General features: G+C 40.8%; 4 protein-coding genes across 7 annotated transcripts; 1 reads left to right on the top strand and 3 right to left on the bottom strand.

The window, feature by feature from the left end:
• Positions 1-49,891: 49,891 nt before the first annotated feature.
• On the bottom strand, positions 49,892-88,446 carry grin3bb (glutamate receptor, ionotropic, N-methyl-D-aspartate 3Bb; the record flags this gene model as incomplete). The annotated part of the gene is made up of 9 exons (XM_080473968.1): positions 49,892-50,396; positions 56,632-56,699; positions 59,587-59,751; positions 59,900-60,051; positions 63,212-63,327; positions 63,510-63,655; positions 63,970-65,017; positions 86,694-87,304; positions 87,919-88,446. 9 exons carry the CDS (start codon positions 88,444-88,446, stop codon positions 49,892-49,894), a joined length of 3,339 nt encoding a protein of 1,112 aa, XP_080330094.1.
• A 9,267-nt stretch (positions 88,447-97,713) lies between these two features.
• On the bottom strand, positions 97,714-108,269 carry LOC308116077 (ELAV-like protein 1). Its single transcript, XM_080474053.1, has 8 exons — positions 108,096-108,269; positions 107,839-107,900; positions 107,590-107,655; positions 106,421-106,583; positions 99,440-99,543; positions 99,091-99,244; positions 98,781-99,015; positions 97,714-98,611 (listed from the first exon to the last, which is right to left on the bottom strand). The coding sequence occupies exons 2-8, from the start codon at positions 107,872-107,874 to the stop codon at positions 98,293-98,295; spliced, it is 1,077 nt and encodes a 358-aa protein (XP_080330179.1). The 5' UTR covers positions 107,875-107,900; positions 108,096-108,269; the 3' UTR covers positions 97,714-98,292.
• A 91-nt stretch (positions 108,270-108,360) lies between these two features.
• Positions 108,361-111,873, top strand: stx6 (syntaxin 6). Of its 4 annotated transcripts, none has more exons than XM_080472607.1 (8): positions 108,361-108,594; positions 109,522-109,691; positions 109,897-109,991; positions 110,165-110,227; positions 110,934-111,041; positions 111,116-111,222; positions 111,324-111,418; positions 111,495-111,873. In XM_080472607.1, the coding sequence occupies exons 1-8, from the start codon at positions 108,560-108,562 to the stop codon at positions 111,569-111,571; spliced, it is 750 nt and encodes a 249-aa protein (XP_080328733.1). In that variant the 5' UTR covers positions 108,361-108,559; the 3' UTR covers positions 111,572-111,873. The 4 variants fall into 4 exon arrangements, with proteins under 4 accessions (XP_080328733.1, XP_080328732.1, XP_080328734.1 ...); XM_080472606.1 differs by having other exon boundaries at positions 108,375-108,594; positions 110,925-111,041; XM_080472608.1 differs by having other exon boundaries at positions 108,417-108,622; positions 110,925-111,041.
• A 10,193-nt stretch (positions 111,874-122,066) lies between these two features.
• Positions 122,067-129,396, bottom strand: LOC308116198 (uncharacterized protein). Its single transcript, XM_080474232.1, has 5 exons — positions 129,283-129,396; positions 128,725-128,845; positions 128,082-128,614; positions 127,919-127,997; positions 122,067-123,381 (listed from the first exon to the last, which is right to left on the bottom strand). Exons 2-5 carry the CDS (start codon positions 128,778-128,780, stop codon positions 123,177-123,179), a joined length of 873 nt encoding a protein of 290 aa, XP_080330358.1. The 5' UTR covers positions 128,781-128,845; positions 129,283-129,396; the 3' UTR covers positions 122,067-123,176.
• Between the last annotated feature and the right edge of the window lie 12,333 nt (positions 129,397-141,729).

Genomic DNA, 141,729 nt, shown 5'->3' with positions numbered 1-141,729 from the left:
GTCTGTTAGGTTGTTAAGTATTGCTAGAAAAGTGTTTTTATGTCTGTTAAGTTGTTAAGTATTGTTGTTAGAAAAGTGTTTTTATGTCTGTTAGGTTGTTAAGTATTATTGTTAGAAAAGTGTTTTTATGTCTGAGTATTATTGTTAGAAAAGTGTTTTTATGTCTCAGTATTATTGTTAGAAAAGCGTTTTTATGCCTTTTAGGTTGTTAAATATTGCTAGAAAAGTGTTTTTATGCCTGTTAGGTTGTTAAGTATTGTTGTTAGAAAAGTGTTTTTATGTCTGAGTATTATTGTTAGAAAAGTGTTTTTATGCCTTTTAGGTTGTTAAGTATTGTTGTTAGAAAAGTGTTTTTATGTCTGAGTATTATTGTTAGAAAAGTGTTTTTATGTCTCAGTATTATTGTTAGAAAAGCGTTTTTATGCCTTTTAGGTTGTTAAATATTGCTAGAAAAGTGTTTTTATGTCTGTTAAGTTGTTAAGTATTGTTAGAAAAGTGTTTTTATGTCTGTTAGGTTGTTCAGTATTATTGTTAGAAAAGCGTTTTTATGCCTTTTAGGTTAAGTATTGTTAGAAAAGTGTTTTTATGTCTGTTAGGTTGTTAAGTATTGTTGTTAGAAAAGTGTTTTTATGTCTGAGTATTATTGTTAGAAAAGTGTTTTTATGCCTGTTAGGTTGTTAAGTATTGTTGTTAGAAAAGTGTTTTTATGTCTGAGTATTATTGTTAGAAAAGTGTTTTTATGTCTCAGTATTATTGTTAGAAAAGCGTTTTTATGCCTTTTAGGTTGTTAAATATTGTTGTTAGAAAAGTGTTTTTATGTCTCAGTATTATTGTTAGAAAAGTGTTTTTATGTCTGTTAGGTTGTTAAGTATTGTTGTTAGAAAAGTGTTTTTATGTCTCAGTATTATTGTTAGAGAAGTGTTTTTATGCCTTTTAGGTTGTTAAATATTGTTGTTAGAAAAGTGTTTTTATGTCTGAGTATTATTGTTAGAAAAGTGTTTTTATGCCTGTTAGGTTGTTAAGTATTGTTGTTAGAAAAGTGTTTTTATGTCTCAGTATTATTGTTAGAAAAGTGTTTTTATGCCTGTTAGGTTGTTAAGTATTGTTGTTAGAAAAGTGTTTTTATGCCTTTTAGGTTGTTAAATATTGTTGTTAGAAAAGTGTTTTTATGTCTCAGTATTATTGTTAGAAAAGTGTTTTTATGCCTGTTAGGTTGTTAAGTATTGTTGTTAGAAAAGTGTTTTTATGCCTGTTAGGTTGTTAAGTATTGTTGTTAGAAAAGTGTTTTTATGTCTGTTAGGTTGTTAAGTATTGCTAGAAAAGTGTTTTTATGCCTGTTATGTTGTTAAGTATTGTTGTTAGAAAAGTGTTTTTATGTCTGTTATGTTGTTAAGTATTGCTAGAAAAGTGTTTTTATGTCTGTTAAGTTGTTAAGTATTGCTAGAAAAGTGTTTTTATGTCTGAGTATTATTGCTAGAAAAGTGTTTTTATGCCTGTTAGGTTGTTAAGTATTGTTGTTAGAAAAGTGTTTTTATGTCTGTTATGTTGTTCAGTATTATTGTTAGAAGAGTGTTTTTATGCCTGTTATGTTAAGTATTGTTGTTAGAAAAGAGTTTTTATGTCTGTTATGTTGTTCAGTATTATTGTTAGAAAAGTGTTTTTATGCCTGTTATGTTAAGTATTGTTGTTAGAAAAGTGTTTTTATGTCTGTTAGGTTGTTCAGTATTATTGTTAGAAAAGCGTTTTTATGCCTTTTAGGTTAAGTATTGTTAGAAAAGTGTTTTTATGTCTGTTAGGTTGTTAAGTATTGTTGTTAGAAAAGTGTTTTTATGTCTCAGTATTATTGTTAGAAAAGTGTTTTTATGCCTTTTAGGTTGTTAAATATTGCTAGAAAAGTGTTTTTATGTCTGAGTATTATTGACAGAAAAGTGTTTTTATGTCTGTTAGGTTGTTAAGTATTGCTAGAAAAGTGTTTTTATGTCTGTTAAGTTGTTAAGTATTGCTAAAAAAGTGTTTTTATGTCTGAGTATTATTGCTAAAAAAGTGTTTTTATGCCTGTTAGGTTGTTAAGTATTGTTGTTAGAAAAGTGTTTTTATGTCTGTTATGTTGTTAAGTATTGTTAGAAAAGTGTTTTTATGTCTGTTATGTTGTTCAGTATTATTGTTAGAAAAGTGTTTTTATGCCTGTTATGTTAAGTATTGTTGCTAGAAAAGTGTTTTTATGTCTGTTAGGTTGTTCAGTATTATTGTTAGAAAAGCGTTTTTATGCCTTTTAGGTTAAGTATTGTTAGAAAAGTGTTTTTATGCCTGTTAGGTTGTTAAGTATTGTTGTTAGAAAAGTGTTTTTATGTCTCAGTATTATTGTTAGAAAAGTGTTTTTATGCCTTTTAGGTTGTTAAGTATTGTTGTTAGAAAAGTGTTTTTATGTCTGAGTATTATTGTTAGAAAAGTGTTTTTATGCCTTTTAGGTTAAGTATTGTTAGAAAGGTGTTTTTATGCCTGTTAGGTTGTTAAGTATTGTTGTTAGAAAAGTGTTTTTATGTCTGTTAGGTTGTTAAGTATTGCTAGAAAAGTGTTTTTATGTCTGTTAAGTTGTTAAGTATTGTTAGAAAAGTGTTTTTATGTCTGTTAGGTTGTTCAGTATTATTGTTAGAAAAGCGTTTTTATGCCTTTTAGGTTAAGTATTGTTAGAAAAGTGTTTTTATGTCTGTTAGGTTGTTAAGTATTGTTGTTAGAAAAGTGTTTTTATGTCTGAGTATTATTGTTAGAAAAGTGTTTTTATGCCTGTTAGGTTGTTAAGTATTGTTGTTAGAAAAGTGTTTTTATGTCTGAGTATTATTGTTAGAAAAGTGTTTTTATGTCTCAGTATTATTGTTAGAAAAGCGTTTTTATGCCTTTTAGGTTGTTAAATATTGTTGTTAGAAAAGTGTTTTTATGTCTGAGTATTATTGTTAGAAAAGTGTTTTTATGCCTGTTAGGTTGTTAAGTATTGTTGTTAGAAAAGTGTTTTTATGTCTCAGTATTATTGTTAGAAAAGTGTTTTTATGTCTCAGTATTATTGTTAGAAAAGCGTTTTTATGCCTTTTAGGTTGTTAAATATTGTTGTTAGAAAAGTGTTTTTATGTCTGAGTATTATTGTTAGAAAAGTGTTTTTATGCCTGTTAGGTTGTTAAGTATTGTTGTTAGAAAAGTGTTTTTATGTCTCAGTATTATTGTTAGAAAAGTGTTTTTATGCCTGTTAGGTTGTTAAGTATTGTTGTTAGAAAAGTGTTTTTATGCCTTTTAGGTTGTTAAATATTGTTGTTAGAAAAGTGTTTTTATGTCTCAGTATTATTGTTAGAAAAGTGTTTTTATGCCTGTTAGGTTGTTAAGTATTGTTGTTAGAAAAGTGTTTTTATGCCTGTTAGGTTGTTAAGTATTGTTGTTAGAAAAGTGTTTTTATGTCTGTTAGGTTGTTAAGTATTGTTAGAAAAGTGTTTTTATGTCTGTTATGTTAAGTATTGTTAGAAAAGTGTTTTTATGTCTGTTAGGTTGTTAAGTATTGTTAGAAAAGTGTTTTTATGTCTGTTAGGTTGTTAAGTATTGTTGTTAGAAAAGTGTTTTTATGTCTGTTATGTTGTTAAGTATTGTTGTTAGAAAAGTGTTTTTATGTCTGTTAGGTTGTTAAGTATTATTGTTAGAAAAGTGTTTTTATGTCTGTTAGGTTGTTCAGTATTATTGTTAGAAAAGTGTTTTTATGTCTGAGTATTATTGTTAGAAAAGTGTTTTTATGTCTCAGTATTATTGTTAGAAAAGCGTTTTTATGCCTTTTAGGTTGTTAAATATTGCTAGAAAAGTGTTTTTATGCCTGTTAGGTTGTTAAGTATTGTTGTTAGAAAAGTGTTTTTACGTCTGTTATGTTGTTAAGTATTGTTAGAAAAGTGTTTTTATGTCTGTTCGGTTGTTAAGTATTGTTGTTAGAAAAGTGTTTTTATGTCTGTTATGTTGTTAAGTATTGTTGTTAGAAAAGTGTTTTTATGTCTGTTATGTTGTTAAGTATTGTTAGAAAAGTGTTTTTATGTCTGTTAGGTTGTTAAGTATTGTTGTTAGAAAGGTGTTTTTATGTCTGTTATGTTGTTAAGTATTGTTGTTAGAAAAGTGTTTTTATGTCTGTTAGGTTGTTAAGTATTGTTAGAAAAGTGTTTTTATGTCTGTTATGTTAAGTATTGTTGTTAGAAAAGTGTTTTTATGTCTGTTATGTTGTTAAGTATTGTTAGAAAAGTGTTTTTATGTCTGTTCGGTTGTTAAGTATTGTTGTTAGAAAAGTGTTTTTATGTCTGTTATGTTGTTAAGTATTGTTGTTAGAAAAGTGTTTTTATGTCTGTTAGGTTGTTAAGTATTGTTGTTAGAAAAGTGTTTTTATGTCTGTTATGTTGTTAAGTATTGTTGTTAGAAAAGTGTTTTTATGTCTGTTAGGTTGTTAAGTATTGTTGTTAGAAAGGTGTTTTTATGTCTGTTATGTTGTTAAGTATTGTTGTTAGAAAAGTGTTTTTATGTCTGTTAGGTTGTTAAGTATTATTGTTAGAAAAGTGTTTTTATGTCTGTTAGGTTGTTCAGTATTATTGTTAGAAAAGTGTTTTTATGTCTGAGTATTATTGTTAGAAAAGTGTTTTTATGTCTCAGTATTATTGTTAGAAAAGCGTTTTTATGCCTTTTAGGTTGTTAAATATTGCTAGAAAAGTGTTTTTATGCCTGTTAGGTTGTTAAGTATTGTTGTTAGAAAAGTGTTTTTATGTCTGAGTATTATTGTTAGAAAAGTGTTTTTATGTCTGTTATGTTGTTAAGTATTGTTGTTAGAAAAGTGTTTTTATGTCTGAGTATTATTGTTAGAAAAGTGTTTTTATGTCTCAGTATTATTGTTAGAAAAGTGTTTTTATGCCTGTTAGGTTGTTAAGTATTGTTGTTAGAAAAGTGTTTTTATGCCTGTTAGGTTGTTAAGTATTGTTGTTAGAAAAGTGTTTTTATGTCTGTTAGGTTGTTAAGTATTGCTAGAAAAGTGTTTTTATGTCTGTTAAGTTGTTAAGAATTGTTGTTAGAAAAGTGTTTTTATGTCTGTTAGGTTGTTAAGTATTATTGTTAGAAAAGTGTTTTTATGTCTGAGTATTATTGTTAGAAAAGTGTTTTTATGTCTCAGTATTATTGTTAGAAAAGTGTTTTTATGCCTGTTAGGTTGTTAAGTATTGTTGTTAGAAAAGTGTTTTTATGCCTGTTAGGTTGTTAAGTATTGTTGTTAGAAAAGTGTTTTTATGTCTGTTAGGTTGTTAAGTATTGCTAGAAAAGTGTTTTTATGTCTGTTAAGTTGTTAAGAATTGTTGTTAGAAAAGTGTTTTTATGTCTGTTAGGTTGTTAAGTATTGTTGTTAGAAAAGTGTTTTTATGTCTGAGTATTATTGTTAGAAAAGTGTTTTTATGCCTTTTAGGTTGTTAAGTATTGTTGTTAGAAAAGTGTTTTTATGTCTGAGTATTATTGTTAGAAAAGTGTTTTTATGTCTCAGTATTATTGTTAGAAAAGCGTTTTTATGCCTTTTAGGTTGTTAAATATTGCTAGAAAAGGGTTTTTATGCCTGTTAGGTTGTTAAGTATTGTTGTTAGAAAAGTGTTTTTATGCCTGTTAGGTTGTTAAGTATTGTTGTTAGAAAAGTGTTTTTATGTCTGTTAGGTTGTTAAGTATTGCTAGAAAAGTGTTTTTATGTCTGTTAAGTTGTTAAGTATTGTTAGAAAAGTGTTTTTATGTCTGTTAGGTTGTTCAGTATTATTGTTAGAAAAGCGTTTTTATGCCTTTTAGGTTAAGTATTGTTAGAAAAGTGTTTTTATGTCTGTTAGGTTGTTAAGTATTGTTGTTAGAAAAGTGTTTTTATGTCTGAGTATTATTGTTAGAAAAGTGTTTTTATGCCTGTTAGGTTGTTAAGTATTGTTAGAAAAGTGTTTTTATGTCTGTTATGTTAAGTATTGTTGTTAGAAAAGTGTTTTTATGTCTGTTATGTTGTTAAGTATTGTTAGAAAAGTGTTTTTATGTCTGTTCGGTTGTTAAGTATTGTTGTTAGAAAAGTGTTTTTATGTCTGTTATGTTGTTAAGTATTGTTGTTAGAAAAGTGTTTTTATGTCTGTTAGGTTGTTAAGTATTGTTGTTAGAAAAGTGTTTTTATGTCTGTTATGTTGTTAAGTATTGTTGTTAGAAAAGTGTTTTTATGTCTGTTAGGTTGTTAAGTATTGTTGTTAGAAAGGTGTTTTTATGTCTGTTATGTTGTTAAGTATTGTTGTTAGAAAAGTGTTTTTATGTCTGTTAGGTTGTTAAGTATTATTGTTAGAAAAGTGTTTTTATGTCTGTTAGGTTGTTCAGTATTATTGTTAGAAAAGTGTTTTTATGTCTGAGTATTATTGTTAGAAAAGTGTTTTTATGTCTCAGTATTATTGTTAGAAAAGCGTTTTTATGCCTTTTAGGTTGTTAAATATTGCTAGAAAAGTGTTTTTATGCCTGTTAGGTTGTTAAGTATTGTTGTTAGAAAAGTGTTTTTATGTCTGAGTATTATTGTTAGAAAAGTGTTTTTATGTCTGTTATGTTGTTAAGTATTGTTGTTAGAAAAGTGTTTTTATGTCTGAGTATTATTGTTAGAAAAGTGTTTTTATGTCTCAGTATTATTGTTAGAAAAGTGTTTTTATGCCTGTTAGGTTGTTAAGTATTGTTGTTAGAAAAGTGTTTTTATGCCTGTTAGGTTGTTAAGTATTGTTGTTAGAAAAGTGTTTTTATGCCTTTTAGGTTGTTAAGTATTGTTGTTAGAAAAGTGTTTTTATGTCTGAGTATTATTGTTAGAAAAGTGTTTTTATGTCTCAGTATTATTGTTAGAAAAGCGTTTTTATGCCTTTTAGGTTGTTAAATATTGCTAGAAAAGGGTTTTTATGCCTGTTAGGTTGTTAAGTATTGTTGTTAGAAAAGTGTTTTTATGCCTGTTAGGTTGTTAAGTATTGTTGTTAGAAAAGTGTTTTTATGTCTGTTAGGTTGTTAAGTATTGCTAGAAAAGTGTTTTTATGTCTGTTAAGTTGTTAAGTATTGTTAGAAAAGTGTTTTTATGTCTGTTAGGTTGTTAAGTATTGCTAGAAAAGTGTTTTTATGTCTGTTAAGTTGTTAAGTATTGTTAGAAAAGTGTTTTTATGTCTGTTAGGTTGTTCAGTATTATTGTTAGAAAAGCGTTTTTATGCCTTTTAGGTTAAGTATTGTTAGAAAAGTGTTTTTATGTCTGTTAGGTTGTTAAGTATTGTTGTTAGAAAAGTGTTTTTATGTCTGAGTATTATTGTTAGAAAAGTGTTTTTATGCCTGTTAGGTTGTTAAGTATTGTTAGAAAAGTGTTTTTATGTCTGTTATGTTAAGTATTGTTGTTAGAAAAGTGTTTTTATGTCTGTTATGTTGTTAAGTATTGTTAGAAAAGTGTTTTTATGTCTGTTCGGTTGTTAAGTATTGTTGTTAGAAAAGTGTTTTTATGTCTGTTATGTTGTTAAGTATTGTTGTTAGAAAAGTGTTTTTATGTCTGTTAGGTTGTTAAGTATTGTTGTTAGAAAAGTGTTTTTATGTCTGTTATGTTGTTAAGTATTGTTGTTAGAAAAGTGTTTTTATGTCTGTTAGGTTGTTAAGTATTGTTGTTAGAAAGGTGTTTTTATGTCTGTTATGTTGTTAAGTATTGTTGTTAGAAAAGTGTTTTTATGTCTGTTAGGTTGTTAAGTATTATTGTTAGAAAAGTGTTTTTATGTCTGTTAGGTTGTTCAGTATTATTGTTAGAAAAGTGTTTTTATGTCTGAGTATTATTGTTAGAAAAGTGTTTTTATGTCTCAGTATTATTGTTAGAAAAGCGTTTTTATGCCTTTTAGGTTGTTAAATATTGCTAGAAAAGTGTTTTTATGCCTGTTAGGTTGTTAAGTATTGTTGTTAGAAAAGTGTTTTTATGTCTGAGTATTATTGTTAGAAAAGTGTTTTTATGTCTGTTATGTTGTTAAGTATTGTTGTTAGAAAAGTGTTTTTATGTCTGAGTATTATTGTTAGAAAAGTGTTTTTATGTCTCAGTATTATTGTTAGAAAAGTGTTTTTATGCCTGTTAGGTTGTTAAGTATTGTTGTTAGAAAAGTGTTTTTATGCCTGTTAGGTTGTTAAGTATTGTTGTTAGAAAAGTGTTTTTATGTCTGTTAGGTTGTTAAGTATTGCTAGAAAAGTGTTTTTATGTCTGTTAAGTTGTTAAGTATTGTTGTTAGAAAAGTGTTTTTATGTCTGTTAGGTTGTTAAGTATTATTGTTAGAAAAGTGTTTTTATGTCTGAGTATTATTGTTAGAAAAGTGTTTTTATGTCTCAGTATTATTGTTAGAAAAGCGTTTTTATGCCTTTTAGGTTGTTAAATATTGCTAGAAAAGTGTTTTTATGCCTGTTAGGTTGTTAAGTATTGTTGTTAGAAAAGTGTTTTTATGTCTGAGTATTATTGTTAGAAAAGTGTTTTTATGCCTTTTAGGTTGTTAAGTATTGTTGTTAGAAAAGTGTTTTTATGTCTGAGTATTATTGTTAGAAAAGTGTTTTTATGTCTCAGTATTATTGTTAGAAAAGCGTTTTTATGCCTTTTAGGTTGTTAAATATTGCTAGAAAAGTGTTTTTATGTCTGTTAAGTTGTTAAGTATTGTTAGAAAAGTGTTTTTATGTCTGTTAGGTTGTTCAGTATTATTGTTAGAAAAGCGTTTTTATGCCTTTTAGGTTAAGTATTGTTAGAAAAGTGTTTTTATGTCTGTTAGGTTGTTAAGTATTGTTGTTAGAAAAGTGTTTTTATGTCTGAGTATTATTGTTAGAAAAGTGTTTTTATGCCTGTTAGGTTGTTAAGTATTGTTGTTAGAAAAGTGTTTTTATGTCTGAGTATTATTGTTAGAAAAGTGTTTTTATGTCTCAGTATTATTGTTAGAAAAGCGTTTTTATGCCTTTTAGGTTGTTAAATATTGTTGTTAGAAAAGTGTTTTTATGTCTCAGTATTATTGTTAGAAAAGTGTTTTTATGTCTGTTAGGTTGTTAAGTATTGTTGTTAGAAAAGTGTTTTTATGTCTCAGTATTATTGTTAGAGAAGTGTTTTTATGCCTTTTAGGTTGTTAAATATTGTTGTTAGAAAAGTGTTTTTATGTCTGAGTATTATTGTTAGAAAAGTGTTTTTATGCCTGTTAGGTTGTTAAGTATTGTTGTTAGAAAAGTGTTTTTATGTCTCAGTATTATTGTTAGAAAAGTGTTTTTATGCCTGTTAGGTTGTTAAGTATTGTTGTTAGAAAAGTGTTTTTATGCCTTTTAGGTTGTTAAATATTGTTGTTAGAAAAGTGTTTTTATGTCTCAGTATTATTGTTAGAAAAGTGTTTTTATGCCTGTTAGGTTGTTAAGTATTGTTGTTAGAAAAGTGTTTTTATGCCTGTTAGGTTGTTAAGTATTGTTGTTAGAAAAGTGTTTTTATGTCTGTTAGGTTGTTAAGTATTGCTAGAAAAGTGTTTTTATGCCTGTTATGTTGTTAAGTATTGTTGTTAGAAAAGTGTTTTTATGTCTGTTATGTTGTTAAGTATTGCTAGAAAAGTGTTTTTATGTCTGTTAAGTTGTTAAGTATTGCTAGAAAAGTGTTTTTATGTCTGAGTATTATTGCTAGAAAAGTGTTTTTATGCCTGTTAGGTTGTTAAGTATTGTTGTTAGAAAAGTGTTTTTATGTCTGTTATGTTGTTCAGTATTATTGTTAGAAGAGTGTTTTTATGCCTGTTATGTTAAGTATTGTTGTTAGAAAAGAGTTTTTATGTCTGTTATGTTGTTCAGTATTATTGTTAGAAAAGTGTTTTTATGCCTGTTATGTTAAGTATTGTTGTTAGAAAAGTGTTTTTATGTCTGTTAGGTTGTTCAGTATTATTGTTAGAAAAGCGTTTTTATGCCTTTTAGGTTAAGTATTGTTAGAAAAGTGTTTTTATGTCTGTTAGGTTGTTAAGTATTGTTGTTAGAAAAGTGTTTTTATGTCTCAGTATTATTGTTAGAAAAGTGTTTTTATGCCTTTTAGGTTGTTAAATATTGCTAGAAAAGTGTTTTTATGTCTGAGTATTATTGACAGAAAAGTGTTTTTATGTCTGTTAGGTTGTTAAGTATTGCTAGAAAAGTGTTTTTATGTCTGTTAAGTTGTTAAGTATTGCTAAAAAAGTGTTTTTATGTCTGAGTATTATTGCTAAAAAAGTGTTTTTATGCCTGTTAGGTTGTTAAGTATTGTTGTTAGAAAAGTGTTTTTATGTCTGTTATGTTGTTAAGTATTGTTAGAAAAGTGTTTTTATGTCTGTTATGTTGTTCAGTATTATTGTTAGAAAAGTGTTTTTATGCCTGTTATGTTAAGTATTGTTGCTAGAAAAGTGTTTTTATGTCTGTTAGGTTGTTCAGTATTATTGTTAGAAAAGCGTTTTTATGCCTTTTAGGTTAAGTATTGTTAGAAAAGTGTTTTTATGCCTGTTAGGTTGTTAAGTATTGTTGTTAGAAAAGTGTTTTTATGTCTCAGTATTATTGTTAGAAAAGTGTTTTTATGCCTTTTAGGTTGTTAAGTATTGTTGTTAGAAAAGTGTTTTTATGTCTGAGTATTATTGTTAGAAAAGTGTTTTTATGCCTTTTAGGTTAAGTATTGTTAGAAAGGTGTTTTTATGCCTGTTAGGTTGTTAAGTATTGCTAGAAAAGTGTTTTTATGTCTGTTAAGTTGTTAAGTATTGTTAGAAAAGTGTTTTTATGTCTGTTAGGTTGTTCAGTATTATTGTTAGAAAAGCGTTTTTATGCCTTTTAGGTTAAGTATTGTTAGAAAAGTGTTTTTATGTCTGTTAGGTTGTTAAGTATTGTTGTTAGAAAAGTGTTTTTATGTCTGAGTATTATTGTTAGAAAAGTGTTTTTATGCCTGTTAGGTTGTTAAGTATTGTTGTTAGAAAAGTGTTTTTATGTCTGAGTATTATTGTTAGAAAAGTGTTTTTATGTCTCAGTATTATTGTTAGAAAAGCGTTTTTATGCCTTTTAGGTTGTTAAATATTGTTGTTAGAAAAGTGTTTTTATGTCTGAGTATTATTGTTAGAAAAGTGTTTTTATGCCTGTTAGGTTGTTAAGTATTGTTGTTAGAAAAGTGTTTTTATGTCTCAGTATTATTGTTAGAAAAGTGTTTTTATGTCTCAGTATTATTGTTAGAAAAGCGTTTTTATGCCTTTTAGGTTGTTAAATATTGTTGTTAGAAAAGTGTTTTTATGTCTGAGTATTATTGTTAGAAAAGTGTTTTTATGCCTGTTAGGTTGTTAAGTATTGTTGTTAGAAAAGTGTTTTTATGTCTCAGTATTATTGTTAGAAAAGTGTTTTTATGCCTGTTAGGTTGTTAAGTATTGTTGTTAGAAAAGTGTTTTTATGCCTTTTAGGTTGTTAAATATTGTTGTTAGAAAAGTGTTTTTATGTCTCAGTATTATTGTTAGAAAAGTGTTTTTATGCCTGTTAGGTTGTTAAGTATTGTTGTTAGAAAAGTGTTTTTATGCCTGTTAGGTTGTTAAGTATTGTTGTTAGAAAAGTGTTTTTATGTCTGTTAGGTTGTTAAGTATTGCTAGAAAAGTGTTTTTATGCCTGTTATGTTGTTAAGTATTGTTGTTAGAAAAGTGTTTTTATGTCTGTTATGTTGTTAAGTATTGCTAGAAAAGTGTTTTTATGTCTGTTAAGTTGTTAAGTATTGCTAGAAAAGTGTTTTTATGTCTGAGTATTATTGCTAGAAAAGTGTTTTTATGCCTGTTAGGTTGTTAAGTATTGTTGTTAGAAAAGTGTTTTTATGTCTGTTATGTTGTTCAGTATTATTGTTAGAAAAGTGTTTTTATGCCTGTTATGTTAAGTATTGTTGCTAGAAAAGTGTTTTTATGTCTGTTAGGTTGTTCAGTATTATTGTTAGAAAAGCGTTTTTATGCCTTTTAGGTTAAGTATTGTTAGAAAAGTGTTTTTATGCCTGTTAGGTTGTTAAGTATTGTTGTTAGAAAAGTGTTTTTATGTCTCAGTATTATTGTTAGAAAAGTGTTTTTATGCCTTTTAGGTTGTTAAGTATTGTTGTTAGAAAAGTGTTTTTATGTCTGAGTATTATTGTTAGAAAAGTGTTTTTATGCCTTTTAGGTTAAGTATTGTTAGAAAGGTGTTTTTATGCCTGTTAGGTTGTTAAGTATTGTTGTTAGAAAAGTGTTTTTATGTCTGTTAGGTTGTTAAGTATTGCTAGAAAAGTGTTTTTATGCCTGTTAGGTTGTTAAGTATTGTTGTTAGAAAAGTGTTTTTATGTCTCAGTATTATTGTTAGAAAAGTGTTTTTATGTCTCAGTATTATTGTTAGAAAAGCGTTTTTATGCCTTTTAGGTTGTTAAATATTGTTGTTAGAAAAGTGTTTTTATGTCTGAGTATTATTGTTAGAAAAGTGTTTTTATGCCTGTTAGGTTGTTAAGTATTGTTGTTAGAAAAGTGTTTTTATGTCTCAGTATTATTGTTAGAAAAGTGTTTTTATGCCTGTTAGGTTGTTAAGTATTGTTGTTAGAAAAGTGTTTTTATGCCTTTTAGGTTGTTAAATATTGTTGTTAGAAAAGTGTTTTTATGTCTCAGTATTATTGTTAGAAAAGTGTTTTTATGCCTGTTAGGTTGTTAAGTATTGTTGTTAGAAAAGTGTTTTTATGCCTGTTAGGTTGTTAAGTATTGTTGTTAGAAAAGTGTTTTTATGTCTGTTAGGTTGTTAAGTATTGCTAGAAAAGTGTTTTTATGCCTGTTATGTTGTTAAGTATTGTTGTTAGAAAAGTGTTTTTATGTCTGTTATGTTGTTAAGTATTGCTAGAAAAGTGTTTTTATGTCTGTTAAGTTGTTAAGTATTGCTAGAAAAGTGTTTTTATGTCTGAGTATTATTGCTAGAAAAGTGTTTTTATGCCTGTTAGGTTGTTAAGTATTGTTGTTAGAAAAGTGTTTTTATGTCTGTTATGTTGTTCAGTATTATTGTTAGAAGAGTGTTTTTATGCCTGTTATGTTAAGTATTGTTGTTAGAAAAGAGTTTTTATGTCTGTTATGTTGTTCAGTATTATTGTTAGAAAAGTGTTTTTATGCCTGTTATGTTAAGTATTGTTGTTAGAAAAGTGTTTTTATGTCTGTTAGGTTGTTCAGTATTATTGTTAGAAAAGCGTTTTTATGCCTTTTAGGTTAAGTATTGTTAGAAAAGTGTTTTTATGTCTGTTAGGTTGTTAAGTAATGTTGTTAGAAAAGTGTTTTTATGTCTCAGTATTATTGTTAGAAAAGTGTTTTTATGCCTTTTAGGTTGTTAAATATTGCTAGAAAAGTGTTTTTATGTCTGAGTATTATTGACAGAAAAGTGTTTTTATGTCTGTTAGGTTGTTAAGTATTGCTAGAAAAGTGTTTTTATGTCTGTTAAGTTGTTAAGTATTGCTAAAAAAGTGTTTTTATGTCTGAGTATTATTGCTAGAAAAGTGTTTTTATGCCTGTTAGGTTGTTAAGTATTGTTGTTAGAAAAGTGTTTTTATGTCTGTTATGTTGTTAAGTATTGTTAGAAAAGTGTTTTTATGTCTGTTATGTTGTTCAGTATTATTGTTAGAAAAGTGTTTTTATGCCTGTTATGTTAAGTATTGTTGCTAGAAAAGTGTTTTTATGTCTGTTAGGTTGTTCAGTATTATTGTTAGAAAAGCGTTTTTATGCCTTTTAGGTTAAGTATTGTTAGAAAAGTGTTTTTATGCCTGTTAGGTTGTTAAGTATTGTTGTTAGAAAAGTGTTTTTATGTCTCAGTATTATTGTTAGAAAAGTGTTTTTATGCCTTTTAGGTTGTTAAGTATTGTTGTTAGAAAAGTGTTTTTATGTCTGAGTATTATTGTTAGAAAAGTGTTTTTATGCCTTTTAGGTTAAGTATTGTTAGAAAGGTGTTTTTATGCCTGTTAGGTTGTTAAGTATTGTTGTTAGAAAAGTGTTTTTATGTCTGTTAGGTTGTTCAGTATTATTGTTAGAAAAGCATTTTTATGCCTTTTAGGTTAAGTATTGTTAGAAAGGTGTTTTTATGCCTTTTAGGTTAAGTATTGTTAGAAAGGTGTTTTTATGCCTGTTAGGTTGTTAAATATTGCTAGAAAAGTGTTTTTATGTCTGAGTATTATTGTTAGAAAGGTGTTTTTATGCCTGTTAAGTTGTTCAGTATTATTGTTGGAAAAGAGTTTTATGTCTGTTAGGTTGTTAAGTATTGTTGTTAGAAAAGTGTTTTTATGCCTTTTAGGTTGTTAAGTATTGTTGTTAGAAAAGTGTTTTTATGTCTGAGTATTATTGTTAGAAAAGTGTTTTTATGCCTTTTAGGTTAAGTATTGTTGTTAGAAAAGTGTTTTTATGTCTGAGTATTATTGTTAGAAAAGTGTTTTTATGCCTGTTAGGTTGTTAAGTATTGTTGTTAGAAAAGTGTTTTTATGTCTCAGTATTATTGTTAGAAAAGTGTTTTTATGTCTGTTATATTGTTAAGTATTGTTGTTAGAAAAGTCTTTTTATGTCTCAGTATTATTGTTAGAAAAGTGTTTTTATGCCTGTTAGGTTGTTAAGTATTGTTGTTATAAAAGTGTTTTTATGTCTGAGTATTATTGTTAGAAAAGTGTTTTTATGTCTGTTATATTGTTAAGTATTGTTGTTAGAAAAGTGTTTTTATGTCTCAGTATTATTGTTAGAAAAGTGTTTTTATGCCTTTTAGGTTGTTAAGTATTGTTGTTAGAAAAGTGTTTTTATGTCTGAGTATTATTGTTAGAAAAGTGTTTTTATGCCTTTTAGGTTAAGTATTGTTAGAAAGGTGTTTTTATGCCTGTTAGGTTGTTAAGTATTGTTGTTAGAAAAGTGTTTTTATGTCTGTTAGGTTGTTCAGTATTATTGTTAGAAAAGCGTTTTTATGCCTTTTAGGTTAAGTACTGTTAGAAAAGTGTTTTTATGCCTGTTAGGTTGTTAAGTATTGTTGTTAGAAAAGTGTTTTTATGTCTGAGTATTATTGTTAGAAAAGTGTTTTTATGTCTCAGTATTATTGTTAGAAAAGCGTTTTTATGCCTTTTAGGTTGTTAAATATTGTTGTTAGAAAAGTGTTTTTATGTCTCAGTATTATTGTTAGAAAAGTGTTTTTATGTCTGTTAGGTTGTTAAGTATTGTTGTTAGAAAAGTATTTTTAAGTCTCAGTATTATTGTTAGAGAAGTGTTTTTATGCCTTTTAGGTTGTTAAATATTGTTGTTAGAAAAGTGTTTTTATGTCTGAGTATTATTGTTAGAAAAGTGTTTTTATGCCTGTTAGGTTGTTAAGTATTGTTGTTAGAAAAGTGTTTTTATGTCTCAGTATTATTGTTAGAAAAGTGTTTTTATGCCTGTTAGGTTGTTAAGTATTGTTGTTAGAAAAGTGTTTTTATGCCTTTTAGGTTGTTAAATATTGTTGTTAGAAAAGTGTTTTTATGTCTCAGTATTATTGTTAGAAAAGTGTTTTTATGCCTGTTAGGTTGGTAAGTATTGTTGTTAGAAAAGTGTTTTTATGCCTGTTAGGTTGTTAAGTATTGTTGTTAGAAAAGTGTTTTTATGTCTGTTAGGTTGTTAAGTATTGCTAGAAAAGTGTTTTTATGCCTGTTATGTTGTTAAGTATTGTTGTTAGAAAAGTGTTTTTATGCCTGTTAGGTTGTTAAGTATTGTTGTTAGAAAAGTGTTTTTATGTCTGTTAGGTTGTTAAGTATTGCTAGAAAAGTGTTTTTATGTCTGTTAAGTTGTTAAGTATTGCTAGAAAAGTGTTTTTATGTCTGAGTATTATTGCTAGAAAAGTGTTTTTATGCCTGTTAGGTTGTTAAGTATTGTTGTTAGAAAAGTGTTTTTATGTCTGTTATGTTGTTCAGTATTATTGTTAGAAAAGTGTTTTTATGCCTGTTATGTTAAGTATTGTTGTTAGAAAAGTGTTTTTATGTCTGTTATGTTGTTCAGTATTATTGTTAGAAAAGTGTTTTTATGCCTGTTATGTTAAGTATTGTTGTTAGAAAAGTGTTTTTATGTCTGTTAGGTTGTTCAGTATTATTGTTAGAAAAGCGTTTTTATGCCTTTTAGGTTAAGTATTGTTAGAAAAGTGTTTTTATGTCTGTTAGGTTGTTAAGTATTGTTGTTAGAAAAGTGTTTTTATGTCTCAGTATTATTGTTAGAAAAGTGTTTTTATGCCTTTTAGGTTGTTAAATATTGCTAGAAAAGTGTTTTTATGTCTGAGTATTATTGCTAGAAAAGTGTTTAAATGTCTGTTAGGTTGTTAAGTATTGCTAGAAAAGTGTTTTTATGTCTGTTAAGTTGTTAAGTATTGCTAGAAAAGTGTTTTTATGTCTGAGTATTATTGCTAGAAAAGTGTTTTTATGCCTGTTAGGTTGTTAAGTATTGTTGTTAGAAAAGTGTTTTTATGTCTGTTATGTTGTTAAGTATTGTTAGAAAAGTGTTTTTATGTCTGTTATGTTGTTCAGTATTATTGTTAGAAAAGTGTTTTTATGCCTGTTATGTTAAGTATTGTTGTTAGAAAAGTGTTTTTATGTCTGTTAGGTTGTTCAGTATTATTGTTAGAAAAGCGTTTTTATGCCTTTTAGGTTAAGTATTGTTAGAAAAGTGTTTTTATGCCTGTTAGGTTGTTAAGTATTGTTGTTAGAAAAGTGTTTTTATGTCTGTTAGGTTGTTCAGTATTATTGTTAGAAAAGCATTTTTATGCCTTTTAGGTTAAGTATTGTTAGAAAAGTGTTTTTATGCCTTTTAGGTTAAGTATTGTTAGAAAGGTGTTTTTATGCCTGTTAGGTTGGTAAATATTGCTAGAAAAGTGTTTTTATGCCTGTTAAGTTGTTCAGTATTATTGTTGGAAAAGAGTTTTATGTCTGTTAGGTTGTTAAGTATTGTTGTTAGAAAAGTGTTTTTATGCCTTTTAGGTTGTTAAGTATTGTTGTTAGAAAAGTGTTTTTATGTCTGAGTATTATTGTTAGAAAAGTGTTTTTATGTCTCAGTATTATTGTTAGAAAAGTGTTTTTATGCCTTTTAGGTTGTTAAGTATTGTTGTTAGAAAAGTGTTTTTATGTCTGTTAGGTTGTTCAGTATTATTGTTAGAAAAGCGTTTTTATGCCTTTTAGGTTAAGTATTGTTAGAAAGGTGTTTTTATGCCTGTTAGGTTGTTAAGTATTGTTGTTAGAAAAGTGTTTTTATGTCTGTTAGGTTGTTCAGTATTATTGTTAGAAAAGCGTTTTTATGCCTTTTAGGTTAAGTATTGTTAGAAAAGTGTTTTTATGCCTGTTAGGTTGTTAAGTATTGTTGTTAGAAAAGTGTTTTTATGTCTGAGTATTATTGTTAGAAAAGTGTTTTTATGTCTCAGTATTATTGTTAGAAAAGCGTTTTTATGCCTTTTAGGTTGTTAAATATTGTTGTTAGAAAAGTGTTTTTATGTCTCAGTATTATTGTTAGAAAAGTGTTTTTATGTCTGTTAGGTTGTTAAGTATTTTGTTAGAAAAGTGTTTTTATGTCTCAGTATTATTGTTAGAGAAGTGTTTTTATGCCTTTTAGGTTGTTAAATATTGTTGTTAGAAAAGTGTTTTTATGTCTGAGTATTATTGTTAGAAAAGTGTTTTTATGTCTGTTAGGTTGTTAAGTATTGCTAGAAAAGTGTTTTTATGTCTGTTAAGTTGTTAAGTATTGCTAGAAAAGTGTTTTTATGTCTGAGTATTATTGCTAGAAAAGTGTTTTTATGCCTGTTAGGTTGTTAAGTATTGTTGTTAGAAAAGTGTTTTTATGTCTGTTATGTTGTTAAGTATTGTTAGAAAAGTGTTTTTATGTCTGTTAGGTTGTTCAGTATTATTGTTAGAAAAGCGTTTTTATGCCTTTTAGGTTAAGTATTGTTAGAAAAGTGTTTTTATGTCTGTTAGGTTGTTAAGTATTGTTGTTAGAAAAGTGTTTTTATGTCTCAGTATTATTGTTAGAAAAGTGTTTTTATGCCTTTTAGGTTGTTAAATATTGCTAGAAAAGTGTTTTTATGCCTTTTAGGTTGTTAAATATTGTTGTTAGAAAAGTGTTTTTATGTCTGAGTATTATTGTTAGAAAAGTGTTTTTATGCCTGTTAGGTTGTTAAGTATTGTTGTTAGAAAAGTGTTTTTATGTCTGAGTATTATTGTTAGAAAAGTGTTTTTATGTCTCAGTATTATTGTTAGAAAAGTGTTTTTATGTCTCAGTATTATTGTTAGAAAAGTGTTTTTATGCCTGTTAGGTTGTTAAGTATTGTTGTTAGAAAAGTGTTTTTATGCCTGTTAGGTTGTTAAGTATTGTTGTTAGAAAAGTGTTTTTATGTCTGTTAGGTTGTTAAGTATTGCTAGAAAAGTGTTTTTATGTCTGTTAAGTTGTTAAGTATTATTGTTAGAAAAGTGTTTTTATGTCTGTTAGGTTGTTAAGTATTATTGTTAGAAAAGTGTTTTTATGTCTGAGTATTATTGTTAGAAAAGTGTTTTTATGTCTCAGTATTATTGTTAGAAAAGCGTTTTTATGCCTTTTAGGTTGTTAAATATTGCTAGAAAAGTGTTTTTATGCCTGTTAGGTTGTTAAGTATTGTTGTTAGAAAAGTGTTTTTATGTCTGAGTATTATTGTTAGAAAAGTGTTTTTATGCCTGTTAGGTTGTTAAGTATTGTTGTTAGAAAAGTGTTTTTATGTCTGAGTATTATTGTTAGAAAAGTGTTTTTATGCCTGTTAGGTTGTTAAGTATTATTGTTAGAAAAGCGTTTTTATGCCTTTTAGGTTGTTAAATATTGCTAGAAAAGTGTTTTTATGCCTGTTAGGTTGTTAAGTATTGTTGTTAGAAAAGTGTTTTTATGTCTGTTAGGTTGTTAAGTATTGCTAGAAAAGTGTTTTTATGTCTGTTAAGTTGTTAAGTATTGTTAGAAAAGTGTTTTTATGTCTGTTAGGTTGTTCAGTATTATTGTTAGAAAAGTGTTTTTATGTCTGTTAGGTTGTTCAGTATTGTTAGAAAAGTGTTTTTATGTCTGTTCGGTTGTTAAGTATTGTTGTTAGAAAAGTGTTTTTATGTCTGTTATGTTGTTAAGTATTGTTGTTAGAAAAGTGTTTTTATGTCTGAGTATTATTGTTAGAAAAGTGTTTTTATGCCTTTTAGGTTAAGTATTGTTGTTAGAAAAGTGTTTTTATGTCTGAGTATTATTGTTAGAAAAGTGTTTTTATGCCTGTTAGGTTGTTAAGTATTGTTGTTAGAAAAGTGTTTTTATGTCTCAGTATTATTGTTAGAAAAGTGTTTTTATGTCTGTTATATTGTTAAGTATTGTTGTTAGAAAAGTCTTTTTATGTCTCAGTATTATTGTTAGAAAAGTGTTTTTATGCCTGTTAGGTTGTTAAGTATTGTTGTTATAAAAGTGTTTTTATGTCTGAGTATTATTGTTAGAAAAGTGTTTTTATGTCTGTTATATTGTTAAGTATTGTTGTTAGAAAAGTGTTTTTATGTCTCAGTATTATTGTTAGAAAAGTGTTTTTATGCCTTTTAGGTTGTTAAGTATTGTTGTTAGAAAAGTGTTTTTATGTCTGAGTATTATTGTTAGAAAAGTGTTTTTATGCCTTTTAGGTTAAGTATTGTTAGAAAGGTGTTTTTATGCCTGTTAGGTTGTTAAGTATTGTTGTTAGAAAAGTGTTTTTATGTCTGTTAGGTTGTTCAGTATTATTGTTAGAAAAGCGTTTTTATGCCTTTTAGGTTAAGTACTGTTAGAAAAGTGTTTTTATGCCTGTTAGGTTGTTAAGTATTGTTGTTAGAAAAGTGTTTTTATGTCTGAGTATTATTGTTAGAAAAGTGTTTTTATGTCTCAGTATTATTGTTAGAAAAGCGTTTTTATGCCTTTTAGGTTGTTAAATATTGTTGTTAGAAAAGTGTTTTTATGTCTCAGTATTATTGTTAGAAAAGTGTTTTTATGTCTGTTAGGTTGTTAAGTATTGTTGTTAGAAAAGTATTTTTAAGTCTCAGTATTATTGTTAGAGAAGTGTTTTTATGCCTTTTAGGTTGTTAAATATTGTTGTTAGAAAAGTGTTTTTATGTCTGAGTATTATTGTTAGAAAAGTGTTTTTATGCCTGTTAGGTTGTTAAGTATTGTTGTTAGAAAAGTGTTTTTATGTCTCAGTATTATTGTTAGAAAAGTGTTTTTATGCCTGTTAGGTTGTTAAGTATTGTTGTTAGAAAAGTGTTTTTATGCCTTTTAGGTTGTTAAATATTGTTGTTAGAAAAGTGTTTTTATGTCTCAGTATTATTGTTAGAAAAGTGTTTTTATGCCTGTTAGGTTGGTAAGTATTGTTGTTAGAAAAGTGTTTTTATGCCTGTTAGGTTGTTAAGTATTGTTGTTAGAAAAGTGTTTTTATGTCTGTTAGGTTGTTAAGTATTGCTAGAAAAGTGTTTTTATGCCTGTTATGTTGTTAAGTATTGTTGTTAGAAAAGTGTTTTTATGCCTGTTAGGTTGTTAAGTATTGTTGTTAGAAAAGTGTTTTTATGTCTGTTAGGTTGTTAAGTATTGCTAGAAAAGTGTTTTTATGTCTGTTAAGTTGTTAAGTATTGCTAGAAAAGTGTTTTTATGTCTGAGTATTATTGCTAGAAAAGTGTTTTTATGCCTGTTAGGTTGTTAAGTATTGTTGTTAGAAAAGTGTTTTTATGTCTGTTATGTTGTTCAGTATTATTGTTAGAAAAGTGTTTTTATGCCTGTTATGTTAAGTATTGTTGTTAGAAAAGTGTTTTTATGTCTGTTATGTTGTTCAGTATTATTGTTAGAAAAGTGTTTTTATGCCTGTTATGTTAAGTATTGTTGTTAGAAAAGTGTTTTTATGTCTGTTAGGTTGTTCAGTATTATTGTTAGAAAAGCGTTTTTATGCCTTTTAGGTTAAGTATTGTTAGAAAAGTGTTTTTATGTCTGTTAGGTTGTTAAGTATTGTTGTTAGAAAAGTGTTTTTATGTCTCAGTATTATTGTTAGAAAAGTGTTTTTATGCCTTTTAGGTTGTTAAATATTGCTAGAAAAGTGTTTTTATGTCTGAGTATTATTGCTAGAAAAGTGTTTAAATGTCTGTTAGGTTGTTAAGTATTGCTAGAAAAGTGTTTTTATGTCTGTTAAGTTGTTAAGTATTGCTAGAAAAGTGTTTTTATGTCTGAGTATTATTGCTAGAAAAGTGTTTTTATGCCTGTTAGGTTGTTAAGTATTGTTGTTAGAAAAGTGTTTTTATGTCTGTTATGTTGTTAAGTATTGTTAGAAAAGTGTTTTTATGTCTGTTATGTTGTTCAGTATTATTGTTAGAAAAGTGTTTTTATGCCTGTTATGTTAAGTATTGTTGTTAGAAAAGTGTTTTTATGTCTGTTAGGTTGTTCAGTATTATTGTTAGAAAAGCGTTTTTATGCCTTTTAGGTTAAGTATTGTTAGAAAAGTGTTTTTATGCCTGTTAGGTTGTTAAGTATTGTTGTTAGAAAAGTGTTTTTATGTCTGTTAGGTTGTTCAGTATTATTGTTAGAAAAGCATTTTTATGCCTTTTAGGTTAAGTATTGTTAGAAAAGTGTTTTTATGCCTTTTAGGTTAAGTATTGTTAGAAAGGTGTTTTTATGCCTGTTAGGTTGGTAAATATTGCTAGAAAAGTGTTTTTATGTCTGTTAAGTTGTTAAGTATTGCTAGAAAAGTGTTTTTATGTCTGAGTATTATTGCTAGAAAAGTGTTTTTATGCCTGTTAGGTTGTTAAGTATTGTTGTTAGAAAAGTGTTTTTATGTCTGTTATGTTGTTAAGTATTGTTAGAAAAGTGTTTTTATGTCTGTTATGTTGTTCAGTATTATTGTTAGAAAAGTGTTTTTATGCCTGTTATGTTAAGTATTGTTGTTAGAAAAGTGTTTTTATGTCTGTTAGGTTGTTCAGTATTATTGTTAGAAAAGCGTTTTTATGCCTTTTAGGTTAAGTATTGTTAGAAAAGTGTTTTTATGCCTGTTAGGTTGTTAAGTATTGTTGTTAGAAAAGTGTTTTTATGTCTGTTAGGTTGTTCAGTATTATTGTTAGAAAAGCATTTTTATGCCTTTTAGGTTAAGTATTGTTAGAAAAGTGTTTTTATGCCTTTTAGGTTAAGTATTGTTAGAAAAGTGTTTTTATGCCTTTTAGGTTAAGTATTGCTAGAAAAGTGTTTTTATGCCTGTTAAGTTGTTCAGTATTATTGTTGGAAAAGAGTTTTATGTCTGTTAGGTTGTTAAGTATTGTTGTTAGAAAAGTGTTTTTATGCCTTTTAGGTTGTTAAGTATTGTTGTTAGAAAAGTGTTTTTATGTCTGAGTATTATTGTTAGAAAAGTGTTTTTATGTCTCAGTATTATTGTTAGAAAAGTGTTTTTATGCCTTTTAGGTTGTTAAGTATTGTTGTTAGAAAAGTGTTTTTATGTCTGTTAGGTTGTTCAGTATTATTGTTAGAAAAGCGTTTTTATGCCTTTTAGGTTAAGTATTGTTAGAAAGGTGTTTTTATGCCTGTTAGGTTGTTAAGTATTGTTGTTAGAAAAGTGTTTTTATGTCTGTTAGGTTGTTCAGTATTATTGTTAGAAAAGCGCTTTTATGCCTTTTAGGTTAAGTATTGTTAGAAAAGTGTTTTTATGCCTGTTAGGTTGTTAAGTATTGTTGTTAGAAAAGTGTTTTTATGTCTGAGTATTATTGTTAGAAAAGTGTTTTTATGTCTCAGTATTATTGTTAGAAAAGCGTTTTTATGCCTTTTAGGTTGTTAAATATTGTTGTTAGAAAAGTGTTTTTATGTCTCAGTATTATTGTTAGAAAAGTGTTTTTATGTCTGTTAGGTTGTTAAGTATTTTGTTAGAAAAGTGTTTTTATGTCTCAGTATTATTGTTAGAGAAGTGTTTTTATGCCTTTTAGGTTGTTAAATATTGTTGTTAGAAAAGTGTTTTTATGTCTGAGTATTATTGTTAGAAAAGTGTTTTTATGTCTGTTAGGTTGTTAAGTATTGCTAGAAAAGTGTTTTTATGTCTGTTAAGTTGTTAAGTATTGCTAGAAAAGTGTTTTTATGTCTGAGTATTATTGCTAGAAAAGTGTTTTTATGCCTGTTAGGTTGTTAAGTATTGTTGTTAGAAAAGTGTTTTTATGTCTGTTATGTTGTTAAGTATTGTTAGAAAAGTGTTTTTATGTCTGTTAGGTTGTTCAGTATTATTGTTAGAAAAGCGTTTTTATGCCTTTTAGGTTAAGTATTGTTAGAAAAGTGTTTTTATGTCTGTTAGGTTGTTAAGTATTGTTGTTAGAAAAGTGTTTTTATGTCTCAGTATTATTGTTAGAAAAGTGTTTTTATGCCTTTTAGGTTGTTAAATATTGCTAGAAAAGTGTTTTTATGCCTTTTAGGTTGTTAAATATTGTTGTTAGAAAAGTGTTTTTATGTCTGAGTATTATTGTTAGAAAAGTGTTTTTATGCCTGTTAGGTTGTTAAGTATTGTTGTTAGAAAAGTGTTTTTATGTCTGAGTATTATTGTTAGAAAAGTGTTTTTATGTCTCAGTATTATTGTTAGAAAAGTGTTTTTATGTCTCAGTATTATTGTTAGAAAAGTGTTTTTATGCCTGTTAGGTTGTTAAGTATTGTTGTTAGAAAAGTGTTTTTATGCCTGTTAGGTTGTTAAGTATTGTTGTTAGAAAAGTGTTTTTATGTCTGTTAGGTTGTTAAGTATTGCTAGAAAAGTGTTTTTATGTCTGTTAAGTTGTTAAGTATTATTGTTAGAAAAGTGTTTTTATGTCTGTTAGGTTGTTAAGTATTATTGTTAGAAAAGTGTTTTTATGTCTGAGTATTATTGTTAGAAAAGTGTTTTTATGTCTCAGTATTATTGTTAGAAAAGCGTTTTTATGCCTTTTAGGTTGTTAAATATTGCTAGAAAAGTGTTTTTATGCCTGTTAGGTTGTTAAGTATTGTTGTTAGAAAAGTGTTTTTATGTCTGAGTATTATTGTTAGAAAAGTGTTTTTATGCCTGTTAGGTTGTTAAGTATTGTTGTTAGAAAAGTGTTTTTATGTCTGAGTATTATTGTTAGAAAAGTGTTTTTATGCCTGTTAGGTTGTTAAGTATTATTGTTAGAAAAGCGTTTTTATGCCTTTTAGGTTGTTAAATATTGCTAGAAAAGTGTTTTTATGCCTGTTAGGTTGTTAAGTATTGTTGTTAGAAAAGTGTTTTTATGTCTGTTAGGTTGTTAAGTATTGCTAGAAAAGTGTTTTTATGTCTGTTAAGTTGTTAAGTATTGTTAGAAAAGTGTTTTTATGTCTGTTAGGTTGTTCAGTATTATTGTTAGAAAAGTGTTTTTATGTCTGTTAGGTTGTTCAGTATTATTGTTAGAAAAGCGTTTTTATGCCTTTTAGGTTAAGTATTGTTAGAAAAGTGTTTTTATGTCTGTTAGGTTGTTAAGTATTGTTGTTAGAAAAGTGTTTTTATGTCTGAGTATTATTGTTAGAAAAGTGTTTTTATGCCTGTTAGGTTGTTAAGTATTGTTGTTAGAAAAGTGTTTTTATGTCTGAGTATTATTGTTAGAAAAGTGTTTTTATGTCTTTTAGGTTGTTAAATATTGTTGTTAGAAAAGTGTTTTTATGTCTCAGTATTATTGTTAGAAAAGTGTTTTTATGTCTGTTAGGTTGTTAAGTATTGTTGTTAGAAAAGTGTTTTTATGTCTCAGTATTATTGTTAGAGAAGTGTTTTTATGCCTTTTAGGTTGTTAAATATTGTTGTTAGAAAAGTGTTTTTATGTCTGAGTATTATTGTTAGAAAAGTGTTTTTATGCCTGTTAGGTTGTTAAGTATTGTTGTTAGAAAAGTGTTTTTATGTCTCAGTATTATTGTTAGAAAAGTGTTTTTATGCCTGTTAGGTTGTTAAGTATTGTTGTTAGAAAAGTGTTTTTATGCCTTTTAGGTTGTTAAATATTGTTGTTAGAAAAGTGTTTTTATGTCTCAGTATTATTGTTAGAAAAGTGTTTTTATGCCTGTTAGGTTGTTAAGTATTGTTGTTAGAAAAGTGTTTTTATGCCTGTTAGGTTGTTAAGTATTGTTGTTAGAAAAGTGTTTTTATGTCTGTTAGGTTGTTAAGTATTGCTAGAAAAGTGTTTTTATGTCTGTTAAGTTGTTAAGTATTGCTAGAAAAGTGTTTTTATGTCTGAGTATTATTGCTAGAAAAGTGTTTTTATGCCTGTTAGGTTGTTAAGTATTGTTGTTAGAAAAGTGTTTTTATGTCTGTTATGTTGTTCAGTATTATTGTTAGAAAAGTGTTTTTATGTCTGTTATGTTGTTCAGTATTATTGTTAGAAAAGTGTTTTTATGCCTGTTATGTTAAGTATTGTTGTTAGAAAAGTGTTTTTATGTCTGTTAGGTTGTTCAGTATTATTGTTAGAAAAGCGTTTTTATGCCTTTTAGGTTAAGTATTGTTAGAAAAGTGTTTTTATGTCTCAGTATTATTGTTAAAGTGTTTTTATGCCTTTTAGGTTGTTAAATATTGCTAGAAAAGTGTTTTTATGTCTGAGTATTATTGCTAGAAAAGTGTTTTTATGTCTGTTAGGTTGTTAAGTATTGCTAGAAAAGTGTTTTTATGTCTGTTAAGTTGTTAAGTATTGCTAGAAAAGTGTTTTTATGTCTGAGTATTATTGCTAGAAAAGTGTTTTTATGCCTGTTAGGTTGTTAAGTATTGTTGTTAGAAAAGTGTTTTTATGTCTGTTATGTTGTTAAGTATTGTTAGAAAAGTGTTTTTATGTCTGTTAGGTTGTTAAGTATTGTTGTTAGAAAGGTGTTTTTATGTCTGTTATGTTGTTAAGTATTGTTGTTAGAAAAGTGTTTTTATGTCTGTTAGGTTGTTCAGTATTATTGTTAGAAAAGTGTTTTTATGCCTGTTAGGTTAAGTATTGTTGTTAGAAAAGTGTTTTTATGTCTGTTAGGTTGTTAAGTATTGTTAGAAAAGTGTTTTTATGTCTGTTAGGTTGTTCAGTATTATTGTTAGAAAAACGTTTTTATGCCTGTTAGGTTGTTAAGTATTGTTGTTAGAAAAGTGTTTTTATGCCTTTTAGGTTGTTAAATATTGTTGTTAGAAAAGTGTTTTTATGTCTCAGTATTATTGTTAGAAAAGTGTTTTTATGCCTGTTAGGTTGTTAAGTATTGTTGTTAGAAAAGTGTTTTTATGCCTGTTAGGTTGTTAAGTATTGTTGTTAGAAAAGTGTTTTTATGTCTGTTAGGTTGTTAAGTATTGCTAGAAAAGTGTTTTTATGTCTGTTAAGTTGTTAAGTATTGCTAGAAAAGTGTTTTTATGTCTGAGTATTATTGCTAGAAAAGTGTTTTTATGCCTGTTAGGTTGTTAAGTATTGTTGTTAGAAAAGTGTTTTTATGTCTGTTATGTTGTTCAGTATTATTGTTAGAAAAGTGTTTTTATGTCTGTTATGTTGTTCAGTATTATTGTTAGAAAAGTGTTTTTATGCCTGTTATGTTAAGTATTGTTGTTAGAAAAGTGTTTTTATGTCTGTTAGGTTGTTCAGTATTATTGTTAGAAAAGCGTTTTTATGCCTTTTAGGTTAAGTATTGTTAGAAAAGTGTTTTTATGTCTCAGTATTATTGTTAAAGTGTTTTTATGCCTTTTAGGTTGTTAAATATTGCTAGAAAAGTGTTTTTATGTCTGAGTATTATTGCTAGAAAAGTGTTTTTATGTCTGTTAGGTTGTTAAGTATTGCTAGAAAAGTGTTTTTATGTCTGTTAAGTTGTTAAGTATTGCTAGAAAAGTGTTTTTATGTCTGAGTATTATTGCTAGAAAAGTGTTTTTATGCCTGTTAGGTTGTTAAGTATTGTTGTTAGAAAAGTGTTTTTATGTCTGTTATGTTGTTAAGTATTGTTAGAAAAGTGTTTTTATGTCTGTTAGGTTGTTAAGTATTGTTGTTAGAAAGGTGTTTTTATGTCTGTTATGTTGTTAAGTATTGTTGTTAGAAAAGTGTTTTTATGTCTGTTAGGTTGTTCAGTATTATTGTTAGAAAAGTGTTTTTATGCCTGTTAGGTTAAGTATTGTTGTTAGAAAAGTGTTTTTATGTCTGTTAGGTTGTTAAGTATTGTTAGAAAAGTGTTTTTATGTCTGTTAGGTTGTTCAGTATTATTGTTAGAAAAACGTTTTTATGCCTTTTAGGTTGTTAAGTATTGTTGTTAGAAAAGTGTTTTTATGTCTGAGTATTATTGTTAGAAAAGTGTTTTTATGCCTTTTAGGTTAAGTATTGTTAGAAAGGTGTTTTTATGCCTGTTAGGTTGTTAAGTATTGTTGTTAGAAAAGTGTTTTTATGTCTGTTAGGTTGTTCAGTATTATTGTTAGAAAAGCGTTTTTATGCCTTTTAGGTTAAGTATTGTTAGAAAAGTGTTTTTATGCCTTTTAGGTTAAGTATTGTTAGAAAGGTGTTTTTATGCCTGTTAGGTTGTTAAATATTGCTAGAAAAGTGTTTTTATGCCTGTTAAGTTGTTCAGTATTATTGTTGGAAAAGAGTTTTATGTCTGTTAGGTTGTTAAGTATTGTTGATAGAAAAGTGTTTTTATGCCTTTTAGGTTGTTAAGTATTGTTGTTAGAAAAGTGTTTTTATGTCTGAGTATTATTGTTAGAAAAGTGTTTTTATGCCTGTTAGGTTGTTAAGTATTGTTGTTAGAAAAGTGTTTTTATGTCTGAGTATTATTGTTAGAAAAGTGTTTTTATGCCTTTTAGGTTAAGTATTGTTAGAAAGGTGTTTTTATGCCTGTTAGGTTGTTAAATATTGCTAGAAAAGTGTTTTTATGCCTGTTAAGTTGTTCAGTATTATTGTTGGAAAAGAGTTTTATGTCTGTTAGGTTGTTAAGTATTGTTGTTAGAAAAGTGTTTTTATGCCTTTTAGGTTGTTAAATATTGTTGTTAGAAAAGTGTTTTTATGTCTCAGTATTATTGTTAGAAAAGTGTTTTTATGCCTTTTAGGTTGTTAAGTATTGTTGTTAGAAAAGTGTTTTTATGTCTGAGTATTATTGTTAGAAAAGTGTTTTTATGCCTTTTAGGTTAAGTATTGTTAGAAAGGTGTTTTTATGCCTGTTAGGTTGTTAAGTATTGTTGTTAGAAAAGTGTTTTTATGTCTGTTAGGTTGTTCAGTATTATTGTTAGAAAAGCGTTTTTATGCCTTTTAGGTTAAGTATTGTTAGAAAAGTGTTTTTATGCCTTTTAGGTTAAGTATTGTTAGAAAGGTGTTTTTATGCCTGTTAAGTTGTTCAGTATTATTGTTGGAAAAGAGTTTTATGTCTGTTAGGTTGTTAAGTATTGTTGTTAGAAAAGTGTTTTTATGCCTTTTAGGTTGTTAAGTATTGTTGTTAGAAAAGTGTTTTTATGTCTGAGTATTATTGTTAGAAAAGTGTTTTTATGCCTTTTAGGTTGTTAAGTATTGTTGTTAGAAAAGTGTTTTTATGTCTGAGTATTATTGTTAGAAAAGTGTTTTTATGCCTGTTAGGTTGTTAAGTATTGTTGTTAGAAAAGTGTTTTTATGTCTCAGTATTATTGTTAGAAAAGTGTTTTTATGCCTTTTAGGTTGTTAAGTATTGTTGTTAGAAAAGTGTTTTTATGTCTGAGTATTATTGTTAGAAAAGTGTTTTTATGCCTTTTAGGTTAAGTATTGTTAGAAAAGTGTTTTTATGCCTTTTAGGTTAAGTATTGTTAGAAAGGTGTTTTTATGCCTGTTAGGTTGTTAAATATTGCTAGAAAAGTGTTTTTATACCTGTTAAGTTGTTCAGTATTATTGTTGGAAAAGAGTTTTATGTCTGTTAGGTTGTTAAGTATTGTTGTTAGAAAAGTGTTTTTATGCCTTTTAGGTTGTTAAGTATTGTTGTTAGAAAAGTGTTTTTATGTCTGAGTATTATTGTTAGAAAAGTGTTTTTATGCCTTTTAGGTTGTTAAGTATTGTTGTTAGAAAAGTGTTTTTATGTCTGAGTATTATTGTTAGAAAAGTGTTTTTATGCCTGTTAGGTTGTTAAGTATTGTTGTTAGAAAAGTGTTTTTATGTCTCAGTATTATTGTTAGAAAAGTGTTTTTATGTCTGTTATATTGTTAAGTATTGTTGTTAGAAAAGTGTTTTTATGTCTCAGTATTATTGTTAGAAAAGTGTTTTTATGCCTTTTAGGTTGTTAAGTATTGTTGTTAGAAAAGTGTTTTTATGCCTTTTAGGTTGTTAAGTATTGTTGTTAGAAAAGTGTTTTTATGTCTGTTAGGTTGTTCAGTATTATTGTTAGAAAAGCGTTTTTATGCCTTTTAGGTTAAGTATTGTTAGAAAAGTGTTTTTATGCCTGTTAGGTTGTTAAGTATTGTTGTTAGAAAAGTGTTTTTATGTCTGAGTATTATTGTTAGAAAAGTGTTTTTATGTCTGTTATATTGTTAAGTATTGTTGTTAGAAAAGTGTTTTTATGTCTCAGTATTATTGTTAGAAAAGTGTTTTTATGCCTTTTAGGTTGTTAAGTATTGTTGTTAGAAAAGTGTTTTTATGTCTGAGTATTATTGTTAGAAAAGTGTTTTTATGCCTTTTAGGTTAAGTATTGTTAGAAAGGTGTTTTTATGCCTGTTAGGTTGTTAAGTATTGTTGTTAGAAAAGTGTTTTTATGTCTGTTAGGTTGTTCAGTATTATTGTTAGAAAAGCGTTTTTATGCCTTTTAGGTTAAGTATTGTTAGAAAAGTATTTTTATTCCTTTTAGGTTAAGTATTGTTAGAAAGGTGTTTTTATGCCTGTTAAGTTGTTCAGTATTATTGTTGGAAAAGAGTTTTATGTCTGTTAGGTTGTTAAGTATTGTTGTTAGAAAAGTGTTTTTATGCCTTTTAGGTTGTTAAGTATTGTTGTTAGAAAAGTTTTTTTATGTCTGAGTATTATTGTTAGAAAAGTGTTTTTATGCCTTTTAGGTTGTTAAGTATTGTTGTTAGAAAAGTGTTTTTATGTCTGAGTATTATTGTTAGAAAAGTGTTTTTATGCCTGTTAGGTTGTTAAGTATTGTTGTTAGAAAAGTGTTTTTATGTCTCAGTATTATTGTTAGAAAAGTGTTTTTATGTCTGTTATATTGTTAAGTATTGTTGTTAGAAAAGTGTTTTTATGTCTGTTATGTTGTTCAGTATTATTGTTGGAAAAGAGTTTTATGTCTGTTAGGTTAAGTATTGTTGTTAGAAAAGTGTTTTTATGTCTGTTAGGTTGTTCAGTATTATTGTTAGAAAAGTGTTTTTATGCCTGTTAGGTTAAGTATTGTTGTTAGAAAAGTGTTTTTATGTCTGTTAGGTTGTTCAGTATTATTGTTAGAAAAGTGTTTTTATGCCTGTTAGGTTAAGTATTGTTGTTAGAAAAGTGTTTTTATGTCTGAGTATTATTGTTGGAAAAGAGTTTTATGTCTGTTAGGTTGTTAAGTATTGTTGTTAGAAAAGTGTTTTTATGTCTGAGTATTATTGTTAGAAAAGTGTTTTTATGCCTTTTAGGTTGTTAAGTATTGTTGTTAGAAAAGTGTTTTTATGTCTGAGTATTATTGTTAGAAAAGTGTTTTTATGCCTGTTAGGTTGTTAAGTATTGTTGTTAGAAAAGTGTTTTTATGTCTCAGTATTATTGTTAGAAAAGTGTTTTTATGTCTGTTATATTGTTAAGTATTGTTGTTAGAAAAGTGTTTTTATGTCTCAGTATTATTGTTAGAAAAGTGTTTTTATGCCTTTTAGGTTGTTAAGTATTGTTGTTAGAAAAGTGTTTTTATGCCTTTTAGGTTGTTAAGTATTGTTGTTAGAAAAGTGTTTTTATGTCTGTTAGGTTGTTCAGTATTATTGTTAGAAAAGCGTTTTTATGCCTTTTAGGTTAAGTATTGTTAGAAAAGTGTTTTTATGCCTGTTAGGTTGTTAAGTATTGTTGTTAGAAAAGTGTTTTTATGTCTGAGTATTATTGTTAGAAAAGTGTTTTTATGCCTTTTAGGTTAAGTATTGTTAGAAAAGTATTTTTATTCCTTTTAGGTTAAGTATTGTTAGAAAGGAGTTTTTATGCCTGTTAAGTTGTTCAGTATTATTGTTGGAAAAGAGTTTTATGTCTGTTAGGTTGTTAAGTATTGTTGTTAGAAAAGTGTTTTTATGCCTTTTAGGTTGTTAAGTATTGTTGTTAGAAAAGTTTTTTTATGTCTGAGTATTATTGTTAGAAAAGTGTTTTTATGCCTTTTAGGTTGTTAAGTATTGTTGTTAGAAAAGTGTTTTTATGTCTGAGTATTATTGTTAGAAAAGTGTTTTTATGTCTGTTAGGTTAAGTATTGTTAGAAAGGTGTTTTTATGTCTGTTATATTGTTAAGTATTGTTGTTAGAAAAGTGTTTTTATGTCTGTTATGTTGTTCAGTATTATTGTTGGAAAAGAGTTTTATGTCTGTTAGGTTGTTAAGTTTTGTTAGAAAAGTGTTTTTATGTCTGAGTATTATTGTTAGAAAAGTGTTTTTAAGTCTGTTAGGTTGTTAAGTATTATTGTTAGAAAAGTGTTTTTATGTCTGTTATATTGTTCAGTATTATTGTTAGAAAAGTGTTTTTATGTCTGTTATATTGTTCAGTATTATTGTTAGAAAAGTGTTTTTAAGTCTGTTAGGTTGTTAGATTTTAACGCATCGTGAATTTATGTTTTGAATGCCATGGAATGTTAGTTTTATGTTAACTTGAAAATGTTTTGTTTTGTTTGCATTAGTATGTATATGTTTAATATTAGTCAACACTGTAATGTTATCTAGTTTATGTTGACACACAGCATGTGTCAAAAGGGGGAATTTTAATCTATGTCAGCTTGTGTCTTCAGCTCTGTGTTATTTAGCCATTTAGCTTGTGACAATCATTTCTGGGAATTAGCATAGCTTCCACAGGTTTATATTATTGGACATTTTGAGTACCTTTGCCATTAGACTGAGACCAGACGGAGTGCCCCCTTGTGGTGAAGAGAAGAATGTCGGGCCAAGAATCATTGACTCTGATTGGACCAGGAGACGAAGACCGGGATTGGCCAAGAAGACGCAGGACGTGATGACATACAGTGCGTGACACTTAGTCTGTGCAGAGGGAGACGCCCCAACTCCCCTTTTTCTTTTCACATGCATTGTGTAACTCTTTGTTATCCAAAGATTTAGTCATAGTGAATTTTACTCTTACATAACACAATTGGACCGTGTTTATCATCAAGAGATAAATAACAGTTTGTGTGTCGATCTTGAAAAGATCCACATTAATATGGCCACAAAGTAGAAGTGATTTATTGACATTCAGACCTTTCGTTAATTCACCTAAACTATCCTGAAAAGGTTTCAATATTTTAAAATGTGTACATTTTTGAGACATTGTTTGGTAAACAGTTGAAATGTATTATTGAAGATTAATTGTCATGAATATTTTCATCAATATAGCTACAATAATATCTATCTTTGACTGAAGACATGATTCTCCGGATCTACATCATTTTCAAATAAGAGATTCGATGTTTTGTGTTTCAGCCTGACGCTTGAATGTATCAGTTATGGAGAAAAAGTAACTTCAATCCTCTCATTTCTCTGTCTCTTTTCATTTTGTTGACAGAAATCTGTTCAGACATTTCATTTCCTTTCTGACCAGAGTTTGTTTCTTCCTCATCCCATCCAGCTTCATCAACGTCAATGTTGCTCTATTTCCTCACCTCTGGCGATGGCTGCATTCCTTTTCTTAAGTGCTTCATTTACACCTTGTTCTTTGTTTCTTTGTTTGAGTCATGTCTGTTTATACTTCATATTTACAAATAAAGGAGCACTTCCTGCCTCAGCTATCCGCGGCTCGGGTTCTCACCCGGTAGACTCCGGGCAGCTCAGGGTGCTGCTTGGCTCACACTGTCAGCTCAGGTGCTGCGTTTCCAGGTGACATTAGTTCCAGCAACTTTAATTCTCTTAGCAACTTTAGTTTTAGTTGTAGCAACATTAGTTGTAGCAACAGTATTTGTAGCACATTAGTTGTAGCAACTTCTGTTGCATTTATAGCAACATTAGTTGCAGTTGTAACATCACCAAAGTCATAAGCTTCCATCATTAACATATTGCCACAGGGTAAATAGTTGAGTTTTGACCTCAGACACGCTAACAACAACAACAACACACTAACATTATGCAAATTGTTGTCCGGGTCGGAGAGTTCAAAGTCAAAGCTTCAGGCGTCAGCGTCGCTGGTTGTTGTTCTGCATAAGGGATTTGCTATGTTCACAAAGTTCTCCAGCACTAACATGTAGCCAAAAATGCTATATTTGTATCTCTGCTAATGTTGCTAACATTGCTAATAGGTCAAACACAGCTGATATTGCTAAAACTGCTTTTCTTGCTGAGAATTGCTAATGTTGCTAAAAATGCTAATAGTTCTAACACTGCTGTTTGCTGAAATGGTAATAGGGCTAATACTGCTAATATTGCCAAAAATGCTAATAGGGTTTACCCATAGACATATACTGTAATGCCTCAGCGACTGGCAGGAACATAAGTCAGTGCGGCCGCCATCTTGTGAGGGGCATATGTCAGGACTCCAGCAACGATACCGCATCACTGTTCTGCTTTTGGTTGTACAAACAGACCAAATCAGGACAATGGACAGCGTGGGATTACCTTCCACAGGGAGCTCCAGCTCATCTAGGTCCGTGGGAAATGCTCTCTATTCCCTGGCTTAAGCTCGCCCTCAAACAACATGTTGAGGTTGAGAACAACCATTTCCTCTCAATACTTTCTATAAGTATGCTACATTAAATAAATAAATAAATAAATAAATAAATAAATAAATAAAATAATTCTTAATTTAATAAATTAAAAATGAAAGCAATGATTCCTCACAGTCATGTAAATGTATATTTGCGTGGTTTTCTTCAGAAAACGCATCGCGGTCACATAGACTTGTTTAGGTTGACGGGTCAGACTTGCCCCTCACAAGATGGCGGCCGCTCTGAAGTATTGGAGCGGTGGGCGGAGTGCGCGGCGTCTCGTGTTTATGTCTATGGGGTTTACCCTGGTAATGTTGCCAAAAATGCCATTGTTGCTAAAAATGCTAATAGGGCTAACACTACTAATGTTGGTAAAAATGTAAGTAGGGTTAACACTGCTAATGTTGCCAAAAATGCTAATAGGGCTAACACTGCTAATGTTGCTAAAAATGCTACTAGGACTACCACGGTTAATGTTTTTAACACTGCTAACCCTTACTCTAACTGTAAATCTTAAAAGGCCTAACACTGTTAATGTTAACTGAATTGCTAATGTTGCTAAAATGCTAACACTGCTAATAAAAAAAAAATAAAAAATTAGCTTCAACAACAAAAGTGTCTAGCAATGCTAACATGGCTAAAATGACTGAAAAGTGTGCAACTAACAAACAACAAAATAAGTTAGATTGTCTCTTTGTTTTATATATACATGTGTCATTATCACACAAATTGCTAACATGGCTAAGACTGCTAATAATACAAATACAGCAAAAATGACTAATTTGACTAATGGCTAAAACAGGACAAAATGCTGAAAATATGACACATCACACGCATTATTAGGCAGGCTAATATACTCCTAATGTGGTTAATGGTTAAACTGGTTAATATGACTAACAATGCTTGCATGGCTAATAGCTAATATAGCTAAAACAGGAAACATTTTGAAAATCCTAATGTAGATAATAGACTATATAGACTATAGACAGAACAAATCGTTACACAGGCTGAAAGCTAAAATAGAAAAAATGCTGAAAATGCGAATGTAGCTTATGGCTACTACAGCTAAAACAGAACAAAAGCTAAAAATGTGGCGAGTAACTGAAAAGGATACAATGGCTAATATTGCCAACACTCCTATTGGCTATTAAAGCTAAAGCAGGTTAAATAAAAAAAAATGCTATTAAAATGCTAATGTTGCTGATGGCTAATTTAGGTAAAACAAGACAAAATCTAAATATGATAATGTGGCTAACGTTGCAAATGGCTAATTGAGCTGAAACAAGACTAAAGCTCATATCATTAATGTGGCTAATGGCTAAAGTAGCTAAAACTAAAGCTAACGCTATAGCTAACAAGCTAACACAGGATGCTAACACAGCCCAACAGCCAGAAGAGCAAGCAGGACACAGGACATTCGCCTTTGCACAGCGTTAGCTTCATTGGTGGTAGCCACGGTTGTGCACGTTCGTGGGACCTCTGCCGTTGTGGCGCTGGTCGTTAAGGCAACGCCAGTCATTGTGGCAATGCTGGCCGTCGTTGTGGTGACAACCGCTGTTGTAGCTGGAGCGATGGAAATTAGCATGTTGTCCGTGTTGTCGGAAAATGTCAGTGTGGTCGGGCTATCTAGTGTCAGGGCAACATCCGTCGCTAACGTAGTGCTAATGCTACCTGATGCAGCTATCATCACTAATTCAGCCGGGGTAGTTGAGGCAACAATGGTAGGGGCAACAGCAGTAGCTGGGGCAAGAATGGTAGTTGGGAAAACAGGGGTGGTTGAAGAAACAGATATAGTTGGGGCAATAGTGGTAGTTAGGGCAACATTTGTAGTTGGGGCAACAGTAGTTGGGGCAACAAGGTTGGTTGAGGCAAAAATGGTAGTTGGTGCAGCAGCTGAAGTTGGGGCAACAGTTGTAGTTGAGGCAACAGTTGTAGTTGATGCAACAGTTGTAGTGGCGGCAACAAGGCTAGTTGTTGCAACAAGGGTAGTTGGAGAAACAATCATCGTTGATGCAGCAGCTGAACTTGTGGCAACAGTTGTAGTTGAGGCAACAGTTGTAGTGGCGGCAACAAGGCCAGTTGTTGCAACAAGGGTAGTTGGGGCAATGGTTGCAGATGGAGCAACATTGGTAGTTGGGGCTCCAGTCGTAGTTGATGCAACAGTTGTAGTTGGGGCAACAGTCGTAGTTAAGGAAACGGTTCTTGCTGAAGAAACAGTCGTAGTTGGGCCAACAAGCGTACTTGGAGAAACAATCATTGTTGATGCAGCAGCTGAAGTTGTGGCAACAGTTGTAGTTGAGGCAACAGTTGTAGTGGCGGCAACAAGGCTAGTTGTTGCAACAAGGGTAGTTGGGGCAATGGTTGCAGATGGAGCAACATTGGTAGTTGGGGCTCTAGTCGTAGTTGATGCAACAGTTGTAGTTGGGGCAACAGTCGTAGTTAAGGAAACGGTTCTTGCTGAAGAAACAGTCGAAGTTGGGCCAACAAGCGTACTTGGAGAAACAATCATCGTTGATGCAGCAGCTGAAGTTGTGGCAACAGTTGTAGTTGAGGCAACAGTTGTAGTGGCGGCAACAAGGCTAGTTGTTGCAACAAGGGTAGTTGGGGCAATGGTTGCAGATGGAGCAACATTGGTAGTTGGAGCTCCAGTCGTAGTTGATGCAACAGTTGTAGTTGGGGCAACAGTCGTAGTTAAGGAAACGATTTTTGCTGAAGAAACAGTCGTAGTTTGGCCAACAAGCGTACTTGGAGAAACAGTCATCGTTGATGCAACAGTTGAAATTGGGGCAACAGTTGCAGTTGGATCAGCAGTCGTAGTTGATGCAACCGTTTTAGTGGGGGCAGCAAGGGTAGTTGTTGCAACAAGGGTAGTTGAGGCAATGGTTGTAGTTGGGGCAACAATGGTAGTTGGTGCAACAGTTGTAGTTGATGCAACAGTTGTAGTTGATGCAACAGTTGTAGTTGGGTCAATAGTCGTAGTTGAGGCAACAACGGTAGTTGGAGAAACAGTCATACTTGTGGCAGTTGTAGTTGGGGCGAAAGTCGTAGTTGATGCAATAGTCATAGTTGAGGCAACAATGGTAGTTGGGGCAACAGTCGTGGTTGGTGCAACAGTTGCAGTTGATGCAACAGTTGTAGTTGGGGCAATAGTCTTAGTTGAGGCAACAATGGTAGTTGGGGCAACAGTCGTAGTTGTGGCAACAGTTCTAGTTGAGGCAACAGTCGTAGTTGAGGGAACAGTCGTAGTTGGGGCACCAGTTGTAGTTGCGGCAACACTTGTAGTTGAGCTAAAAGAGGTAGTTGAAGCAACAGGGGTAGTTGAGGCACCATTTGTGGTTTGGGCTACAGTCATAGTTGGGGCAACAGTGGGAGTTGTTGTCACAAGGGTAGTTGGAGCAACAACGATAGTTGGGGCTACAGGGTTAGTTGAGGCAATGGTGGTACCCGTGGCAACAGTAGTTGTTGTTGCAGTTACCAGGTCAGTTATTGCAGTTGTTGTTGCACCTGTTGGGAAAGTTGTTGCTGTTGTCAGGGCAGTTGCTTTTGTTGTTGTAGTTTTGGGGGCAATTGTTGCAGTAGTTAATGCAGTTGCTGGGGCAGTTATTGCTGTTATTGTTGCAGTTGCTGAAGCAGTTGTTGCTATTGTCGGGGCAATTGTTGCAGTTGTTGGGGCAGTTGTTTTAGTTGTTGTCACATTTGCTGGGGCCGTTGTTGTTGCAGTTGTTGGAGTTGTCGGGGCCGTTGTTTCAGTTGCCGGGTCTGGTGTTGTTTCAGTTGCTGGGTAAGATGTTGTTGCAGTCGTCGGGGCAGTTGTTGCTGCTGTTGCAGTTGATGAGTCTGTTGTTTCAGTTTCTGGGTCAGTTGTTGTTGCAGTTGTTGTTGCTGTTGTTGCAGGTATTGTTACAGTTGCTGGAGCAGTTGTTGTTGCAGTTGTTGTTGCCGTTGTTACAGTAGCTTGGGCAGTTGTTACAGATGTTGGGGCAGTTATTGCAATTGTTGAGGAAGTTGTTGTTGTTTTCGCAGTTGCCGGGTCTGTTGTTGTTTCAGTTGCTACGCCAGTTGTTGTTGCAGTCGTCATGGCAGTTGTTGGTGTTGTTGTTGCAGTTGCTGAAGTAGTTGTTGTTGCTGTTGTTCGGGCAGTTGTTGCAGTTGTCAAGGCAGTTGTTGCTGTTGTTGTTGGGGCAATTATTGCAGTTGTTGCAGTTGTTGTCACAGTTGCTGGCGCAGTTCTTAAAGTTGTTAGAGGTTTCGGGGCAGTTGTTTCAGTTGCCGGGTCTGCTGTGGTTTCAGTTGCTGGGTCAGATGTTCCAGTCATCGGAGCAGTTGTGTTTGTTGTTTCAGTTTCTGGGTCAGTTATTGTTACAGTTGCTGGGGCAGTTGCTGGAGTTGTGGTAGCAGTTGTTTCAGTTGTTGAGGCAGTTATTGCAATTGTTGGGGAAGTTGATGTTGTTTTTTTCGCAGGTGCCGGGTCTGTTGTTATTTCAGTTGCTAGGCCAGTTGTTGTAGTTGTTGTTGCTGTTCTTAAAGTTGATGTTGATGTTGTTGCAGTTATTATTACAGTTGCTGGGTCAGTTGTTGTTTCTGTTTCCAGGCCTGTTGTCATTTCAGTTGCAGGGTCAGTTGTTGTTGCAGTTGTTGGGGCAGTTGTTGTTGTTGCAGTTGCCGGGTCTGTTGTTGTTGCAGTTGTTGGGGCAGTTGCTGCAATTGTCGGGGCAGTTGTTACGGTTGTTGGAGTTGTTGAGGCAGTTGTTGTTGCAGTTTTTGGGACCGTTGCTGTTGCTATTGCAGTAGCTGGGGCAGTTGTTGCTGTTGTTGTTACAATTGCCGGCTCTGTTATTTCAGTTTGTGGGTAAGTTGCAGTTGTTGCTGTTCTTGCAGTTGATGTTGATGCTGTTGCAGTTATTGTTACAGTTGCTGGGGCAGTTGTTGTTGCAGTTGTCGGGGCAGTTGTTGCAGTTGTCAAGGCAGTTCTTGCAGTTGATGTTGATGATGTTGCAGTTATTGTTACAGTTGCTGGGGCAGTTGTTGTTGCAGTTGTTGGGGCAGTTGTTGCAATTGTCGGGGCAGTTGTTGTTGCGGTTGTTGGAGTTGTTGAGGCAGTTGTTGCAGTTTTTGGGACAGTTGTTGCTATTGCAGAAGCTGGGGCAGTTGTTTCTGTTGTTGTAGTTGTTGGGGCAATTGTTGCAATTGTCAGAGCAGTTGTTATTGTTGTCGCTGCAGTTTCCGGGTCTGTTGTTGTTTCCGTTTCCAGGTCTGTTGTCATTTCAGTTGCTGTTTCTGTTGTTTCAGTTTCTGGGTCAGTTTTTGTTGCTGAAGTTGCTGTTGTTGTTGCCGTTGTTGCAGTAGCTTGGGCAGTTGTTGGGGCAGTTGTTGTTGCAGTTGTCGGGGCAGTTGCTGCAATTGTCGGGGCAGTTGTTGTTGCGGTTGTCGAAGTTGTTGAGGCAGCTGTTGTTGCAGTTTTTGGGACAGTTGCTCTTGCTATTGCAGTAGCTGGGGCAGTTGTTTCTGTTGTTGTAGTTGTTGGGGCAATTGTCATTGTTGTCACTGCAGTTTGCGGGTCTGTTGTTGTTTCCGTTTCCAGGTCTGTTGTCATTTCAGTTGCTGTTTCTGTTGTTTCAGTTTCTGGGTCAGTTGTTGTTGCTGTTGTTGTTGTTGCTGTTGTTGCAGTAGCTTGGGCAGTTGGTACAGAGGTTGGGGCAGTTATTACAATTGTTGGGGAAGTTGTCGTTGTTTTCGCAGTTGCCGGGTCTGTTGTTGTTTCCATTGCTACGCCAGTTGTTGTTGCAGTCGTCATGGCAGTTGTTGCTGTTGTTGTTACAATTGCCGGCTCTGTTATTTCAGTTTGTGGGTAAGTTGCAGTTGTTGCTGTTCTTGCAGTTGATGTTGATGCTGTTGCAGTTATTGTTACAGTTGCTGGGGCAGTTGTTGTTGCAGTTGTCGGGGCAGTTGTTGCAGTTGTCAAGGCAGTTCTTGCAGTTGATGTTGATGCTGTTGCAGTTATTGTTACAGTTGCTGGGGCAGTTGTTGTTGCAGTTGTTGGGGCAGTTGTTGCAATTGTCGGGGCAGTTGTTGTTGCGGTTGTTGGAGTTGTTGAGGCAGTTGTTGCAGTTTTTGGGACAGTTGTTGCTATTGCAGAAGCTGGGGCAGTTGTTTCTGTTGTTGTAGTTGTTGGGGCATTTGTTGCAATTGTCAGAGCAGTTGTTATTGTTGTCGCTGCAGTTTCCGGGTCTGTTGTTGTTTCCGTTTCCAGGTCTGTTGTCATTTCAGTTGCTGTTTCTGTTGTTTCAGTTTCTGGGTCAGTTTTTGTTGCTGAAGTTGCTGTTGTTGTTGCCGTTGTTGCAGTAGCTTGGGCAGTTGTTGGGGCAGTTGTTGTTGCAGTTGTCGGGGCAGTTGCTGCAATTGTCGGGGCAGTTGTTGTTGCGGTTGTCGAAGTTGTTGAGGCAGCTGTTGTTGCAGTTTTTGGGACAGTTGCTCTTGCTATTGCAGTAGCTGGGGCAGTTGTTTCTGTTGTTGTAGTTGTTGGGGCAATTGTCATTGTTGTCACTGCAGTTTGCGGGTCTGTTGTTGTTTCCGTTTCCAGGTCAGTTGTCATTTCAGTTGCTGTTTCTGTTGTTTCAGTTTCTGGGTCAGTTGTTGTTGCTGTTGTTGTTGTTGCTGTTGTTGCAGTAGCTTGGGCAGTTGGTACAGAGGTTGGGGCAGTTATTACAATTGTTGGGGAAGTTGTTGTTGTTTTCGCAGTTGCCGGGTCTGTTGTTGTTTCCATTGCTACGCCAGTTGTTGTTGCAGTCGTCATGGCAGTTGTTGCTGTTGTTGTTACAATTGCCGGCTCTGTTATTTCAGTTTGTGGGTAAGTTGCAGTTGTTGCTGTTCTTGCAGTTGATGTTGATGCTGTTGCAGTTATTGTTACAGTTGCTGGGGCAGTTGTTGTTGCAGTTGTCGGGGCAGTTGTTGCAGTTGTCAAGGCAGTTCTTGCAGTTGATGTTGATGCTGTTGCAGTTATTGTTACAGTTGCTGGGGCAGTTGTTGTTGCAGTTGTTGGGGCAGTTGTTGCAATTGTCGGGGCAGTTGTTGTTGCGGTTGTTGGAGTTGTTGAGGCAGTTGTTGCAGTTTTTGGGACAGTTGTTGCTATTGCAGAAGCTGGGGCAGTTGTTTCTGTTGTTGTAGTTGTTGGGGCAATTGTTGCAATTGTCAGAGCAGTTGTTATTGTTGTCGCTGCAGTTTCCGGGTCTGTTGTTGTTTCCGTTTCCAGGTCTGTTGTCATTTCAGTTGCTGTTTCTGTTGTTTCAGTTTCTGGGTCAGTTTTTGTTGCTGAAGTTGCTGTTGTTGTTGCCGTTGTTGCAGTAGCTTGGGCAGTTGTTGGGGCAGTTGTTGTTGCAGTTGTCGGGGCAGTTGCTGCAATTGTCGGGGCAGTTGTTGTTGCGGTTGTCGAAGTTGTTGAGGCAGCTGTTGTTGCAGTTTTTGGGACAGTTGCTCTTGCTATTGCAGTAGCTGGGGCAGTTGTTTCTGTTGTTGTAGTTGTTGGGGCAATTGTCATTGTTGTCACTGCAGTTTGCGGGTCTGTTGTTGTTTCCGTTTCCAGGTCTGTTGTCATTTCAGTTGCTGTTTCTGTTGTTTCAGTTTCTGGGTCAGTTGTTGTTGCTGTTGTTGTTGTTGCTGTTGTTGCAGTAGCTTGGGCAGTTGGTACAGAGGTTGGGGCAGTTATTACAATTGTTGGGGAAGTTGTCGTTGTTTTCGCAGTTGCCGGGTCTGTTGTTGTTTCCATTGCTACGCCAGTTGTTGTTGCAGTCGTCATGGCAGTTGTTGCTGTTGTTGTTACAATTGCCGGCTCTGTTATTTCAGTTTGTGGGTAAGTTGCAGTTGTTGCTGTTCTTGCAGTTGATGTTGATGCTGTTGCAGTTATTGTTACAGTTGCTGGGGCAGTTGTTGTTGCAGTTGTCGGGGCAGTTGTTGCAGTTGTCAAGGCAGTTCTTGCAGTTGATGTTGATGCTGTTGCAGTTATTGTTACAGTTGCTGGGGCAGTTGTTGTTGCAGTTGTTGGGGCAGTTGTTGCAATTGTCGGGGCAGTTGTTGTTGCGGTTGTTGGAGTTGTTGAGGCAGTTGTTGCAGTTTTTGGGACAGTTGTTGCTATTGCAGAAGCTGGGGCAGTTGTTTCTGTTGTTGTAGTTGTTGGGGCAATTGTTGCAATTGTCAGAGCAGTTGTTATTGTTGTCGCTGCAGTTTCCGGGTCTGTTGTTGTTTCCGTTTCCAGGTCTGTTGTCATTTCAGTTGCTGTTTCTGTTGTTTCAGTTTCTGGGTCAGTTTTTGTTGCTGAAGTTGCTGTTGTTGTTGCCGTTGTTGCAGTAGCTTGGGCAGTTGTTGGGGCAGTTGTTGTTGCAGTTGTCGGGGCAGTTGCTGCAATTGTCGGGGCAGTTGTTGTTGCGGTTGTCGAAGTTGTTGAGGCAGCTGTTGTTGCAGTTTTTGGGACAGTTGCTCTTGCTATTGCAGTAGCTGGGGCAGTTGTTTCTGTTGTTGTAGTTGTTGGGGCAATTGTCATTGTTGTCACTGCAGTTTGCGGGTCTGTTGTTGTTTCCGTTTCTAGGTCTGTTGTCATTTCAGTTGCTGTTTCTGTTGTTTCAGTTTCTGGGTCAGTTTTTGTTGCTGAAGTTGCTGTTGTTGCCGTTGTTGCAGTAGCTTGGGCAGTTGTTGGGGCAGTTGTTGTTGTTGCAGTTTCCGGGTCTGTTGTTGTTTCAGTTGCTGGGTCAGATGTTGTTGGAGTTGCTGGGGCAGTTGTTGCAGTTGTTGAGGCAGTTATTTCTGTTGTTGTAGTTGTTGGGGCAATTGTTGCAATTGTCGGAGCAGTTGTCATTGTTGTTGCTGCAGTTTCCGGTTCTGTAGTTGTTTCAGTTTCCAGATCTGTTGTCATTTCAGTTGCTGGGTCAGTTGTTGTTGCAGTTCTTGGGGCAGTTGTTGTTGCTGCAGTTGGCAGGTCTGTTGTTGTTTCAGTTGCTGGGTCAGATGTTGTTGCAGTTGCTGGGGCAGTTGTTGCAGTTGTTGAAGCAGTTGTTTCAGTTGTTGTTGCTGTTATTGTTGCTGTAGCTTGGGCAGTTGTTTCAGTTGTTGGGGAAGTTGTTGTTGTTTTCGCAGGTGCCGGGTCTGTTGTTATTGTTTCCATTGCTACGCCAGTTGTTGTTGCAGTCGTCATGCCAGTTGTTGCTGTTGTTGCAATTGCCGGGTCTGTTATTTCAGTTTGTGGGTAAGTTGTTGTAGTTGTTGTCGCTGTTCTTGCAGTTGATGTTGATGCTGTTGCAGTTATTGTTACAGTTGCTGGGGCAGTTGTTGTTGCAGTTGTTGCTGCAGTTGTTGGGGCAGTTGCTGCAATTGTCGGGGCAGTTGTTGTTGCGGTTGTTGGAATTGTTGAGGGAGCTGTTGTTGCAGTTTTTGGGACAGTTGCTGTTTCTATTGCAGTAGCTGGGGCAGTTGTTTCTGTTGTTGTAGTTGTTGGGGCAATTGTTGCAATTGTTGGAGCAGTTGTCATTGTTGTTGCTGCAGTTTCCGGGTCTGTTGTTGTTTCTGTTTCCAGTTCTGTTGTCATTTCAGTTGCTGTTTCTGTTGTTTCTGTTTCTGGGTCAGTTGATGTTGCTGTTGTTGCCATTGTTGCAGTAGCTTGGGCAGTTGTTACAGATGTTGAGGCAGTTATTACAATTGTTAGGGAAGTTGTTGTTGTTTTCGCAGTTGCCGAGTCTGTTGTTGTTTCCATTGCTACGCCAGTTGTTGTTGCAGTCGTCATGGCAGTTGTTGCTGTTGTTGCTTTTGCTGAAGTAGTTGTTGTTGTTGCTGTTGTCGGGGCAGTTGTTGCAGTTGTCAAGGCAGTTGTTGCTGTTGTTGTCTGGACAATTATTCCAGTTGTTGTCACAGTTGCTGACGCAGTTGTTGCAGTTGTTAGAGGTTTCGGGGCAGTTGTTTCAGTTGCCGGGTCTGCTGTTTTTTCAGTTGCTGAGTCAGATGTTGCAGTCGTCGGGGCAGTTGTTTCTGTTGTTGCAGTTGCTGTGTCTGTTGTGTCAGTTTCTGGGTCTGTTATTGTTACAGTTGTTGAGGCAGTTGTTTTAGTTGTTGTTGCTGTTATTGTTGCAGTAGCTGGGGCAGTTGTTGTTGCCGTTGTAGCGGTAGCTTGGGCAGTTGTTTTAGTTGTTGGGGCAGATATTGCAATTGTTGGGGAAGTTGTTGTTGTTTTCGCACGTGCTGGGTCTGTTGTTATTTCAGTTGCTACGCCAGTTGTTGTTTCAGTCGTCAAAGCAGTTGTTGAAATTGCCAGGTCTGTTATTTTAATTAGTTGGTCAGTTGTTGCAGTTGATGTTGATGCTGTTGCAGTTATTGTTAAAGTTGCTGGGGCAGTTGTTGTTGCAGTTGTTGGGGCAGTTGTTGCAATTGTCGGGGCAGTTGTCATTGTTGTCACCGCAGTTTCCGGGTCTGTTGTTGTTTCCATTTCCAGGTCTGTTGTCATTTCAGTTTCAGTTTCTGGGTCAGTTGTTGTTGCTGAAGTCGCTGTTGTTGCAGTAGCTTGGGCAGTTGTTGGGGCAGTTGTTGTTGTTGTTGTTGCAGTTTCCGGGTCTGTTGTTGTTTCAGTTGCTGGGTCAGATGTTGTTGCAGTAGCTGGGGCAGTTTTTTCTGATGTAGTTGTTGGGGCAATTGTTGCAATTGTCGGAGCAGTTGTCATTGTTGTTGCTGCAGTTTCCGGTTCTGTAGTTGTTTCAGTTTCCAGGTCTGTTGTCGTTTCAGTTGCAGGGTCAGTTGTTGTTGCAGTTGTTGTTGCTGCAGTTGGCAGGTCTGTTGTGGTTTTAGCTACTGGGTCAGATGTTGTTGCAGTTGTTGGGGTTCTTGAGGCTGTTGTTGCAGTCGTCAGGGCAGTTGTTGCTGTTGTCGTTGTTGCAGTTACCGGATCTTCTGTTTTAGTTTTTGGGTCAGTTGTTGTTGTTGCAGTTGTTACAGTTGCTTGGGAGATTGTTGCTGTTGTTGTTGCAGTCTTTATTGCTGCTGTAGAAGTCACTGAAGTTATTACAGTTGCTGGGGCAGTTGTTGTTGCAGTTGTTGTTACAGTAGCTGGGGCAGTGGTTGGAGTTGTCCAGACAGTTGCTGTTGTTGCAGTTGTTAGGGCAGGTGTTGCAGATATTGTTTCTGTTGTTGAAGAAGTTGTTTCTGTTGTGGTTGCTGTGATTGTTGCAGTTTTGGGGGCAGTAGTTGCAGTTGTTAGGGAAGTTGTTGTTTCAATTGTTGGGTCTGGTGTTGTTTCAGTTGCTGGGTCAGTTGTTGTAATTGTTGGGACAATATTTGCAGTTGTTGCAGTTGTGGTTGCAGTTGTTCTTGTAGTTGTTGCTATTGTTGACGGGTGGGTTGTTGTTGTAGTTGCTAAATCAGTTGTTATTTCAGTAGCTGATTCAGTTGCCGGGTCAGTTGTTGTTTCAGTTGCTGTGCCAGTTGCCGGATCAGTTGTTGTTGCGGTTGATACTTTTCTTGTTGTTGCGGTTGTTGTTTCAGTTGTCAGATCAGTTGTTGTTTCAGTTTCTGGGTGAGTTGTTGTAGCAGTTGTTACTTTTCTTGTTGTTGCAGTTGTTGTTTCAGTTGTCAGATCAGTTGTTGTTTCAGTTTCTGGGTGAGTTGTTGTAGCAGTTGTTACTTTTCTTGTTGTTGCGGTTGTTGTTTCAGTTGTCAGATCAGTTGTTTCAGTTTCTGGGTCAGTTGCCAGGTCAGTTGTAGCAGTTGTTACTTTTCTTGTTGTTGTGGTTGTTGTTTCAGTTGTCAGATCAGTTGTTGTTTCAGTTTCTGGGTCAGTTGTTGTTTCAGTTGCCAGGCCAGTTGTTGTTTCAGTTGCTGGGTCAGTTGCCGGGTTAGTTGTTGTTTCAGTTGCTGGGTCTGTTCTTGATATAGTTGCCAGCTCAGTTGTTGTTTCAGTTGCTGAGTCAGTTGTTGTTTCAGGTGCCAAGTCAGTTGTTGTTTCAGTTGCCGGATCAGTTGTCGTTTCAAGCGCTGGGTCAGTTGCCGTGTCAGTTGGGGGATCATTTGCCAGGTCAGTTGCTGGGTCGGTGCACTTGGGTCCCTCCACAATGATACCGACGTCTTCCATGAATGGAATCACGTTGAGGACTTTGGCCGCGGAGCAGAGACTCTGAGTTGCGCAACCTTGCAGTTGAAACGTCTGGGAATCTCGTTCCACTGCGGACAAACAGACACAACATCGGAATGTTGTCGTTTTGTGGGATGGTGACGGCAATAAACACGGCTAGCTAACCCGAGTCAGAAATGTTTGGAAAAAACTTTTACATCTTTTCCCGACTCCCATATGTATGTGTGTAAGTTAAAAAAAAAAAAAAGGGGATTGAAATTCCTACCAAAAATTGCATCAAAAAGGAGGTAATTTTAAAAAAAAGAGCTTAAATTAAAAAAAAAAAAAGGCTAAAATTGCGATGAAAAAAGTTCTCTTTGATTAAATTTGAACTGAAGTAAAAGTAAAAAACTTGATAAAAAAAATTATGCTACTTGATGCTATGTGATGCCACTTGATGCTACATGATGCTACGTGATGTTATGCGACTCTACATGATGATGATTCTACGTGATGCTACATGATACTATGTGATGTGTGACGTTATGTGGTGCTACTTGATGCTAAATGATAATGTTACGTGATACAACCTGATGCTATGTGATGATAATACTACGTGATGCTACGTGATATTGCGTGATGCTACATGATGCTATGTGGTGCTACAGCATGATGCAATATGATGCTACATGATGCTATATGATGCTTTTTGCATGCTAGCGTCATACTTACGTGTTGCATGGAAGCACGTGTCCGCCGTCCCGCGGCATGGCTTCTGCCAGCAGCGCAGGCCGTTCTCTAAGCTAGCGTTGGGGACTGCAAGGTCACATTAGCATTAGCGGAAATTTAGCATGCATGCTGAGCTAAAGTTACTCACAGGGTGGCGTCTTGGTGTTGCAGTTCTCTGATCCGCAGCAGAGCATCATAGCCTTGGCTTCATGTGTCGCTAGGCCCGTCTCCAGCACACGGAGCCCCGGGAATGGGCAGAGGGCAGGGCTAGCGCACGCTCGGTGTAGGTGACGCCGTGCACCAGCCCTGCCCTCTTCAGTCACCACCACGGTGGCGCTGACGCACATGTGTGAGGAACACACCGCGGACACATGACTGGAACACTGCTCATCCGTGCATGTTACACATCGATGTCCCCTAGCTTGCAGGGCAGTAGAATATGTCAAGCTAATTGCAAGGCAAATTTTTTAGCAATGTTTTAGCCACACAATTTAGAGTTTTTATATCTTTAATGCAACATTAGCTAATTTTCTATTATGTTGTTTAGCTGTTTTAGGCTATTCTAGTCACTTTTTAGCTAGTTTTAGCTTTCGTGTCTGTTTTATAATATTTTGGAGACATATTACCCGCTTTTTCTTTAGAACGTTTTTTAATGCTATCATAGATACTCTTTAGCTCATTGTTATAGCTAGTTTAGCTTTGTTGTAATATTTTAGCCACTTGCTAGCTTGCTATTTGGCTATTTTAGCCACATTTCAACCAATGCTTTATTGCAATTTTTTGATATTTGAGCCACTTTTAGCTCGTCGCTTAGAAATTTGAGCAGCTTTACACTATTTTATCTATGTTTTAGGTTGTTGATTTAACTAATTTAGCCATTTGGGGATATTTGTGAAACATATTTGAGTAATTGGAGCCACTTTGTTTTTAGCATTTTTATCAGCTGTTAATAATCTTTAGCAACTTATAAAACATAGTTGCAATTTTTTTTGTGCCTTAAGTATTTTTTTGTTGTTGCTGTTTTATGCTATTTAGCAAATTTTTTTCACATTTAATCACATTCACGTCCAACTTGTTAGCTAACATGGCTAAATAATGAAATAAAATGCAAAAATGGCTGTTTTTGACATATTCCAAGTGCTTTTAGCTATTTTAATTACATTGTTGTCATTGGTTTCATCAATTTTAGCTGTTTTAGCACTGCTAATTGATTTTAGCTGACTTCTTTGCGATGTATTTTAACATTTTTTGCTTTTTTTTAATGCTATTTATCTTGTTTAGGTCTTTTTTTAATGTAGGTACTTTAGCATTTTTTACGTTGCTTGATGGTATTTAGCTAATTTTACCTTAGTTTAATGAAACTCGTTTTATATAAAACATATTTAAATTATTTTATAGCTATTTCAGCTACTTTATAGGAGTTGGGCTTCAGCAATCTTAGCTGTTTTAGCATAGCTAATAAATTTTAGCCACATTTAGAGCAAGTTATCAGAGCTTTATTAGCCTTTTGAGCGTAATCAGATCATAGCCAACTTCTGAGCAAAGTATTTTAGAATTTTAAAATGTTTACTTGTTGCTTTATCAATTCAACCTGTTTTACACAATTTAGCCGGCCCACTTTAGCAACATTAAACGTGATGAAAGGTAGCATTACCTAAATGGCAGAGCAGCGTCCAGACGAGGATCCTCCTCAGCATCCCGATCTTTTCTGTGTTTCAAACGCTGCAATGTTTTTTCACAAAGTGCCGGATTATGACACCGAAATTAGCGTCATGATTAGCGCACATAGCTGGAATAACTGAGCGACATTTGTTTTCCTATTTTGTTCTTGTCGGAATGTTTGGAATGAAAAATGGTGCCGAAGGCAGCTAGCCATGCTAGTGCTAGTGTTCTATTTTTAGAGTGACCTTCCAAGTCGACCTGACAAGCTCCGACGCCCGAGGGCTGAGTTCAAGCTGGCTAATATTTTTCGCTCATATTAAGGCATTGAATGCCAATGGATTTTTCGGATTCCAGAAAAAAAACGTAAACAAAGCAGGTTTCACAAACTCGTTCACCTCGCTAACTGTGCTCATGATACTCAGGATTAGCGTGGCAGTGGAAATGTGACTTTAAAGCTCTGTATCTATATGGATAAATGGGGGGATATGTGACTTTTTCACAACACAACTTTTTGAAAATACTGGAACTCCATCTCCATGAAAACTGGGCTTTTTAAACTTTTTAAAAACACTCCGTCTCCATGGCAACCAAATTTCTATTGGAAACGTCACGTAAACACAAAAGGTTTCTCAAACAAATGATATTTTCACTTAAAAAGTTGCCGTGCGAAATCAAAACTTTTTAGAAATGAAAACACATAAAATGGAATTAGAGCATTTTCAAAAAGTAGCGTTTTGAAAAAGTTTTCAGTAAGTTGGATTTTGCCCCGTTAATGGTAGTCAGAGTGTTCTTGAAAATGTATTTGCGTTTCACCATTTACACAGAGACAAAGCATTTCCGAAAAGTTGTGTTTCCATGGAGATGGAGCATTTACGAAAAGGTGCATTTCCTTTGTTTCTACGGAGAGGGAGCGTTTTCAAATAATTGCATGTCACCCATTTTCAAGCAGATGATGTGTTTTCAAAAAGTTGTGTTTCCCATGAAGATGGAGTGTCTTCAAAAAGTTGTCCGACCCCCGTTTCTATGGAGACTGAACATTTTTAAAAAATCGTCTTTTCCACCATTTCCTCAGAGAGAATGTTTTCATAAAGCTACATTTTCCATCATTTTCATGAAGACAGCATTTTCCAAAAGTTATGTTTTCAGTGGCTGTGAGCACAGTTGTCATGGAAACGGAGCCAGAACGTTTCAATGATTTCCAACAGAAAGTTGAAGCTCTGAAGTGTTTTTTTCATTAATCTTTATTAAAGTAGAATCAGCAGTGGTTCACACTGTCAACGCAGCAACCTTACGTGTGCATGTGTGTTAATGTGTGCGTGTGTGTGTGTGTGTGTGTGTGTGTGTGTGTGTGTGTGTGTGTGTGTGTGTGTGTGTGTGTGTGTGTGTGTGTGTTAGTGTGTTTGTGTCAGTGTGTATAATAAACTACGGAGATTTATCTTGTTTAAAATTACATGTATGAATGAATGAATGAATCTCACACACACACGCACACACGAACGCACGCACGCACACACACGCACACACACACGAACGCACGCACACACACACGCACGCACGCACACACGCACGCACACACACACGCACGCACGCACACACACGCACACGCACACACACGCACCATGATCGACAGGTCGGTGTATGTGTCGGGCATGAGGGAGGCTTGCAGCTGGTCATGTGACCGATGGCCTCCTCTCCTCTGATTGGCTGCTCTTCAGTGGGCGGTGGTCATCCTGGAGGGGCATGGTCGTCTCCATGGCGATAGCCGGTTTGGCTAGCGTGGTCTGGAGCTCCGCCCTCCTCGCCAGCGCCTCCCGCAGCTTCTCTCGCATCTCCTCAATCTGCTGCTGCAGTTGCTGCAGCTCGCCGGGGCGCGGCGGCGCCGCCCGCAGAAGGGGCGGGGCTGCGTCGGGCCGCGGGAAGAGGCCGTTCTCACACGGTCCCATCTTGTCTGCCAGCGCCCTGCCCTCCTTGGCTTCTGCGGTGGCGAGGCGCGCCAGCAGGCGGCGAGTGTTGAGAGTCTCCAGGTGGAAGTTGACCCGCCTGAAGTCTCGGGCATCTCCGGTGGCGTCGGTGGCGTTTGCCTGGTTGTTCCACTTGGGGCTGGCGGGTGGCTCCGGGGGGGGAGGAGGAAGGGGCGGGGCCGCCGCGATTGCCGGAGACTTTTCCTGGTTACAGCTGGAAGCAGGAAGTGACGTGAGGAGTTGGCCAATCAGAGGAGAGCTGCTACCAGATCTGTCCAGGGCGGGGCTTGCACCCGCATCTTCTAATGAAATGGCACATTATGATTGGCTGTGATGATGTTTGGCATTATTACTGGCTGAAAGTTTCTTCCGTCACAATGTAAATAAGTTAGGAAGCTAACGTTAGCTTTTACAGTTTCGGAGCTTGGTGGGAAGCTAACAAGGCCGTGTGAGGGGAAAAGAAAGCAATGAGTGGTTTTATGCCTCTGAATGCCCCGAAGCGGCAGTGCTCACTCTGGTTTAACTTCAGGAGAGACTGAAGGGGTCTGGTTTAACTTCAGGAGAGGCTGAAGGGGTCTGGTTTAACTTCAGGAGAGACTGAAGGGGTCTGGTTTAACTTCAGGAGAGACTGAAGGGGTCTGGTTTAACTTCAGGAGAGTGTAGAGGCTGAAGGGGTCTGGTTTAACTTCAGGAGAGACTGAAGGGGTCTGCTTTAACTTCAGGAGCGACTGAAGGGGTCTGGTTTAACTTCAGGAGCGACTGAAGGGGTCTGGTTTAACTTCAGGAGAGTGTAGAGACTGAAGGGGTCTGGTTTAACTTCAGGAGCGACTGGAGGGGTCTGGTTTAACTTCAGGAGTGACTGAAGGGGTCTGGTTTAACTTCAGGAGAGTGTAGAGACTGAAGGGGTCTGGTTTAACTTCAGGAGCGACTGAAGGGGTCTGGTTTAACTTCAGGAGAGACTGAAGGGGTCTGGTTTAACTTCAGGAGAGGCTGAAGGGGTCTGGTTTAACTTCAGGAGAGTGTAGAGACTGAAGGGGTCTGGTTTAACTTCAGGAGCGACTGAAGGGGTCTGGTTTAACTTCAGGAGAGTGTAGAGACTGAAGGGGTCTGGTTTAACTTCAGGAGCGACTGGAGGGGTCTGGTTTAACTTCAGGAGCGACTGAAGGGGTCTGGTTTAACTTCAGGAGAGTGTAGAGACTGAAGGGGTCTGGTTTAACTTCAGGAGCGACTGAAGGGGTCTGGTTTAACTTCAGGAGAGTGTAGAGACTGAAGGGGTCTGGTTTAACTTCAGGAGCGACTGAAGGGGTCTGATTTAACTTTAGGAGAGACTGAAGGGGTCTGGTTTAACTTCAGGAGAGTGTAGAGACTGAAGGGGTCTGGTTTAACTTCAGGAGCGACTGAAGGGGTCTGGTTTAACTTCAGGAGAGTGTAGAGACTGAAGGGGTCTGGTTTAACTTCAGGAGCGACTGAAGGGGTCTGATTTAACTTTAGGAGAGACTGAAGGGGTCTGGTTTAACTTCAGGAGAGACTGGAGGGGTCTGGTTTAACTTCAGGAGCGACTGAAGGGGTCTGGTTTAACTTCAGGAGAGTGTAGAGACTGAAGGGGTCTGGTTTAACTTCAGGAGCGACTGAAGGGGTCTGGTTTAACTTCAGGAGAGTGTAGAGACTGAAGGGGTCTGGTTTAACTTCAGGAGCGACTGAAGGGGTCTGATTTAACTTTAGGAGAGACTGAAGGGGTCTGGTTTAACTTCAGGAGCGACTGAAGGGGTCTGGTTTAACTTCAGGAGAGACTGAAGGGGTCTGGTTTAACTTCAGGAGAGTGTAGAGACTGAAGGGGTCTGGTTTAACTTCAGGAGCGACTGAAGGGGTCTGGTTTAACTTCAGGAGAGGCTGAAGGGGTCTGGTTTAACTTCAGGAGAGACTGAAGGGGTCTGGTTTAACTTCAGGAGAGTGTAGAGACTGAAGGGGTCTGGTTTAACTTCAGGAGCGACTGAAGGGGTCTGGTTTAACTTCAGGAGAGTGTAGAGACTGAAGGGGTCTGGTTTAACTTCAGGAGCGACTGAAGGGGTCTGATTTAACTTTAGGAGAGACTGAAGGGGTCTGGTTTAACTTCAGGAGCGACTGAAGGGGTCTGGTTTAACTTCAGGAGAGACTGAAGGGGTCTGGTTTAACTTCAGGAGAGTGTAGAGACTGAAGGGGTCTGGTTTAACTTCAGGAGCGACTGAAGGGGTCTGGTTTAACTTCAGGAGAGGCTGAAGGGGTCTGGTTTAACTTCAGGAGAGACTGAAGGGGTCTGGTTTAACTTCAGGAGAGTGTAGAGACTGAAGGGGTCTGGTTTAACTTCAGGAGCGACTGAAGGGGTCTGGTTTAACTTCAGGAGCGACCGAAGGGGTCTGATTTAACTTTAGGAGAGACTGCAGGGGTCTGGTTTAACTTCAGGAGTGACTGAAGGGGTCTGGTTTAACTTCAGGAACGACTGAAGGGGTCTGGTTTAACTTTAGGAGAGACTGAAGGGGTCTGGTTTAACTTCAGGAGAGTGTAGAGACTGAAGGGGTCTGGTTTAACTTCAGGAGCAACTGAAGGGGTCTGGTTTAACTTCAGGAGAGACTGAAGGGGTCTGGTTTAACTTCAGGAGCGACTGAAGGGGTCTGGTTTAACTTCAGGAGTGACTGAAGGGGTCTGGTTTAACTTCAGGAGCGACTGAAGGGGTCTGGTTTAACTTCAGGAGAGACTGAAGGGGTCTGGTTTAACTTCAGGAGGGTGTAGAGGCTGAAGGGGTCTGGTTTAACTTCAGGAGCGACTGAAGGGGTCTGGTTTAACTTCAGGAGAGACTGAAGGGATCTGTTTTAACTTCAGGAGGGTGTAGAGGCTGAAGGGGTCTGGTTTAACTTCAGGAGAGTGTAGAGACTGAAGGGGTCTGGTTTAACTTCAGGAGAGACTGAAGGGGTCTGGTTTAACTTCAGGAGAGTGTAGAGACTGAAGGGGTCTGGTTTAACTTCAGGAGAGTGTAGAGACTGAAGGGGTCTGGTTTAACTTTAGGAGCGACTGAAGGGGTCTGATTTAACTTCAGGAGAGTGTAGAGGCTGAAGGGGTCTGGTTTAACTTCAGGAGAGACTGAAGGTGTCTGGTTTAACTTCAGGAGGGTGTAGAGGCTGAAGGGGTCTGGTTTAACTTCAGGAGAGTGTAGAGGCTGAAGGGGTCTGGTTTAACTTCAGGAGCGATTGAAGGGGTCTGGTTTAACTTCAGGAGAGTGTAGAGACTGAAGGGGTCTGGTTTAACTTCAGGAGAGACTGAAGGGGTCTGGTTTAACTTCAGGAGAGTGTAGAGACTGAGGGGGTCTGGTTTAACTTGAGGAGAGACTGAAGGGGTCTGGTTTAACTTCAGGAGAGTGTAGAGACTGAAGGGGTCTGGTTTAACTTCAGGAGAGACCGAAGGTGTCTGGTTTAACTTCAGGAGAGTGTAGAGGCAGAAGGGGTCTGGTTTAACTTCAGGAGAGACTGAAGGTGTCTGGTTTAACTTCAGGAGAGTGTAGAGGCTGAAGGGGTCTGGTTTAACTTCAGGAGAGACTGAAGGGGTCTGGTTTAACTTCAGGAGAGTGTAGAGACTGAAGGGGTCTGGTTTAACTTCAGGAGAGTGTAGAGGCAGAAGGGGTCTGGTTTAACTTCAGGAGAGACTGAAGGTGTCTGGTTTAACTTCAGGAGCGACTGAAGGGGTCTGGTTTAACTTCAGGAGAGTGTAGAGGCAGAAGGGGTCTGGTTTAACTTCAGGAGAGACTGAAGGGGTCTGGTTTAACTTCAGGAGAGACTGAAGGGGTCTGGTTTAACTTCAGGAGAGGCTGAAGGGGTCTGGTTTAACTTCAGGAGCGACCGAAGGGGTCTGATTTAACTTTAGGAGAGACTGAAGGGGTCTGGTTTAACTTCAGGAGTGACTGAAGGGGTCTGGTTTAACTTCAGGAACGACTGAAGGGGTCTGGTTTAACTTTAGGAGAGACTGAAGGGGTCTGGTTTAACTTCAGGAGAGTGTAGAGACTGAAGGGGTCTGGTTTAACTTAAGGAGCAACTGAAGGGGTCTGGTTTAACTTCAGGAGAGACTGAAGGGGTCTGGTTTAACTTCAGGAGCGACTGAAGGGGTCTGGTTTAACTTCAGGAGTGACTGAAGGGGTCTGGTTTAACTTCAGGAGCGACTGAAGGGGTCTGGTTTAACTTCAGGAGAGACTGAAGGGGTCTGGTTTAACTTCAGGAGGGTGTAGAGGCTGAAGGGGTCTGGTTTAACTTCAGGAGCGACTGAAGGGGTCTGGTTTAACTTCAGGAGAGACTGAAGGGATCTGTTTTAACTTCAGGAGGGTGTAGAGGCTGAAGGGGTCTGGTTTAACTTCAGGAGAGTGTAGAGACTGAAGGGGTCTGGTTTAACTTCAGGAGAGACTGAAGGGGTCTGGTTTAACTTCAGGAGAGTGTAGAGACTGAAGGGGTCTGGTTTAACTTCAGGAGAGTGTAGAGACTGAAGGGGTCTGGTTTAACTTTAGGAGCGACTGAAGGGGTCTGATTTAACTTCAGGAGAGTGTAGAGGCTGAAGGGGTCTGGTTTAACTTCAGGAGAGACTGAAGGTGTCTGGTTTAACTTCAGGAGGGTGTAGAGGCTGAAGGGGTCTGGTTTAACTTCAGGAGAGTGTAGAGGCTGAAGGGGTCTGGTTTAACTTCAGGAGCGATTGAAGGGGTCTGGTTTAACTTCAGGAGAGTGTAGAGACTGAAGGGGTCTGGTTTAACTTCAGGAGAGACTGAAGGGGTCTGGTTTAACTTCAGGAGAGTGTAGAGACTGAGGGGGTCTGGTTTAACTTGAGGAGAGACTGAAGGGGTCTGGTTTAACTTCAGGAGAGTGTAGAGACTGAAGGGGTCTGGTTTAACTTCAGGAGAGACCGAAGGTGTCTGGTTTAACTTCAGGAGAGTGTAGAGGCAGAAGGGGTCTGGTTTAACTTCAGGAGAGACTGAAGGTGTCTGGTTTAACTTCAGGAGAGTGTAGAGGCTGAAGGGGTCTGGTTTAACTTCAGGAGAGACTGAAGGGGTCTGGTTTAACTTCAGGAGAGTGTAGAGACTGAAGGGGTCTGGTTTAACTTCAGGAGAGTGTAGAGGCAGAAGGGGTCTGGTTTAACTTCAGGAGAGACTGAAGGTGTCTGGTTTAACTTCAGGAGCGACTGAAGGGGTCTGGTTTAACTTCAGGAGAGTGTAGAGGCAGAAGGGGTCTGGTTTAACTTCAGGAGAGACTGAAGGGGTCTGGTTTAACTTCAGGAGAGACTGAAGGGGTCTGGTTTAACTTCAGGAGAGGCTGAAGGGGTCTGGTTTAACTTCAGGAGCGACTGAAGGGGTCTGGTTTAACTTCAGGAGAGTGTAGAGGCAGAAGGGGTCTGGTTTAACTTCAGGAGAGACTGAAGGTGTCTGGTTTAACTTCAGGAGAGACTGAAGGGGTCTGGTTTAACTTCAGGAGAGACTGAAGGGGTCTGGTTTAACTTCAGGAGAGGCTGAAGGGGTCTGGTTTAACTTCAGGAGAGACTGAAGGGGTCTGGTTTAACTTCAGGAGAGACTGAAGGGGTCTGGTTTAACTTCAGGAGAGACTGAAGGGGTCTGCTGGAGCTTCGTCTGATTATCATGACCGCTCTTCCTTTAACTTTCCAAGTGTTTTGTGAGCATCAAGCACATTTCCTCAACATAACCTATTTGATTATACATTCTTACTTGTTGGATTTTGTTTTTTTTCTTTGTGATGAGCTTTGAATTGCTCCGTGTATAAAATCTGCAATACAAAAAACTTTCCTGGCCTTACTTCTGCAGAAGGAGCAATAATACCAGTATTCACTTACTGCTGTAAAGACCTGTGATGGGCGACAGAGACATTTAGTCTGTTTCTCATGTCTCAAGCAGGTGAAACAATAAACTGAGTGTTTTCCAAGACTGAAGATAAATATTGTGGCTTTACTGATGAAGCTTTATGATGTGATATTAGGACAATTATGGTGCCAAATGGCCACGAATCCATGTTTGCTTATAATCTGTCTGTCTGTCCGTCCGTCCGTCCGTCCGTCCGTCCGTCCGTCCATCCATCTATCTATCTATCTATCTATCTATCTATCTATCTATCTATCTATCTATCTATCTATCTATCTATCTATCTATCTATCTATCTATCTATCTATCTATCTATCTATCTATCTATCTATCTATCTATCTATCTATCTATCTATCTATCTATCTATCTATCTATCTATCTATCTATCTATCTATCTATCTATCTATCTATCTATCTATCTATCTATCTATCTATCTATCTATCCATCCATCCATCCATCCATCCATCCATCCATCTATCCATCCATCTATCCCGTATTGTAGTTTGTCCATGTAGAGTTTCCATAGTTCAAGCACAAGCCCGCCCCGATCTGGCAGCTACACCGACACTCACCTCTTCTGACGCTCCATCCGCCGCCGCTTCACATCCTCGTACGACATGTGGAGGGCGCGGTGGATCTTCTACACACGCACACACACACACGCACACACACACACACACACACACGCACACACACGCACGCACGCACACACACGCACACACACGCACACACTTTAATACACAATATTGTGCACACACACATTATCACACAAACAGAAACAAACAAAAAAATAATGAAAACAACAACAAACAAAAAAACAACATGTCAACTGTCAACAAGCTGCTGCTTACAGTACAGTGCTAACCCCAATCTTATGACGGATCCAGTTTTGTCCTTGCCACAGGTCAACGTCTCAGCAATGTCCCAATCCGGAAACATCGACTTACAAATATCCGTAATACCTTGGTTTGAGTTCAGTGAGTGGTGATGTGCTGCTGTGCTGAGACACCAGATAACCTCTGCAGGCAGCGTTGGTGTGCCGCCCATAGCCACCCTTAGTCAGCAGAGGATGAAGCAGAGGGCGCGGTCGTAGCTGTGTTGGCGAGCTCACCTGACGCGTTAGCAGGTGGTGGTGTTGCTGGTGGACCTCAGAAAGACGCTGCCAACAGCAGTCTTGTGGCTAGTGCCTTGCATATGGGACTTCGGGCAAGTGCTTTCAACTTTTTACTTGCCCGAAGTTTAATAGAAATCTATAAGCTTGGGTAAAGTATGAACCAATAAATCCATTGTAAAATGTTTCTGGAATTGTTTTTTGACTAAACTTGAGGTATATTTGACTCCAATTAAAAATGACCAGACAAATATAACAGGATTTCACAAATGATTTTTACAGTTTAACTTCTTTCCATGAGAGTATCCATGCAGGTTCTGACATAGTACTGAAATATTCAGACATTGAGCCTATCACAGTTCATTTACATATTTAATTTATTTACACATTAACAGTCATTTCAATACCTTAGAATAGTTGAAAACAACTATTATATACAAGTACTGCATTAATGATTTAAAGAGAAGAATATAATTCTTGTGCCTACTAGAGAATGATTGACTAGTTTTAGACAGAAAATACATTGTAGTATCATAATTAACTGATAGTATTCAGTGACTAGAGTACACCAATAATAAATCACAAAACTGTTGCATGACAGAGTGCAGTACCGTAGTACACAAACTGATAAAATGTGGAGCCAGTTTGTCACTGAAATATTTAGAAAATTCCTGAACATTGAAAAGTTCTTAAGTCCCCCGGCTAGCTCAGTTGGTAGAGCATGAGACTCACAATCTCAGGGTAGTGGGTTCGTGTCCCACGCCGGGCGCCATCTTCCCGTGGGCTCACCACCTACAGGAAGGTTCTTAAAGTGCTCACACTGTCACCCCCGCGACCCGGAAACGGATAAGCGGAAGAAAATGAATGAATGAATGAATGAAAAGTTCTTATTCCAGGAGTGTGATGGAGGAACAGCTTCAGGAACTTGCTCCTCTATACTGCAGTAGGGAAGCACTGAGCACGTTTCTTCACTTCTGATCTGATCCTGAATATGTATATCTGCTGATACTATCCTGATACCAGAGCTGTTTGCTTTAATATTATTATTATAATTATTGTTGATGGTATATGAGGCTGTAATAAACTCCTCTCTACAGTAAAGTATGAAATGTACTAATGTATACATATATTCTCTCTAAAGACACCTTGAGGTTAGTATCAGGACAGAGAAGGAAGCAGTACAAAGACGTCATCATCTCATAATAAACTAGTTCTATCTTTAAAAGCTCAGAATGACTTTATTAATCCCTGGGGAAACTCTTGAGCAAGGCAGCAGCAACACGTTTCCAGCTCTAACGCAGCTCCAACCATTGGGACTATTTTCAGGGAGTTTAGCGTGGAGGAGGACGCAGCTTCAGGGAGGTGTGAATCTCCTGCTGACAGCCTGGAGGAGCTGCTGCTCATTGTTCTGATGTCAGTGCTGTTCTCCTCCCAGAGCTGGAGTTTGAAAACGCTGACGTCTGGCTGCAGAGCGCCGCCCTGCTGGACTACGGCTTTGCCAAGATCCACGTTGCTGTTTTGCTTTGTGGTGTTTTGAGTGTAAAATCCCTCCAAACAGCAACATGTTGCCATGAAAAGTTGGACAGCACAGTGCTACTTCCCTAGCCTGCTCGCTGGCTGCAAACTGGAATGGATTTCCTGACTCATTCCTCCTGGTCTCATTGAGACCCGCCTCCCTTCAGGAAATCCAGTCCACAGTTTGCAGCCAGCGAGCAGAGCAGCAGCAGGGAAACACTGGGGATCATTTCAGCACCATGAAGCAGACCAGGATCATGGATCAGACCAGGATCATGAAGCAGACCAGGATCATGGATCAGACCAGGATCATGGATCAGGAACCTCTGCAGGTTGGAGCGGAAATTTCTTCTCGTCTGTTTTCGCTGTGACGTGATGACGTCACACCCGTACGCGCGCGGCCCCGAGGTGATCTACCTCCGAGAACGCAACCGAGTTAAAGCGTATAAAATTTAATACCTGATAGAATCGTGATTAAGACTTTTTCAATACTTTTAAGGGCCTTAATTTTCCCACAATTGATTGATCAACTTTTAATACTTTTTAAGACCCCGCGGACGCCCTGAACAAACAGACCAACAAACAGACCAACAAACAAAAAGAAACAAATACAAACAGACAAACAAACAACAAACAAACAAACAAACATGACTCATCAAAACATAATGATTCAAACAAACAACATACATAAACACAAACAAACAAACAACAATGGGATTCACCTTGTGGAACAGACATACAAACAATTAACACATGTGTTATCATGATAACAAACGAACAAACAGAAAAACAACACACAGACCAACAAACAAAAGCTGAGAAACCGAAAACACAGACCAAAAGACACGAGTCATTGTACGGGACGCACAAACACACAAACAAACAGAAATGGTGTGTTGACCTGTGAGGTGTGCATCCAGTACTTGAGGTTGCGGCTGCGGCGGATGTGCGGCAGAATGAGTCGGTAGAAGGCGTGTTCGGCCGCCAGTGTCAGTAAAGCTCCGCCCACTCCTGCAGAGAGCAACACGAAGAGTCCAGAGAATTGTCGGATCCCCATCTGTAACGTCTGACACACACACACACACACACACACACACACACACACACACACACACACACACACACACACACACACACACACACACACACACAGTGATACACACAATAATACTACTACGGTCAACGGGCCAGGTGGTCACCGTGGTAACGGTTACCTCAGTGACGGGGAAACCTCGGTTCCCACATGGAACCATTTTGTACCACTTGTCATGGAGCTGGTCCATGAAGCCGTCGGACCGGTACCGACTAATCAGCTCCGACAGGTTGGAGGTGAGCGGGGAGTTCTGAGGGAGGCCGATCCCATAGCCTGGACGTAAACAAACAAAGAGATGGAGGTGAGAGGGTAGTTCTGAGGAAGGCCGATCCCTCAGTACTCCCCCCTCAACCTGTTTGTTTGTTTGTTTGTTTGTTTGTTTGCTTATGTCACGTAGCCTAGACATAAACAAACAAACACAAACAAACAAACACACCAATGGACGATACAACGACCTGTGATAAACATATCCAGAATTCCTCTCTGTTTCCTGGTTAACTCACCCAGACATTCTGGATCCTGATCAGCATTAACACAAAGCAGGTTATCAACTCACTAGTTGAACCCAGTGTTTTCCCTTCAGGCTCAGTGCGTTCACATGAAAGGGGCGGAGCTTGCAACGTGTGACCAATCACACACTGAGAAACCCTGCAGGGCTGTTTACAGAATATGAAGAATTAAAGACATCCACCAGGCAAAAATCAAGACTGTTGACATATCACCAGACTAGTTAATGAGTAACTTTGTGAGATTATACGATATTAATTCACCAGCCGTCGGATATAAATGGACGGCACGGCACTGTGATCACTCAGTTTAATTTTGTTAAAGCAGAAACGTTTCAAGCTGAACTTCCTCACTGCTCCTCTTTTAGTTTAGATTTTACGTCCAGTTGTTTTGAGGCTGAGTTTCCTCCATGTGAGTGTTTTGTGTTGGAATATTAATTGAACAACTGACGGCATGAGTAGTTTTGCGTTCCATAAATTCATGTTTTTGTTGTTCTGTCAGCGTGAGCATCATTATTAAGCTCATTATTCCAGATTAACCCTCATGGATCCCAACAGACTTGGAACAAATCAAGATCAAGAACAAAAACATCCTTCAAAGCCTCAGTGACCAGGATTTGTTTTATTATGTCAAAAAGGTGGTCCTGAATTACTTTCTCATCTCCTCTCCGCTGTAGTTCAGCGCTGAACCCGTGCACCAATCACCATCATTTAAGAATGGGTGGGTCATTTTCCACCAGAAAGAACCAGGTTCTAGTTTGAAGCCAGAGCCAGATTTACCACCAGTTCTTTGTCTTTCCACCACCAAAGCCCCGGTCACACAAGGGCTAAACTGCTGCTAAGCCGGCCCCACATCGTTGCTGGGCCAGAGCGGAGCCAGAGAGGGGCCAGGGAGGGGCCAGAGAGGGGCCAGAGTGGGGCCAGAGAGGGGCCAGAGTGGGGCCAGAGCGGAGGCAGAGAGGGTACAGAGTGGAGGCAGAGAGGGGCCAGAGCGGGGCTAGAGATGAGGCAGAGAGGGGCCAGAGCAGAGGCATAGAGGAGCCAGAGCGGAGCCAGAGAGGGGCCAGAGCAGGGCCAGAGCGGGGCCAGAGCAGGGCCAGAGCGGAGCCAGAGAGGGGTCAGAGCGGAGCCAGAGAGGGGCCAGAGCGGGGCCAGAGCAGGGCCAGAGCGGAGCCAGAGAGGGGTCAGAGCGGAGCCAGAGAGGGGCCAGAGCGGAGCCAGAGAGGGGCCAGAGCGGAGGCAGAGCAGGGCCAGAGCGGAGCCAGAGAGGGGCCAGAGTGGGGCCAGAGCGGAGCCAGAGCGGGGCCAGAGTGGAGGCAGAGAGGGGCCAGAGCGGAGCCAGAGCAGAGGCAGAGAGGGGCCAGAGCGGAGCCAGAGCGGAGCCAGAGCGGGGCCAGAGCGGAGGCAGAGAGGGGCCAGAGCGGAGCCAGAGCAGAGGCAGAGAGGGGCCAGAGCGGGGCCAGAGCGGAGCCAGAGCAGAGGCAGAGAGGGACCAGAGCGGAGGCAGAGAGGAGCCAGAGAGGGGCCAGAGCAGAGCCAGAGAGGGGCCAGAGCAGGGCCAGACACGTCATCAGCTGGGGGCGGAGATATTGCTCCCTACGAGGTGGAAGAGACGCTGAACCGGCATTTTGAAATCTACAGCGAACTGGGAGCCCCGGAGTGGCTCCAGAGAAATAAATAATAATGAGTGGGAAGGAGATAATAAGTCGTTCCCTCGAGTTAATAAAGCGAAGGAAGGAGAAAATTTGGCGGCGATGGCCGAGCTGTGGCTCTAATTGAACTGTTGTGCTGCAGAGCTCCTGCTGTCACACTAAGTCAGCTGGTCAGATCTAGAATCTAGAAGCAGTTTTCATCGTGGGTTTTTTTCAGGCTTTTCACGGTGACATGATTGTAACTATCGTCACTTCCAGGTCTTGTACGGCGTTATGACTGCAGGCTGAGGTCTGCATGAGGCAGCAGGGGGCGCTCCGCTATGAGACGCTCAACAGAACTTCTTTATAATGGAGCCAGACTTTTAGTTCCTCAGTAACTACTGAACAAACTACAAACTACTGTAAATGAAATCTTGGAGTTTTTAACCATAAAATGAGCCTTTTAATGGCCTCATGTCAAAGAGATTACGCAATAGTAAAAGTTTTCTTAGCATTTTGAGTAAAATCACGGAGCTTGTTTAAAAAGAAGAGGCGCTGTCTTGCTTTCTTTGCAATGTTACTGGTATTAGAGCTCCAATTCAAGTCATGAGAAAGAGTCACGCCCAAGAATTTACATTTCTCAACAATCTGCACCTTAGGTTAATAATCATGGTCACGCTGACAGAACAGTGACTGAGCAGTGAGGAAGTTCTGTCTGAAACGTTTCTGCTGTAATAAAGTGAAACTCAGCGATCACAGTGCCGTCTATTTATATTGTCTGATGAATTAATTTCATAAAATCTCACCAATTCACACATTAACAAGTCTCTGATTTTCTGTTTTTGGATAGGTCAACAGGGTTGGGTTTAACCTGGTGGATGTGTTTTAATTCTTCATATTCTCAGAGAATAATTCATCCTTCAGTAATCTGTAAACTAAGCTACAGAGTTTCTCTGTGTGTGTGATTGGTCAGACGCTGCAAACTCCACCCCTTTCATGTGACCCGACTGATCCTGAAGGGAAAACACTGGGTGGAACTCGCGAATTGATAACCTGCTTTGCCAGTAATGGTTATCAATACTTTCGTGGATGTCTGGGTGAGTTAACCAGGAAACAGAGAGAAATCCTGGATAGGTTTATCACGGTTCACAGTAGAGGCCCATAGAGGTGAGGGGGGAGTTCTGGGGGAGGCCGATCCCGTCGCCTGGACGTAAACAAACAAACAAAGAGACGGAAGTGAGGGGGGAGTTTGGCCTGAATTAAACAAACAAAGAGACAAACAAAGAGACATAGTACCTTCGATAGCAAAGGGTTTTCCTACTGTTGCGAGCTTACAGTCAGCGTCGATTGAAACTTCATAATCCAGGAGCGCTTTATCCATTATGAAGGCTTCCATGCCGGGGGGGTCGGTCCTGGAAGACACCCACGCACGCACCCACGCATGTATAACATATATAACACGCTTTATTACTTTGTGCGTATGTGCGTATGTGCGTATGTGCGTGGGCGTGGGCGTGGGCGTGGGCGTGGGCGTGGGCGTGTGCGTGTGCGTGTGTGTGTGTGTGTGTGAGTGTGTGTGTGTGTGTGTGTTCACTTGAGCGTGGCGACCCCTGCTGGTGTGGTGGGCTCGTTGAAGCTCCCCATGTACTCGTGCATCTCGGGGAAACTCTTCTTCATGTATTCCTCTGCGCTGCTGTCACGGACCGTACCGAACCGGAAGCCCCGGGAGGGGTGCTGCAGCTGGAGAAGGGGGGGATTAGCATGGTGCGTTCAGGTGTCTGTTCGTGGTGTCTGTGGTGCATTAATGTGTCTGTTCATGTGTTTGTTATGTTTTCAGGTGTTTATTCAGGTGTCTGGTGTGTTCAGGTGTCTGTGGTGCGTTCATGTATCTGTGTACGCTCAGGTGTCTGTGGTGTGTTCAGGTATCTGGTGCATTCAGGTGTCTGCAGGGTGTTCAGGTGTCTGTGGTGTGTTCAGGTGTCTGTGGTGCGTTCAGGTGTCTGTGGTGCACTCATGTGTGTGTTTAGTGTCCGCGGTGCTTTCAGGCGCCTCACCTTGGCATCATGAATACCCGTCAGCTCCTGGAAGCTCTCCTCTCCCACCATGACGGCAGCCAGGTTGGCAGTGTAGCTGCTGAGCACCAGCAGGCAGAAGACGGCCCACAGGTTCATCAGCACGCGACCCGTGCCGCACTTGGGTGTCTTGGCTGCCACGGCGCGGCCGAACAGGATAGCATAGCAAAGGTTGAGCGCCGACGAGTATGAGAAAACGCGTGGGCCATTGCGGCCGCGTGGCGTCATGCCGAAGGGGCTGCGCCACTCGTACAGCGTGAGGAAGAGCGCGGTGACGTGGAGGGCAAGGAAGACACCCACCCACATGGACCAGTGCAGTGGCCACGTGAAGATCCCCACCGGCGCCGCTACATCCCGGACCCGGACGAGGATCCCCAGGCTGGTGGAGAAGAAGGGCGATGTGAAGTCCATGACGCGACTGCGCGCAGAGTTGATGCTGAAGGAGGTGACAGCCATGTCGGCGTAGCCCCCCAGCAGGTCCCCCACCAGCCCGGTCCAGCCCGACCCAGTTTGGGCGCCGTACTTCCCGTCGGCCACAATGTAGAGGTCGAAGGCAAAGTCCAGGTCCTCGGAGAGCTTCTCCAGGAGGTCCACGCAGTACCCATAGCAGCACCTGGCGGTTCTGTTCCAGAAGCGGTCCGGGAGGTAAGACCTGTTCCGGCGACCCGGGTCCAAGCAGGAGCGGCCGGCAGGGCAGCCTCCGTCCCGGTTGGCATCCCGTGTGAAGACGAAGGGGTGCTCCACCAGGGTCACCACACGGACCCGGCTCCCAGAGAGAGGCAGTCCAGGTCTCCATCGGAACCGCCGTGGCAGCGCGGGACCAGCTCGCCCTGCCCCCGGGCCCGGGTCCCGGTCCTCCACCCGGAGCTGGCCTGCCTCCCAGCTGCCCACCGTCACCCAGGCTGGCTGCCCCAGCGGGTCTGACTGCAGGCTCCAGATCCGAAACCGCTGGGAGGTCTGGACCTGGGAGACGTTCTGGAGGACCCGGACTGGTCCAGTGAGGCCCGAGAAGGAGGTGTTGGACAGGAACCTGCAGGACAATGACAACAACTATAACGACGACAGCAGCAACAACAACAACAACAACAACAACAACCATAACAACAACAATAACAACAACAACAACAACAAGCAGGGCCTGGGGCCTGAGGCCTGAGGGGTATTGCACAAAACCAGGATGAGGGATTAAGCCTGGAAATCTTGGTTATACTGGATAAACTTAGCCTCCAGTCGTTTGCACGAAAGCAGGCCAAGTTTATCCTGGACTAGTAACCATGGTGACTGATTCTCTGCAGCGAGCCTGCTCCAGACCAGGATAACATCCAGGATAAGCTCACCCTGTGGTGGATCTGCTGTCAGGACTGTGAGAAATTCGTGTGTTTTAGAGAATTGTCATGGTTGGCCTACACATGTTACATCATCCAGATATTATAACTGTAGTCATTTCATTTGCTGGTTGACTTTTAGTTTTATTTCTTAGTACAGTAAACATAAAGATAAAAACACATAAAAAAGACAATATTTGAGCAATAAAGGTAAGAAGCCAGACGGTTTATTTGGAATGCTTTCCTTATTAATACAACACCAACACTGGAAGGTTCAAAAATATACCAAAAAATCTGACCTCACTCAAATAGGTACAATACAATACAAATGCTACATGATGAGGAAAGGAGAAAAAAGCAAAATTTATTATATGTCACCACTTAAACATTTGGAATACAATAGAACTGACAAAAGATAATTTTGTTTTAACTGTCTCTTAAAAATACGCAAAGAAAATTAATACTTTACTGTTGGATCTGAAGGGTTCCACATTATTCTGACTTAACTTCAACAATCTTTCTTATTCAGTCACTTTGTCTTATTATTGTCAGGCCTAGTGTTCTGTTGCAATACTAATAAAGATGAGAGGTGTCTGGCTGCAGGCCCTACACTCTCAGGCATTTCCAGTGCAGCCTCCACTGTGAGGCTCCCTCTACTGTGACACTCCGCTGTGAGGCTCCCTCTACTGTGACACTCCACTGTGAGGCTCCAATGTGAGGCTCCCTCCCTCCACTGTGAGACTCCCTCCACTGTGAGGCTCCACTGTGAGGCTCCCTCCCTCCACTGTGAGGCTCCCTCCACCGTGAGGCTCCACTGTGAGGCTCCCTCCACTGTGAGGCTCCCTCCCTCCACTGTGAGACTCCCTCCACTGTGAGGCTCCACAGTGAGGCTCCCTCCCTCCACTGTGAGACTCCCTCCATTATGAGGCTCCACTGTGAGGCTCCCTCCACTGTGAGGCTCCAATGTGAGGCTCCCTCCCTCCACTGTGAGACTCCCTCCACTGTGAGACTCCCTCCACTGTGAAGCTCCACTGTGAGGTTCCCTCCCTCCATTATGAGGTTCCACTGTGAGGCTCCCTCCACTGTGAGGCTCCAATGTGAGGCTCCCTCCCGCCACTGTGAGACTCCCTCCACTGTGAGGCTCCCTCCACTGTGAGGCTCCCTCCACTGTGAGACAGGAAATGATGACACATTTAACGCGAACGCGCAGGCACAAGCTACTTAGCGGTAAGTTGCTACTTTTAAATTTCCTGATAACGTTTTGAATGTCTGGTTTCTTGCGTGTGCTCAGCGTGAAACAGTTTGTAAAGAGTACAGCAAGATAAAGCCTCCATGCAGGCAAGTAAAAAAGGTGTTTTTCTCAGCTTGTGAAGGTTTTAGAGAAGCGTGGTTCTCACAGGACAGCCAAAGTATCAACACATCATGTAAAGCAACATGATTCATTACTGTACTTCACATTAGGATCTAAAGTTGTTAAAAATAACTCAACCTTAATCAGTTGAAGTAAAGAAATTAACATATATCAAATGCAGGAGTAATATTAATCCAGTAGCGATTGATAAAACTGGCTGCTATTAATTTTCTCCTTCATTTCAATTTATTTTTTATTTGGGTATGTGTTTACATTTGCCATGTATTCCATAGTGGAAAAGCATTTGGTTGATCTCTAAGACATACCAACATGACGACAACCAACAGCCTCCAACACACTCAAAACTTTACCCCTAAGTGTACCATGTCATACTGATTTTATATCAAATCATAATTCTTAAGCATTTTCACTGTTTTCATTCAAAATATTCCTTTATATTAGAACGATGCTCCAGTCAAAGACGCCATTGTGGTTCCTGTGTGTAACCCTGCTCACTCCCTGCTCACTCCCTGCTCACTCCCTGCTCTCTGTAAGTAAGGATGCTCCCTGTGACATGTCACTTTTATTGATAAACATTATCAAATGTTCATAAACAATATTAGTTTTATATAAGTTGTGTTGTCTTGTGCTGTTTTGTTTTGTTGTCTTGTTCTTTCACACAATGTTGAGTTCAAATGTCTGGAAGGTTTTGAAGCAACAATGAATCTTTCTTGAAATGACTAATATAATGTCAGTGTGGATTACTGAACAACTCTAATAGTGTCTTGCTTGTGTTTGAATATTGAAACTGATCATTTTACATGTTTATGTGTGTATGTATGTTTTAAAGGAGACATATCATGCTTTTAAATCCTTCCTTTTTACATATAAATCATACAGTTGTGGTCTATACAACGCGAAACTGCAATGCTTGGGTCTGAATTCCTCATTATTAGAGCTCCACAGGCCCCTTTTCTACCCCTTTTCTGATGCGCTTCTGAGAGCAACTCGTTTTGGGGCGGTCTCTTCAAATGCAAATGAGACACTTCATACCCCTCCTCCTCTCCAGGTTGCAGAGGTGACACTCGGTTCAACGTCACCCTGTTCGGCCATCTTTGTAGTTTGATAGAACAGATACAATTATCTAGCGGCGCAGAAACTTTATATTCACACATTATTTACAAAATGTCAACAAGGGAAGATTTGTCCATCCAGCCATACATGTTGGAGCCAGAGTCGGACCCGGCGGAGCCAGATGAAAATGACGATGATGCACCTACAGAACAACGTCTTCATATGGATGTAACGCAATGGTGTGTTACTATATTTACACTAACTTCTCCATCCATGCCCACTACTACAATACTGCCTGTATTACAACGACTATTTAACACAGAAGTTACATTATAATCTAAAACGAGCACACAGCGCTAACATATGAAGACGGTGCAACTGCTAATGCTAACAAAACAATGACAGGGACGTCTTATCATCACACTTTTTAGCGTTATATACAGCTTACCGAAGTGCTCTGTTCGTCGTCTCCATAGATAGAAGGAACTGACCGCTCAATCAGAGCAAGTCTTTCGGCAAATCCTTCTTTATACTGGCGGAGGTTGCTGAAGCAGTCGTCCTTAAAGTGCTTCGCGCACACAAAAATGACCTTACCCACAGATGTGGGTACATTTCTGTGAAAAATAAAACTCAACCAGGCACTTCGAAAAGGTTCTGATGCTGGGAGACGGTGTAACGAAGCTTGTGGGTTACTACATCCAACAACCGAACATTTCCACTTATCCTCTCGTAACTTCGGTTGGACTACAAAATCGCAGCGAGAAACAAAAATGGCGGATTGCTCGAAATGTCGATGTCCTAATTTGGCAGTTCCGCTGAGAATACTGTGACGTCATTGTTCAAAAAACGTAATAGAGAATAGAAAAATCGAAACGGATCGCAAAATATGACCAAAACAGAATATAAAGATATCAACGGAGCACCTGAAGAGAGTACTTTGAACTTTTCTGTACTTCTAAACACTCTAAATATACAACAACATGCATTTAAGGGCTAAAAAAGTGGATTTAGCATGATATGTCCCCTTTAAGAAGAGCAGTGCACTAATGTTTCTTTCAGATTGGACGTCACTCCACCAGGCTGTGAAACATTGGAAGAGGAGTCTTGTCTCACCGTCTCTGTCTGTCAAATACTATTGATGCAGCATTGCAAAGATCATTTTTCTGTCTGTCTTTTCCAGAGGACACGTATGAAACAGGGATTGTTGGTGACTGCAGACGTGCAGCAAAGTTTGTTCAGGAGAACATGAACCTATTTACTGGCCGAGTTGACCTGCCTTCAGTACTGGACATGGAGCAGGAACAGGCCCTTCAGTACTGGACATGAGGAAGCAGAAACAGGCCCTTCAGTACTGGACATGAGGGAGCAGGAACAGGCCCTTCAGTACTGGACATGGGGGAGCAGGAACAGGCCCTTTAGTATTGGACATGGGGGAGCAGGAACAGGCCCTTTAGTATTGGACATGGAGCAGGAACAGGCCCTTCAGTACTGGACATGAGGGAGCAGGAACAGGCCCTTTAGTATTGGACATGGAGCAGGAACAGGCCCTTCAGTACTGGACATGAGGGAGCAGGAACAGGCCCTTCAGTACTGGACATGAGGGATCAGGAACAGGCCCTTCAGTACTGGACATGAGGGAGCAGGAACAGGCCCTTCAGTACTGGACATGGGGGAGCAGGAACAGGCCCTTTAGTATTGGACATGGGGGAGCAGGAACAGGCCCTTTAGTATTGGACATGGAGCAGGAACAGGCCCTTCAGTACTGGACATGAGGGAGCAGGAACAGGCCCTTTAGTATTGGACATGGAGCAGGAACAGGCCCTTCAGTACTGGACATGAGGGAGCAGGAACAGGCCCTTTAGTATTGGACATGGAGCAGGAACAGGCCCTTCAGTACTGGACATGAGGGAGCAGGAACAGGCCCTTCAGTACTGGACATGAGGGATCAGGAACAGGCCCTTCAGTACTGGACATGAGGGATCAGGAACAGGCCCTTCAGTACTGGACATGAGGGAGCAGGAACAGGCCGAGGCTGGTCTGCAGTACAAAGCCTGGTGTAACGTAGTATTCCTGGACGAGTCAGAAAATGAATCACTTTTCGAGCCATTTAAATTAGTTTTCTATAATATTGTGTGGAATATGTGGACATTTTGTTAAGAAATCGTTGACAAAAGACATCAGGGACATTGCGAATGACAGACAGATGACTGAATAATGAATAATAAAATTGTTTTGACTTTTTGGGTTTTCTCCTTTGTATATTTGCTTAATGGAGTACTTTATATTTCAATTGTACCGTGGACTTCTCAGAGTTAAGGTAGTAGATCTATTGACGTTCCCCAGGTGTAAATCTATGTGATCCAGCAGAACAAGAACCAAAACAGAACAATAATTAAGACCCAATATGAAATGAATAATGGCCACTAACACAGAAAAAGACAAAAGAAAAGATAACATGGAAAACGGAGCAACATACATTAAACTAAAGTAATAGTATATACAGTTGAAATGATAACTGAAAGTAAATCCTATGTATCACATGGTACAACACTACAACAATACGTATGACATTTCAAGAAAAAGAGCATATTTAACAGATTTGCTGATTTGTAATATAAACATACTTCAGCCCTATATACCAGAAGGTATCTTAGAAAAGTGAGTACACCCTCACATTTCGTGAACTTTATATCTTTCGATGGGACACTGAAGAAAAGTGTCATCTCCTCAGTGTCTCATCAAAAGATAGAATTAAATATTTACAGAAGTGTGAGGGGCGAACTCACTTTTGTGAGATACTGTACATATCGCCCACCTTTATACAATAAAAAATCAACCTGGTAGTATTTATGGAGAGGGGGTGGGGTTTGATAAGTTATACTTCTTTCTTTTCTTTGTTTGGTGAGATATCTTTTGATTATTATGAACTGTTTAATTAATTTTGGTCCCCATTCACCTGTTTCCTATTCATGATGGCATGCCCTTTTCTGGAAGACATACAGGATGAGGAAGAGCTCATAATCAGATGAGCCTTTAGGCGCCAAAGAGTTTTCAGGGACACTGACCCACTTGCATTTGGAGAAGAATGAGGTAAACCTCTCGGTCCTCAAATAGAGCACTGGACTGCTGGAAGCCATGCGCTGACTGTACCACCGACGGTCTGTGTGACATTGAGTATCCTTGCAAGTCGAAACTTATGCCGCTCTGCCTCTCAGACTGCTGCTCCGCCCCTCAGACTGCCGCTCCGCCCCTCAGACTGCAGCTCCGCCCCTCAGACTGCAGCCCCACCCCTCAGACTTCAGCCCCACCCCTCAGACTGCCGCTCCGCCCCTCAGACTGCCACTCCGCCCCTCAGACTGCCGCTCCGCCCCTCAGACTGCAGCCCCACCCCTCAGACTGCCACTCCGCCCCTCAGGCTGCCGCTCCGCCCCTCAGACTGCCACTCCGCCCCTCAGGCTGCCGCTCCGCCCCTCAGGCTGCAGCTACATCAGCCCACCGAGGCTCTCAGGCCGAGCTGAAGTCTTGCTGTGATTTTTAAAAGACATTTTGACTGCCGGTCGGTCAGCAGAGAGACTTTCCCTCCTCGGAACTCACAGTAACAAAAGTTGGGCGTGTTAAACCTTTTTAATGTATTTTAATCTGGCGACCTCCTGGCCCTCCTGGTCCTCCTGGTCCTCCTGGCCCTCCTGGCCCTCCTGGTCCTCCTGGTCCTCCTGGCCCTCCTGGTCCTCCTGGTCCTCCTGGCCCTCCTGGCCCTCCTGGTCCTCCTGGCCCTCCTGGCCCTCCTGGCCCTCCTGGCCCTCCTGGCCCTCCTGGCCCTCCTGGCCCTGCTGGCCCTCCTGGCCCTCCTGGTCCTCCTGGCCCTCCTGGCCCTCCTGGCCCTCCTGGCCCTCCTGGCCCTCCTGGCCCTGCTGGCCCTCCTGGCCCTCCCCTGTCTGATTTTACTGAGTTTTTATCTTCAGTTATAACATTTGAAAAGGTTTTAATTATTGGGGATTTAAATTTTCACATTGATGACGTTACCTCTCAGGTTGTAGCTGCCTTTCTGGATCTGGATCACCGAGTCGTTTAACTTTAGGTAACACGTTTCTGGACCCACACACAAAGCTGGACATACTTTGGACTTGGATTTTACTCATGGACCAACTATGGTAAACATTCGCCTTGAGGATTTACTGCTCACTGATCATAATGTGCCTTTTTTGGAAGTTCCTGTATTCCAGATATGAAACCAAGTAACTCCATGTCTCAATCACACTGCTGAAAGATGTCCTGCTTTATTTAATGGACATGGCCTGTCAGGCTGTGATGATGTTAAACCCTGGTGGAGCTTTTTCACAGAGTCCCTACACATTATTGAAATGCCCTTTTTACCTGTTTAAATCAGTTCTTCTTTAAACCGCCTTCAAATCATCCAAAATGCAGCTGCTCGTCTTTTAACCATAACAACCCGGAGAGCCCACACCTCCCCTGTCCTCTCCTCCCTTCACATCCCTCCATCCTCTCCTCCCTTCACATCCCTCCATCCTCTCCTCCCTTCACATCCCTCCATCCTCTCCTCCCTTCACATCCCTCCATCCTCTCCTCCCTTCGCATCCCTCCATCCTCTCCTCCCTTCGCATCCCTCCATCCTCTCCTCCCTTCACATCCCTCCATCCTCTCCTCCCTTCACATCCCTCCATCCTCTCCTCCCTTACCTGGCTCCCAATCACGTTCCGTGTTGGTTTTAAAATACTAGTACTAACTTTTAAAGCATTACATGGCCAAACACCGTTTTATATTTCCACCCTCCTTCACCCACCTGCCCCAAACAGAACTCTGAGGTCTGAACAACTAATGCTGCTCACGGTTCCACACACCGAGCTCAGAACCCGTGGTGACTGGGCATTTAAAGCTCTGGAACCAAAGCTGTGGAATGCTCTTCCCCTCCAGCTGAGATGTCTTGACTCCTGTGGTGTTTTTATGAAGCAGTTAAAGACATTTGTATTTAAGCAGGCCTTTGTCCTGTAGCTGCTCCATTGTACTTTCCTCCATGTATGTTTTTCTTTTTTCTTGCTTCTGCACCTTTAATGATCTTATCTCTGTTTTATTTAATTAAAAATTTTAATTATTTATTAAATTTATTCTGTTTTTAGTGCTGTTAAGCACCTTGTGACTCATGCCTGGGAAAGGTGCTATATAAATAAAATTCTATTCTATCTATTCTATTCTACACAATATTTATTTACCAAATCACTGTGCTAAATGAAGTAATCCCACTACTCTGACGATAACTGAGATTGTTAGGAGCTCCAGGTGACTGTAGACGTGTGTGGACACGCTGTGGTAGGACAGTAGATCTGTGCTTGTCTGACAGAATACGCTCAGGACACTGGGACAATAAATCCTTTATCCTAAGTTCATGTAACTGGGGTACATCAAGTTAAGCAAGTTTTCCAACCCCTCATTTCTACTTAATTATTTAAAAGTAGTCTCCTCAACAGGTTGGTAAAAAGTGAGTTTGGTTAAATGATCTTTTGTCATTAATGTGTATGTGAACATTGACAGTGGAGCCCCGACCAACCAGTGCTGCAGTCAGCAGCGTTGAACCGTTTCACCATCGGGCCACAGAGCAGAAGTCAAACACTCAGAATAAGAGGAAAGGGAACAAAGTGCTCCTCGTGTGAAATGCTGCTGGTGCACCTTCAGACCTCCATGTGCCGCTCAGAGCTGGACATGAGAGGCTCCAGAAAGAGCTTTATAATCTGGAAGAACCAATCTCACATCATGAGAAAGTACCTTCATGTACTTCAGTGCTTGTATTGGTTGTAACATTTACTGTGACCAGATGTTCCCCTGATGTTATTCAGACCTGAAGGTTTTTCTTTGTTTGACACGAGGTCAGTCACTTGGCTCTTCTGTGTGTTTCCATGACAAAACAGTTAGTTACTACTTTATTTGTTGTTTAAACCTTCGGATGAAAATAAACTTTCTTTTTCAATCCTGCAGAACCTTCCCACTACCCACTCCTCTACATTACAGCCAGTCGTACTGAGTACATTTATTTCCTTCATATTCTCTTTCAGCTGTTTGTATTTGATGTTTTAAAGCTTGTCGTGGCTGTTTTTATAAGAGAAGCCATCTTTGTATATCATTTATTTTTGCTTCCATCAGGTACATATTGCTAGTTAACAATCAAAGTAATCTAGATTTACTCAATCCAGTCTGGGTTGGAAAGAAATGACCTCTAAACTAATCTGCCTTCACAGAGGTTTCTGGTTAATCACCTTCTCACAAACTATTCAGCCTTAAACTTCCCAACCTGTGAACGGATCCATTGACACATTGAAAGTATTGCATAGAGGAGATCTCTTGTTGAAATACTGAGAGCTTCAAATCCAGTCACCTGAATGTTGCTGACTCAGCAGTGGTTGTTAAAGCCATTGAGGCGGAGCTGCTCTTTGTTTTTATATTAACTTTTGACTTCTGGTGTTTTTATTCAGGGCGACTCAGGAGTCACAGATTCTGTTTTCTGGGCCGAGGCGAGTCGTCCCATATTTGTCTCCACGTGGATTCTACGCTAAAAACAAATACTTTTTGAAGACCCTCTTTAAATATTCCCAAATCTTCCTCCCTCCTCCTCCTCCTGCATCAAACAATAACAACAAACCTTCCACTTCAGAGCCGTTATAAATTAATCAGGGAAGCTGTAAAAGACACTCGGTGGGTATTTTCAGAAGTCACGTCTGTGGGAGACATTTTATACTACTGAGATAACAATGGTTGTAACTTTTCACCAAGTCTGGTAAGCTCATAACAATAATGAAAATAGTAGTAAGAATGCAGTATTAATACATTTAAGATATGTAAAGAGATAAAATACTGGTTAACAGAAAGTTAATATGTTGGGTCAGTCCCCGACGATCACAAAGATCTTCCTGAAATGATCTGAGAGGATCTGTTCCTGGTTCGTGGATCCTGGCAGGGTTATGCAGAGTATCGCTGTCTTGAGAGGAGAAGAATGTTTACGTTTTCTTAAGTAAAGATTTGTGAACCGCTCCACCCAAAGTGCAGGCCTCCCCTCCTCTGACCTCTTCCCCTCTTCCTCCCTCCTCCTCCTCCTCATCCCGCATCAAACAATAAAAAACCCCATTTGATTTCAAAGATTGGATTTAAGTTGTACAATAACCAAATACTATAACCTATTAGCTTTGAAAACCCCACATGGAACAATAGGAAAACCCCATTTGACTTTAAAGATCAGATTTAAGTTGTAAAATGAACAATCACCTTTGAAACGATAACAAGCAATAAAAAAAACCATTAAATTCTTCAAGGTCCCTATAAAACAATTTTGACTTCAAAGATCAGATTCAAGTTGTAAAATAAATATTCACCTTTGAAAATCCTATGTCAAAACCCTCAAATTAATTTGAGGAGTCGTAAAAAACCCATTCAATTCTTCAAAGCCCTCATAAAACAATAAAGCCATTTGAAAGGTCCTAAAATGACCATAAAATGAGCATAAATGACCATAATGACCATAATGACCCTTCATTACACCTTTTATGACCACCTCCCCCCCTTAGCCCCGCCCCCTTCAAGTCAGACATCAAACAGGGTCATAAATCAATTAGTTTGACATTTAGCACATTCTTATATCTCTCATGCTAATATGTGGTTTGCAGACTAGCTTACATGCTAATGTGTGGAAGATAAAAAAAGCTAACATGCTAAAATGCAGTTCGTGGACTAGCTAATATGCGGTGAGTGGAATAGCTCCCATGCCAACAAGCGGTTTGTGGACATGCTAACATGTCAAAGCCCCAAACTCCTTCAAAATAAAAGTCCTTGTTTTTTACAATGACAATGTAAAGCTTCAAATTGTATATAAAGTGTTTAGCTAGACTAGGGTTGAGCTGGCTTTCAAAATAAAAGAACCCTTTTTTTTCATAATGAAAAGTCCTTGTTTATTAAAATCACATTAAAAATTTTAGAAATTGATGTTACATTGTTAGCTAGGCTCAGGGTGAACTGGCATTTAAATTAAAAGTGCAACACTCCTTCAAAATAAAAGTCCTTGTTTATTTAAATTACACCTAAAACCTAAAAAAAAAATTCTTTATGGATTAGCTAGATTAGAGGTTAGTTGGCTTTCAAAACAAAAGCCCCCATATTCTTCACAACAAAAGTCCTTTTTTGTTAGAAACTTCAACATTTATATTTCATCAATATTTAAAGGGTCCAGGGGCCATGATTGGGCCAGAGACCATCATTGGGCAGACCCCGACGGGCCAGAGGCCAGAGAGCGAGGTCCCGATCAAGGCTGCTTACAGCTTTAATTGTATTTGGTTTTCACCTGTTGCCAGCAGTGGTGGTGCCAGAGATTTGTGTCTGTTGGTGCTTTGGGGGCGCTTGATCATTCAGTGACGGTGCTGTTGGGGATCTCTAGCTAATTCCCTATTGTAGCACCAACAATATACGCGCATCACACCGTGCACGTAACAGTCGCACACATAATGGAAAAGCTCCGCTATTTAGTACATTATTATGCGTCACAATATGAAAGATGTTTAGCCAAAGTTAAAAAGATGAAAGGTTTACAAGCCTGCCACTCACACACACCACTGAATGTCAACTCTAACACAAGTATGTCACTGAGGGAGCCTCAACAGCAGCAGTAAGCAAAATACACAGCAAGTTTTCATTTCGGCGTCACACACAAAGACACTAACTGCGAGTCACCAAAACCTCCACTGAAAGAAAAATATTTGCTTCAATGTATCTAATGACTTATAAACAGAGCAAAGCGCCAACCAGAAGGAGTCAGATTCAGATCTAAACCACCAAATAGGCAATACTCATGCTCTCACCATTAGATGATAAAACGATACGATGCTGGTTGTTGTTGTTGAGAGCGAAGGCATCAATGATTTGGTCACTTTTTTTTTTTTTGTAAGAAGTGCTCAATTTTATTGCTATAAGTAAGTTACGCAGTCACCAGGTAAAATCTGCTCTCAATAACAGGAAGTAGTAAGTTCAAAGGTTAATACGTCTGCTGCACCGATTGGCTGAATCAGATCACACTGCTTTTTAGAAAAAAAGAAAAAAGAATACATACATGTTTTATTGGCATATTTATTAATCAACCAGACAACAAGAGATCATGTTCACACATTAAAAAAAATCTGAATCAACCACTTTTAAAAGATATATATATATATTTCTTAAGGGTGCTATGGGAGTGCTATGGATATTGCAGGGGGAGCGACAGCATCAACTCACTAGTTCAACTCAGACTGACAAGTGCACATTCCCATGAAAGGGGCGGAGTCTGCAGCGTCTGACCAATCAAACAGAGAAACTCTGCAGTGCAGTTTACAGATTACTGAAGGATCAATTATTCTCTGAGAATATGAAAAATTTATAATTAAAACACATCCACCAGGCTAAAAGTAAAACTGCTGCTGCAGCCAAAACCAGACCATTCCTGACTTGGTGAGATTATACAATATTAATTCATCAGCTATATAAATGTTTCTGCTGTAATAAAGTGACATTTTGGGCTGAACTTCCTCACTGCTCTTCTTTTAGTTTATATTTTACATCTGGTTGTTTTAAGTTTTTCTTGTGAGAGTGTTTTGTGTTGGAATATTAATTCAAGTAGTCTTGTATTCCATAAATTCCTGTTTCTGCAGTTCTGTCAGGTGTGATCATGAACCTCATTATTGCAGATCAACCCTCGTGGAGCAAAGCAGACTTGGAACAAGTCAAGAACAAAAACGTCCTTCAAAGCCTCAGTGACCAGGATTTATTTTTATTATGACAAAAAGATCTCTAAATGAATTTCTTATCTTTTCGCAGCTGCAGCTCAGCGCTGAACCTGCACACCAATCACCATCACAGAGAGCAGTCAGTCTCTCTGTGGGGGAAGCGTCGGCCAGCTGCTCGGCTTTCTGACTTTCATTCACGTAGGATTTTGTAGACGTGGGAGCGAGGTGAATGAGCGGGGATCCCTCTAGGAGAGCCATCGTTGATGGAGGGTGCGCGCTGGATTTTGACAGCTTTTTAGGCGATTGTGGGGGGTGGTTACGGGATGTTTTGGACAATCGAAAGTGCAGAAAACAGCGCTCTGGTTTCTGTTTTTATTGTATTTTTATTATATTAAATTTTTTTTGCACTCCGGTTTCTCCGAGACAGGGTGCTCCGACCCGAGATCCGCAACTCAATAACGCTTGAAACTCGGACTTATTTACCAACAACATTTCTGGACACAACTTCAAAATAGAAGTCAAAACAACATATTTTCAAACCAATCTTCTCCCAACCGAGCTTGTACTTTGAAAAGAATACCGGATGCGCATGCGTAAATGACATGGCGTTTGCATCCATGCGAGAGTGAGCATGCGTAACCGACTCAAACGACCCGTGGAAACTTCGTAAAAAGAAATCGAGTGCATCACTAACGGAGCAGCAAAGAGCAAGAGTCTGGCGAAGTAGAGGAATAAAAGAGAGAGAGGGAGAGAGAGAGAGAGCGAGAGAGAGAGAGAGAGAGACAGGAGGGAAACAATGGCTGCTGCTACAGCCACAAGGCCGTAACTTGTAGAAAAAACTACTAACCTGCTACACTGCTAACCTGCTACACTGCTAACCTGTTACACTACTAACCTGCTACACTACTAACCTGCTACACTACTAACCTGCTACACTACTAACCTGCTACACTGCTAACCTGTTACACTACTAACCCGCTACACTACTAACCTGCTAACCTCCTGAAGGACAAACACCCAGACCTGCAGAAGGAGTTCAAAGAACCACAGCTAATAACTTATATACCATGAAAAAATAGCTCTGGAAAAAAATGTAAGCTATTATAAATATTAGTATTATAAATATAATATAAAAGAATATAATATGGAAATATTTTATTTTAGCTATTTAATGGTATAAAGATTACTGCATAGTAACAAACCATTTAAAGACATTGGTCCTCCTGAAGACAGGCTGATCTAATGACTTTTTTGAGTTTTCTTTTAATTTGGAAAAGTATCGGAAAGTATTGAACTACATGGTGGTATCGGTATCGATACCAAAATGTTTGGATTGTGACAACACTATATTGTTGTTGGGATTTATGGTTGGTTATTAGCATATAATTACTGTAAGTAATAGATTACTAAAAGTAATAAATCACTGGAAGTAATTTATGAAAAATTGAAATCATTAATGGAAGTAAACGGTCATTTATTCATTAACAACTCCTAAAGTAATTGAGTAATTACTTTAAAAAATATATGAATAAATTATCCCCAAACAATTATTAATTTGCATAAATTTATTTATGTATTAATAATAATTCGGGGCACCACCAGATAAACTGGAATTAACTAATACCAAAATATCAGTCTGGTTTGTAAAAGTTTATTTAAGTTAGTTAATATTTTTGCATAAAATATAACAATCTTAAATAAAATAGAAGGTGTGAGATCCGAGCACAGACTGTTACAAACCAGTGAATTGTCAACAATAAATACACAATAATCACCAAGAAGCGTACAATTCAGCTAACAGGCGTTTATTAATAAAAATGTATAAATTCATAAATAATTCTGAAATAATCTCATAAATCAACACATTCAAATAGCAAACGACATCTAACATGGAGATCTAATCTATTAAACAGCAAACACTATGTACAAAGAGTGTGTGTGTGTGTGTGTGTGTGTGTGTGTGTGTGTGTGTGTGTGTGTGTGTGTGTGTGTGTGTGTGTGTGTGTGTGTGTGTGTGTGTGTGTGTGTGTGTGTGTGTGTGTGTGTGTGGGTGTGGGTGGGTGTGTGTGTGGTCTGGAGTGATGAGTGTGAGTTGGTGTGGTGAACGTGACGACCACTAGGGGCGTGCGGCGGCGCGCAGAGGGAGAGCGCAATGGCTTGATGTGTCCACCAGGTGGATGTCAAGAGGGATTGCGATGACCCACGCGACCACTAGAGGCGTTTGACTCGCTCTTTCTGGGGACGCGGCGGTTGCTTAGCGGCCAGATAAACAAGACGTCCGTCGAGCGCGCATGCGCGAGGATGGTCTCGGAACGAGGCAGTCTACCGAGGGCGTAACGAACGGGCGGTTCCATTGGCCCGGTTCTGATCATCAGAGTTCTAAGTGGAGGTCGGGACATGCAGTTGGAACTCTTGTGATCAAGGCAGATGTGCTGTTGGAATAATCTTATGAAAGGTTATCACATTCATTGTACCAACATTCTTTCTGATCTGCTACGACTTGTATTACTCCACTGTGATCTTTTATGGTAAGGAGGAATGTGGTCTGCAGATGGGAAGTGCCTTGAAATCAGATAAGAGGAACCCTAATAAAAGGAGAGGAGGCGGCAGAGGTTTTTCAGAGCGGGTTGGAGATTGTAACTGAAACACTCTCTGTCCGTTCTCCTCATGAGTAAAACCATCTTAACTCGGTGTGTGTTCTTCCTTGCAGAATTAATAAATGTTCAGAGGTTGGACCTGACATGTGCTCTTGCAGCAGGTAACAGTTGGTTGTTACATGCAATTGTGTGTGTGTGTGTGTGTGTGTGTGTGTGTGTGTGTGTGTGTGTGTGTGTGTGTGTGTGTGTGTGTGTGTGTGTGTGTGTGTGTGTGTGTGTGTGTGTGTGTGTGTGTGTGTGTGTGTGTCCTTATCTGATCAGATAAGGGGGGTGCAGGGCTGCGAGGAGATCCGGGTTAGTGGGGAAAGGGGGGAATGAGAGAGGGTGAAGACAAGACAAAGACAGAGAATTCTGGCAACGCTCAGTTCTGAACCCTGGTTCCTCCACACAGAACTTCCAGTGGACTGGAGCTCACTTGGACCTCTGGTTCTGAGTTGGAAAACCCGATTCCCGGACTTGGTTGGTGCGCGTGAACGCGCGTACACAAACATATGAGATGCTGCGGCCTTCTGAGCGGCACATTGAAACACATTGCATTTTCAACAGAACACCATTCTACCAATATATCTGCCCAGACAAAAGCTCTCACCGTCCGGTTCTGGCTAGACAGCACCATCCGTGGTGCTGTTAGTTCTGGGAGGCGGTCGTAACTGGTTGTTACCGGGTCTGAATTCAGCGTCCTGAATTCAGAGGCTTGGCTTCAGCTGCAGGAGTGGACAGCGGGGCAGATGATTTTGGAGAGGAGACGATGGCTTTGGTCTCCAGAATCCCCAAAAAAAGGGAAAAATAGAGGAAACAGAAACTGTAGTCCAAACTGGGTCCTGCTCGTCCAGCTGGCTGGGCCTCTGAATGTTTCTTTTGTTCCTACTTGGTGCTCTCTTATATCATCCTGAGGCAGAGACATGTGTCTCCCTCGAAGGTTAGATTGAGAAGCAGAGAGAGTTGGTAGGAAAAGTTTCACCAAGGCTTGAATTTCGGACCCCTGTGGTGTTTGGGTCGGGTTCGATCATCCTCATTGGCTGTCGACCTGGGGGGTTGTAAAACTGGCTCGCTCCCCCGCTGTTTTATGGCCTGTTCACTTTCCCTGGTGATTCTCCTCAGTCAGAGAAACTTCTGGAGGAGTTCACTGGAATCTTCAGCCCAACATTGTACACAGTAGAGTATGCAAATATTACACCATGTCTGCATCAATTCTTTCAGCCTGGTCAGACCACAGGACCTCATCAACATCACAAGCTATGTTTTCTCTGGTCAGGCAACGTGGAAAGAAAGACTACTGTGTCTGATCCATCCTGACATGCATCAACAGAAACATCGCCACATGCCAAAACCATGATTGCAAGAGATTTTTCTGAATATATGGCTGCCGCTCATATACCTTCCACCTCCATGTAGAGAAGATTTCCTCTATAAGATTCAGAAAGGGAGATTATGGCGGCAGAAAAATCACAATACTGTATCAATGACAGTGGCATGAATTTCATCTGGAATTATATTTCTTTGCCTTTGTGTTTGTCTGTGTCGTGTTCCAGGACCAGGTGCAGGGGCTGGGGCTGGGGCTGGGGCTGGGGCAGGGTCAGGTCCAGGTTCTGGACCAGGTGCATGAGCAGGTCCAGGTTCTGGACCAGGTGTATGGGCCACATTGTGGTTCTGGCCATGGTCTAGGTTGTCCACGTCCACGTCCACGTCCACGTCCACGTCCACGTCCACGTCCACGTCCACGTCCACGTCCACGTCCACGTCCTCTTCTTCCACCATGACCTCTTACTCTTCTGACATCCATTCTGACCAGCTAATGCTGTTTCCCGGCAGATTTTATAATGTGTAGTTCATTGGATAAAGTGTTTTCAGCTTTGACCTGTTGTGTCTTAATTGTGACAGCTGTGTTGGAATGGTGTCCCAATTCTGCTTCTTAGTGTTCACTTTTTGAAAAATGTGTGTGTTGGGCTGAAGATTCTATTGAACTCCTCCAGAAGTTTCTGTGACAGAGGAGAAACACCATGGACAATGAACAGGACATAAAACAGCAGGGAAGAGGCCAAAGACCCCAGGAAGTTTCCAACCCCCCAGGTTGGCAAGCAATGGTAATGGTCAAACCCGACCCGGACACCACAGGGGTCCAAAATTCAATTTGGTGAGACTCTCTTCCTACCAACTCTCTCTGCTTCTCAATGCAACCACCGAGAGGGACACACGTCTCTGCTGCCTCGGGACGGTAAAGAGAGCACCAAGTAGGTCCAAGAGACAGAACCAACGCCAGCGCGCTGGACGAGCAGGACACAGTTTGGACTTCTTCTCTTTTCTTTTTCCTTTTTTTGGGGGATTCTGGAGTCTCGAGCCAGCGTCTCCTCTCCTCCTTCAGCTGCCTCGCTGTCCACTCCTGCAGCTGAAGCCAGGCCTCTGAATTCAGGACGCTGAATTCAGACCCGGTAACAACCAGTTACTGCAGCCTCACAGAACCAACAGCACCACGGACGGTGCTGTCCAACACAACATGACAGAAAGAGCTTTTGTCTGGGCAGAATTGTTAGATTAGCGTGAAGCTAACATGCAATGTGTTTCAATGTGCCGCTGATGAAGCCCTCGCGGCTCATATGTTTGTGTACGCACGTTCACGCGCACCAACCAAGTCCGGGACTCGGGTTTTCCACCTCAGAACCAGAGGTCCAAGTGAGCTCCAGGCCCACTGGGAGCTCTGTGTGGAGGAACCAGGGTTCAGAACCGAGCCTCGCCAATATTCTCTGTCTCCCCCCTCTCTCATCTCCCCCTTTTCTCACTAACCCGGGTCTGTGCAGCCCTGCGCTCCTGTTATCTGATCAGATAAGCTCACAGACACACACAGCTACATGTAGCAGCCAACTGCTATCTGATGCTGCAAAACCACCTCTGCCTCGATCACCAGAGTTCTAACTGTATCTCCCGACATCCACTTAGAACTCCGGCGCTCAGAACCGGGCCAACGGAACCGCCCGTTCGTTACGCCCTCGGTAGACTGCCTCACTCCGAGACCGCCCTCGCGCATGCGCGCTCGACGGACGTCTTGTTTATCTGGCCGCTAAGCAACCGCCGCGTCCCCAGAAAGAGCGTGTCAAATGCCTCTAGTGGTCGCGTGGGTCATCGCAATCCCTCTTGACGTCCACCTGGTGGACGCATCAAGTCATCAAGCCGCACGCCCCAGGTGGTCGTCACGGTCACCACACTGACCTGCCAACGTCTGCCTCCACCTGGTGGACTTTCGGGGTCATCACACCCACTCACATTGACCCGTCAAAGTCTGCCTCCACCTGGTCATTACGCCCATCACCCTCATCACTCCAGACCACACAAACACACACACTCTGTACATAGTGTTTGCTGTTTAATAGATTAGATCTCCGTGTTAGATGTCGTTTGATACTTAAGTGTTTTGATTGATGAGATGATTTCAGAATTATTTATGAATTATTTATGAATTAATACATTTTATTAATAAACGCCTGTTAGCTGAATTGAACGCTTCTGGGTGATTATTGTGTATTTATTGTTGACAATTCACTGGTTTGTAACAGTCTGTACTCGGATCTTACACCTTCCATTTTATTTAAGATTGTTATATTTTATGCAGAAATATTAACTAACTTAAATAAACTTTTTACAAATGAGACTGATATTTTGGTATTAGCTATTGCCAGTTTATCTGGTGGTGCCCCGAATTATTATTAATACAAAAATAACAAATTTATGCAAATTAATAATTTTTCATTAATAAATTATTTTTGATAATTTATTAACTTTTAAGTAATTACTCAATTACTTTAGGAGTTGGTAATGAGTAAATTACCATTTACCTCCATTAATAATTAAAATTTTTCATAAATTACTTCCAGTGATTTATTACTTTCAGTAATCTATTACATACAGTAATTTAATGCTAATAACCAACCATAAATCCCAACATGTGCTATAATTGACAAGTTTGTTCAACTCAGTAAAACAAGAGTTTTGGAAACTGAGTGCAAACCATGACTCGTGTTCAAGGTTTTTACACCAGAGTCCTGTTATTGTAAGATGTGTGCAGTCAGTTGGTGGCTGTGTGTCGTGAATGGAATTTAGTGTCTTATCAGTCGAGAAAAACTGTAAGAATACAGCAGACAGGTAGAAATAATAAATAGGTATAAAATCTGAATTTCATTTAGGTGCAATCCCAGCGCTCATACGACGTTGCTTTTTGATCCTTGGATGTCGGCTCTTCCTATCATTGCGAAGCAGAAGTCACCAAGCATTGGCTTGTTCACCCACTAATAGGGAAGAATAGGAATTTGGAAGCAGCTATAAATTTAATATAAAACCGTAATTCAGAATGAAAAGGCATATATGCTATGATTGCACCTCACTTTGATTTTAATTTTAGTATTAAAATTTATGTAAGCTATTAAATAAAATAAAAACTTTATTCAGTAGCTACTTCAAGTAGTAATTTAAACCAGTAACGTGGTTTGAACTCGTCCTCTGTTGATATCCTACTGAGTAGATTCACAGAATGTTTACACATTTATATTAGGCTTGAGCCATTTAAAATGATAACACTCAATACAATACTATAATACTAAAATTAACACACACACACACAACACAGACTTCATTAGTTATATAACCCCCTCAATCAATCAGTCAATCAAATAAAAACTGTTGTTTCAGTGCAAGGGTGACTTTTCTAAGAGCTCTACACTCTGTTGCTTTACCAAAAGAAAACTACAATTTCGCAAAAAGATCAAATACGCTCTGATGTGAGGCACGGGTCAATTTGGGAAGGAATTTCCGTCATGAAAGACTCTCATGATGTAAATCATCTCAAATTATTTCTTCAGGGGGGAGGAGCCGGTAGAAACTCAGGGTTTCCTCTACAAAACCTGCCAGTGAGCAGGTTCAGTTCACAGAGTCTGTTACCATGGTGACAGCCAGCAGGTTCTGAGGTCTGTACTACGAAGCTGGATTTTCGCTTATCAAGATAACTTCAAGGATTAACTCTGGTTTTCCGTACTACGACTCTCGCTCACTTCTCACCGGGATAAATCACCATGGTAACTGATGCTGAATGTCTAACCTGCTCTGGAGCAGGATATGTTCTCGATTAGAGGTCAAAGCTCCGCCTCCTGACCAATCAGATCTCTTGGAAAATGCCCCGCCCATTCTTAAATGATGGTGATTGGTGGGCAGGTTCAGCACTGTGCTGCAGCGGAGCGGAGATGAGAAATTAATTTAGAGCAAACTTTTTGACATAATCAAATAAGTCCTGGTCATGAGGCTTTGAGGGATGTTCTTGTTCTTGACTTGTTCCAGGTCTGTTTATCTCCACGAGGGTTGATCTGGAATAATGAGGTTAATGATCACACCTGACAGAACTGCAGAACCAGGACTTTATGGAACCAGAACTACTTGTGTCGTCAAGGTTGATGAATTAATAATCCAACATAAAACACAAGAGAAACTCAGCCTCAAAACAACTGGATGGAGAATCTAAAGTAAAAGAAGAGGAGTGAGGAAGTTCAGCCTGAAACCTTTCTGCTGGAATAAAGTGAAATTGATTGATCAGAGGACGTGCTGTCTGTTTATACCACTGATGAATTAATCTGGTATAATCTCACCAAATCAGCATTAACAAGTAAGGAATGTTCTGGCTTTGGTTGTAGCAGCAGTGTTGCTTTCTCCTGCTGGATGTGTTTGAATTCTTCATAATCTCAGAGATTAACTGCTCCTTCAGTAATCTGTAAACTGCTCTGCAGGATTTCTCTGTGTGTGATTGGTCAGACGCTGCAAACTCCGCCCCTTTCATGTGAACAAGCACATGTGGGTCTGGGATGAACCAGTGAGTTGATAACCTGCTTGGTAGTAACGGTGATCAGGAGTGTCTGGATCAGTGAACCAGGAAACAGAGATCCTGGATATGTTGATCAGGTTCCTAGTACAGGCCACAGTTCAGTCTGTTACTGTGGCGACTTACTTCGAGCTTAATTCAGCTCTTTCTGGAAAATGAGTTTCCCTCATTTCAGGGTTAACATGCTCTGAATTTTCACATAACCCACATTATGGAATATCCCCCCAGGCCTCAACAGCAACAAGGGCAATGACAAAGATGATGAAGTTGACAACCACAAAAACAACAAGTATGACGACAAAGATGACAACAACAAAGACAACGACAACAAAGAAAAAAACAACAACAAAGATAACGACAACAAAGACAACAACAACAACAAAGATAACAACAAAGATGACAACGTAGACAAAAAAGACAACGACAACAATAAATCAACGCCAACAACAATAACAAAACAATATTTGAGGGACGTCAGAAGAAGAACATAAAATGGAATGAGAGTTGAGGTGGAACGTTTGAAAAACAATTAGAGACTTATAGGGAAGATCAAAGAGCGTGAGATGATCTGAAGGAGAAAAACTCTCTTTGATCTGTCTGCAAACCTGTGACTGTCCTGCAGTTCACACACACACACACAGGATTGAGTGTTCCTCTCATCTCCAGCTGGTGGAGTATCCAACCCTCTCTCACCTGGACAGGAACCTTCCGGACACCGCCTCCTCTTCCTCCCTCTGTACTGGTCCGTCCTCGCAGCTCACCATCTTCTGGACTAGGACAAGCTCTGGACGCTGCCTGGACGCCGTAGCGACGGCCCTGGTGAGCAGCTGCAGGGCGTCCCTGACGTAGAAGTCCAGCGGCTTGCGGTCCACCTCGCCATACGCAAGCAGGCCCGGCGGCGCCCCGAGAGCTTGCAGAGCATCGGGTCCAAGCGGCTGGCCCAGCACCCAGTGCATGGCGGGTAGAATCGGGCCCAGGTCGCGGGCGCTACGCAGCACCGCCGCAACGCACTGTGGCTCGGCGCCAAAGAGCAGGACCCACGTGGCCCGGTGGCTACGGAGGAAGTGGTGCCGCAAGAAGTCCCGGATCTGCGTGTCGTCGCGGGAGGATGACAGATCGAGGAGACGCCAGCGGGTCGGCGCCAAGGACCGGTCCAGCAGGCGCAGCACCCCCCGTGCCTCCTCCCAGCCCTGGCACAGCACCACAGAACCCTCCCTCCAGTCGGAACGCCGCAGGACCGCCAGTAGCAGGTCTGAAAGGCCTGAGTCCGGAACCCGCTGCACCATCTGCAGGTGGAACTGGTTCTGGAAGGAAAAAGAACAGAGACGACAGGTAACCACTACCGTCTTCTTCATCATGTTCATCATAATAATCTTCATCATCATAATCATCATTTTCATCATCATCGTCATCAACATCTTCAATATCATTTTCATCATCATAAACTATTGAAGGGGGTGAAGAAACTACTGCAGGAGGTGCAGTGACCCACTTCCTGTTTCCATGGAAACGGGAGAATCCTTTCCTCCTCGTCAGACGGATTCTCTCTGCTCCAGTCTCATCCCCAAAACACTGTGTGTGCGCGCGCGAGTTGTACTTAATACACACACAACACGCGCAAAAGAAAAGTCAAGGTCAAACCAAACTACTCTGCGTGTCTTTGCGTTCATTTCTTTGCCTCTCTGCGTTGATTTCTCCGCGTTTCTCGTTTCTTTACGCCTTTTTGTGCGTCATTGTGTCTCTCTCTTTGCGTCTCTTTCTTTGCGTGTCTCTTTACATCCCTGTGCGTATGTTTGAGCCTTTTTGCGTCTGTGTGTGTGTGTGTGTGTGTGTGTGTGTGTGTGTGTGTGTGTGTGTGTGTGTGTGTGTGTGTGTGTGTGTGTGTGTGTGTGTGTGTGTGTGTGTGTGTGCGTCGCACCTGCGAGCTCAGCGGCTCCCCGTGCTCCATGACGCTGAGGAAGGGGATCTCCAGGTAGGAGGCCACCAGGTCGACCTGCAGCAGCTCCTCCCGGCTTTGCGGGAAGGCCAGCACGGCGGACACCCCGCGCACCACAACGCCCTGGCACACGCTCCGGAGCAGCGACGCCGGGTCCGCGGCGGGCAGCCGCCGGGACACTAACTCCAGGCTCAGGTTGTAGGGCAGGAAGTTCACCCGCTCCGGGTCAAGGTCCTCCTCCGTCCCCGGCTCCCGGTGCCTGTCCCGGCTCACTGCAGCCGCCGCGCGGCTCAGAGCAGCCTGCACCTGGACGCGAGCCGCGCGCTGCGCTGGCAGGAGCACACCAAAGCGCACCGTATATCCGATCCGCGCCAGGAGGTGGCACGGCCGAGGGTGGAGGCGGCACGGCGCCGAGAGGAGAAGCTGCAGGAGGAGCGGGAGGAGCAGAGTCCGGGACCGGGACCGGGAACGGGACCCGGACCGGGAGAAAGAGGAGGAAGACGAAGGCATCCTGCGCTCTCAGCATAGCTCTGCCGCCAAAAGACTTTGAGGAGACACGGGAAGGGGTGGGGGTGGTGGGAGGGAGGGAGGGGATAGTCCAGAACAGGCTAGATCCATGATCCAGAACAGATTATCATGAACTCTGATCCAATCACATCCGTCCTCAGATCAGCTTGACTCATCCTCTGAATATCAGAGAAGTTGTTACGTAACACACACATGCACACACACACCTAAATCAGAGGCAGTTGTATATTAATGAAACATTTTAAATGTACAGATATCAATGTCTCTGCTGTTATATGCCCGAGGCCTCATTCCCCAACGTTTCAGGTGAAAATGCATCGTTTTTCAGTTTTCATCTCAGAGAAGTTTCACATTTACATGGCAACATTTTGAAAACGATGTTTATATGGAAACGACAGAAACGCTGAAAACAATGTATTTGTCATGTTGGGCCACTAGTAGGTGCGGTTGGTTGTTTTTGTAATGAAACCAGACACCCATGCATCAGGGATGGAAATGTACTTTTTGGTCCGTCTGCCACTGTGGCTGGTAAATTCTAAAATCGAGCAGCCACGCAGCATTTTCAGCAGCCACTTTTACATTTAAGCGTTTACACGTACAGTGTGTAAAAAATTAAAAGAGGCACTTTACTGTGAACAAAAAAGAGAGTGCCGCCATTTCTCCCTCTACACCGGATGTGACCACTATACAAGAAGTAGTCTACTTGGCCCACACATAGACAGCAGTAGCCAGCAGATTTTAAAACATACAACGTTTATATTGCGTGAAGTAGCCGGCGGATTATAAAACATAATTTTATAGTTACATAGACGGTTATTGACTTTTTTAATGACTTTATACAGTATGTAAAACAATGAAGTTGGCATTTGGAAGACAAAAAATATTTACTAAGTTAAATCATTGTCTTTTAATAGTTGCCAATTCCCTTAACTATAGCGTTTAAAGTCTATGTACAATCAACACATTATTAAACAATGTAAATACAAAGTCCAGCTTGAAGAGCCTGTAAACATCTAATGAAAGAAAGAGACTTGCACATCCTCTTTTAGAATTAAAATGATTTCAGCTATTGTGGGGTCTCAGCATCTACAACCACGTATCATGAAACGATTCAGAGAAATCTCAGAACGTATGGGGCAAGGCTGCAAATCAACATTGAATGGCTGTGACCTTTGACCCTTCAGACAGCAGTGCATTAAAAACCCACATCATTGTATAAAAGATGTGGAGACTTTGGAAAATAGTTCAACAAATGGAATTTAATTCAATTCAACTTTGTTTATATAGCAGTCAATCTGAGGCACTTTTACAGCGAAAAACCCAACAAATCCACGCGAGCAAGTGGAAAGGAAAAACTCCCTTATAAAAGGAAGAAACCTGCAGAACCAGGCTCAGGGGTGGCGGCTTTCTGCTGTTCCCGGTGAGGCGATAGAACTTAAGACTCTGGTGTAAAGTGAAAGCCATATATCAACAGCATCCAGGAATGATACACTGCATGCTGGAATGAGTTTAACATGGGGGGGGTTAAGCAGAAATGTTAAAAATGAATTCCACACAGAACCACTCAGAAAAAACGCTTCTCCCTGTATATTTCAGTAGAACAACGACATATTTAGTTGCAAACACAGGTGCACAGTTTATTATGCTTTATTAGTCAGAATCCATGGTGTTTGAAACCTATACTGAACCTATACTATTCCTTGGCTCCATCCTGCTAAAATAACAATTTTATACAATGCAGCACTGTGCTGAACGGGCTCAGGTGCTCAGAGCGGGTGCTCAGGTGCCCAGCCACCAAGCAGAGCGGCTAAAACCAACTACAGGACGGAAAGAACCGGATCTCTAAACCGAAAAGGTGACTGCCTTCCAGTTTCTCTCTGTTTGCTTGTTTATAGTTTTAGCTCCTATTAGCTCCTGTCTCATCATGGCTTCCCCCTCCTCTCCTCCTAATATCAGATGTTCAGCTCCACCTCCACCTCAGTTACTGACTCATGGACCTGTGACCTGGAGCTTTATTGTAGCACTTGAGACGAGGCTGAGTCAGCTTGAGGAACGTCTCCTCTCTGTCCAACTTAGGGCTAGCCCTGTAGCTAGTAGCCCCCCGCCAGGTTTAGCTGGAGCGGAGCGTTCTAGCTTAGCAGCGCAGATAGCTGCTAACTCTAGCCCCCCCCTCAGTGGCCCCCCCTCAGTGGCCCCCGAGCAGCCGGGGGAACAGGGCGGTTGGGTGACTGCCAGGGGTAAACGTAGCAGCAAGAAGTCTACCGGACACCCCCGCTACACCCCGCAGGCCTCCGTCAGTGTCTCCAATATGTTTGCCCCACTCAGCAGCACGCTGGTTGAGAAGGACACGCTGGTTATTGGCTCCTCTATAGTGAGACACGTTAACCTAGGACAACCAGCAGCCACAGTTAGCTGCCTTCCTGGGGCCAGAGCAGGCGACATTGAGTCCCAGCTAAAGCTAATGACCAAGAGTAAACGGAGATTTAAACGGATTGTAATCCACTGCGGTGGAAACGACGTTCGCCTGAAGAAGTCTGAGGTCCTCAAAGCTAACGTAGAGTCAGTGTGCACATACCGCCGACCATTTCAGACGAAGTAGTTTTCTCTGGCCCCCTCCCAAACCTCATCAGGGACCAGATGTTTAGCCTCATCTTTTAACCGCTGGCTGTCAGGGTGGTGTCCCAGTAACTCGGTAGGCTTCATTAATAATTGGAAGTCCTTCTGGGGCAAGCCTGGTCTCATCAGGAGGGACGGCATCCATCCCACGTTGGATGGAGCGTACCTCTTATCTAGAAACAGAGTTAAAAGCTTAGCTCCTCCATCCTGACGCACCAGAGTGGGGACCAGGCAACAGAGTCGCAGTCCTACACGCCTCTCTGAGTTTCCCTCTGGGCAGTCACCAACCATAGCTAACTTAGTTAAACATCCCATAGAGACTGTGTCTATCCCTCGGACCACCACAAGTATAAAACTATCTAAACCTAGGAAAACTACTTCTAATGACTACAAAAACTTCATCCGTATCAAGTGTGAAACTAGACAAAATCAAGACAAAAAAATTAAATGTGGTTTCCTAAACATTAGATCTTTATCATCCAAAGCTCTTCTAGTCAATGATCTGATAAGCGAACACAACATTGATCTCTTTGGATGAACAGAAACCTGCTACGTAAAGATGAGTATGTTAGTCTAAATGAAGCCTCACCTCCAAGTCATACTAACACTCAAATAGCTGGTGAAAGTGGTGGAGGAGGGTGGAGGCAGCCATCTAGAACTCTCAGTTACTAATTAATATTAACCCAAAACCCAACTTTAGTTCTTTTGAGAGTCTGAGCATGACCATGCGACACCCGTCAAATAAAATAGTAAATTCTGTAGAATCTGTAATCATTTCTCGTCCTCCTGGACCTTCTTCAACTTTTCTAACTGAATTCTCTGAATTGTTGTCAGATGTAGCCCTGACTAAAGATAAGGTTATCATGGTAGGAGACTTCAATGTTCATGTTGACGTAGAAAATGATAGTTTCAGTGCAGCTTTAAATCTACACTTGACTCTCTAGGTTTCTCTCAGGTAGTAGACGGGCCTACCCAGAAACATCTCCACACCTTAGACCTTAGTCTAACTTATGGTTTGAATATAGAGCATCTGACCATCTCTCCTCACTATGATTTCCTGTCAGATCACTTCTTAATAACCTTTGACTTTGTTCTAAATAGTTATAAACCTCCGGTTAAAGCCGTGTTAACCAGGTCTCTCTCTGATAACATAGTAACTAAATTCAAGGAAAGAATTCCCTCTGCTATAGAATCAGTAGTGAATCTTCCTGACCCGTATACTGTTGCTAGCTCAGACATTGAATACCTAACAAACAGTCTGACAGATATGCTAAAAACAACGCTAGACGACATAGCTCCTCAAAAAATGAAAATGAAAAAACAATTCAATTCAATTCAATTTTATTTGTAAAGCGCTAAATCACATCAACAAACATCTCAAAGCCTCTTACAATGATAGAGAACAACAGGACCCAACTAAACCCTTCCAAAGCAGCAGGTGTAACAAGCAGCAGTGGCCAGGAAAAACTCCCTCGCATGGAGAGAAGTTCAAGAACTCCCTCTTCAGGAAGAAACCGTGGGGCGGACCCTAGACTCTGGAAGGACGGCCATCCGCCTTGACCGGTTGGGGGGAGAAGTACATGGGATAGGACAGGGAGAGAGAGGAAAAGAAGAGGGAGAGAGAGAGGAATAGAAGAGGGAGAGAGAGTGGCAGACAGGCCAGAGAAGTACAAATACTAAGAAAAGTCTATGATGAGCGTTGGTCTGATGATGAGCCAATCTCAGTCTGGAGTTTAAGGGCCGTGCCGTTGCGGTGGGGTCCCGGTGCTGTGGGGGGGTCCCGGTACTGTGGGGGGGTCCTGGTGCTGTGGTGGGGTCGGGTAGTAGGACCGTCGTAACTCCACTCTGTGAGTCTTGGGTCTGATCCCCTGGATCCTGCTCCCCTCCTGTCAGGATCTGGTGGCTCCAGTAATGTTGTTACACAGAGAGAAAGAAAGAAAGACAAGAAACAGAAGCTCCAAATGTAGAGTTCCTCCCTTTAACGGGAGAGAGGAAATCCCCTCAGCAGTCTAGGCCTATAGCAGCTCAACTTAGTGGTCCTATTTTATTCCTATTTTATTCCTAAGGATAAGCTTTATCAAATAGGAATGTTTTTAGTCTACTCTTAAATAAACTAATGGTGTGGGCCTTTCGGACCGAGGCTGGTAGTTGATTCCAGAGTAAAGGAGCCATATGGCTGAAACTCCTGCCTCCTCTTTTACTTTTATGGACTTTAGGGATTACCAACAGTCCTGCATCCTCAGAGCGAAGGGCTCGTGGAGGGTGAGACCCTTCTAGAAGTTTCTCGATATAGGACGGAGCCTTCTGATGAAGAGTTTTATATGTGATCAGAAGGATCTTGAATTCTATTCTAGATTTAATTGGAAGCCAGTGTAAGGATGCTAAGACTGGGGAGATGTGCTCTCTTCTTCCAGTTCTGGTTAGTAAACCTGCAGCAGCGTTCTGCTCTAGCTGGAAGATCCTAACAGAGGAGTTTGGACATCCTGACATTAGGGAGTTACAATAATCTAATCTTGAAGTCACAAAGGCATGAATAATTTTTTCTGCATCTTTGAAGGACAAGAAGTTTCTAATTTTTGCAATATTCCTTAGATGGAAGAAGGCTGTCCTGGAGACATGTTTAACATGGGACATAAAGGACAGATCCTGATCAAAAATAACACCCAGGTTCCTAATATCACTGTTAGAGGTTAAGGTAATATTATCTAAGGTAATCAGACTATCTGAAAAGTAATCCCTGAGCTTTTTAGGACCTAGGATTAGAACCTCAGTCTTGGATGTGTTGAGCATTAAGAAGTTGATAGACATCCAGGACTTAACGTCCCTGAGGCAGGACTCTAGTTTAACAAGTTGGTCGGCCTGATTGGCTTTAATTGATAAATATAGCTGAGTATCATCTGCATAACAATGAAAGTTAATGTTGTGTTTCCTAATTATATTTCCGAGTGGTAACATATAGAGATTAAACAATATCGGTCCGAGGACGGAGCCTTGTGGTACTCCACACCGGACCCGTTCATGCATTGAAGATTTGTTATTTACATGAACAAATTGAAACCGGTCAGATATATATGATTTAAACCAGTTTAAGGCTAAGTTTTTAATGCCGACGGCATCTTCTAATCTCTTTAAGAGTACATTATGATGGACAGTATCAAATGCAGTACTAAGGTCCAGAAGAAGTAGAGCAGATAGAAGACCTCTATCTGAGGCCATTAGAAGGTCATTAGTAACTTTTAGCAGAGCAGTCTCTGTACTGTGGTTCATTCTGAAGCTGGACTGAAGGTCCTCTAACAGATTATTCTCGTGCAGATAATCATTGAGTTGTTTAGCCACTACTTTCTCCAGAACCTTTGACAGGAAAGGAAGGTTGGAGATGGGCCTGTAGTTTGAGAGAAGGCTTGTGTCTAAGTTTGGCTTCTTAATGAGAGGTTTAATAACTGCTAGTTTAAAGGATTGGGGCACATAGCCTATTGATAGAGACTGGTTAATAATTGCGAGTATAGAATTATTAATTAGTGGCAGTGCCTCTTTCAGAATTCTAGTAGGAATTGGGTCCAACAGGCTAGTAGTTGGTTTAGCAGAAGAAATAAGGGAATTTAGTTCGACTAGTTGTATTTGCTGAAAGCATTCCAGATGACTGTTAGGTTTAACCAGTTCCTCTGTTATGGGGCTAACGGATGGTAAGGTTTGATGGATGTTATCCCTAAGCGTTGTAATTTTATTTTGAAAGAACTTCATGAAGTCCTCACTACATATATTGTTAGGAATGGTGGGCTCAACGCTATTTTGGTTCTTGGTCAGTTTGGCTACAGTACTGAAAAGAAAGCGAGGGTTGTTTTTGTTTTCCTCTATTAAGGATGAGTAGTAATTAGTTCTACTTCTACTCAGAGCTTTCTTATAAGTTTTGAAGCTATCCTTCCAGGCTATATAATCTAGGTCTGTTTTTGTTGAACGCCAAGTTCTTTCTAATCTACGGGAGCGTTGTTTAAGCTCGCGGGTTGATGAGTTAAACCATGGGGATGACTTTTCCTGTTTTTTCAGTTTCATTTTTTGAGGAGCTATGTCGTCTAGCGTTGTTTTTAGCATATCTGTCAGACTGTTTGTTAGGTATTCAATGTCTGAGCTAGCAACAGTATACGGGTCAGGAAGATTCACTACTGATTCTATAGCAGAGGGAATTCTTTCCTTGAATTTAGTTACTATGTTATCAGAGAGAGACCTGGTTAACACGGCTTTAACCGGAGGTTTATAACTATTTAGAACAAAGTCAAAGGTTATTAAGAAGTGATCTGACAGGAAATCATTGTGAGGAGAGATGGTCAGATGCTCTATATTCAAACCATAAGTTAGAATAAGGTCTAGGGTGTGTAGATGTTTATGGGTAGGCCCGTCTACTACCTGAGAGAAACCTAGAGAGTCAAGTGTAGATTTAAAGCTGCACTGAAACTATCATTTTCTACGTCAACATGAACATTGAAGTCTCCTACCATGATAACCTTATCTTTAGTCAGGGCTACATCTGACAACAATTCAGAGAATTCAGTTAGAAAAGTTGAATAAGGTCCAGGAGGACGATAAATGATTACAAATTCTACAGAATTTACTATTTTATTTGACGGGTGTCGCATGGTCATGCTCAGACTCTCAAAAGAACTAAAGTTGGGTTTTGGGTTCATGTTAATTAGTAACTGAGAGTTAAAGATGGCTGCCACGCCCCCTCCTCGACCACTTTCACGAGCTATTTGAGTGTTAATATGACTTGGAGGGGAGGCTTCATTTAGACTAACATACTCATCTTTACGTAGCCAGGTTTCTGTTCATCCAAAGAGATCAATGTTGTGTTCGGTTATCAGATCATTGACTAGAAGAGCTTTGGATGATAAAGATCTAATGTTTAGGAAACCACATTTAATTTTTTTGTCTTGATTTTGTCTAGTTTCACACTTGATACGGATGAAGTTTTTGTAGTCATTAGAAGTTATTTTCCAAGGTTTAGATAGTTTTATACTTGTGGTGGTCCGAGGGATAGACACAGTCTCTATGGGATGTTTAACTAAGTTAGCTATGGTTGGTGACTGCCCAGAGGGAAACTCAGAGAGGCGTGTAGGACTGCGACTCTGTTGCCTGGTCCCCACTCTGGTGCGTCAGGATGGAGGAGCTAAGCTTTTAGCTATGTTTCTAGATAAGAGGTACGCTCCATCCAACGTGGGATGGATGCCGTCCCTCCTGATGAGACCAGGCTTGCCCCAGAAGGACTTCCAATTATTAATGAAGCCTACCGAGTTACTGGGACACCACCCTGACAGCCAGCGGTTAAAAGATGAGGTGCGGCTAAACATCTCGTCACTGATGAGGTTTGGGAGGGGGCCAGAGAAAACTACTTCGTCTGAAATGGTCCACGGTATGTGCACACTGACTCTACGTTAGCTTTGAGGACCTCAGACTTCTGGAAACAGGAAAAGTCCTCCCCATGGTTTAACTCATCAACCCGCCAGCTTAAACAACGCTCCCGTAGATTAGAAAGAACTTGGCGTTCAACAAAAACAGACCTAGATTATATAGCCTGGAAGGATAGCTTCAAAACTTATAAGAAAGCTCAAGTCATTGCGCTCTCCCTCTGTGTCACACAGTCTGTGTGGCAGAGAGCAGTCTGTGCTCGGATCTCACACCTTCCCTTTTATTTAAGATTGTTATATTTTATGCAGAAATATTAACGAACTTAAATAAACCTTTTACAAACGAGACTGATATTTTTGGTATTAGCTATTTCCAGTTTATCTGGTGGTGCCCCAATTTATTATTAACACATAAATAACAAATTTATGCAAATTAATAATTTATTCATTAAATTATTTTTGATAATTTATTAACTTTTAAGTAATTACTCAATTCCTTTAGTAGTTGTTAATGAGTAAATGACTGTTTACTCCCATTAATAATTTAAATTTTTCATAAGTTACTTCCAGTGATTTATTACTTTCAGTAATCCATTACTTACAGTAATTTAATGCTAATAACCAACCATAAATCCCAACAACACTTAACACCTTAAAACAGCTAGACAACGTGTCTCTCACACACACACACACACACACACACACACACCAACACAAATTTATTGAAATTAATTGTTTTGGCTGCTGTCCTTTTTTTTATTTTGAATATTTCATTGATATACAACTGCTTATTGTTATTGTGAATATTGTTGCTACTATTATTCTTCTAGTTATAGTTGCTTTTATTGTTATTGTTGTAAATATTGGCATTTTAGTTGTTCCTATTACTATTATAGTTACAGTTGTTCTGATCTGATCGTCAATATTCCCCCAAATCTGTTGGGTCTGACCAACGCTCCCACACTCTCTCATACTCCTTTAAAAAAAGCCTTCAACTACCGCTGAACAGTGTGAAATGTCAGACAATATTTCTATTTCTTCACTTTCCTGTGCGTCTGCCGCTGTGTTGCGCCTGGCAGCTGGAGCCTCCAACTCCTCCTACGTCACAGGAAGATGGAGGAGGTTGAGAAAGCTCCATGGGTGGAGATCGAGAATCACAACTTATTTTCACTCGTTATTTGTATAAATTTGTTTTGCTTGCAGAGGAGAGAGCAGTATGACAAAATCGTTTTGTAATAGAAATACTTTTTTGTATTGTTTTCAAAAATGTTTTGGCATCATACATTTTAATTCTTCAGCATTATCTACAATATTGCCCGTCTGTGCTTAAAACGTCCTCAAGTGCACATAATTAGTGTGTGAGGACGGAACTCCCTGGTTCTTAGTCTCCTCTTGCTGCTTCAGGCTGTTTCCTCCTGATCCACACCAATGGTGCATTAGTGGGGTTCGCCCCTCGCTCACCATAAAGTGTGTATTGCACTGCAGTGACGCCAAGGCTAAGTTGGTAACGCGGACATCTCCCAATCAGAAGGTTGCAGCTTCGATTCCCATCTCTGACTGTCTACATGAGGAAGTGTCCTTGGGCAAGACACTGAACCCTAAACTGCCTCGGTGAATGCAGTTGGTGGTTAGAGGAGAGGAGGAGAAAAAAAGAGGAGCAAAGGAGAAGAACATGAAGAGGAGAGGAGGTGACGAGAAAAGGAAGTGAAGGTAACACAATGAAGATTTGAAGACAATTTTATTTTCACTGAAACTTCAATACGAAAATGCAGACATAAGCCCCGCCTATCATGTTCTTAACCCTGCCCCTGCACTACTTGTGTCCCTTGCTGGTCTTGAAGGACACCTGAAGGACCTTGTCCCCCAGCCGGTTTCCATGGAGACTGTGTATTGCCATGGCAGCGTCCTCGTAGTTGGACATGGTGACGAAGCCAAAGCCTTTACACTTGTTTGTTCCAAAGTCCCGGATGACCTTGACGTTCTCCACGGCCCCGAAGGGCCCGAACATCTGCCACAGGACCGCCTCGTCCGCCTCCTGCCCCAGGTTGTACACGAAGATGCACCACCCTGAGGCAGGCGGAGCCGAGCAACTGCCCCCCTCTGCACCGTGGTCCACGCTGAGGGGGGAGAACCTGGATGGGGGAGGGTAGACTGTGTCAGAGAGGGAGGGGCTACTGAGGGCGACAACCCGGAGGAGAGAGGGGAATGTAGCAGAGAGGGAGGGGCTACTGGGGGGGGGATGGTGAGAGGGAGGGGCCAACAGGGATGGGAGGAACTATCAGAGAGAGTGAGGCTACCCACCTGAACCTCTGCGCCTGGTGGTGGATGGGTCCTCCGTAGCGCCGCAGCTGCCCGTGGTGACCCTGCGCTGCTGGACCCCCCGTGCCGCCCCCTTTAGCCTGGTTGGGGTTGGCAGCGAATTTGACCGTGATTGGCTCGGGGCAGCCGGGGGGGGTGTGGCCGTGAAGCTGCCGCACGGCGTCTTCTGCCTCGGCGCGCTTATCAAAGCGGATGAAGGCCACGCCGCGAGACAGACCTGTTTGGGGAGGGGGGGGGAGAGGGGGTTAGAGGTCGCCTAGAGGTGAACGCTGCGGTTCCAGATACTCCCTACCTGACGCCTGGTCCACCAGAACACGGGAGTTTATAATCCGTCCATAGCGGGAGAACATGTCCTCCAGATCCGGCTGGCTCAGTGTGCGCGGCAGCCCGCTGATGTACAGATTAGCATCTTTGATGGTGTCCGAGCTAGGCCGTGCGTACGACACCTGTTAGCATGTTAGAATTGTGTTAGCATGGCATTAGCATGTTACATGCTTAAATAAAAAAAATAAAATTAAAAATACAAACATCCAGAAAAACAAAGAAAAAAACCCAACAACAAATAAAACAAATAACAGGAAGTACCTGTTGCCCCCTGCTCGGGGGATTAGAAGGACAGAAGGGGGGCAGGGGGCAGTTACCTTGATGGTTTTAGACTGTAGCCTCAGGCCGTTGAGGGTACTGATTGCCCTCTCGGCATCGCTAGGGGTAACAAAGTTAACAAAGCCGTAACCTAAACTGTGGCCTAGAGAAACACAAAGAAACAAAAAGAACTAAAGAACAGGCCTGAGGAACATCAGGAGAACATCAGTTGAGCATCAGTGGAACATCAGGAGAACATCAGTGGAGCATCAGTGGAACATCAGTGGAGCATCAGGAGAACATCAGGAGAACAGCATCACGAGTTTCTGAGCCGGCTCCACCGTAAAGATGAATTACGGCCAAAATAAACTGATGCAACGGCGCAAATATGTGAGGAAAGACGCGTAGCTGCAAAGACACGATGAGGCGAAGATATAAATATGCAAAGATGCGAAGATAAGAAGACGTAAAGATAAAAAAAAAAGCAAAGATAAAAACATGCGATGATACAAAAACGCGAAGACAATAAGAGGTGTCGACATTGAAGAGGCGGGAGGAGGCGGCTCAGAAGCAAAATATTTACTTGTTTACACAGTTTAAACCTGAAACAAACAAACAAAACAACAAGTTTCAAAATAAAAGCTATGATCAGAGTCTGGGTGATGTGTTATTGTAAAAGGCTGTAACGTCATCACCCAGCTCTGATTCAACCAATCAGCACCAAGAACCTCAGAGAACACCTGGAGAACAACAACAAACATGTCAGTAAACAAATGACATTTAAAAATAATAAACATTTCAAAACAGCAGCATTCAAAATTTAATAAATTGTTAAAACCATATTAAAATTTCCATTTAAAAATAACACCCCCAAAATATCATGGAAAAACAAATATTGTACTAACAATTTCAAGCTAAAAAAAAGTTGAAAATAAATAATGATTTAAAAACAATGAACATTAAAAATAAAGAGTAAAAATACCAGGAAATCAATAACAATTAAAGATTAGAAACATTATTTTAATTAAATAAAAATTCCCTCAATACTACCGACAAGCACCGCTCCATACTGGTGACGAGTACCCCACCATACTAGCAACAAGTCTCCCCTCAATACTACAGACTAGTAACCCTCCATACTGCCGACTAGCACGCCTCCATACTGCGTACTTGAACCCCTCCATACTGCCGATAAGCACTCCTCAACTGGTGACGAGTACCCATCCATACTGCCGACTAGTATCACTCCATATTGCCGACTAGCTCCCCTCCATACCGCCGCCTAGTACCTCTCCATAGTGGCAACAAGTCTCCCCTCAATACTGCCAACTTGCACCCCTCCATACTGCCGAATAGCGCCCCTCCATACTGTCAAATACAGCCCCCTACTACTCCTGACTAGCAACCCTCCATACTGCCGACTAGTACCCAACCCATACTTCCGACTAGTACCCCTCAACTGCCCACTAGTAACCCTCCATACCGGTGACTAGTACCTCGCCATACTGGCAACAAGTCTCCCCTCAATACTACCGACAAGAAATACTGCATACTGGTGATTAGCACCCCTCCATACTGTCAACCAATGCCCCTCAATACTCCCGACTACCAACCCTCCATACTGGTAGCTAGTACCCCTCCATACTGCCGACTAGCGCCCATCAATACCACTGCCTAGTACCCCTCCATACTGGCAACAAGTCTCCTCTCAACTGCCAACTAGCACCCCTCCATACTGCCGAATAACACCCCTCAATACTGCCATTAAGTACGCCTCAACTGTCAACTAGTACCCCTCAACTGCCAACTAGTACTAGGACTAAATACTGCTGAGCAGGGCTCAGCGTTAGGTTGAATCTGTTCCATCTGACGTCCAACACTCTCAAACTCTTCTTGTTTCTAAAGTCTTCAACTACCGGTGAACAGTCTGAAATGTGGAGAATATTTGTGTTTCTTTGCTTTGCTGTACTTCCATTACTGTGTTTTGGTGCCTGGTAGGAGCTGAATGTTGTTGCCGTGACATCACAGCCAAAATGGTGGTGATTCAGAGAGGTTGCTTGGCAACGCTCGAGAACCACGACTTAATTCAACTCGTTTTTCGTAGCTGTTGACTCGTGAATGACAGAAACATTTTATTACGAGAATACTTTGAATTAAGCAATAGAAAATAAAAGGTTTTTTTGTCATGAGCACTTTAAAGGATTGAAGTTTAAAATAGTAAAAAAAAAAAAAAGAGTTTGTAGCGCAAATGTGGTAAAGCCTCGTGGAATTGAAAAGGGACAGTTTGGGTGTTTTTCACATAAATCCCGCCCACTTTGAAGAGGGACTTTTTTGTAGTTTTTTGTGGAAACATTTTGTCAAATGGTTAACAGCCATAACACTATTTCAAAAATGTACACAGGTCTTTGCGTGCTTTCTGAGTACATGCTCCCAAACAAAAGTCCAGCGGAAGAAAAAAAGGATTAAGAAATTTTTTATAATTCTAGTTCATGTGCCAGCCTATCTACATAAACATTTAAATTAAATAAACATGATTTGAGAATTAAACATTATTTAAAATAAATATACATTACTCTAGAAATAAACATTAAAAAACAATAAACATTACCTTTAAAATAGAACTACCCCTCAAAATGATAAACATTTTAGAAATAAACAAAAAATAGACATTAATAAAAATGATTTAAAGTAAATAAATACCAAGAAAATTAACATTAAAAAAAATAAAAAAACAAACATTAACTTAAAAATAATAGCAATATTGCCAAGATTATAAGCATTATTCAAAAACAAATTTATTAAAAACATTTATAAAAAAAAACATTCCCAATGATTAAATATACCCAAAAATTAAAAAAAAAAGATATATATTCCGAAAAATAAATAAATTTTAAATAACATTATTTAAAAATAAACATTCAAAATAACCCATAATGTAGAAGAAAAACAAATTACATTGTAAAAATAAAATTTTGGGAATTGTATATGTTAAAGACATACAGGTATCTCAGTTTAGTCTTATTTAACTCAAGTCAAATAATCTCAATCGAGTCCCGGATATCTTTTGAAGAGCTCAGGACTAAAGGCCCCTCCATACTTTCCGCAATGCTCATCCGCAGACCGCTTTGACTTGTGCGCAGAGCACGGATGTGCACATGATCGTACCCATACTACACTTCTGGGTTCACTTTGTGCGCGTTCCATAACGTAACAACAATCCCGAAAATATCTCCACTTCTTTCTCCTCCTTTCCTAAAGTACTTTACATTTCACTCCTGGAGTTCTGAGCCATCTGGCTCATTATTTACTTTTAATTGTGATTGTACAGATGGGGATACCGGTGAATCTCCTCACACAAGCACTCAGTAGGCTCCAGTGCATGCACAGTCAGAGCGCTGCGTGTTAATCTGGTGCATGCCCAGTCGGAGTGCTCAGTTTTCGCCGTCAAGCGCGAAGGGGTTGGAACAGACCCTTGCTTACAGGGTGCATGACGATTTTGATGTCACATGGACCAAAGCGGACTGAACAAAGCGGACACTGAAAGTATGGATTGGCTTTAAGGCCCAGTTTCCATGACAACGTTTCAAGTGAAAACGCCTTGTTTTTGCATTTTCATTTGAGAAAAGTTTCGCATTTTCAAAACGTTCTGAAAGCTATGTCCATTTAATGGAGGCGGCAGAAACACTGAAAATGATGTAGTTTTCATGTTGGGCCCCGAGTTGGTGTCGTTTGTTTTTGTAATGGAACCACACATACATGCAGCAGAGAACAAAACGCTATGAACACTAACAATGGGAGAACACGGATATTCTAGAGGACAGACAGCCAAGCTGGATCGTCATTACGGTGACTGTCATAATAAAAATACCAAGTCCCAGGAGAATAAGGACTGGGAGTCATGACACCATGGAGGAAACATTGTTCTGATTGGCCAGCTACTGAGCATGTGCACAACTACTAGTTACTACCAACGTGGTGACTAGGACCAGAGCTTCAGGAACGCTGCCGCTCCCCCATTCCCATGGAGACGGAGTTGGAGCATTTTGAAAAAGGTGGTTTTTTGCATTTTCATGGGTACAGAGCATTTGACTCCAAGTGCTGTTGTCCTGTTAACGGACCCCCAAAATGGTACGCAACGTTTTCCTCTGAAAACGCAGTGTAAGCGGATTCTAAAAATGCAGAAACATTTCTTTGAAGCTTTATGAATCATTCTAAATAATCATTGTTTCCGTCGACAGATCGGATTAGAAAAAAAGAAAAACCAAACTGAATGCCTGGAATGAAAACTTTCAGCTTGTATGTCAGCTCATACTAAATAATCCAACACTAATGGATGAAAATAGTTCCAATTAAGAGATGGGGCCGATCCGATCCAGTATTGGTATCGGGTTCCGATACCAATACGGGATGTTTTGGACAATCTTAAGGGCTCCGACCAAAGATAAGCAACGGAATATATATATATATATATATATATATATATATATATATTCCCCACACCTCTCGGAAACCGGGGCTCGAAAAAAAATAAAATAAAAAAACAGAGCGCCGTTTTTCGCACTTTCGATTATCCTCCTCCTGGAAAACGGTGTTTGCCGTGTTTTAATACATTTTATATTTTCTGCTCTTAGTCACGTGAAGCCTTGTACATTTTATTATTTAAAATTCCTTATGTAATTTTAGCCAATCTTATTTGATATCCAACTTTCTTTCCATTTATTCTGTGTCGCGCAAAGCTTCAAGGAATTTCCCTCTGGGATTACTAAAGCAATTCTATTCTATTCTGCTGAAGCTGTCTGAAGAATGCCGGAAAAGAAGGATGAAACCACTAAAATCAGGCCCTGTTTACACAACAACGTTTCACGTGACAACACCTAATCCGCAAAAAAAAAAGTGGGGGCGTTTACACTGCAGCAGCGGACACAGAGACAACGATGTAGTTAGTCTGCCGGGCCACTGGATGGCGCTGTTGCTTGATTTTGTTATGAAACCACACAGACGTGTGCAGAGAACAAAACACTATAAACCTGAAGAAACTGGAGAGAACCTGACATCCGTATGGACTGATGAGGAACCGGATGATATCAGGGAGAGTCTCAACTATTAAACTACTGATCTGGACCATAAAACTAGTATACGGACCGCGAGTCGTACCACTACGGGTCGTACCACTACGGGTCGCACCACTACGGGTCGCACCACTACGGGTCGCACCACTACGGGTCGCACCACTACGGGGCCGCCATGTTTGTTTACAACTGAATGAGCAGGAGGGAGGGGGGGGGGATGTGCAGTAACAGGCTCTGTAGCCTCCATCAGTCTCTGCAGGAGGGATTTGCACCGTGAAAGAATCTTTCCACTTTGGGAGCCGGATTAAATAACTTTGCTGATACAGTGGATCAGAACACTGGTGTCGTGGAAACGGACCCCCCAAAAGTGAAGAAAGTTTTCGATACACTCGAATTCGTTGTCGTGTAAACGGGGCCTCAGTTACAAAAACAGCTGATAAAGTAATGAAATGTTTAACATCATGGTTTGTAATTAAAACTTTGTAAATACGAGATAAGTTTTTTTTTAAAACATGTTTCTAAACTACCATATAAATAAAACTTCAGAAGCTGTGTCAGCCACAGTAAAGTCTATTTTATTAATATTACGTTCGGTAATCATTTGTCTGTCTGTAAGCAAGATTACGTCAAAACTACTGCAAAGATTATGTTGAACCTTTCACCCAGATAGATATTAGGCCATGGAAAAGTCCATAAAATATTGAAGGTCATCCGGATTCTGGATCAGGATTTCATTTTATACTTTTACGAATCACGTCAAAACTACATGACAAATTTTCACCACTTTGGCGGCTCTCATTACATATTTGTAGTTGTGGCAATCTCTGGTTTGTCATGTTAAGGTGATATAAAAAGGACAATTTTCAGTGTTTTTGTTCTTCAGTTAAAGTATTTCATTAATTCAGAATGTTAATTTCTCATTTTCCCAAACAATATTGAATTACTGTGAAAAAAACGACAATTAGAAACTATAAAATCAAAACTTTCACTTGTTCTCGCCATTTCTCCCCCTCTGAGCCTGCTTCTGCAGGTGTATATCCCCCTCTGAGCCTGCTTCTGCAGGTGTATCCCCCTCTGAGCCTGCTTCTGCAGGTTTCTTCCTGTTAAAATGGAGTTTTTACTTTCCACAGTTGCTTCAGCTTACTCATGTAGAATTGTCGGGTTTTCACTGTAAAACTGCCTTCAAATGACTGTATTGTGTTTGTCGCTATATAAATAAAGCTGAATTGAACTGAATTTCACCACAACAAACACCTAAACAACTGCAACTTTTATCGTAACTTTATGGAAAAGCTCCTGTGAAATCAGGGATTTTGTCCGCAACAATCACAAAAAAGGCGGCGATGTCCTGGAGGGACTGAGAACTGTACTGGTTTGAACAGGAACTTGAGGATGTAGCACATAGCATTGTGGTTTGGCGTCAGTACATCCATATTGCCGAGCTTTTTTCTCTGCTGAGTTTCTGCTGATTATCGATCACTGTTTCATTGAACCTGGATTACCACTCAACCTCTAGCTGCAGAAAAATAAACAGCAAGAAACTGATACACATTAAAACTAATAAACATGATATGCTATATTAAAAACAAATGGGAACTTTACATTAAAAATAGCGTAGTACTGTAAAATTATGAATCTGTTTAAAAATATTAACATTTCATTACAAAACACTTCATTTTAAAATAAAACCATTATAAATTAAAAAAAATTAATCACACTACTAATCCCTTTTGGATTTTTTTTTTTATCCTTTTCCTTTTTAATTAAAATTTTCCCAAATAACTAAAGAATAAAAAAGCTATGTTTTTTTGACTGAATTGACCCGTCCATAGCAGCCACAAAAAAATTAAAAAAGGAGCAGTTTTTACTTGAGCAAAAACTGAAAGTAATCAAGTATTGCTCAAAATCGTTACAACTTCCAATACAAGGGTACAATTACTGATATGAAAGATTACACTGATGATAAATTACCTGCCACCTTGTCCCGGATCAGCTTGGCTGAGTCCACCTGTCCCACCGTGCTGAACAGGCTCCTCAGCTCATCCTGGTTCATGCTCTGTGGGAGGTAGTTCACGATCAGGTTGGTCCTTGAGTCCTCGTCCTCCAGGAGGTTCTCCAGGCCGTTCCCCAGGTCCTGGAGGGACCAGAGGAGACACGGTGAGGAGGGACCAGAGGAGATGCGTTGAGGAGGAACCAGAGGTGGTGACACGGTGAGGAGGGACCATGGCAGGAGACACAATGAGGAGGGACAAGGGCAGGACACACGGTTAGGAGGCACCAGGGCAGGAGACACGGTGAGGGGGCACCAGGGCAGGAGACATGGTGAGGGGGCACCAGGGCAGGAGACACAATGAGGAGGGACCAGGGCAGGAGACACAGTGAGGAGGGACCACAGAAGACAAGGTCAGGACGAACCAGTGGAGACATGGTGAGGAGGGACCAGAGGGTAGACAGTGAGGAAGAACCAGAGCAGAAGACACGGTGAGGAGGGACCAAAGGAGACACGGTGAGGACAGACCAAAGGAGACATGGTGAGGAGAAACCAGAGGAGACATGGTGAGGAGGAGGAGACACCAGCAGAGACACGGTGAGGAGAGACAAGATAAGGAGACACCATGAGGAAGAACCGGAGTAGGAGATACGGGGAGGAGGGACCAGAAGAGACAGAGTGAGGAGGGACCAGAAGAGACACGGTGGGGAGGGACAAGAGGAGACACGGTGAAGAGGAAGCAGAGCACGAGACACGGTGAAGAGGAAGCAGAAGAGATATGGTGAGGAGGGTAAGGAGGAGGAGGGACCAGAGCAAGAGACACAGTGAGGAGGAACCAGGGGAGGAGACACGGGGAGGAGGAACCAGAGGAAGACACACGGGGAGGAGGGACCAGAGGAAGAGACATGGTGAGGAGGGTCAGGAGGAGGAGGGACCAGAAGAGACACTGTGAGGAGGGACAGGTGGAGGCGACTCAGGGAGGCGGGACCAGAGCAAGAGACACGGTGACGAGGAACCAGGGGAGACACGGTGAGGAGGGACCAGAGGAGGAGACACAGTGAGGAGGGACCAGAGGACACACGGTGAAGAGAGACAGGAGAAAGAGGACATGGTGAGGAGTGTCAATAGCCAATCAGAGCACTTCTCTTACCTTGGACGATGGCCCCTTAACTCCAAGCTGAGCGTCTCTGACATCAGAATTCTGAACCTCACACACCTGAAACACACACACACGTTACGTCTGAAACACACACACACACACACACACACACACACACACACACACACACACACACACACACACACACACACACACACACACACACACACACACACACACACACACACACACACACACACACACACACACACACACACACACACACACACACACACCTACCTTCAGGTACCGGATGTGTCCTCTCCTCATCGCCATGGTTACGGCCCCTTTACGTCTTCAGTCTGCAGTTAGGGTTCACATGGCACTGCATCACGATACTGTTCTTTATACTAATTTTCCATTATGTATAATGAGAAGTCACCTTTAATTCGCTAACGTGCGTATTTCACGTGAAGCTAACGCTGTTAGCATCGTGTTAGCTAGACCAAGAGCTACAGCGGCTAACAACGTAAGGCTGCCCTCGTCGCGTTCCTTACCTGCACGGATGGAAACACGTCACACTGTATAGCTGGCGTCTTCTCTTGAACTGGAAACGAACCGTGAAAACGTTTTTAATTTGTGAAGAAACACAAAATTAGCCGCAGCGCAAATAGAGCGTCTCCTGTCGAGGGGACGTATCTCGAAATCGAGCTCTGGTAGAGTGAAGTATCGCGAGAACTCCGCACAATAAGAACAACTTGGATGAGGGAAGTATCGCAAGATCTCCGCACAATAAGAACCACAGCGCCAACAGAGGGAAGTATCGCGAGAGTTCAGTTCTTCTTCATGGACCGATATCTAAGTATCCCTAAAAGTCCACAACGAAGAAGAACAAGAAGCAGGACAGTGACGTCACAGTGGTGTAAACAAAGACTTTCGCACTTAGCATCCCGAGCAAACGGACTCGGGCCCGGAGACAGCGAGGGATGGACTGAACCGAACCGAGACCAGAACCAGAACCATGTCCATGGAAGATCCGTTCTTCGTCGTTAAGGGGTCAGAACCAGAACCGGGCTAACACCAGGCTAGCACTTCAGCTATAATAACATTAACTTAAGCGAATTAGTGGCTTACAAAACACTCTGAGAAGGAGGTGCAGGAGTATAGAGGAGGTGCTGCCTCCACAGGGAGGTGCAGCAGGAGTAAAAAGTAGAGTGCTGGATGAGTGAAGAGGATGTGCTGCCTCCACAGGGAGGTGCAGGGGGAGTATAGAGGAGGTGCTGCCTCCACAGGGAGGTGCACATGGAGGTGCAGGGGGAGTATAGAGGAGGTGCTGCCTCCACAGGGAGGTGCACAGGGAGGTGCAGGGGGAGTATAGAGGAGGTGCTGCCTCCACAGGGAGGTGCAGGGGGAGTATAGAGGAGGTGCTGCCTCCACAGGGAGGTGCACATGGAGGTGCAGGGGGAGTATAGAGGAGGTGCTGCCTCCACAGGGAGGTGCACAGGGAGGTGCAGGGGGAGTATAGAAGAGGTGCTGTCTCCACAGGGAGGTGCAGCAGGAGTAAAAAGTATGAGTGCTGGATGAGTAAAACGGAGGTGCTGTCTCCACAGGGAGGTGCAGGGGGAGTATAGAGGAGGTGCTGCCTCCACAGGGAGGTGCAGCAGGAGTAAAAAGTAAGAGTGCTGGATGAGTGAAAAGGAGGTGCTGTCTCCACAGGGTGGTGCAGGGGGAGTATAGAGGAGGCGCTAGAGGAGTAGAGGAGGTGCAGCAGGAGTGAAAAGTAAAGTGCTGGATTAGTGAAGAGGAGGTGCTGTCTCCTAAGGGAGGTGCAGGAGGAGTAAAGAAGGTGCTTTTTCCACAGGGAAGACAGGAGGAGTAAGGAGGAGGTGCTGTCTCCTAAGGGAGGTGCAGGAGGAGTAAAGAAGAGGTGCTGCCTCCACAGGGAGGTGCAGTAGGAGTAAAGAGGAGGTGCTGTCTCCACAGAGAGGTGCAGAAGGAGGTGCAATCTGCTGAGACTCTTCACCACAGATGGAGAGAGCTGAGACAGGAAATGGGCGGAGCCTCCAAGGAGGAGGTGGACTGGACGACCAATGAGCTGAGGAACTGCCTGCGGTCCATCGAGTGGGACCTGGAGGACCTGGAGGAGACTGTCAATATCCTTCAGACACGTCTACGAACGTGTACCATCGTGCCTCTGGACGTGCCCGGTGTCCTAACCGGTTTCTGAACGCGTCTCGTGTCCTGATGTGTCTCTGAACATGTCTCGTACCATAATATGTCTCTGAAGGTGTCTGGTGTCAAAATGTGTTTCTGAATATATCTTGTTTCCTCACGTGTCTTTTCCTGACCTCCGTGAACGCATCGTGGAATCAAACCCGAAGAAATTCAACCTGGACGAAACTGAGCTGAATACCAGGAAAAACTTTATCGCGAACACCAGGCTGACAGTCCAAGTAAACTTTATTTACAAATACATATTTATAAAGATGGGCCGACAGTCCAGGTAAAAATTTTTTATAAATATATAAACTTTCTTTTTAATGATTGGCCGACAGTAAAGGTAAACTTTATGGATAGAGACATAAACTTTATAACGACGGGCTAAGTCTGTGTTTGTTGTTGCCAGGCGATGAAAGAGCAGATGTCTGGTCCGACTGCTGCTTCCACCGAAAGACAGAACCGGGCACAGGTAGGTTAGGGTTCTCTAGAGCCGCTGTTCCACCGCGCAGTACGTGCCGGAGCGGGAGGTTACGGTACGGCAAAGCGCACCCAGGCCAAACTCTGTTTCGCGGTCCCACCACAGAAAGTACGGTAAAGATGTAGGCGGGGTTGTGAACGACTGGAGACGCGTCTAGGGAAGAACTTGGAAGCGGCCGGCAGCCGTCCAAGTTGTTCTCTGTGACTCAGGTTAAACTTTCTCATCGCAGCGTCCAGCTCCTGTTGAAGCTCCTCCTGTTCCTGAGAGGAACCACTGTAGCTCATTAAAAGACGCCATGTTGTGTTACGCGCCGACGTTTCAATAAACCAGTGAACAAATCAACCAGTGAGCGCAAAGCGGCGTACGTAAACAACAACGTTCATGGTCGATGAAAAATAATTAAATATTGCGGCCAAGTCGAGAGTGACGATCCTCACTACCAATCAGCAGACGGCTGAGCTGGAGCTCCTCCTCACAGACCTGTTCCTCGGTGCTAGGTACCTCAACGGAGGGTGGCGGAAAATCATAGCCGGCGGTCGCGGGTTCTTTCCGTACCATCCACAACTTTTCAGTCAGACCGCCCGAAAACCCATCCCGCTCTGCGACAGACAGTGCAATGGAACCGCTCCTTAGGACCACCTGGAGTACTCTGGTGTGGCCTGATGGGAACGCTCTGCTGTGTGTTGAGGTTCTACAGGGGGACCAGGGTTCTCAAGGGCAGCTGAGGCCTCTGTACCAGCAACTTGACCGTCAGCTGGAGACCGCCAACTCTCAGTTCATCGAGGAGCAGCAGGCCCAGCAGCAGGTACCCCCGCAGAACCAGACCTCTTCCACACACCCCAACACGCTCTGATGGTGGTTCTGGTTCTGTTCCTCCAGCTGATGGCGGAGCAGCAGGACGAGCAGCTGCAGCTGGTGTCTGGAACCATCGGAGTCCTGAAGAACATGTCGGAGCGGATTGGCCTGGAGCTGGACGAGCAAGCCGTGTAAGAACCACGGGGTTTGGGTCAGTTCCTGCAAGTGGCGCCCTGGTTCTGTTCTGGTCCTAACCATGTCGTCCCCCCCCCCCCCCCCCCCCACCCCGTAGAATGCTGGACGACTTCACCCACGAGGTGGACCACACTCAATCCAGACTGGACAACGTGATGAAGAAGCTGGCAAAAGTGTCCCGCATGACCAGCGGTACCACTGGGTCCTGGGGGGGTGGGGGGAGTTCTCCAGACCCCCCCACTGACTCCAGTCTCTTGTTTCCCTGCAGATCGCCGTCAGTGGTGTGCCATCGGGGTTCTACTGGCTGTTCTCTTTGTCATCATCCTCTTGTTCTTCATCCTCTGATCGGTGACTGTCCTGGCAGACTGTACTGAATTCTGCCGGACTCTACTGAACTTTGCCAGACTCTACTGGATTCTGTCGGACTCTACTGAACCCTGCCGGACTCGACTGAACCCTGCCGGACTCTACTGGATTCTGTCGGACTCTAACGGACTCTACCATACTCTAACTGACTCTCTCAGACTCTGTAGGCTCATTTGACACAGTCCATTTAGTCTGACCCGGTCTATCCAGTTAGAACACGAAGACCTGTTGTTGGTTCTCTTCTCGTGGTTCGTTCTTCAAAGTAAAAGACTTCACACACCAAGACTGAGTCAAGACTTTTATTTCTGACACTTGGTCCTCAAGTCGGGGTATACAGGTCAGTTGGGGGTCTAGAGTTTAGGTTCCTAGCAGTTGGGGGTCTAGAGTTTAGGTTCCTAGCAGTTGGGGGTCTAGAGCTCATGTGCCTGACAGTTTGGGGTCTAGAATTCAGGTTCCTGACAGTTTGGGGTCTAGAGTTCAGGTTCCTGACAGTTTGGGGCTCTAGAGTTCAGTTCCCGTATTCACAAAGCATCCTAAGGCTGAAAGTAGCTTAGTTACGTCACTCTTGAAAAAACCGTAGAATTCCTCGGATTTTAAGATTTGTCCTAGAATTTTCCATCACTAAGATCAAAGTCAGTGACAAAGCATCTTAAGCCCCCAGAGAGCTCCTAAGGTGGAAAAACATTCAAAGGAGCGAGGAGGACTTTGAAGAAGCCTAAGACTTTCTTAAACAGACAAGATGACGGAAAGACAAAGCAAAAGGCAGCATGGTTTGGTTGGTAGAGTGGTTGTCTCCCAATCGGAAGGTTGCAGGTTTAATTCCCGTCTGCCTGTCCTTGGGCAAGACACTGAACCTGTGACAGCGGTTTGCATGGCTGCAGTCTCCAATGTATGGAGGGCTGACTGTGCCAAAATTAAATAATGAAATACACCATTGACTAATTAATTGGAATTAAATGTGTCATTAATTAAAATATGACTTCATTTTATGTAAAACACCTATAGAATTATTTCACTATATAATTATGTCATTGCCTAAATGTGCCAATATTAAATAAATAAATACACCATTAAATAATTAATTAAATGTCATTAATTAATGAAAATTTGAATTAAATATACAAATGCATCATTAATTAAAATATGAATTAATTTTATGTAGAAACATAATTATTTCACAATTTATTTAATTATTTGATGGCACGGCTTCATTAGTTAATTTTATCTGTCAAAGTCACCAATCAAACTCAGAGGGCGGATCCTGACAGCTGATTGGTTCCCCTGCACATCAAGTCAGAACAGATGGATCTCAGACAATGGTTTGCTGCAAAGCAAATGAATATATTCGGATTCACTGAGTGGCTCTGGATGTTAAAGTCTGCTCCTGACTCACTGTGAAACTCCAGACCCGCAAAGAATCCAAGACACCAGAGCACCGTGTGGAGTATTTCTGGTCAAATGGGTGGACTGTTGAAATTTACTTTTCACGGGTAAGATGGAACATTATTATTGATTGAATTTTGCAAAGAGAAACTTGTTGTGTATTTCTGTCCAGCAGTGAAGTGGTAGCGGCTGTCATGAGCTGGACTTCGTTTACAGCTTGTTCACCTGCTATTAGTCCAACTGAGACTTTATAAATCAAATGTTCCACAATACAGACTGAGATTACAACTGACTCAAGAATGTTATTGTACAAATAAACCAAATATTACTATTGACCAGCACATTGTACCAGGTGACACAGACTGTATTATTCACTTGTAATTCTTTCACCCTAACAGAAGTAAGAATCCTCTCATGTCTCCTCCTCCTCACTGACTGAGAAACACTGACAACACCTGACTGGAGAATAGTTTGCAAACAAGGTCACTCACAGTTTCAGCAGCTTTGGTTTATTATCAAAACACACACACACACACACACACACACACACACACACACACACACACACACACACACACACACACACACACACACACACACACACACAGGACCAGACTCCATGAAGCTTTATCAAGAGTGGAAAGTCTCTCGAAGAGACGAAGACTCCACCTACATGGTCCAAAGACATACAAATACCCCAGAGACTCCAAATGTTCCACTCCCTCATCCACATACATTACAAAGGGAAATTTGGGGAAAAAAAGCTTGTCCATCCATCCATCCATCCATCCATCCATCCATCCATCCATCCATCCATTGTCCTTCGCTTATCCAGTCCGGGTCATGGAGGCAGAAGTCTCAGCAGGGATGTCCAGACGTCCCTCACCCCAGACACGTCCTCCAGCTCTTCCGATGGGACTCCAAGGTGTCCCCAGACCAGCCGAGAGACATAGTCTCTCCAGCGTGTCCTCGGTCTGTCTCGTGGCCTCCTACCGGAGGGACATGCCCGGAACACCTCCCTAGGGGGGTGTCCGGGGGGCATCCCAAACAGATGGCCGAGCCTCAGCTGGCTCCTCTGGATGTGGAGGAGCAGCGGCTCTACTCCGAGCTCCTTCCTGGTGACTGAGCTCGTCACCCTATCTCTAAGGGTGCGCCCAGCCACTCTACGGAGGAAACTCATTTCAGCTGCTTGTATCCGGGATCTCGTTCTTTCGGTCATGACCCAAAGCTCATGACCATAGGTGAGGGGAGGAAGGAAGATCTACCGGTAAATCCAGAGCCTCGCCTTTTGGCTTCGCTCCTTCTTCACCACGACGGACCGATACAGCGACCGCATAACTGCAGACGCTGCACCGATCCGCCTGTCGATCTCACGCTCCATCTTCCCCCCGCTCGTGAACAAGACCCCGAGATACTTGAACTCCTCCACTTGGGACAAGGGCTCTCCACCGACCTGAAGGGGGCAAGCCACCTTTTTCCGGTTGAGAACCATGGCCTCGGATTTAGAGTTGCTGATCCTCAATCCCAGTTGCTTCACACTCTGCTGCAAACCGCACCAGTGCACGCTGAAGGTCCAGGTTTGATGAACCCAACAGGACCACATCGTCTTCAAAGAGCAAAGACGAGATCCTGTGGTCCCCAAACCAGACCCCCTCCGGTCCCTGGCTGTGCCTAAAAATTCTGTCCATGAAAGTTATGAACAGAACCGGTGACAAAGGACAGCCCTGCCGGAGGCCAACGTGCACTGGGAACAGGTCCGACTTACTGCCGGCAATGCGAACCAACCTCCTGCTCCGGGCGTACAGGGACCGGACAGCCCTTAGCAAAGGTTCCTGGACTCCATACTCCCAGAGCACCCCTTACAGGACGTCCCGAGGGACACGGTCGAACGCCTTCTCCAGATTCACAAAACACATGTGAACTGGTTGGGTGAACTCCCATGACCCCTCGAGCCCCCGGTGGAGAGTATAGAGCTGGTCCAGTGTTCCACGACCTGGACGAAAACCGCATTGTTCCTCTTGGATCCAAGGTTCGACTAACAACCGGATCCTCCTCTCCAGTACCCTGAAATAGACTTTCCCGGGGAGGCTGAGGAGTGTGATCCCCCTGTAGTTGGAACACACCCTCTAATCCCCCTTTTTAAAAGGAGGGACCACCACCCTGGTCTGCCACTCCAGAGGTTCTGCCCTTTTCCATCAGAACAAGAGTGATGACTTGAGTCTGTACAGTAGGCAGATATACTGTGTGAGAATTCTGCCCTGAATATCCCCAAAGTATTTTATTTTTTTTAATTTGTAAAGCTGTGCACTCACATTATTCCAGAGATCCACGGGTTCAGTGGAAGTAAGGTGGGTTAGGGTTTCACTACTTAGAGCAGGAGAGTCAATCATAAGGCCTGGGGGTCAATTCAGGCCAAACCCAGAGCAAAAGGTCAAACTTTCAAAGAGGTCAACTATCAAACGTAGTTGCTGATACAGAGGACGTGTTAAAGTCTCTCTAAAGACAAAGTAAAAACAACCTAAGTTCCTTGGAGCTGTCTGCTCCATCTCACTGTGATAGTAGTTTGGGACTATAGAAATGAAAACACTCAGGAAAGTACACAGTATAACGTGTTTCATGTTGGTGTTTTCCAGCCGTTGGCTGCTGAGGATGTGGAGGGGACCTCACCTCAGTTAAAGCCCTTTACACATTCAGAGGACAAGAGTCTTTCAGAAGATGTGGAGTCGTCTTTGAAGGCTTCACATTCTCCAACAACATGGAACGTACCATAATGACATTCATCAACATGGAACGTACCATAATGACATTCAACAACATGGAACGTACCATAATGACATTCATCAACATGGAACGTACCATAATGACATTCATCAATATGGAACGTACCATAATGACATTCAACAACATGGAACGTACCATAATGACATTCATCAACATGGAACGTACCATAATGACATTCAACAACATGGAACGTACCATAATGACATTCATCAACATGGAACGTACCATAATGACATTCATCAATATGGAACGTACCATAATGACATTCAACAACATGGAACGTACCATAATGACATTCATCAACATGGAACGTACCATAATGACATTCAACAACATGGAACGTACCATAATGACATTCATCAACATGGAACGTACCATAATGACATTCATCAATATGGAACGTACCATAATGACATTCATCAACATGGAACGTACCATAATGACATTCAACAACATGGAACGTACCATAATGACATTCATCAACATGGAACGTACCATAATGACATTCAACAACATGGAACGTACCATAATGACATTCAACAACATGGAACGTACCATAATGACATTCATCAACATGGAACGTACCATAATGACATTCATCAACATGGAACGTACCATAATGACATTCATCAACATGGAACGTACCATAATGACATTCAACAACATGGAACGTACCATAATGACATTCATCTTTCTGTTTGGGCTGATCTCGACCCTGGATCTCACTTTCTAAGACACTTGAAGAACGGATTTCAGTTTTCCCAGAAGATGCTCATGAATTTGGACGGACACAGGCTCAGCACGGAAATTCAGCAGTTGACCTGGGCCAACGTCCTCTCCAGCCTACTGGGATCAGTCTATACATGGATGTCCCCTGCAGCTGTGAAGGACAGTCTTCCATGTGACTTTCATGGTAGATCCAGTGACACACAAGTTGTCCTTGACGAGACAGAGCTATGGTGTCAAACTCCTTCATCTCTGCTCCTTCAAACTGAAATCTTCTCCAACTCCAAGTCCTACTGCACTTTCAAGGCCATGGTGGGGATGTCCTCTCACGCAGCCCTGACTTTTCTGTCAGCAGTCTTTGAGGCTTCCATGAGCGACAAGAACGTGTTTTGTCAGTCAGGGATTACATCACTTTTAACACCTGACATGGTCATCATGGTTGATAAGGGCTCGCTGCTGGATGACCTCGTACCTGGGACTGTTCCTCGTCCTGCCTTCCTCTCCAAGAGGACACAAATACTGGAGGTGGGCGTTCTGAAGACACAGTCCGTTGCTGGTTTGAGAGTGCAAATTGAGAGGATGACCCGAAGAGTTAAAGAAAACAAACTCTTCAATACCTCCGTCCCTCTCTCTGTCTCAGGGATCATAAACCAGCATGTCTCCTCTCAAATGACCAAAATGGACGTCTTGTCAAGAAATGGAGATGTGAAGTTTGAAACTGTGGCCGTGTCACCATATTCTCCTTCTGACATACTCAACATGAACATGTTTATTTCTCAACTGATTTAAATTACATTTTTCTTATGTCTTATATACTTTCTCTCTCACATTGTTGGCATGGTTTGTCCAAAGAAATTGACTTGAAACATCATATTTCTGTAAATAAAATATAAACAAACAAGTGCATGTTTTCTGCAGTTATTCGCTCATGGATGTCTAATATATCTCCCTGAAGGCTCTCCAGGTACAGCTCAATAAATGACAGAATTGAAATGTATTTCAGTAATTCAGTTCAGAAACAAAAACTCTTGTATCAGATTCATTACACAAAGTGACATCTGTAATTTAAGGCATAATTTAAATTACAACAAAAACACCTGAACTATTGCACTTTGAATGATGAATATACGATACATGAGTTTTTATTTCTGAGTTGATTTACTGAAATGACTTAAGCTTTAAATGACATTGTTATATATTGAACTGTACCTGTAGTGTTACAAGCATAACCAGATGACATTTTAAATAATTGGGTTTAGGTCTGTAGAGATAAAAATGTCCACCTCTAGTCATTCTCTAGTCAAGGGATATCTTATCTTATCTTATCTTATTCATTGTATTAACCACAGAAGTGTGACACATGACAGCTGGTTTTCTTGTGCTTCAGTTTAGATTCTAATAAACATCATCTGATACCCAACAATACACCGTAATGTTAATCCAATGTTACCAGAAATACACTTTTCAAAAATTAATACAAGTTCAAAATATAACTATTTACATTTTGCATAGTGTGTAAATCAACACATTCCATGCATTTCTGCATGTAGACATGGAAATAAAACCTTTCCACTTTCTCTTTAATGACATCTACCATGTCAGTGTTCCTGTAAATTCTTTGATTTAGTACTTCTTCCACAGCTGAGGTGACAAAATCACATCAATTCATTCCTGTTATGAGCGTCTGCCCTTGTACTTGTGCACAATAGGCAGGTGTTTGTTTTAGTTCCAGTTGGCCTGAACTCATATGGGCGGTCAACATAGCTTTTAACATTTGGACACTTCTTATCAAGTAAAATAAACTGACGTGGTTTTGAAGGGTCAAATATGAACCCACCGAGAAACGTCTCCAACCAAGGGGCATCAGGGTGGATTATAAATCCACAGGGGTTGACCTCATCACCTGGCAATACTCCCAGGTGGCATCTGCTTCCATTCCAAGCCTCCTCTTCATAGATGCAGTCTGTTGAGTCCCCTGCAGGAGGCGCTCAGCTGGACCGTTAACAGAGCTCTCTCTGGGCTGACAGAAAAAGCTTGATTCGCCTCCGTCACCTCGGGATGTTACAAGTCATAATTATCATACCGTAGACATTCCCAATACTTTCAATATGCACAGGGCTGCATGTCACTCCAAATAATTTTACAGTTATACATTTAGTCATATTTATTTTCTCTTCACCACAAATAAATAAATAATAAAAAAGGGAAATATCACACAAACATAATGTGCAGTGGTTCATAATCATTATGAACTCATGGAACAGCCTCGTGTAAAGATCCTTATACTGCTGTCAGCTAAAAAGAAAAATCCTTTACAGAATACTTCTTTGTATATTTGATGGGTTATAATATATTTGATAAAAATGGGAGAACTAATAAAACTGAAATAGTGGTATAGGTATACCAAGTTATGTTGATATTGTTTGGTAGCGTCATGTGAAATTTGATAGTTACTGTATATCCTCTGAACCTGAAGGATGGAGAGATCGGGTAAATCCCCACCGAGGTCTTTGTAGAGTGTGCTCCTGTGTGAAGCATAATACACAAGTGGCATACACATACTTTTTCATTCTAACATTCATGCAGAATACTGAAATAAACCTATAATATACAGCTTTTACCTTACACCCTCTGTTGTTGCTCCACACTTGGTTTAGCAGACAGCACAGCCGTCCCCTCCACAGGGCCTGGCTTTATACCCTGTCAAGTTAAACACAACGTAGTTTAGAGAATATCACCAACACACGTATAATGACAGGTAAATATGCTTTTTTCTTTACTTACTAAAGTTCTGGGGCTTCATCTATGAATCATAGTGAATACTGTGCGGAGTGGAACAGGAAAGCCACACAGTGGTTGATGAAGCTGCTCCAGCCACCGTGATGCACCGACTCCACAGGACTAGAATCTTTCAGTACCACCTGGAAGTAAAACGCCATAGTTTATACTGATGAATCTCAGCTTGTTTCATTATTGACTCATTCTTTTAGAACATCATCTGGGTTTTTGAATAACCTTAATCACTAATAGCCACTGAGCAAATGTCATGTATGTTGGAGTATTTTTGTAACATGCCAACTGAACTAGATAAATATCCATAATTCACAATAGCCTTCTACCTAAAACACCAGCTTGTGCCTACAATGAATGAATAATAACGAGAGGCACCAGAGGCAAAAAGAACTGATAAAATATTACAAACAAACTAAATATTTTTGAGAACACCTAAACCCAGCAAGATAAACTCACCTGGTATTTAACTCCTGTTTTCATTAGGTGCAGATTTAAGAGCTTCATCAAACATGTGTGACCTTAGCTAAGTCCCCAGGAACACTGGGAACACTGGAAACACTGGGGACACTGGGAATACTGGAAACACTGGGAACACTGGAGACACTGGAAACACTGGGGACACTGGGAACACTGGAAACACTGAGTTATTAAAGCAACAGGCTTGTAACTGTTGTATAGTATCTGGCTTCACCATACACTCAAATTGTGAGGCTTGTCAGCTTTCTCCCTGGATTGATAGCTCAGTACGCAGACAACAACCTCACCTGTGTCCTGATCCTGCTCTGACATTGTGAGGGACATAAGGTTAATACAGTTAGCACAACAAACAGCGAACAATAGATGAAACAAACGCAAAGCTAATAAATTAGCATTTTGCTAACGTTAGCTGTCACCCTCATGCAAGAAAGTGAATACGTACATCCGAAAACCTTTTTCCCATTTGCTTGCTGGAGCAGGGGAGTGGGCATCCTCAATCCAATGAGCGTCGCATACGTGCCCTTCTTTTGAAAAACAGCAACTTCTGGTCTCACAATATGAAAAAAAACATTTGTTTTTTTGTTTCTGTTCAACAATTTTATTATTTGTTTTGAGAAACATAAAATAAAAATCAACTGGTTTTTAAAGTTTTGTTTGTCCCTGCTTGATCCTCTTAAAGAATTTTTATTCAGATTTTTGAATTTTAAGCTGAAAATGAAATAATGACTCGTTTTCTGTTTTTTAATATTCTTCTCTGAACGGTAAATCCAATGACCAAAACATATACGTACCTTGGTCACCTACCGATTATCGTTTAGCCAACTATTAATGTTAAAATAAGCCAAACCATGTGTCCTGTATCAGAACTACATGTATGATGTTTGCAGGAAAGAAAAGCCGATGAAGATTAGTTAGTATTCAGCGAGTTCTGATTGATTAAAGTCACTGACACTTCATTGCTCCTGCCGGGCAGGTCCCACTGAGCGGGGCGGCGACCGGACCAAGATGGATGCGGCTTCTATGATCGTACCCGCCGTGTTTTGGAACTGTAGAATCCTTTCTAGTGGTTCACTTGGTGACGTTTGAATCTTTGCCACAGGCTGTTGTTGTGGGAGTTCATCTCAGGAAAAAACTTAAAGTTCATGCAGATCCTCCGCTACCGGAGTCGTCATGTTCAGAAACTCTTCAGACCAAACAATGGGTTTGACGCCATGAGTGAGTTTGACTGAGTTTGATGGGCGAGTTTTACAGATAAAATTAATTCATGAAGCCGTGCAGCACCGGACCATGAAATAATTAAAGAAATCATGAAATAATCATATATGTTTTTACATAATATGAATTCCAATTTTAATTCATTAATGACACATTTAATTATTTAATGGTGTATTATTTAATTTTGGCAGATTTAGGCAATGAAATAATTAAATAGTGAAATAATTATATAGGTGTTTTACAAAAAATTCATTCATATTTTAATTAATTAATGACACATTTAATTATTAAATTTTGGCACAGTCAGCCCTCCATACCAATGGTGTGTGAATGGGTGAATGTGATGAGCTATGTACAGCGCTTTGAGGCAGCAGGCAGCTGAAAGGTGCTATATAAGTGAAGTCCATTTACCAGAAAGGAAGGATGTTCTCCGTTTGTTTAATGACGAGCTACCGGCCCGATCGTGCAGGAATAATGTTTGTCGTCATCAAGGATGAGCTTACATCCCCCACACAGCGAAGCAACGCAATAATGCCCGAGATGAAGGTGATCACAACATTGAGGGAAGATGCAGCAGTGTAGCGGTGATGACTTGGATGTGTCCCAAGCCTCCGTCAGCAGAGTGATCAGTCTGACTGTTACGGTTCTTTCACAGCACCTCATTGGTCGTAAATCACAGGAATTGCTGACAGCTGTGTCGCGTCCAAAATAACCAGCATGGACAGAAATGATAACAATAATCAAATCAATGTAATAATCGGCATGTGAATGAGGTAATTTCAATCATTTTTAAGCTGTGTACAAATTAATTTAAGTTTTCTGAGTTTCATCATCATGACATAAAATCATTTTCATGATTACACCATCCATTTTCTCCTGCTTATCTGTTTCCTCAGACTGGAGGTGTCAGTCTGAGCACCGTCACCCAGATCACATTCACCCATTAAGAACCTTCCTGCAGGTGGAGAGCCCACAGGAAGGTGGTGCCCCGCGTGGGACATGAACCCTCTACCTTGAGACTGAGAGTCTCATGCTCTACCTACTGAGCCAGCCGGGGGCTTCATGAGTACACATTTTAAAGAATTTCTGTTTTCTCTTTAATTCTCTTTATTGAGGTTATATTTCTGTACAGGACCAAGACAATGCAATACAGAACCTGATTTTCCCACATTTTTAACCACTGAACAAACATGAACATACAGCAGGTATCAGAAAACTAACAAATGAGCAAATTTAATGAAGAAAAAACAAACAAAGAAAACAAGCAAAAAAACAAACAAATACACAAGGTATTCACCCCTCTACACACCAGGGTGTCACTGTTTCTTTAATTGACTGAAATAGTGTTTGCTTAAAAGAACACAATCCAAACTAAAATGGGTTTGTAATGTCCACATTGTCCAGAATAGGTCGCCATAGCTTAATAAATCTTTCAGCATTGTCATTAAGGGTGTTGGTCAGCTTTTCCAGGGGGAGTATTCTCAAGACCTCCTTGTACCAATCCTCCAAATGATGACACATTTTAAATAAGCCCAAGATATTTGATAGGTTAACTTTACTCTCCATTCATTACGAGGAGCACAGAGCGCAGTTGTCTGTCTTCCTTTCTCTAACAACCAATCAGCTTTCAGCAGACTGCATCACACATAGCAACAGGGTCAACCACTCCTCCTCACGAAGATAAAAGTTGCTGTCAACTCCTTGATCAGAGTTGCTCTTAGAAACTTCCTGAATCATTTTAAAGCTAAGATTCCTTGCTGGGAAGTTTTAGGCTGAGTCAGGAGCTCTGAGAGACTCTGAGACGCTTCCTGAAGACGGGCACAGGTTCCTGACAATTGGGGTCTAGAGTTGTGGTACCTGAGTCTGGGCATCCCCTCCTTCCTACGGCTGATCCTGAACTTGAATGTGGGGCCGGTGGGACAGTCCAGTTCTAGCAGGATCAGCACATCAGAACCGATTTAGAGGACTCGACCAACCAGACACAGAGTCCAGGGCCGTTCCAGGCCCTCCATGCTGAGAAACCAAGACCAGGACTAGAGAGACACACAGGCAGTGACAAGTGGTACAGGGGAATCCGCATCACGTCCACACAGCACCACAGGTCTTATTGGTCCTCAGCGAGTCTTCAGTCCACAGACCGGTCCCAGGTGGTCTCCTGGAGGACTGGCGAGTCCTGTGGGACATGTTGAGCTCAGAGAGGATGGACCAATCAGAAACCCACCAGGCTAAGGGACTTCTTCAGATGGCTGGAGGACTTCCTGCTTGCAGATGGGTCAGGACTGAGCCGGTCCAAACTGTTGGTCCGGGTCGTGGAAGTGAACCGGTCCAGGCTGCCGTCTTGAGTCCTTCTCAGTCGGACGGTGGAGAAAAGACAGCTCAGAGAAAGACGGGAGGTTTGGTCTCTGACCAGGACTCTGCAGGGAAGAGGTTCACAGGACAACTACGTCAGACGCTGGACAAGGACCAGGACCAGAACCTGCATGTGGGAAGGTGTTCACCCTTCTGGACTCAGATCTCGGAGCAGAACTCTGTGCTCTGGGGGGAAAATCTGCTCGGCAACAAAACCAAACGTAACTTCCAGCAGCCTGTCCAGTTATTTTAACACACTGGGGGATCAGACTGTCCACTGTTCCAAGGAAGAGTCTGTGAGTGAAACCGCCTCCTATGGAGGTATGCTCAGTGGAGGCAGTGTAACAGGGGGACCCCTTAGGGTTAGGGACGACCTTAAGGTGGATCCTGAGCTCCAGGATTCTGATTTGTCCAACCCAGTAATTTGTTTACTGATGTATTTAGAAGCCGTTTCGTACCAGGTTTGCATGTATGAAGGTATGAGTGACATGTACACAGATACATGTACAGATACTGCATGGCACGGTATGGTATGCTACAGTATAGTATGGCACGGCACAACACAGCATAATATTGATAATATTAATAATAATACATTTTATTTGTATTGCACTTTACATTTGGTAAACAAATTCCAAAGTGCTACAGTAAAAGCATAGTTTAAAAAAATGTATTATGTTATGGTACGGTACAGCATGGCAAAGTACGGTATGGTACGGTACACCATGACGCAGGTATGTCATATCGTCACACAACAGGAAACACTGCGGGACCCACACTGAGCATTTTACTTGTTTGCACGTGTCCTGGTAAAATGATATCTTGGCCTTATACTCTTTATATTTGATCATCAGAGGCGTCCTACTGTCCTGGCTTTAAGCCAGCAACTCTTGGTTCACCTCCCTTCTCCAGCAAGACCTTCTCTGCCTGGGAACCAAGGTCAACGCTCTGCTATTGCTAAACTCCACAGTTCAATAGTTCTGCTTCAAACCCCCCCTCCTCCTCCCCCCTGGTGAAGACGCTCACTCTGTCCTGCAGACAGCTGAATGCTCTCTGCAGGATCCTGGGCCTTGGGACCCCAATACACTTCTCCTGACAGAAAAACCTGGTTCTAACGCTTTGTTCCAAACAGCACCGACAACAACAACAAAATATCCACGACAAACCGAACACATTCGTTGAGTTGCAGTTCAGGTGGAGTAAAGCCTTGAGCCGCCATTTTCTGTGACACAGTGAAAACGTTCTCATTGTGAACAGCAGCGTCAAGCTTTCACTGAATCTCCTGTCCTGTTACTGAGAGGAGCGTCTGCACCTCATCAGCACAACGGGGTGGAGCATCCACATTTCAATAAACCAGTTAACTAAATAAAGAACCGCGAAGCACAAAACGAAGTATGTGAACAACAACTGAGGGTTTATACGGCCAATGAAATATTTAAATATTGGTCTTTAAATATTGTCCTTTTGGTACCATCCACAACTTTTGCAGTGGGGAAGCACAAAAACCGGACCGTCACATTCTGTGCAGTGGAAAGAAGGCTGTATATACTACCTGTCCTTGTATAGAGAAACATATTCAGTTAAACACAGTGATGTCCAGTGACCACTTTTTTAATTAACAAGTCGTCTAACGCGTTACTATTTCCAAACCAGCTATCAGATTAAATTGACCTCTCCAAGTCATTGTGCGTTACTATTGCAGCGTCCAGCAGGACAAGTTTCTTCTCGGTAAAGCCGCTTTATTAGTACACACACAAAGGCAGTTTCCACACCGTGCTCCGCACGCTCACCTGACCCGCCCCCTTCTCCACTCTCAGCCAATCACAGGCCAAGTTGCTCTAACTTCAGGTGACACAAAAGAATTGTAACTAACAAACATAACCAATAAACTTTGTCATTGCAACAATAATACAAGTGCAGAGATGTTCAGTGACGTGCCGTGATCACTGGGGTTGGGTCGGCAGGGCATTGCAAATCGAGAACACCAATGTCAACACCAATGACAGTTTCATGTATTTCGGCTGGCAAGTGTTAATCTAAAGGCCCTGGCACACTCCCATTTAGCAGCCACAAGAATAAGAAGAATATTCGGCTGTGAGGTCAGCCAGCTGCTTCGGCAGGACTGTTCATACTCCGAGGTAAAGCTGTTGAACCACGGTCTCTCACAGCAGGAAAACTTCTGTGAAGTGGCGTTTTGACTTTTCAATGGCACAACTTATGTCTCGCTTCAAATGTTTTCAAAAATACATTTTGCTGAACTGTTTCAGTAGTAAAAGTTTGTGTCTGAGCCGCCATGTTGGTCTGGTTTCAACCACATGCGTTAAGAGGCATCACGTAAAGCCACCCTCCGACATGTTAACAAGCTGCAGCGAGGACACTGTAGTGAGGAAAATCGAGATCGTTAAACACCATTAAAGAAACTTAAACAATGATTCAAAAGCAGTCTCCATACTCTCCCAACAACATATAGCTCATGACATGGCAGCGTATCCGTTGTTTGGAGTGGAGAGTGTGTGGCCTTGAGGAGAGGGTGTGGCCTTGAGGAGAGGGTGTGGCCTTTGGGAGAGGGTGTGGCCTTGAGGAGAGTGTGTGGCCTTGAGGAGAGGGTGTGGCCTTGAGGAGAGTGTGTGGCCTTGAGGAGAGGGTGTGGCCTTTGGGAGAGGATGTGGCATTGAGGAGAGTGTGTGGCCTTGAGGAGAGGGTGTGGCCTTGAGGAGAGTGTGTGGCCTTGAGGAGAGGGTGTGGCCTTTGGGAGAGGATGTGGCATTGAGGAGAGTGTGTGGCCTTGAGGAGAGGGTGTGGCCTTGAGGAGAGGGTGTGGCCTTGAGGAGAGTGTGTGGCCTTGAGGAGAGGGTGTGGCCTTTGGGAGAGGATGTGGCATTGAGGAGAGTGTGTGGCCTTGAGGAGAGGGTGTGGCCTTGAGGAGAGGGTGTGGCCTTGAGGAGAGTGTGTGGCCTTGAGGAGAGGGTGTGGCCTTGAGGAGAGGGTGTGGCCTTGAGGAGAGGGTGTGGCCTTCACAGTAAGACAATGCAGGAGTGAGTAACTTGTGCAGCCTCTCTACCACACCAGGAAATAGCATTGTTGAGTCATTTGGGCTATGAAAAGCACAACATGCTGACACTTTCAAACCTAAAGGTACTGTCGGCGAGGAACTAGGAAATTGACGAATATATTTTAATTATATTATAATTAAAACAAATAAGCAAAATAATATTTCATTCATTTCAATTCAGCCTTGGCTGCCTACCCTGACTGCGCGTCACTGGAGATGTTACACTATTTTTTAATTTGGCAGGAAGCCCCCCCCCTTTTTCAAACAATCAATGAATCAATGAAAGACTTCATTTGTCCCTGGGGGGCAATTAAATGGTGGCTTTGAGCAGATAGTGCAAATAAATAGATAAATGCAACAACAGACAACAACTACATCACGTGGTAAATGAATAGCAGTAATTGTAAAATTCTGATAATAAAACCGCGAGTCAAATATATTTACAACAAATAATGTAGGTCAAAGGTTGAAATATGTATAAACGTGGTGCAGGAGGCCGTGATCAGCAGCTTTTACATTTTCATGTTGAAACGATGGGGTGTTGTTGGCAGCTGCTGAAAGTAAATAAAAAAGTATCTTGTGATCTATCTTCTATCTTTTAAAAACAAATAGTCAGTAAAGTAACTAAGTTACTTTTTAAAGGCGTAACTAGTAATCAGATTGCCTTTTCAAGGTAGCTGTGGCAACACTGGTTAAACATGGAACAGACTTTTCAACAGTTCAATCAATTAAATAAAAAGCTGCAGTGAGAGTACTGAGAGAAACTAGCAGGACAGATCATATCTCCTCTGACTCTAGTTCTGCAGAAAGTCTATTCTGAGTCTGGTTCTACAGGTTTTTCTCTTAGTCTGGTTCTTCAGGTTCTCCTCCTCTGAGTCTGGTTCTACAGGTTTCTCCTCCTCCTCCTCTGAGTCTGGTTCTACATGTTCTTCTCTGTGTCTGGTTCTTCAGGTTCTCCTCCTCTGTGTCTGGTTCTACAGGTTTCTCCTCCTCCTCCTCTGAGTCTGGTTCTACATGTTCTTCTCTGTGTCTGGTTCTTCAGGTTCTCCTCCTCTGAGTCTGGTTCTACAGGTTTCTCCTCCTCCTCCTCTGAGTCTGGTTCTACAGGTTTGTCCTCCTCTGTGTCTGGTTCTTCAGGTTCTCCTCCTCTGTGTCAGGTTCTACAGGTTTCTCCTCCTCCTCCTCTGAGTCTGGTTCTACGGGTTCTCCTCCTCTGAGTCTGGTTCTACAGGTTTCTCCTCCTCTGAGTCTGGTTCTACAGGTTCCCCGCCTCTGAGTCTGGTTCTACAGGTTTCTCCTCAGTGTCTGGTTCTTCAGGTTCCCCTCCTCTGAGTCTGGTTCTACAGGTTTCTCCTCAGTGTCTGGTTCTTCAGGTTCCCCTCCTCTGAGTCTGGTTCTACAGGTTCCCCGCCTCTGAGTCTGGTTCTACAGGTTTCTCCTCGTGATTTGTTGGATTTTCTCTGTCTTAGAATGACTGTGTTGTATTTGGTTCTACATAAATAAAGTTGAATTGAATTGAATAGCGGAGCTGCAGGACAAAGTGGACTCACGATTTGGGAAGTGAAGCCTTGACACTGCTGATTGGCTCTGTGACTGGGTCACTTCCTGTTGTGGGTGGGCCTTGGCTCTCTGTAAACCAATCAGAACGTGAATGTGAAGTTGTTGATTGACAACTGTGTGGTGATTGGTTCTTTTGTAAATAACTACTCTTACCTGCTGAGGGGGGGATTCCTGGTTCCCGGTTGGCCCCTCTCCTGTGTGACATCACCAGTGATGTCACATAGTTGGTGGGGGGACTGAGGGGCTGAGGGGACAGGCTGTAGGGATTGATTGGCAGGTCCACAGTGGACGTGGCCTCAGGGACCAACAGTGAATCAAGCACCGCTCCCTGGGCACCACCAGCCGCGCCCCCAGGTGTGACACAGCCAATGTAGGTCTCTCTGATGGGCTCAGTTCGCAGTCTGAGGCGGTGCCTGGTGATGCCCCGCCCCCTTTCTGCTATTACCTGTGAAGGCGGGCGTGGATAGACGTTGCCGCCCACATACAGGCAAGGGTTCGGTTTGGGGGCCAGGACCTCGGCCGCCCGGTTCCCCGCCTGCCTTCTCTGTCGCTCCAGGTAACGACACTCCGCCTCTACTTCCGTCTCATCCTGAAACCGCAGGCAGCGCCTCAAAGTCCCCCCTGAGGCCCCACCCCCTGAGACTCCACTCCCCCCACGCACCTGTTCACACAGCCAGACCTCCGACCTGCAGACACAGCAGGACATCACTCCTGTGTGTGTGTGTGTGTGTGTGTGTGTGTGTGTGTGTGTGTGTGTGTGTGTGTGTGTGTGTGTGTGTGTGTGTGTGTTACTCACGGAGTGCGTGTGTCGGGGGTCAGCAGCTGGTGGTCTCCTCTCACTGGTTTCTTCATGCAGGTTAGGGGGTTAGCATTAGTCTGGCAGTCGTCACTCTGCTGTTGCCGTGGAGACAGAGCCACTAAGGAAAAGAGGGGACGGGGCCACTGAGTCAGAGGGGCAGAGCCAGGAGACATTCTGAGATGTGATTGGTGGATCAGACAGAGGAAGGAGGATTAACAGATCATAGAACTAATTAAGCTGAGTAGACTTTACCTCAGCACAACACAGCAGAACTACAACACAAAAACACAACAGAACAATAACAAAAACACAACAGAACTACAACAGAACAATAACAAAAACACAACAGAACAATAACAAAAACACAACAGAACTACAACAGAACAATAACAAAAACAACCAAAAAACATGACAAAAAAACAACATGACAAAAACACATGTTGCATGTGTTTCTGTTGTGGTTGTGGTTCTTATTAGCCACAACCACAACAGAAACACAACACAAAAACATCTAAGAACCACAACAAAAACACTCCAGAGGCCTGGACTACGAACCTGATCAACATATCCAGGATCTCTCTGCTTCCTGGTTCACTGATCCAGACACTCCTGATCACCGTTACTACCAAGCAGGTTATCAACTCACTAGTTCATCCCAGACCTACGTGTGAGTGTTCACATGAAAGGGGCGGAGTCTGCAGCGTCTGACCAATCACACACAGAGAAACTCTGCACAGCAGTTTACAGATTACTGAAGGAGCAGTTATTCTCTGAGATTATGAAGAATTCAAACTCATCCAGCAGGAGAAAGCAACACTGCTGCTGCAGCCAAAGCCAGAACCTTCCTGACTTGGTGAGATTATACCAGATTAATTCATCTGCAATATAAACCGACAGCACGGCACTTAAACTATATATTTGTATATTTATATTCATTCATTTTCTTCCACTTATCCGTTTTTGGGTCACAATGTACCACTTAAGAACCTTAAGGTGACCGGAAGGTGACGCCCGGCGTGGGACACGAACCCACTACCCTGAGATTGTGAGTCTCATGCTCTACCAACTGAGCTAATAATATATTTATATATTTATAACGTGTTGGGCAGAACTTCCTCACTGATCTTTTAGTTTATATTTTCTGAGTAGTTGTTTTGAGGCTGAGTTTCTCTTGTGTGAGACTTTTGTGTTGGAATATTAATTCATGACCTCGACAGCACAAGTAGTTCTGGTTCCATAAAGTCCTGGTTCTGCAGTTCTGTCAGGTGTGATCATGAACCTCATTTTTCCAGATCAACCCTCGTGGAGATAAACAGACCTGGAACAAGTCAAGAACCAAAACATCCTTCAAAGCCTCATGACCAGGATTTATTTGATTATGACAAAACGATTGTGTTACGAGTCCCAGGGTGAGGGACTGTAGACAAATATATGATCACCCTGTAATAGGTGGGATGAGGAGAAATGAGAATGAGGTGAAACACATGCCATTCCAAACAATTTCTGGGGAGACGGTGGGGCGTGTACTCCCTAAACCAGTCCCCCCAGCAATCTCAGTGACACAAAGGTTCCCCCCACCTCATTCCGCTCTCAGGTACAAGTACACAGTAAAGTATCTTGATGAACATACAATAAAGCTAAAATAAATGACTATTTTAAACTGTAAACAATAAATGTGGTGGCACTTTTAGAGGTGCCACAATCGCTCTAAATTCAATTCTCATCTCCTCTCCACTCCGCTCAGCGCGGAATCCGCACACCAATCACCAGCATTTAAGAATGGGTGGGTCACAAGAGATCCTTTTTTAGAGGGGGGGTCTAAACACTTTGGTAATCTATTCAGTAGGATATTAACAGGGGATGAGTTCTAACAACATTTTGTCAGTGGTTTAAACTTGAAGTGGCTACTAAATAAAATAAATTTCAATTCAAAAGCCTACATCAATTTAAATAATAAAATCAAAATCAAAATGAGGAACAATCAGACAATATATACATATGAGTGATTCATTCTGAAAGATGTTTTTATATTTCATGTGTAGCTGCTTCTAAGTCGTCTTCCTCCTGTTGGATGGCACCTCAATGAAATTCTGATTTTACACTTTTTAATTTCTACCTGTCTGCTGCCATCTTAAGTTAAATGTTTAATCTATGGAGTAATGCATTCAAACTTATGCGTTGACTCTGACAGCAGTTTTCTCCCAGTCGTCTCTCTTTTCTGCAACGCTGGTACTTTTACATCAAAATAACTTGGTTTTCGGTCTGTTGCCATAGTGACTCGTGGTATCGGGGTTCTATCGATGATGTCTTTCTATTCTGGTTCTGCATGTGCTTACAGGCCGGCACACACTGCAGGATAATCAGGCCGATTCTAGTCCTGATCTCCCCCTCCCGATCCTCGAGAGCACGGGCCCGATTGTCGGGTGTCTGCAAAAGAAAAATCGGGTCTGATTTTCCTGTGGTGTGGAGAGTGTTAAGAGTGATTTTCCTGGGGTGTGGGGAGTGTTAAAAGTGATTTTCCTGTGGTGTGGAGAGTGTTAAGAGTGATTTACCTGTGGTGTGGGGAGTGTTAAGAGTGATTTTCCTGTGGTGTGGAGAGTGTTAAGAGTGATTTTCCTGTGGTGTGGGGAGTGTTAAAAGTGATTTTCCTGTGGTGTGGAGAGTGTTAAGAGTGATTTTCCTGTGGTGTGGGGAGTGTTAAGAGTGATTTTCCTGTGGTGTGGAGAGTGTTAAGAGTGATTTTCCAGTGGTGTGGGGAGTGTTAAGAGTGATTTTCCTGTGGTGTGGGGAGTGTTAAGAGTGATTTTCCAGTGGTGTGGGGAGTGTTAAGAGTTATTTTCCTGTGGTGTGGGGAGTGTTAAGAGTGATTTTCCAGTGGTGTGGGGAGTGTTAAGAGTGATTTTCCTGAGTGATTTTCGTGTGGTGTGGGGAGTGTTAAGAGTTATTTTCCTGTGGTGTGGGGAGTGTTAAGAGTGATTTTCCTGAGTGATTTTCTTGTGGTGTGGGGAGTGTTAAGAGTGATTTACCTGTGGTGTGGGGAGTGTTAAGAGTGATTTTCCTGAGTGATTTTCCTGTGGTGTGGGGAGTGTTAAGAGTGATTTTCCTGAGTGATTTTCCTGTGGTGTGGAGTGTTAAGAGTGATTTTCCTGTGGTGTGGGGAGTGTTAAGAGTGATTTTCCTGTGGTGTGGAGAGTGTTAAGAGTGATTTTCCTGAGTGATTTTCCTGTGGTGTGGGGAGTGTTAAGAGTGATTTTCCTGAGTGATTTTCCTGTGGTGTGGAGAGTGTTAAAAGTTATTTTCCTGTGGTGTGGGGAGTGTTAAGAGTGATTTACCTGTGGTGTGGGGAGTGTTAAGAGTGATTTACCTGTGGTGTGGAGAGAGTATATTGTCCAATGAATTAATACTGTATAAGCAGACCTGCATGGCAGCGTGATCACTCAGCTCCACTTCATCATTCCTCACTGCTCTTCTTTAACTTTCTGTTTTCTATCAAGTTGTTTTGAGGCTGTTTCCCCGTGTGAATACATTTTGTGTTGGAATATTAATTCATCAGCAGAGTAGATGTGCGTTCCATAAATTCATGTTTCGCCAGTTATATCAGACATGACCATTATTAATAACCTCATTATTACAGATCAACCCTCATGGAACTAAACAGACTTTGAACAAGTCAAGAACAAGAACAAGAACATCCTTCAAAGCCTCGTGAGGAGGATTTGTTTTATTATGTCATAAGGACTGCTCTAACACTCTGCACTCCACTGCGCTCTGTGGAGTCCACGTGGGCGGGACAACCCGTGCACCAATCAAGATATCCTAAAAATAGGCAGGTCATCTTCCAAGAGGTCTGATTGGTCAGTAGACGGTGCCCTCAGTCTCTGCTCCGGTACGTCAGAGTACCGGCCTGATTTATTCAAAAAAGAAGTGAATCTGCTTCGCAGTGCAGAAATCTCAGGATTAATCCTGAAGTTTCCTCCATGAAAGAAACTCCTGAGTCACAACATCGGCCCGAGGTTGATTTGTGGCAACATGTTTGTTTACATGTACAGGCCGTGTTTTACACTGAACCCACATATGACCACGCCAGATTTGGAATATTGAGCACGAACAACATAGACCTATATATATAGTTTTATAGAAGTCTGTGGTGCAGAGCCTGATACTCTGCTGAAGAAGCGGTTAGTGTGTGATGAACATGGCGTCAAATTAGTGCCAAAAACAGAAGCGCTTAAAAACTGTAACCACACACAGTTAGACCACTTTCTGCACGCTCGCTGCCTGACTGTGCACTCGCTGTGACTTCTGTGATCGCTCGGCGCTGTGGTGTTGAGTTTTGGCACTCTGAGGGCAGGCATTGCATAGAGGGCCTCGTAATCCCCTCTCCTTTCTGATTGGTCACTTTGAACTTCACTGTTTCCTGGTCATATAATTAATGACTATCACTAGAATTAATGATTAGGGTTTTATTATTACGTTAAAAAAAATGGATTTACAGTGTGTTTCTGTGAACAACCCAGATTAAGGAAAGTTAGGCGTCAGTTTAGCTGGCACAGTAAAAGAAACTAACAAAAAAACAACCCAGCTCCATACATTGGTCCCAGTATATAATGAAATCTGAGAGATAACTATGTAAGACTAAAGACCAATTCATCCTCCATAGGAACAAGAATAAAGTTTGGCACTCCGGGGTCCTGCCGAACAAAATGACGTCATTTTCTATATCCAGCTCCTTCTGGCCGAAGAAATATGGATCGGTAGACCGCCTCGCTCCAAGACCGCCCTCGTGCATGCATGCATGCGTGCGCGACGGACGTCTTGTTTATCTGGTCGCTAAGCAACTGCCGCGTCCCCCAGAAAGAGCGAGTCAAACGCCTCTAGTGGTCGCGTGGGTCATCGCAATCCATCTTGACGTCCACCTGGTGGACACATCAAGTCATTACGCTCTTCCTCTGCGCGCCGCCGCAAGCCCCTAGTGGTCGTCACGGTCACCACACTGACCTGCCAACGTCTGCTTCCACCTGGTGGACGTTCGGGGTCATCACACCCACTCACATTGACCCGACAAAGTCTGCCTCCACCTGGTGGACGTTCGGGGTCATTACACCCATCACCCTAATCACTCCAGACCACGTACCTGGGGATGGTACGGAGTGGTACGCACTTTCTCAGCTCCAATCAGTGAACACAGCTCCTTGATCATGTGGGATACAAAGTCGCGTCCCTGATCACTATGAAGACGACTAGGGAACCCATAGTTGACCAGGAAGCCTTCCCAGAGAGCCTTGGCTACAGTTCTGGACTTTTGGTCTTTTGTTGGCACAGGTACTGCAAAACGAGTGAAATGATTAGTGATGACCAATATGTTTCTAATGTCACAATTGTCAGGCTCTAGGGACAAGTAGTCCATGCAAACAAGTTCTAGAGGGTAGGTTGTCTTAATGTTAACCATGGGCGCTGCTCTCTGTGGTTGAGCTTTTCTGCGGAAACAATCGTTCGCATGCGTGACATTTCTTTTCAACAGACTCTTTCATTTTTGGCCAATAACATCTGGCACGGGCAAGACTGAACACACGCTCTGGCCCGAGGTGACCAACCTCATCATGAAAGCCTTTGAGGACTCTGTCTCTGAATTTCTCGGGCAGGACAAGCTGATGGATTTTGTTGCCTCTGTCAAAACTGTTTCTGTAAAGGACACCATCGATGAGCTCAAGTCTCTCCCACTCTCAAAGGAGCAACTTTACTTCAGGTGGCTCAGCTGTTACAGCTTTGAATTGGGGCTTGTGTCCTTTTTCAGTCAGACCAATGATTCTCTCAATGGAGATATCCTTTCTTTGTTCCTCATGCCAATCTTCTTTGGTCATGCCAGGGAAGGTGTTTTGTCCATCGTCAGTGAACAGGTCGGGTAAAGAGGAAACGTCAACTGCGAGGGATTCAGCAAGGACAGATAAGTGTGTGGTTACTGAATGATGTTGGCAAACAGCAGAAACTGCATCTGATGGACTCTCCCCCTCGAGAAGACGTTTTGCCATTGTCCTAATCCGGTCCCTTTCCTCCAGGTAGTGGTGATCTTCCTGGGGAGCTGTCTGGGGTCTCCGTGACAACCCACCTGCGTCGCCATTGGCATGCCCAGCTCGATACTTGATGTTAAACTGGAAGGTTGAGAGGGCTGCTAGCCAGCGGTGTCCAGCTGCGCCGAGCTTGGCTGATGAGAGGACATACGTAAGCGGGTTGTTATCTGTTAGGATGGTAAATTCTGTACCATATAGGTAATCGCAAAACTTTTCACAAACCAACCACTTTAACGCAAGAAACTCTAGGTTGTGAGTTGGGTGGTTCTTCTCACTCTTGGATAAGCCTCTGCTGGCAAGGGCTACTACCCTTAACTGCCCGTCCTGCTCCTGATAAAGAGCTGCCCCCAATCCTTCACAGCAAGCGTCTGTACATGTCCGTGGAGAGTGGAGCTCCATCCCTTGAATAAACACCCTTTGCATCGAGTCACCGTCTGTTCTTCATTCATCCTTCTGAAACTGCACATCACGGGGGAAGCAACGAAACATTTCATTTACACGTACCAGTACGCAAACTTTGACCCCTCCGCACGCTCATTTTGGAGACGGGGAACCTGGCGGCACTGATGGTGAGGTGGAGAAATTGAAGCCAGATTCATCTCATACATTTAATGTTTTCATATATCAGACTTACAGATCGACGTAATCGTAAACAGCCACGCACAATTCTAGATGCGTTTATTTAGTGAGCCATTACTACTTAATCAGCATCACGATTGTGACGAGATCAATGGATTGTTGATGTCTGAAGTTATTGGCCATCCGACAACGCCACCTGGGGAATTGCACCCCAGGAAATACTAATTTATTGTTTTTGTCATTTACAAGGTGACAAAGGTTCAATAATTCCACAGGGCGAAACGGTTGCAATTAAAACAAAGTTTATTTTTAAATCAATTAAAAATATTCAACCCTAAATCAGGGTCACAGACCAGTAAACAGACTAAAATATGATGGGCGAAAAGGGAAGGAATAGGTCAGGATTGGGGCTTACCATGCGGCAGGGCAACAAAAGAGACAGACTCAAGTGAAATCACCCGTGACACACACACACACACACACACACACACACACACACACACACACACACACACACACACACACACACACACACACACACACACACACACACACACACACACACACACACACACACACACACACACACACGAAACCAAAGTAAGAGGGAGAGACTGTGAGGACTGCACCACCACCAGGGAGGAAACTGCCACAGTCAGCCCACAGCACCTGGGGACAAAGAAACCCATTAAAACACGCCCAGGAGCATAAGAAAACTGGTGTGGACCGGCGAAATCTATTAAAATGACCCCCAAAAAATAAGAAACGATTGCACAATTACACTAACAGAAAAACCCCAAAAGAAAAGTAATCAATTAAATCATAAATAACAAAAAAAACCAAGAACACAAGCTTAAAAGACTGGACCTGATTACGGTTGGAGCAGCCCCAAGCAGCATTCTCCTGTGCCGGACCAAGACACTTTCCAGGCCAGATGCTGGAAGCATCGTGGAGCGGATAACATCAAATATACAGCCAAATCGTGCAAATGGTGATACAAGCATCAAATTTGGCACAGTTGTTCTATGGGGCATGAATTTAAATTCTATCCGATTTGAAACTTGAAAATCCAAGATGGCCGACATTTTTCAAGATGGCCACCATCGAGACCAGTAGAAATGTATTTCTGGCCATTAATTTGGCTGTAGATTACCAATCTTCAAGATATTGGTGTCATTTTATATGTTTTAGGGTATGCAGATTTCAGTTTTGGCACCTGAAATGCACTGGAAAAGACCTACGTTGTAGTTTTGAGCAGCCCAACAGCATCATATCTCTTTTCAAATTTGCAGTATGTCTGCACATATACAAGTGCCTGGGGTGTATGGGCTTGGTGGTAGAGGTAGCACCTTTGTTTCAGCAGTCAGCCACATCCTATGGATGGACTTCTGGCACTGGTCCTTGCTATCAGGTCACCTCTCATCTGTGGCTCCAAGAAGTTGCTTGTTCACGGCAACGGCTATACCCAGGTAAACCGTATTGGCTTGCGGACTAAACTAGGTGAGGGTAGCATACAGAGGTTCTGTGTGTGAAGGAGTTTGTTTTGCTCCAATTTTCAAAGTGCATGAAGTCATCGATACATCTCATGAGGTACCAACATAGTGATAATGACTGATGCCACTTTTAAGACGGTAATTGTTGGGCACCACCAGGGCACACTGGTGACAATTGCTGCTGTGTAACTCAGAATGGCGTTCAGTGTCAGCTAAGGAAGCTCTTTTCTATTAGGAGAATTGGTCTGCAGAAGTCGCAGGGGATTATTTACTTCCATGCATTCACTGGATGTGATGTTTGAAAAAGCAAGAAATCTGCATGGCTCACCTGGGATGTGTGTGATGAAGTGACAATCCTTTGTGGCACTCAGTCAGACACCAAGCAAAGTGACTGATACTGACATCCAGAGGCTGGAATGTTTCGTGATCGTGCTGTATTACAGGAGCAGTTCAGCCACAGGTGTTGACGAAGCAAAAATGGAGCTGTTTCCTTGTAAGCAAAGGCCCAATGATGCCATTCCACCATCACATGCTGCCTTGAGAGAGCATGTAATGCGTGCTGCCTACCAGGCAGGAATAATCTGGGGGCAGGAAACTGTTCAGGAGCCAGAATCTGAGAACTCCGCAAATTGGGGGTGGACTTGAGAGGAAGACACCTGGAAAGTTAAGTGGACGACACTCCCACCAATAGCAGCATGTTGCCAGCAGTTGACCAAGTGCGGCTGCAACAGATTTAACTCCAGGCTCTCAGAAAGACGGAGCACCAGCAGGTTTGACCTGGTGTCTGTTGGGTTTCATCCTGCCTGTCAGTTAGAATTCACATGGAAACATTGAATTATATACCTGCTTTATCGCAATAATCACCATCTTGAACACAAAGGAAATAATAAATTCTGATTCATGATTACATCAAAATTTATTATTTCCTTTGTGTTCAAGATGGTGATTATTGCAATAAAGCAGGTTGCCAGTACAGTGATATAATAACAACTGTGTACTGCAGGCATGGATATAGTACTTCCTCCATCACCCAGCAGAAAGTACCCGGTAGATACAGTACTTCCTCCGTCACCCAGCAGAAAGTACCTGGTAGATATAGTACTTCCTCCATCACCCAGCAGAAAGTACCTGGTAGATACAGTACTTCCTCCGTCACCCAGCAGAAAGTACCTGGTAGATATAGTACTTCCTCCATCACCCAGCTGGTACCAGTACTTGCTAGTACATGTAGGATCTGTGCAGGACAAGAGCATCCTGCACAGATCCCCAGTTACCAATGTACACATCAATAAGCCTCATATATTATAGAGTATTTTTTATCGACAGGTAGATGCAGGAAAGATTCTACCTTGCTGACATGTTTCAGCTTCATCTGTAGTCTTCCTCAGAGCTTCATCTGGTTGTGATGACATGTCGTCTTCATCAGGTGACCGGCCAGATGACGCTCTGAGGAAGACTACAGATGAAGCTGAAACATGTCAGCAAGGTAGAATCTTTCCTGCATCTACCTGTCGATAAAAAATACTCTATAATATACATGTTTAGAACGACAAAATGAACAATTCAACTCTCAATAAACCTCATTTGGCGTCACAAATAACTAGAGAGGAAAAGTTTTCCGTTTAGGTAACAGATGTGTTGTGGCTCTGCAGGAGGAAGAATTAGAAGGTGACACCATCAACCAGCAGTACAGCAGAATACCTGATGACCAGCAGGAGGAAGAATTAGAAGGTGACACCATCAACCTACAGTACAGCAGAATACCTGATGACCAGCAGGAGGAAGAATTAGAAGGTGACACCATCAACCAGCAGTACAGCAGAATACCTGATGACCAGCAGGAGGAAGAATTAGAAGGTGACACCATCAACCAGCAGTACAGCAGAATACCTGATGACCAGCAGGAGGAAGAATTAGAAGGTGACACCATCAACCAGCAGTACAGCAGAATACCTGATGACCAGCAGGAGGAAGAATTAGAAGGTGACACCATCAACCTACAGTACAGCAGAATACCTGATGACCAGCAGGAGGAAGAATTAGAAGGTGACACCATTAACCAGCAGTACAGCAGAATACCTGATGACCAGCAGGAGGAAGAATTAGAAGGTGACACCATCAACCAGCAGTCCAGCAGAATACCTGATGACCAGCAGGAGCATCAGTATCAACATAACGATGCTCCTGGAAACCCTGAAGCTGGAGTCACGACACCTCCAGGAGAGAAAGGTTCCAGGGTAGGAACATTATTGACCTGTGTATCACTGCAGGGGTTCCTGGGAAATAAAAGAAAGAACTTTACAAGTTTTAAAAACTATGTCATTTTTCTGTGTACATAATGTTTCTAACTTGTGTTTTTACTGTTGTAGGTTCTGCTGAAGTTTGTTAAATAAAGTTTATTTTATCTTCTGCTTGATTTCTTTCTTTACTCAACAGTGTAAGCCATGTGTGTATTTATGTATTTACTTTCACACAGTATAAGCCATTTATGTATTTATTCTAAAGAGAAATTATTAGAGCTAATGAGTGATTAACTGTAGGATGTATATTAGACAAATGTAATAGAGTACATATTAATGACAACAAGCAGCAGGAATGTGAAAAGCTGGTTAATTATTTAATAAACATCAGGGATCTTCAGTAAAACAGTAAAATACTAGTTTGTAGTAGTCGAACATTTCTGATCAGCTGCTTTTACTATTACTGAACTCCAAGGAGAGGAAGAGTAAAATAAAGGCTTATAGGAGGTAGAAGTAATAGTAACACTGTACTATACACTGTACTTTATACAGTACTGCACATGGTACTAAACACAGTACTGTACATTGTACTATACACGGTACAACACACTGTAATATACACATCATGTATGTGACAGAAAAGGTACTATTTTAAAATAATGTTCTAAAGTTTAGATCTTCATATAAAATATCAGGTACAAATCACCTTCCTGCTGAATCCTCCTCCTCCTCCTCCTCCTCCTCCTCCTCCTCCTCCTCTTCCTCCTCCTCAGCTTCAGGGTCCATCATCCAGCCATGACAGCCACCGCGTCATCAAGTACTCGTGTTCCAATTCTCCTTTAACGCCGATGCGTCCTCCTAAATTTGCATTTCCACACTTCCTAGGACGTCCTGCAGTGGTTACTCATGACGTAGGCGAGTCACACTGGTGTTCTAAGAATTGGAAAACGGCCTTACTCTGTGGAGGGAGAGTGTGCGCCTTGACGATGATCCAGTATCGGGCAGACGCTGCTCATTGCACACGGCGGCAGACATAGACATAATAGAGAGGAGACACTTCATCGACTGCTGCCGGCCCACAAGAGCGGTGCTTTACAGGGCGGCCATCTTGGACTGGAGGCAATCGCTCCTGCAGCGCAGTACATCTATAGAGGAATGATGCGCGTACACTATTAAAGTTGTCATAAATCACTCAATTCTCAAGCAATTTTCACGGAGTTTGTTTACAACTAGAGTCAGACATGAGAGACATAAATAAAACAAAATAAACCCAGAAAACGTTCAGATGTGATCAGGTTTCTATTGACATTACTGCTTAGGGCGATGGCTGTACACTGCATTTGACAATTATTATTGCATAATTGTACAACAACTGTATTATTGTTATTGCTATTCTTATAGGTATTATATTCTCAAATTATTATTTTATTTTATATTTACTGGTATTGTCATAGTACTATTATTATTGATATATTATTATATTATCTTATTAGAATTATCTAATGCTGTTTATTATTATATTATAGTTACTGGATTCTTATATTATTATTGATATCATTATTAGAACTATTACTACGGCTGAGTATAGCCAGTAACCCATTTGCCCACGATAACATTATTATCACAATACAGTGATTCTGCTCAGTAAATCACTGGAAGTTTCATCTACGATACATTACGATGTCTGTCTATATAAGAAGTTCACAATTTTGTGACTGAACCCACTTCATAGGAATGACAGCCCAGTAAAACAGTGTGTACTGCACATTAACACACTAAACAGAGTGTGTACTGCACATTAACACACTAAACAGTGTGTACTGCACATTAACACACTAAACAAAGTGTGTACTGCACATTAACACACTAAACAAAGTGTGTATTGCACATTAACACACTAAACAAAGTGTATACTGCACATTAACACACTAAACAGTGTGTATTGCACATTAACACACTAAACAGTGTGTATTGCACATTAACACACTAAACAAAGTGTGTACTGCACATTAACACAATAAACAAAGTACGTACTGCACATTAACACACTAAACAGTGTGTACTGCACATTAACACACTAAACAGAGTGTGCACTGCACATTAACACACTAAACAAAGTGTATACTGCACATTAACACACTAAACAAAGTACGTACTGCACATTAACACACTAAACAGAGTGTGTACTGCACATTAACACACTAAACAAAGTACGTACTGCACATTAACACACTAAACAGAGTGTGTACTGCACATTAACACACTAAACAAAGTACGTACTGCACATTAACACACTAAACACAGTACGCACTGCACATTAACACACTAAACAGTGTGTACTGCACATTAACACACTAAACAGAGTGTGTACTGCACATTAACACACTAAACAGTGTGTACTGCACATTAACACACTAAACAGTGTGTACTGCACATTAACACACTAAACAAAGTGTATACTGCACATTAATACACTAAACAAAGTGTATACTGCACATTAACACACTAAACAAAGTACGTACTGCACATTAACACACTAAACAAAGTACGTACTGCACATTAACACACTAAACAGAGTGTGTACTGCACATTAACACACTAAACAGTGTGTATTGCACATTA

The sequence above is a fragment of the Lipophrys pholis genome (genome assembly GCF_963383615.2).
Source record: "Lipophrys pholis genome assembly, chromosome: 10".
NCBI classification, from domain to species: Eukaryota; Metazoa; Chordata; class Actinopteri; order Blenniiformes; family Blenniidae; genus Lipophrys; species Lipophrys pholis.
The sequence above is the reverse complement of the archived record's forward strand: the minus strand, read 5'-3'. Positions and strand labels throughout refer to the sequence as shown.

What these genes read in the sequence shown, in the direction of transcription:
- LOC308116077 (XM_080474053.1), bottom strand. Translation starts at nt 107,874, where the DNA reads ATGGCGATGAGGAGAGGACACATCCGGTACCTGAAG. An exon ending in GACACATCCGGTACCTGAAG is followed by an intron (nt 107,656 to 107,838) that starts GTAGGTGTGTGT and finishes TGTGTGTTTCAG; the next exon opens with GTGTGTGAGGTTCAGAATTC. An exon ending in CACCAGGCGCAGAGGTTCAG is followed by an intron (nt 98,612 to 98,780) that starts GTGGGTAGCCTC and finishes TCCCCCATCCAG; the next exon opens with GTTCTCCCCCCTCAGCGTGG.
- stx6 (XM_080472606.1), top strand. Translation starts at nt 108,560, where the DNA reads ATGTCCATGGAAGATCCGTTCTTCGTCGTTAAGGG. An exon ending in CCGTTCTTCGTCGTTAAGGG is followed by an intron (nt 108,595 to 109,521) that starts GTCAGAACCAGA and finishes CTGTCTCCACAG; the next exon opens with AGAGGTGCAGAAGGAGGTGC. An exon ending in GAGCTGGACGAGCAAGCCGT is followed by an intron (nt 111,223 to 111,323) that starts GTAAGAACCACG and finishes CCCACCCCGTAG; the next exon opens with AATGCTGGACGACTTCACCC.
- LOC308116198 (XM_080474232.1), bottom strand. Translation starts at nt 128,780, where the DNA reads ATGAAGAAACCAGTGAGAGGAGACCACCAGCTGCTGACCCCCGACACA. An exon ending in ACCCCCGACACACGCACTCC is followed by an intron (nt 128,615 to 128,724) that starts GTGAGTAACACA and finishes CTGTGTCTGCAG; the next exon opens with GTCGGAGGTCTGGCTGTGTG. An exon ending in AGGAATCCCCCCCTCAGCAG is followed by an intron (nt 127,998 to 128,081) that starts GTAAGAGTAGTT and finishes ATTGGTTTACAG; the next exon opens with AGAGCCAAGGCCCACCCACA.